The sequence below is a fragment of the Mustelus asterias genome (assembly GCF_964213995.1).
Source record: "Mustelus asterias chromosome 26 unlocalized genomic scaffold, sMusAst1.hap1.1 SUPER_26_unloc_9, whole genome shotgun sequence".
Taxonomy (NCBI): Eukaryota; Metazoa; Chordata; class Chondrichthyes; order Carcharhiniformes; family Triakidae; genus Mustelus; species Mustelus asterias.
In genome coordinates, this window is record NW_027590116.1 from 636,610 (window position 1) to 780,788 (window position 144,179).

The 144,179-nt window shown below is 44.9% G+C and overlaps 1 protein-coding gene across 1 annotated transcript; it reads left to right on the forward strand.

Annotated features, from left to right (window-relative positions):
- Positions 1 to 18,459: 18,459 nt before the first annotated feature.
- Positions 18,460 to 106,185, forward strand: LOC144482174 (NACHT, LRR and PYD domains-containing protein 3-like). The gene is given in 12 exon segments (XM_078201382.1): positions 18,460 to 21,102; positions 36,284 to 36,378; positions 37,511 to 37,614; positions 44,941 to 44,962; positions 49,202 to 49,423; positions 49,513 to 49,578; positions 65,316 to 67,053; positions 79,708 to 79,794; positions 88,642 to 88,812; positions 95,432 to 95,599; positions 101,458 to 101,625; positions 105,797 to 106,185. Coding segments are annotated over 11 exon segments (2,922 nt in total). The 5' UTR covers positions 18,460 to 21,102; positions 36,284 to 36,314; the 3' UTR covers positions 105,909 to 106,185.
- The last annotated feature ends 37,994 nt before the right edge of the window (positions 106,186 to 144,179 follow it).

Below are 144,179 nucleotides of genomic sequence, written 5' to 3' on the forward strand. Positions count from 1 at the left end.
TAGTACAGATACAGTCAGTAACACAGAGTGCTGGGGGAGAGGGGTTACAGAGAGACAGTGTGAGGGAGCTGGATTAACATCAGTACAGATACAGTCAGGAACACAGGGTGCTGGGGGAGAGGGTTTACTCAGTCACTGTGTGAGGGAGCTGGATTAACATCAGTACAGACACAGTCAGTAACACAGGGTGCTGGGGGAGAGGCGTTACTGAGTGACAGTGTGAGGGAGCTGGATTAACATCAGTACAGATACAGTCAGTAACACAGTGTGCTGGGAGAGAGGGGTTACTGAGTGACAGTGTGAGGGAGCTGGATTAACATCAGTACAGACACAGTCAGTAACACAGGGTGCTGGGGCAGAGGGGTTACTGAGTGACCGTGTGAGGGAGCTGGATTAACATCAGTGCAGATACAGTCAGTAACACAGGGTGCTGGGGGAGAGGAGTTACTGAGTGATAGTCTCAGGGATCAGGATTAACATCAGTACAGATACAGTCAGTAACACAGGGTGCTGGGGGGAGAGGGGTTACTGAGTGACAGTGTGAGGGAGCTGGATTAACATCAGTACAGATACAGTCAGGAACACAGGGTGCTGGGGGAGAGGGGTTACAGAGTGACAGTGTGAGGGAGCTGGATTAACATCAGTACAGATTCAGTCAGTAACACAGGGTGCTGGGGGAGAGGGGTTACAGAGTGACAGTGTGAGGGAGCTGGATTAACATCAGTACAGATACAGTCAGGAACAAAGGGTGCTGGGGGGAGAGGGATTACTGAGTGACAGTGTGAGGGAGCTGTACTAACATCAGTCAAGATACAGTCAGTAACACAGGGTGCTGGGGGAGAGGGGTTACTGAGTGACAGTGTGAGGGAGCAGGATTAACATCAGTTCAGACACAGTCAGTAACACAGGGTGCTGGGGGAGAGGGGTTACTGAGTGACGGCGTGAAGGAGCTGGATTAACATTAGTACAGATACAGTCAGTAACAAAGCGTGCTGGGGGAGAGGGGTTACAGAGTAACAGTGTGAGGGAGCTGGATTAACATCAGTACAGATACAGTCAGGAACACAGGGTGCTGGGGGAGAGGGGTTACAGAGTGACAGTGTGAGGGAGCTGGATTAACATCAGTACAGACACAGTCAGTAACACAGTGTGCTGGGGGAGAGGGGTTACTGAGTGACAGTGTGAGGGAGCTGGATTAACATCAGTTCAGATACAGTCAGTAACACAGGGTGCTGGGGGAGAGGGGCGACTGAGTGGCAGTGTGAGGGAGCTGTACTAACATCAGTAGAGATACAGTCAGTAACACAGGGTGCTGGGGGAGAGGGGATACTGAGTGACAGTGTGAGGGAGCTGGATTAACATCAGTACAGACACAGTCAGTAACACAGTGTGCTGGGGGAGAGGGGTTACTGAGTGACAGTGTGAGGGAGCTGGATTAACATTAGTACAGATACTGTCAGTAACACAGGGTGCTGGGGGAGATGGGTTACAGAGTGACAGTGTGAGGGAGCTGGAATAACATCAGTACAGATACAGTCAGGAACACAGGGTGCTGGGGGAGAGGGGGTCCTGAGTGACAGTGTGAGGGAGCTGGATTATCATCAGTACAGATTCAGTCAGTAACACAGTGTGCTGGGGGAGAGGGGTTACTGAGTGACAGTGTGAGGGAGCTGGATTAACATCAGTACAGACACAGTCTGTAACACAGGGTGCTGGGGGAGAGGGGTTACTGAGTGACAGTGTGAGGGAGCTGGATTAACATCAGTGCAGATACAGTCAGTAACACAGGGTGCTGGGGGAGAGGGTTTACTCAGTCACAGTGTGAGGGAGCTGGATTAACATCAGTACAGATACAGTCTTTAACACAGGGTGCTGGGGAAGAGGGTTAGTGAGTGACAGTGTGAGGGAGCTGGATTAACATCAGAAGAGATACAGTCAGTAACACAGGGTGCTGGGGGAGAGGGATTCCTCAGTCACAGTGTGAGGGAGCTGGATTAACATCAGTACAGATACAGTCAGTAACACAGGGTGATGGGGGGGAGATGGGATACTGAGTGACAGTGTGAGGGAGCTGCATTAACATCAGTGCAGACACAGTCAGTAACACAGGGTGCTGGGGGGAGAGGGGTTACAGAATGACAGTGTGAGGGAGCTGCATTAACATCAGTACAGATTCAGTCAGTAACACAGGGTGCTGGGGGAGAGGGGTGACTGAGTGACAGTGTGAGGGAGCTGTACTAACATCAGTCAAGATACAGTCAGTAACACAGGGTGCTGGGGCAGAGGGGTTACTGAGTGACAGTGTGAGGGAGCTGGATTAACATTAGTACAGATACAGTCAGTAACACAGGGTGCTGGGGGAGAGGGATTACTGAGTGACAGTGTGAGGGAGCTGGTTTAACATCAGTGCAGATACAGTCAGTAACACAGGGTGCTGGGGGAGAGGGATTACTGAGTGACAGTGTGAGGGAGCTGGTTTAACATCAGTGCAGATACAGTCAGTAACACAGGGTGCTGGGGGGAGAGGGGTTGCTGAGTGGCAGTGTGAGGGAGCTGCATTAACATCAGTACAGATACAGTCAGTAACACAGGGTGCTGGGGGAGAGGGATTACTGAGTGACAGTGTGAGGGAGCTGGTTTAACATCAGTGCAGATACAGTCAGTAACACAGGGTGCTGGGGGAGAGGGGTGACTGAGTGACAGTGTGAGGGAGCTGTACTAACATCAGTCAAGATACAGTCAGTAACACAGGGTGCTGGGGCAGAGGGGTTACTGAGTGACAGTGTGAGGGAGCTGGATTAACATTAGTACAGATACAGTCAGTAACACAGGGTGCTGGGGGAGAGGGGTTACAGAGTGACAGTGTGAGGGAGCTGGATTAACATCAGTACAGATACAGTCAGTAACACAGGGTGCTGGGGGAGAGGGGTTCCTGAGTGACAGTGTGAGGGAGCTGGATTAACATCAGTACAGACACAGTCAGTAACACAGGGTGCTGGGGGAGAGGGGTTACTGAGTGACAGTGTGAGGGAGCTGGATTAACATTAGTCCAGATACAGTCAGTAACACAGTGTGCTGGGGGAGATGGGTTACAGAGTGACAGTGTGAGGCAGCTGGATTAACATCAGTACAGATACAGTCAGGAACACAGGGTGCTGGGGGAGAGGGGTTCCTGAGTGACAGTGTGAGGGAGCTGGATTAACATCAGTACAGCTACAGTCAGTAACACAGTGTGCTGGGGGAGAGGGGTTACTGAGTGACAGTGTGAGGGAGCTGGATTAACATCAGTACAGATACAGTCAGTAACACAGGGTGCTGGGGAAGAGGGTTAGTGAGTGACAGTGTGAGGGAGCTGGATTAACATCAGTAGAGATACAGTCAGTAACACAGGGTGCTGGGGGAGAGGGATTGCTCAGTCACAGTGTGAGGGAGCTGGATTAACATCAGTACCGATTCAGTCAATAACACAGGGGTCTGGGGGAGATGCGATACTGAGTGACAGTGTGAGGGAGCTGCATTAACATCAGTACAGACACAGTCAGTAACACAGGGTGCTGGGGGGAGAGGGGTTACAGAATGACATTGTGAAGGAGCTACATTAACATCAGTACAGATTCAGTCAGTAACACAGGGTGCTGGGGTAGAGGGGATACTGAATGACAGTGTGAGGGAGCTGGTTTAACATCAGTGCAGATACAGTCAGTAACAGAGGGTGCTGGGGGGAGAGGGGTTGCTGAGTGACAGTGTGAGGGAGCTGGTTTAACATCAGTGCAGATACAGTCAGTAACACAGGGTGCTGGGGGAGAGGGGTTACTGAGTGACAGTGTGAGGGAGCTGGATTAACATCAGTACAGACACAGTCAGTAACACAGGGTGCTGGGGGAGAGGGGTTACTGAGTGACAGTGTGAGGGAGCTGGATTAACATTAGTACAGATACAGTCAGTAACACAGAGTGCTGGGGGAGAGGGGTTACTGAGTGACAGTGTGAGGGAGCTGGATTAACATTAGTACAGATACAGTCAGTAACACAGGGTGCTGGGGGAGAGGGATTACTGAGTGACAGTGTGAGGGAGCTGGTTTAACATCAGTGCAGATACAGTCAGTAACACAGGGTGCTGGGGGAGAGGGATTACTGAGTGACAGTGTGAGGGAGCTGGTTTAACATCAGTGCAGATACAGTCAGTAACACAGAGTGCTGGGGGGAGAGGGGTTGCTGAGTGGCAGTGTGAGGGAGCTGGATTAACATCAGTACAGATACAGTCAGTAACACAGGGTGCTGGGGGAGAGGGATTACTGAGTGACAGTGTGAGGGAGCTGGTTTAACATCAGTGCAGATACAGTCAGTAACACAGGGTGCTGGGGGAGAGGGGTGACTGAGTGACAGTGTGAGGGAGCTGTACTAACATCAGTCAAGATACAGTCAGTAACACAGGGTGCTGGGGCAGAGGGGTTACTGAGTGACAGTGTGAGGGAGCTGGATTAACATTAGTACAGATACAGTCAGTAACACAGGGTGCTGGGGGAGAGGGGTTACAGAGTGACAGTGTGAGGGAGCTGGATTAACATCAGTACAGATACAGTCAGTAACACAGGGTGCTGGGGGAGAGGGGTTCCTGAGTGACAGTGTGAGGGAGCTGGATTAACATCAGTACAGACACAGTCAGTAACACAGGGTGCTGGGGGAGAGGGGTTACTGAGTGACAGTGTGAGGGAGCTGGATTAACATTAGTCCAGATACAGTCAGTAACACAGTGTGCTGGGGGAGATGGGTTACAGAGTGACAGTGTGAGGCAGCTGGATTAACATCAGTACAGATACAGTCAGGAACACAGGGTGCTGGGGGAGAGGGGTTCCTGAGTGACAGTGTGAGGGAGCTGGATTAACATCAGTACAGATACAGTCAGTAACACAGTGTGCTGGGGGAGAGGGGTTACTGAGTGACAGTGTGAGGGAGCTGGATTAACATCAGTACAGATACAGTCAGTAACACAGGGTGCTGGGGAAGAGGGTTAGTGAGTGACAGTGTGAGGGAGCTGGATTAACATCAGTAGAGATACAGTCAGTAACACAGGGTGCTGGGGGAGAGGGATTGCTCAGTCACAGTGTGAGGGAGCTGGATTAACATCAGTACCGATTCAGTCAATAACACAGGGGTCTGGGGGAGATGCGATACTGAGTGACAGTGTAAGGGAGCTGCATTAACATCAGTACAGACACAGTCAGTAACACAGGGTGCTGGGGAGAGAGGGGTTACAGAATGACAGTGTGAAGGAGCTACATTAACATCAGTACAGATTCAGTCAGTAACACAGGGTGCTGGTGTAGAGGGGATACTGAATGACAGTGTGAGGGAGCTGGTTTAACATCAATGCAGATACAGTCAGTAACAGAGGGTGCTGGGGGGAGAGGGGTTGCTGAGTGACAGTGTGAGGGAGCTGGTTTAACATCAGTGCAGATACAGTCAGTAACACAGGGTGCTGGGGGAGAGGGGTTACTGAGTGACAGTGTGAGGGAGCTGGATTAACATCAGTACAGACACAGTCAGTAACACAGGGTGCTGGGGGAGAGGGGTTACTGAGTGACAGTGTGAGGGAGCTGGATTAACATTAGTACAGATACAGTCAGTAACACAGAGTGCTGGGGGAGAGGGGTTACAGAGTGACAGTGTGAGGGAGCTGGATTAACATCAGTACAGATACAGTCAGGAACACAGGGTGCTGGGGGAGAGGGGTTACAGAGTGACAGTGTGAGGGAGCTGGATTAACATCAGTACAGACACAGTCAGTAACACAGGGTGCTGGGGGAGAGGGGTTACTGAGTGACAGTGTGACGGAGCTGGATTAACATCAGTACAGATACAGTCAGTAACACAGGGGCTGGAGTCGGGCGACTGAGTGGCAGTGTGAGGGAGCTGTACTAACATCAGTAGAGATACAGTCAGTAACACAGGGTGCTGGGGGAGAGGGGTTACTGAGTGACAGTGTGAGGGAGCTGGATTAACATTAGTACAGATGCAGTCAGTAACACAGGGTGCTGGGGGAGATGGGTTACAGACTGACAGTGTGAGGGAGCTGGATTAACATCAGTACAGATACAGTCAGGAACACAGGGTGCTGGGGGAGAGGGGTTACAGAGTGACAGTGTGAGGGAGCTGGATTAACATCAGTACAGACACAGTCAGTAACACAGGGTGCTGGGGGAGAGGCGTTACTGAGTGACAGTGTGAGGGAGCTGGATTAACATCAGTACAGATACAGTCAGTAACACAGTGTGCTGGGAGAGAGGGGTTACTGAGTGACAGTGTGAGGGAGCTGGATTAACATCAGTACAGACACAGTCAGTAACACAGGGTGCTGGGGGAGAGGGGTTACTGAGTGACCGTGTGAGGGAGCTGGATTAACATCAGTGCAGATACAGTCAGTAACACAGGGTGCTGGGGGAGAGGGGTTACTGAGTGATAGTCTCAGGGATCTGGATTAACATCAGTACAGATACAGTCAGTAACACAGGGTGCTGGGGGGAGAGGGGTTACTGAGTGACAGTGTGAGGGAGCTGGATTAACATCAGTACAGATGCAGTCAGTAACACAGGGTGCTGGGGGAGAGGGTTTACTCAGTCACAGAGTGAGGGAGCTGGATTAACATCAGTACAGATAGTCAGTAACACAGGGTGCTGGGGGAGAGGGGTTACAGAGTGACAGCGTGAGGGAGCTGGATTAACATCAGTACAGATTCAGTCAGTAACACAGGGTGCTGGGGGAGAGGGGTTACAGAGTGACAGTGTGAGGGAGCTGGATTAACATCAGTACAGATACAGTCAGGAACACAGGGTGCTGGGGGGAGAGGGATTACTGAGTGACAGTGTGAGGGAGCTGGATTAACATCCGTACAGATACAGTCAGTAACACAGGTTGCGGGGAAGAGGGTTACTGAGTGACAGTGTGAGGGAGCTGGATTAACATCAGTCGAGATACAGTCAGGAACACAGGGTGCTGGGAGAGAGGGGTTACTGAGTGACAGTGTGAGGGAGCTGGATTAACATCAGTACAGACACAGTCAGTAACACAGGGTGCTGGGGGAGAGGGGTTACAGAGTGACAGTGTGAGGGAGCTGGATTAACATCAGTACAGACACAGTCAGTAACACAGGGTGCAGGGGGAGAGGGGTTACTGAGTGACAGTGTGAGGGAGCTGGAGTAACATCAGTACAGACACAGTCAGTAACACAGGGTGCTGGGGGAGAGGGATTACTGAGTGACAATGTGAGGGAGCTGGATTAACATCAGTGCAGATACAGTCAGTAACACAGGGTGCTGGGGGAGAGGGTTTACTCAGTCACAGTGTGAGGGAGCTGGATTAACATCAGTGCAGATAGTCAGTAACACAGGGTGCTGGGGGAGACGGGTTACTGAGTGACAGTGTGAGGGAGCTGGATTAACATCAGTACAGACACAGTCAGCAACACAGGGTGCTGGGGGACAGGGGATACTGAGTGACAGTGTGAGGGAGCTGCATTAACATCAGTACAGACACAGTCAGTAACACAGGGTGCTGGGGGGAGAGGGGATACTGAATGATAGTGTGAGGGTGCTGGATTACCATCAGTACAGATTCAGTCAGTAACACAGGGTGCTGGGGGAGAGGGGATACTGAGTGACAGTGTGAGGGAGCTGGATTAACATCAGTACAGATACAGTCAGTAACACAGGGCGCTGGGGGAGAGGGGTTACTGAGTGACGGTGTGAGGGAGCTGGATTAACATCAGTCGAGATACAGTCCACAGCACAGGGTGCTGGGGGAGAGGTGTTACAGCGTGACAGTGTGAGAGAGTTGAATTGACATCAGTGGAGATACAGTCAGTAACACAGGGTGCTGGGGGAAAGGGGTTACTGAGTGACAGTGTGAGGGAGCTGGATTAACATCAGTCGAGATACAGTCCACAGCACAGGGTGCTGGGGGAGAGGTGTTACAGCGTGACAGTGTGAGGGAGCTGGATTAACATCAGTACAGATACAGTCAGTAACACTGGGTGCTGCGGGAAAGGGGTTACTGAGTGACAGTGTGAGGGAGGTGGATTAACATCAGTACAGATACAGTCAGTAACACTGGGTGCTGCGGGGAGAGGGGTTACTCAGAGACTGTGCGAGGGTGCTGAATTAACATTAGTAGAGATACCGTCAGTAACACACGGTGTTATGAGGAGAGATTGAGCAGATTGGGTTTGTACTCGTTGGAGTTTAGAAGGCTGAGGGATGATCTTATAGAGGCCTATAAGATAATGAAAGGGCTGGATATGGTAGAAGTGGAGGGAATGTGGTGATATAAACAGGGCCTAGTTTTAAGGCTGATAAAATTGGATATCCTAAATTAAAGAATTGGGCACATTGAAATCAAACACAGTCACACCAAAGGCAGGCCAATTGTACAATACACAAATGTGTCTGGGCCTGACCCATCAACCACCCATCAAAGGTCGTTACACTCTACTTGAGACTTAGCAGGAGATCATGGCACCTCATTGAAATGCATCGGTCTATTGTTAGAAGCCCAGATCGGGCCAGACTTTCTGTCACCAAGAGATCCTGCAGAAAGCTTACCTGATAACAAGTTTAACAACATGGAGATGGACACCTGGGGGGCGGACCCTGGTGTCCTGTCAGGCAGACACCAAGAAACCCACTGGGTATTGGAACCCCCTCCTGGGACCTCAGAGTAGTGTGAGGTAACGCATTTAGAAAAGGCAAATAAGCCGATGAAATACACAATAAATTGCTGGATTGGGGAAAGAGAGGCCAAAGAAACAGAGATATGTTGGAATCCAGGACAAGTTGCATATACAGAATATTGGTCAAGGCATTAAATGTAAGAAGTTACATTAATCTTATCTTCTGTCTGCAAAAAATCCCTGTCTCTTCATTTCTGTGTAGTCTGTGTAATTTCTATCCCTGATCCTCTGCATCAATGAGATAGAAATTTCTTGCAACTTGCTGAAATGAAACAAATTGGAAGTGTGATTGTCTCCCTTTTCAGTGAGGCTCACAGCTTTACCCTCTGTGTGAAAGCTGCTGCCCATCCTCAGCATGGAATTCAATTTAAACATTCCCCACTTACTGCAGAGAAGGGAGCGGCCCCATTCCAGGCATCAAATTCAACCAGTTTGACAACCTGCGGCTAATTCAACTGTCAACAAGTTTCATTTGAAATTTTACTTTAACTCTTCTTGTTCCAGCGATGTTCAGTAAATCAGTCAAATGATAAGAAACAAATTCCAACTGGGACTTCGGAATTTTGAGCAAACATTGATTTCCTGATATTTGTGGTTTCACCCCAGAGCCCAGGAGCCAGTTCCTTGTCAATGAGCTGAGAGAAGGACTGTTTCTATACATGGAGATTAACCATTTAACTTCCAAACTGAATGATCTCTGAGCAACAATGGCTGCAGCTATTGGGCAATGAGCACTAACACTCCAGTTACATTTATTATTGTAAACCAGCAACTGAGACACCAGATTCTGGCCCAATAGAGTTATTCAAGAAGATGCTCAGAATTTCATTAACTCAGGATGACAAGTGAAGTGAATCAATGGCAGGTCATCGTCAACTGTCCTTATCGAGGATGACATCTACTCAGGGTAAATGGAGTTAAGATGCAGATGAGGCAAAATTTAATTAATTAGAGGAATAGGCTCAAGGGGCAGAATAATTGCCTCCTGTTACTGTATTTAAATGTTGGTTGAATAATGAAGTGTGAAACTTCTGGAGGATTTGCACCTCCCTTTTAATCAGTTGAACTTGGATTGTTTATTTCAGATGGTGCAACATTTTTATTCAGAGAGTGATCAGATAATCGGTTTCAAAGGGCAAACTTTAGAAACCATAGTTTGGCAAAAACACTTGCAATGGTCCATCCTGTGCCATTTATAGAATCAAGCCCCTAAACTTACTGATAGTTTTATTCTGGGTTCAACCAAAATCTTTGAACAAGAGATTTGCTATCGAGTGGTTTTATATATACATATTTGGAAATTACTGATTTATAACCTGATCCAATATGCTGAGGATTCTAGATCGGATCCACGAGATTAAATATCAATTGTAATGTCAAATTGATAACAGTAAGACAGGTGAGAGCAGTGTGCTCTCTAACACTGCTTCCAGCTCTCCATCTCTGTTGGGCGAGTACCACTGGTTCTCCTGCACCCACCTGGCAGGACAAGACAACAACTCAGGTTGTTGTTTTACTGTGTGTCAATTACAGACAGTGTGGGCCTCCAAATGAAAAGAGAGAATCGAGCCAAAGTTTTGAGTCAGGATGACCCTTCATCAGAACTTTTATTTTAGCTCATACTTTAACACCCTAAGGCATTCTATAAAAATGTGAAGAGTAAAAGGATGAGACATGAAGGTATAGGGCCTATAAAACGTGAAGGCGGGAAAATCAGTACGGAACCAGTAGAAATGGCAGAGGTGCTTAATGAGAATTTTGTCTCGGTTTTCACAGAGGAGAAGGACATGGGTGGATGTACTGTGGGCTTGCGGTGGACTGAAAAGATTGAGTATGTGGACTTTAACAAAGAGGTTGTGCTGGAATCTTTGAATGGCATCAAGACAGATAAGTCGCCGGGTCCGGATGGGATGTACCCCAGGTTACTGTGGGAGGCGAGGGAAGAGATTGCAGAGCCTCTGGCGATGATCTTTGCATTGTCGATGGAGACGGGAGAGGTGCCGGAGGATTGGAGGATTGCGGATGTGGTTCCTATTTTCAAGAACGGGAATAGGGATAGCCCAGGAAATTACCGACCGGTGAGTCTAACCTCAGTGGTTGGTAAGCTGATGGAGAAGATCCTGAGGGACAAGATTTATGAGCATTTGGAGAGGTTTAGTATGCTCAAGAATACTTAGCATGGCTTTGTCAAAGGCAGATCGTGCCTTACGAGCCTGGTGGAGTTCTTCGAAAATGTGACTAAACACATTTACAAAGGGAAAGCGGTAGATGTGGTTTATATGGATTTTAGCAAGGCGTTCGATAAGGTCCCCCATGCAAGGCTTCTAGAAAAAGTGAGAGGGCATGGGATCCAAGGGGCTGCTGCCCTGTGGATCCAGAACTGGCTTGCCCAAAGGAGGCAGAGAGTGTGTATGGATGGGTGTTTTTCTAAATGGAGGTCGGTCACCAGTGGTGTGCCCCAGGGATCTGTTCTGGGACCCTTGCTGTTTGTCATTTTCATAAATGACCTGGATGAGGAAGCGGAGGGATGGGTTGGTAAGTTTACCGATGACACGAAGGTTGGTGGGGTTGTGGATAGTCTGGAGGGATGTCAGAAGTTACAGAGGGACATAGATAGGATGCAAGACTGGGCGGAGAAGTGGCAGATGGACTTCAACACAGATAAATGCATCGTGATCCATTTTGGCAGGTCAAATTGGATGAAGGAGTACAATATTAAGGGAAAGACTCTGAGTACTGTGGAGGATCAGAAGGACCTTGGGGTCCGGGTCCATAGGACTCTAAAATTGGCCCCGCAGGTGGAGGAGGTGGTTAAGAAGGCGTATGGTGTGCTGGCCTTTATCAATCGAGGGATTGAGTTTAGGAGTCCGGGGATAACGATGCAGCTATATAAGACCCTCGTCAGACCCCACTTGGAGTACTGTGCTCAATTCTGGTCGCCTCACTATGGGAAGGATGTGGAAAAGATTGAAAGGGTGCAGAGGAGATTTACAAGGATGTTGCCTGGATTGAGTGGCATGCCTTATGAGGATAGGCTGAGGGAGCTCGGTCTTTTCTCCTTGGAGAGACGTAGGATGAGAGGAGACCTAATAGAGGTATATAAGATGTTGAGAGGCATAGATCGGGTGAACTCTCAGAGGCTTTTAACCTGGCCAATCAACCTAACCTGCACATCCAAAGATGTGCAGGTTAGGTTGATTGGCCAGGTTAAAAATTGCCCCTTAGAATCCTGGGATGCGTAGGTTAGTGGGTAAATATGTGGGGGTAGGGCCTGGGTGGGATTGTGGTCGGTGGAGACTCGATGGGCCGAATGGCCTCCTTCTGCACTGTAGGGTTTCTATGAGTATGTGCTTTTTCCCAGGGTGGAAATGTCTGCTACGAGAGGACACAGGTTCACGGTGCTGGGGGGTAGGTACAGGGGAATTGTTAGGGGGAAGTTTTTCACACAGAGGGTGGTGGGCGAGTGGAATCGGCTGCCGTCAGTGGTGGTGGAGGCAAACTCAATCGGGTCTTTTAAGAAACTCCTGGATGAGTACATGGGACTTAATAGGATGGAGGATTATAGGTAGGCCTAAAAGGTAGGGATATGTTCGGCACAACTTGTGGGGCCGAAGGGCCTGTTTTGTGCTGTAGTTTTCTATGTTTCTATGTTTATGTTTCCTGACCTACTAGCTGTAATTGAATTAGAATTTGACTGTATTTAATTCTTAGAAATCAGGAACACAGAGAGACTAAGTGAGTTGGTAAAGCTACAGCACAAAAAACCCTGCAAATCTATGAATAGTCAGTGTGAGGCCATCCACTTCAGTTCTGATGTTCTAGTAACAGCTAAATGCATTCTGATGTTCCAGTGCACAGTTAGCTGCGTTCTAATTCAGTAGTTCCAGTGCATTTAGTTACAGGAGCTAAGTTCAGACAGAATTGCCCCACTCCCATGAAGCACCTCAGCACAGCTCTGTGCAGTCAGGGTCAAGTGTGTGTCAAGACTGGCAGGCCCCTGTCACATTAGGATCTTCTTTGGGGTATGGATTTCTGGGGACACTATCCCTAGGGGGCACCGCAGGGGTGATCAGTGCCAGTAATAGGAATTTCTTCATATGTGGACTTACCATCTTAGGAAACAACACCCTCCAAGCACTGGGTGCAATTGACCAAGAACTCGCAGAACTCAGACTATACACACAGCAAACGAGATATGCAGTAGACTATCAGCTAGCCAGACAAGGAGGGGTATGCACCATCATCAAAGGAAAATGCATCACATATGTACACGACGAGACATTAAACATAACAGCAGCCATGTCCGGGATACAAAAGCAATTGGATAGCTTTAAACAGGGATTTACAGGGACTGATGGGTGGTTAGGGTGGCTGTTTAACACAGTTTGGGGAGCATACATTATGAAGGGATTAATTTTAGTAGTAGCCATCCTGTTCACACTCTGCCTGGGCCTAACCTGTATTAAAGTGATATGTGCAAATATTGCATCAAGAATGCTACCCACTGCCAGTATCCAGATGCAAGAATTTAACCACACCACAGAGGAAGAGGAACAACGGCAAGGACGACATCTGTACAAGTCACTGTACCTCTCAAGATCGTCCATGGGGGGTCAGCCATGAATGGGACCCCCTGGACGAGAGGAGGGACTGAAGTAGGCCATTTTCCAAAAGCCATATTTTTATTATCTCATCAATATTCACCTCATTAAACATATTCATTTATTGGACTGATTGGCACCATTCATAACGTGCCCACAATGCAGAGGGGAACACCCGAATGGACATTCGTTTAAATCCCCCTCTGCACAGCTGAGAGACCTTTCATTTCAAAGCCGACAAAAGATCATTGTTCTGCCCAGCAACAGCACGAAGCTGCATTTTAAACCGGCCTTTGGCCAGAAGATCGGGATATCTGCGAGTCAAGGCCTGGAGTGGGTTATATGGCATAACCGGACTGTCAATAAAATATTACAGGAATAAAATGGCCAAGGCAGGCAAAGAAACTTAATAAACTAGGATAAAAAGAATAAGAGATTAGATTAAATCCCCCTACACACAGCAGGACAAAATGACATTAACACCTAATCTCGCAAGCATAGAATACAGACACAAAACAGTAGAGGTCGATTTAGATAAGGGGACACATCGAGAGGATAATGGGAAACACATTAAAACACGGGGGCAAGAACAGGCAGTCCCATTAACACGGACACACACCATACAGATGCAAATTGACAAGTCTCTCCGGGAACTTCCTGACCAGACAGGCCATTTTATAAATATTGTAAAAATGTATGAGCAAATGTTCCCGCTCGAATTTGGATTCCTATAAATATCCAGAGCAAATGTATAACTATTGAGATCAACGTGGCCAAGCACTGTTTCTAAGCTGGCTACAGGGGTCTCCCTGGGTTCCCAGTAATTGTACATGAAAGAAAAACGCTTTGAACCTTGCCTTGCGACTCGACTTCCTTGAATGCACTGGTACAAGGGACTTTTCCCTACAACAAGATAGAGAGAGAGTAACAGAGAGAGGGAAGGAAAGGAATGGAGTGAGAGTCACAGAGAGGGAGAGGAAGTGATTGAGATAGAGTGTGTTCGGCAGAGTTCCTGCAATGCTGAGTACAATGGCCTTTTAAAGTACCACGCAGAACACAACAAATAGGAGCAGAAGTGGGCCATTCTGCTCCTCCCATTGATAAGATCATGGCTGATCTGACTGTGGCCTGAACTCTACTTTGCTGCGTGTCTCCCCATAATGCTCAACTCACTCTCTGGGGAAAGTGGTTAGCACTGCTGCTTCACAGCGCCGAGGACCTGGATTTGATACCCGGCTTGGGTCACTGTCTGTGCGGAGTTTGCATGTTCTCCCCGTGTCTGTGTAGGTTTCCTCCGGGTGCTCCGGTTTCCTCCCATATTCTGAAAGACGTGCTGGTTCGGTGCATTGATCCGAACAGGCGCCAACTAGAGGAATTTCACAGTAACTTCATTGCAGTGTTAATGTAAGACTGACTTGTGACCAATAAATGAATTTTAACTTTGACTTCTAAACACTAACCACCCCCTGAGAGAACAAATTATTCCTCCTCATCTCCATCTTTAATGGGAGCTATATGAATTTTAAACTGTGCCCTCCCTGATACTAGATTCCCCCATGTTGGCCCTGTTCTGTGATAATACAGATGTTTAAAGATTATTCAGTAGTTCTTTAAGGGTAGCAGACACAGGGAAAAAAGAAGTGACTCTGTACACAACAGATATATTTCAAGGGTATATATATGAGTGGGCAGTAATCTTCTCTCAGAATCAGACAGATTGTGGGTTCAGCTCAGAGCCTCAAATACTAGGCCCTCAGCATCGATCAGAGACTCCGAACACAGCATGATGGGAGAGCGGACAAAGGAAACTGGTGTTGAATTTGTGAGCCTTGCTTTGTGGAAAGCTTTAGTGCTTGGGGAGAATGTCAACTTCTGAATGGACCTACCATATATTAAGCTGATCTTTCACTACACACTATCGGTAACTGCAACACTATATTCTGCACCCTTTCCTCTCCTTCTCCCCTGTGTACTCTATGAACGGTATGTTTTGTCTGTATAGCGCACAAGAAACAATACTTTTCACTGCATCCCAATACAAATCAATCAAATCAAATCAAATTAACACGGTGAAGTTTGGACCCTGTGGGGTGACAGTTGTCTGAATACAGATTCTATCTTATTGTAACATTCAGGTACCACGTGTACTGAGCTCACCAGCGTTCTGTCTGTATTGTGTGAATCCAGTCTTGAAATATCCACTAATATTGCTAATTCTGCCAAAACAGAAACAGAAAGAGTGTTTGAATTCTCCGTGATTAGTCCCCTTAATGATAAACAACATGGTGGATGAGAGGGATAGAGAGAGAGAGGAAGAGATACAGAGTAACAGAGAGGTCGGGAGAATGAGAGAGAGCAATGCAGAGAGTAACAGTTGTCTGAATACAGATTCTATCTTATTGTAACATTGAGCTACCACATGTACTGAGCTCACCAGCATTTGCAGAAGCCATTATATAAATACTGTTCTGTCTGTATTGTGTGAATACAATCTTGAAATTTGCACTCATGTTGTTAATTCTGCCAAGACAGAAACAGAAAGAGTCTTTGAATTATCCGTGTTTAGACTCCTTAACGGTAAACAACATGGTGGATGAGAGGGATAGAGAGGGAGAGGGAGAGAGAGAGATGGAGCGATGCAGAGTAACAGAGAGATAGGGAGAGGGAGCAATGCAGAGAGTAACAGTTAGACAGTGAGGAATAGAGATTAATTCAGATGGGTAGTGAGTGACAGGGGAGTCCAAGACGCTACATAAACAAGGTAAAGATTTGAAAATGGAGGAGTGTTTCTTATCCACTTATAAAAGATAATCCACACTCACACCACTCACATTTCACACTCTCTGCTCAGTCCTGTGTTGGGGGGTGTTGAGTGTCGGATCAGTGTTTGCTTTTCTCAAACCGCACTGATATTCCCAACAAGGGCAAGAGGTTTCAGTGTTTAAAAATGTAAACATTTAAAAGCAAAACTAGACCGGATTTGGTTAAATCTCATGGGATCCAGGATGAGGTGGCCAAATGGATACAAAATTGGTTGATGACAGAAGACAGAAGGTGGTTGTCGAGGGTTGTTCTATTTTCAAACTGGAGGCCTGTGACCAGCCTCAGGGATCGGTGCTGGGTCCCCTGCTATTTGTAATTTATATTAATGATTTAGATGAGAATTTAGGAGGCATGGTTAGTAATTTTGCAGATGACGCCAGGATTTGTGGCATAGAGGACAGTGAAGAAAGTTATCTCGGATTGCAACGGGATCTTGATCATTTGATCGAGTGGGCTGATGAATGGTGGATGGAGTTTAATTTAGATAAACGCAAGGTGATGCACTTTGGTAGATCGAACCAGCGCACTACTTAGTTAGTGGTAGGGCATTGGTGAGAGTTATAGAACAGAGATCTAGGCGTACAGATTCATAGCTCCTTGAAAGTGGAGTCACAATGGATAGAGTGGTGAAGAAGGCATTCCACATGCTTGGTTTCATTGGTCAGAATACTGAATGGGATTTGGGACATCATGTTGAAGTTGTACAAGACATTGGGTAACGCCACACTTGGAATACTGTGTACTGTTCTGGTCACCCTATAATACAAAGGATATTACTAAACTAGGAAGTGTGCAGAAAAGAACTACTGGGATACTGCAGGGTCTTGATGGTTTGAGTTATAAGCAGAGGCTGCAAAGACTGGGACATTTTCTCCTGGAGCATAGGAGGCTTCGGGGTGGTCGAACAGTGGCCTCGCTGGATTCACTCTGTCCTTTCAGATTCAGTCTCACAGGCCTGGCTGTGTTCACTGTGTCCTTTGAGATTCAGTGTCACAAGCCTGGCTGGGATCACTCTATCCTTCGAGATTCAGTGTCACAGGCATTGCTGGGTTCTGTCTGTCGCTTGAGATACAGTCCCACAGGCCTGGCTGGATTCACTCTGTCCTTTAGGATTCAGTGTCACAGGCCTGGCTGGGTTCAGTGCCAGGTTCACAGGAGTGCCCGTGTCAATTAGTAGTTCCCTCTAGCTCGATTTGAAGTCCCAACTATCTCAATTTGGAGTGCCCCCTATCTCGATTGCGAGTGACCCTCTAACGATTAGGAGTGTCCCATCTTGATTTGGAGTGTCTCTATCTGCAATAAGGGAGCCTTCTATCTCGATTCGGAATGCCCCCCTGTTTAGATTTGGACCAGTGACTATTTCAGTTAGGTGTGCCCCCCGTCATTTCTGAGTGTCCCCGGTCAATTAGGAATGCTGCCTACCTCGATTAGGTCTGTCCCTCCCTCGATTAGGAGTGCCCCGTATCTCGAATGATGGAGCCTTCTTTATCAGTTCGGGGTGCCTCCTATTTAGATTTGGAGCAGCGACTAATTCAATTAGCAGTCCCCCCCCATCGCCATTGGCAGTGCCCCCCTCCCCCGTCACCGTTAGCAGTGCCCCCCCCGTCACCGTTAGCAGTGCCCCCCCCGCCGCCGTTAGCAGTGCCCCCCCCGCCCCCATCACCGTTAGCAGTGACCCCTCCCCCCATCGCTGTTAGCAGTGCCCCCCCATCTCGATTGGGAGCACGCCGTATCTCGAATAAGAGAGACTTCTATCCTGATTAAGTGTGCTCCCATTTAGATTTAGAGCAGTGACAGTTTCAATTCTGAGTGCCCGCATATCAGCTCGCAGTGCTCCTGTCAATGAGGAGTGCCCAGGTGAATCACAAGTGCCCCCAATTTCAGTTTGGAATGCCCCCATCTTGATTACATGCGCCCCTATCTCGATTAGAAGGCCATGGACCAAATCCTGAGTGGAATGACAAGAATCCAGACTTACCTGGATGAGATCTTGCTCATGGATTCGACTATTTTCCCAGTACTTGGAGAATACCTTAGAGGTTGCAGGAGCACGGCCTGCCAATCAAGAGAGAAATATGAGTTCTTCAAGGACTCCATTGAATGCCTGGGTCATGAAATGGATTGCACAAGGCCCAAGATGGAGGTCATCATGAAAGCCCCAAGACCAGACAATGTGTCCCAATTCAGGTGATTTTTGGGTCTAATTCTTGTACCTGTTAATCTCAGATACTTTCAACCAGTTTACTTACTCCAAGGTTTTACCCCGGTGCCCTTATTTGCAAGGTGGACAAGGACAAACACAAGTAAAGATTCAACAAGTTTATTAAATAACACTATTAACCCTTAAATTACCCACATAAAACAAGAGGATACCCCAGCAGATTCAAGTATACTACCCATAAAGATGGTTTGGTTAAACTGCAGGCCCGATTCTCTGAGTCCCTCTGGTCTGTCGTCACGAAGGTGAGTCTCGATGGCCGCTTCTTCCTTCCTTCCTTCTCTGGTCAGTCTTCCGAATGGTCACGGCTGTCTCCCCTGTCGAGTCTTCGCTCCTTGTGCCTCTGAGTGTGTCCCTTTATCCCCAGCCTGCTTGCCTTTCCAGAAACTTCTCTGGCTTCTGGTCAATGAGGTCCCAGGAGGGGGTTCCAATACCCAGTGGGTTTCTTGATGTCTGTCTGACAGGACACCAGGGTCCGCCCCCCAGGTGTCCATCTCCATGTTGTTAAACTTGTTATCAGGTAAGGTTTCTACAGGATCTCTTGGTGACAGAAAGTCTGGCCCGATCTGGGCTTCTAACAATAGACCGATGCATTTCAATGAGGTGCCATGATCTCCTGCTAAGTCTCAAGTAGAGTGTAACGACCTTTGATGGGTGGTTGATGGGTCAGGCCCAGACACATTTGTGTATTGTACAATTGGCCTGCCTGCGGTTTGACTGTGTTTGATTTCAATGTGCCCAATTCTTTAATTTAGGATATCCAATTTTATCAGCCTTAAAACTAGGCCCTGTTTATATCACCACATAATCAATTACTATGACAAGCTCATTCCGGATCTGGCGACAACATTGAAACTGATGCTCCAGTTGCTGGTGAAAGGAGAGCCGTGGAAGTGAATTAAAAATAGGAGGCTTCTCTGGTGCTAAAGCAGGCTTTGAAGAGATTGGAAATGCGAGTTCAATTTAACCCAAAGTTACCCCTGCACCTTAAATGCGACGCCTCGCCCAATGGGATTGAGGTTGTCCTGTCTCACGTTATGTCAAACGGAGAGGAAGATCCATAGTATTCGCTTCTAGGTCATTGACGAAAGCTGAGGAAAAGTTTGCTCGGGTGGAAAAAGAAGGCTTCGGCATCGTCTTTGCATCAAGAAATTAAAAGCTCTGCCATGATGATGTTGTGACGGAGCTCGAAGGGCTGAATTACTGACTCCCATTCATAATTCCTATATTTTATCTTCCATCCTTGGACCATTCACTGGGATACCGTCCATGGCAGCAGTTTGATTGCAGAGGTGGGTGTTGGTGCTGTCAGTCAGAGAAACACGGCAATGCGGATGCTCTGTCAAGGCTGCCTTTGCCTGGAGATAAAGATGTTCCCGCTGGAATGTGCAGACAATGCATTTCACACAAGAAGATAAAGTTCCGGTAACGGCTAACCAGTTACCCGGAATGATCCGGTTATGAGGCAGGGTGTGCAACTTGTCCAGAGAGGGACGACGAGTAGAAAGCACCTGGAGTTACAGCGGTAAATGTGCGGAAGCTGGGAGTTGTCGGTGTTGCTGGATGTTTATTCTGGGCTATGAGAGCCTCAATCCCCCATCATTAAGAGGAAAGGTGCTGGAACGGGAGCACCAAGAGCACCCGGGGGTGCTGCCAATGGAAGAAACAACAAGAAGCTGTATGTGGTGCTGGGGTTGAAAGTGGGATGGTGCGAATGCTGCGCTTGGGGACGGAAGGTGCCGCCCTTGCTGCCTCTTGCTGGCTGGAATGGCAGCGAAACCACAGCGAGTCGCTGCTTCATCACAATCTGCCCGACTCCACCCACACTGGCTGTCAATCATTCTGCTGGAGCGGCTTCCTATTTATGTAGATAGGCTGAAAAAATTGGGCGGGGATCCTGGATTCAGGATTCAATCCTGGACCGGGGAGCGGCGCGGGCTTGGAGGGCCGAAGGGCCTGTTCCTGTGCTGTATTGTTCTTTGTTCTTTGTTCTTTGAGGAGTTGGATAGACTGGGACTTTTTTCTTTGGAGCATAGGAGGCTGAGGGGTGATCTTATAGAGGTCTATAAAATAATGAGTGCACAGATCAGCTGGATAGTTCATGTATTTTCCCAAAGGTCGGGGAGTCTGAACCTTAGAGGGCAGAGGTTGAAGGTGAGAGGGGCAATTATTTCACACAGAGGGTGGTGAGTGTCTGGAACGAGCTGCCAGAGGGAGTAGTAGAGGTGGGGACAATTGTCTTTTAAAAAGCATTTAGTTAGATGGGTATAGAGGGATATGGGCCAAATGTGGGCAATTGGGACGAGTTTCGGGGTTTAAAAACAGGGGCAGCCTGGACAAGTTGGGCTGAAGGGCCTGTTTCCGTGCTGTATGTAAATCTGAATGATGACGCAATGAGGTGCCGCCCACTCAGTGACGTGGCTGGAAGCGGCCGTTAAACGGTTTCCGCGCGAGGCTGGAGGGGGCGTTCTGACGTCACTGCCGACGCAGAGCACGTGACCTGGATCTGGCCAATAGGCGAGCGGACAAACAGCCGCCGCCGTCTCGAGTGCGGAGTTCAGGCGCCGCGCCGTTTCTCACTGCGTGTGCGGGGCTTTCCCAGCGGCGTTTCTCACTGCGTGTGCGGGGCTTTCCCAGCGGCGTTTCTCACTGCGTGTGCGGGGCTTTCCCAGCGGCGTTTCTCACTGCGTGTGCGGGGCTTTCCCAGTGACGTTCACACCGAATTTTTGAATAACGGTCAGGAATTAAATAAGAGAAAAAGTCTCCACTTCAGCGGCGCCGACTCTCGCTGACTGGGATTGTCCCCAGTGGCAGCGAGTCGCTGCTTCATCACAAGCTGCCCGAGTGCGCCCGCACTGGCTGCCAATCATTCTGCTGGAGCGGGTTCCTATTGGCTGTGTTCATTTGACGGACAGCAGAATGCACCAATGGGGAATGAGGATGCAGCGAGGTCCCGCCCACTCAGTGAGAGCGGCTCGCGGTCACGTGGGAACGGCCGTTAACGGTTTCTGCGCGCGGCTGGAGAGGGGGGTCTGAAGTCACTGCCCTCACAGCACGTGACCGGGATCTGACCAATCCACGAGCCGAAAAGCAGCGGCCGCCGACCGGAGTGAGCCTGCGCGAACTTCACTCCGGGAGGGTGCGGTCCGCTTCCTACTGCGCGCAGGCGCACTGCGGTGTTTTCACTGCGTATCCGGGTATTTCCGGGTTTGTGAATCACGGGGAGGAATTAACGGCCCAGAAAAAGCTTCAACTCCAACAACATTCAGCTTGAGGATTAAAATGTCGGTTTCCTGTGTAAATACAGCCTGTCTTTGTATCATATTAACAGAGCGGGGACGGTCAGTTACATTGTGGGCGGCGCGGTGGCTCAGTGGTTGGTGCTGCGGTCTCACAGCGCCAGGGAGCCGGCTTCAATTCCCGGCCTTGGCTCACTGTCTGTGTGGAGTCTGCACATTCTCCCCGTGTCTGCGGCCCTTTCCTCACACTCTCCAAACATCAGCAGCACAGGGGCACTGGCCAGGCTCAGTTGCTGCTCAGTGTCAGGGGGATTAGCAGGGTCAACACGGGGATAGGGTCTGGGTGGGATTGTGGGCGGTACAGACTGGATGGACCAAATGGCCTCCTCCTGCACTGCAGCAATTGGATGATTCAATGTTTCACAGAAAGATCTGTTATTACAATCTCGGCCTTGTCTGTGTAAACACTGTACAGCACCATCAAAATTATTACAGTTCGATTCAGCAGACGCAGCATGGATTCTGCTTGACGAACTTGTTAGATTTTTATGAAGATGTGAATAGTGCGGTTGACGGAGGGGAACCGGTGGATGCTGTGTTTTTGGATTTCCAAAAGGCGTTTGATAAGGTGCCTCACAAAAGGTTGCTGAAGAAGATTGGGTCACATGGAGTTGGGGGTAGGATGTTAGCGTGGATTGGGGATTGACTATCCGACAGGAAGCAGAGAGTCGGAATAAATGGGTGCTTTTCTGGTTGGCAGTTGGTAACTAGTGGTGTGCCGCAGGGATTGGTACTGGGGCCTCAACTATTTACCATTTATATAGACGATCTGGAGGAGGGGGCTGAGTGTAGGGTAACGAAGTTTGCAGACGACACAAAGATAAGTGGAAAAGTGAATCGTGTGGACGGCGTAGAAGGTCTGCAGAGAGATTTGGACAGGCTGAGTGAGTGGGCGAGGATCTGGCAGATGGAGTATAACGTTAACAAATGCGAGGTTATTCACTTTGGAAGAAATAATAGCAAATTGGATTATTATCTAAATGGAAAGAAATTACAACATGCTGCTGTGCAGAGTGACCTGGGGGTCCTTGTGCATGAGACGCAAAAACCCAGTCTGCAGGTGCAACAGGTGATCAAGAAGGCAAATGGGATGTTGGCCTATATCGCAAGGGAGATAGAATATAAAAGCAGAGATGTCTTGCTGCATCTGTACAGGGCATTGGTGAGGCCGCAGCTGGAATACTGTGTGCAGCATTGGTCCCCTTATTTGCGGAAGGATATATTGGCCTTGGAGGGAGTGCAGAGAAGGTTCACCAGGTTGATACCAGAGATGAGGGGTGTTGATTGAGGAGAGACTGAGCAGATTGGGTTTGTATTCGTTGGAATTTAGAAGGCTGAGGGGGGAATGTTATAGAGACCTATAAGATAATGAAGGGGCTGGATAGGGTAGAGATGGAGAGATTCTTTCCACTTAGAAAGGAAACTAGAACTAGAGGGCACAGCCTCAAAATAAAGGGGGGTCAGTTTAGGACAGAGTTGAGGAGGAACTTCTTCTGAGGATGGTGAATCTCTGGAATTCTCTGCTCACTGAAGTGGTGGAGGCTACCTCGCTGAATATGTTTAAATCACGGATAGATGGATGCCTGATCGGTAAGAGAATTAGGGGTTATCGGGATCAGGCGGGTAAGTGGAACTGATCAGCCATGATCTTGTTGAATGGCGGGGCAGGCTCGAGGGGCTAGATGGCCTACTCCTGCTCCTATTTCTTATGTTCTTATGTTCTTACAATCTAGTGCTTGTATGAGTAAACGCAGCAACAGATCTCTTTTAGTTAATTCAGTCTGGGCCCTGTATGAGATCATGAAACTAAATTGCTTTTACAGCCGCACATTCAGCAAATGCACGGAAATTGACTGAGCGCTTGATTGAAAACGAGGATATGTGCACATTCAAAGTGCAACACGTGTATTGCCACAGCAGCCCCAAATCCCAAACTCTATCTCTAAAGAGGGAGAAAAGAACTGGTACCCACAATGTTTGTGCCTCATGGAAATCCCCTCCCCGCTCTTTTGCCCTGTCTGGGCTTCTACTGCGCAACTTTCACCTCACTGACTTTGTCGGCCTTGGCTCACTGTCTGTGTGGAGTCTGCACATTCTCCCCGTGTTTGCGGGGCTTTCCGCACACTCTCCAAACATCAGCTGCATAGGGGCACTGGCCATGCTAAGTTGCTCCTCAGTGTCAGGTGGATTAGCAGGGTAAACACGGGGATAGGGTCTGGGTGGGATTGTGGTTGGTGCAGACTGGATGGACCAAATGGCCTCCTCCTGCACTGCAGGAATTGGATGATTCTATATTTCATAGAAAGATCTGTTATTACAATCTCGGCCTTGTCCGTGTAAATACCATTTAAATTGTATGAGTAAACACAGCAACGGATCTCTCTCAGTTAATTCAGTCTGGGCCCTGTATGAGCATTTGACAAGGTGATCCATAACAGGATGGCGCATCACGGTAAAGCTCATGGAATTGGAGGAAGTGCGTTAGCGTGGATTGAAAGCTGACACGCAGAAAACAGAATTGGAATAAATGGCTCCTTTTCAGACTGGAAAGGTATAACTAGTGCAGCACCGAAGGGATCAGTTCTTGGCTGACAATTGTTTTGTGACCTGGCAGAAGGAACAGAATGTAAGGTTTCCAAATTTGCCGATGATACCAAGTTAGTTGGAAGGGCATGTTGTGATGAGGATATTGTGATGCTGCAAACGGATACAGATCGACTGGGTGACTAGGTGAAAACTTGGCAAGTGGAATTTAATGTGGGCAAGTGTGAGGTCATGCACTTCAAGTAGGTGGAATCAAAAGGCAGATTGTTGTCTAAAAGGAGACAGACTGCAGGTGAGTAAAGTACAGAGAGATCCAGGTATTTCATTACATGAATCACTAAACGTTAGCTGGCATGTCCATCAAGGGGCAACAAGGTTTTGATTTGATTTATTATTATCACATGTATTAACATACAGTGAAAAGTATTGTTTCTTGTGCACCATAAAGACAAAACATACCGTTCATAGAGAAGGAAATGAAAGGGTGCAGAATGCCGTGTTAAAGGCATAGCTTGGGTGCAGAGAAAGATCAATTTAAAGCAATGTCCATTCAAAAGTCATGGCAGCAGGGATGAAGCTGTTCTTGAGTCGGTTGGTGCATTACCTCAGTCTTTTGTATCTTTTTCCCGAGGGAAGAAGGTGGAAGAGAGAATGTCTGGGGTGCAGTGGGGTCCTTAATTGTGCTGGCTGCTTTGCCGAGGCAGCAGGAAGTGTAGGCAGAGTCAATGGATAGGAGGCTGGTTTGCGTGATGGATTCGGCTTTATTCACGACCTTTTGAAGTTTCTTGTGGTCTTAGGCAGAGCAAGAGTCAAACCAAACTTTGATACAACCAGAAAGAATGCTTTCTGTGGTGCAATTGTAAAAGTTGGTGAGAATTGTAACTGACATGCCAAATTTCCTTCGTCTTCTGATGAGGCATTGGTGGGGCTTTCTTAACTATAGTGTCGGCAGAGGGAACCAGGACAGGTTGTTGCTGATCTGGACACATGAAAAATTGAACCTCAGGATCCTTTCTACTTGCCCAGGTTGCTGTAGACAGCGGCACGTTCTCCTCTACGCTTCCTGAAGTCAATGACAATCTCCTTCATTTTGTTGACATTGAGGGAGAGATTATTGTTGCCGCACCAGTTCACCAGATTTTCTATCTCATTCCTGTACTCAGTCTTGTCATTGAGATCCAACCCACTGCGGTGGTGTCATTGGCAAACTTAAAAATCGAGTTGGAGGCGAATTTGGCCACACAGTCATAAGTGTATAAGGAATATAGTAGGGGCCGAGAACACAGCCTTCTGGGGCACTGGTGTTGATGAAGATCGTGGAGAAGGTGTTGTTGCCTATCCTTACTGATTGTGGTCTCTTGGTTAAGAAGTTCAGGATCCAGTCGCAGGGGGAGGAGCCGAGGCCCAGGCAACTGAGTTTGGAGATGAGTTTTGTCGGAATAATGTTGTTGGAGGCTGAGCTGTAGTCAATAAATAAGAGTCTGATATAGGTGTATTTGTTATCTAGTGTTCCAGCGTTGAGTGCAGGGCCAGGGTGATGGGGTTTGCTGTGGACCAGTTGTGGTGGGAGGCGAACTGTTGTGATCCACGCAGTTGGGAGGCTGGAATTGATGAATGCCATGACTCGCCTTTCGAAATACTTCATAATGATGGATGTCAGAGCCACTGAATAATAGTCATTAAGCATGCTGCAAAGCTTTTCTTTGGTATTGGGATAATGGTCGTTTTCTTTAAGCAGATAGGGACCTTAGATTGTTGTAAGGACATGTTGAAAATGTCTGCGAATACCCCCACCAACTGATCTGAGCATGATCTGAGTGATTGTTCCCGTACCCCATCCGGCCCAGTCGCATTCCATCAGTTGACCATCGAGGAAGCTGCTCTCTAATCTGCAATGATGACCTCAGATACAGCTGGTACAATGGTTATAACACTGCTGCCTCATAGCACCGAGGAACCAGGTTCGATTCCCGGCTTGTGTGACTGTCTGTGCGGAATTTGTACATTCTCCTTGGGTCTGCATGGGTTTCCTCCAAGTCCTCCAGTTCCTTCCCACACTCCAAAGATGTGCAGGTTCTGTTGATTGGTCATGCTAAATTGCCCCTTCGTGTCAAAGGGATCAGCAGGGCAAATATGTGGGGTGAGAAGGATGGGTGGGATTGTGATTGGTGCAGACTGGATAGACTGAATGGCCTCCTTCTGCATAGTAGGGATTCTATGAGGTGTTAAGAAGGAAAATGGCATTCTTGCCTGTATTGTAAAGAGTTTGTTTAAAAATAGGGAATTTCCACTTTCTTTCTGGTTAAGATGGAGTCAGCGAGATCAGACAGTGTGTCATCCGGGGAGGATGGAGCCATTAAGATCAGACGGTGTATTACCTGGGGAGGATGGAGGCAGTGAGATCAGACAGTGCATATCCCAGGGAGGATGGAGCCAGTGAGATGATCGTGTCTAACCCGGAGAGTGTGGAGTCAGTGCAATGAGACAGTGTGTAACCCAGGGAGGATGGAACCTCTGAGATCAGATAGTTTGTGAACTTCATGAATGTGTTGATGAAAATACAGTAATTGAAACATTGCTAACACTCCTGTTGAATCTTCTTTTGATGTCAGGTAGGTGGGCTAATCTAGGTCCAGGCAACGGGAGTTTGAATGGGTCGTCCAGTTACCCATCTACTGCAGCTATAAGAACATGAGAACTAGGATCAGGAATAGGCCATCTGGCCCCTCGAGCCTGCTCCGCCATTCAGTAAGATCATGGCTGACCTTTTCGTGGTCTCAGCTGAATTTACTCACCCAAAAACCATAGCCCTTAATTCCTTTTATTCAGAAATGTATCTATCCCTGCCTTATAAACATTCAGTGAGAGAGCCTCAACTGCTTCACCAGGCAGGGAATTCCACAGATTCACAACGCTTTGTGTGAAGGAGTTTCTCCTCAACTCAGTCCTAAATCTGCTCCCCTTATTTTCAGGCCATGCCCCGTAGTTCTAGTTTCACCTGCCAGTGCAGCCAACTTCCCTGCTTCTATCTTATCTATTCTCTTCATAATCTTATGTTTTTATGAGATCATTCTTCAGAATTCCAGTGAATACAGCCCCAGTCTACTCAGTCTATCCTCATAAGCCAACCCTCTCAACTCTGAAATCAACCTAGTGAATCTCCTCTGCGTCCTGTCAATATGTCTTTTCTCAAGTAAGGAGACCAAAACTGGACACAGTGTGGCCTACCTACCTGACGTCAACAGGCTGCAACGTAATCTCATTGTTTTTAAACTCCATCCCTCCAGCAATGAAAGACAAAATTTCATTTGCCTTAATTACCTGCTGCACCTGCAAACCAACTGCTTGTGATCCTGACATAAGGACACCCAGGTCCCTCTGCACAGCAGCATGCTGCAATTTTTTACCATTTAAACAATAGTCCATTTTGCAGTTATTCCTATCCAAATGGATGACCTCACATTTACCAACATTGTACTCCATCTGCCAGACACTCGTCCACTCACTTAGACTATCTATATTCCTTTGCAGACTTTCAGCGTCCTCTGTGCACTTTGCTCTGCCACTCACCATGGTGTCAGCTGTGAATTTTGACATACTGCTCGGTCCCCAACTCCAAATCATCAATGTAAATAGTAAACAATTGCAGTCCCAACACTGATCCCTGAGGCACATCACTCGTCACTGATCGCCAACCAGAAAAACACCCATTTACCCACACTTTCTTCTGTCTGTTAGTTAACCAATCCTCTATCCATTACATTACCCGTAACACCGCACACATTTATCGTATGCAGCAGCCTTTGGTGCGGCACCTTGTCAAATTTCTTCTGGAAATCCAGATACATCACATCCACAGGTTCCCCACTGTCCACTGAGCATGTAATGTTCTCAAAAAATACCACCATCTTAGTCAAACGTGACCTGTCTTTCATGAACCCATGCTGCATTTTTCCAATGGGACAATTTCTATCCAGATGTCTCGCTATTTCTTCCTTGATAGATTCAAGCATTTTCCCGACCACATAATGCATTTGCTATTTTCCCCACCATCTGTTTTAGTACCCTGCGATGCATTCCATCAGGGCCAGGACACTTGTCTGCCTTTAACCCATTAGTTTGCCCAACATACCTCTTTTGTGATAATGGTAGTTTCTAGGTCCTCACCTGCCATAGTCGCCTTGTCATCAGTGATCTGGCAGCTATCTTTCCTGCCAGGTGTGCCTAGAATGGGAGAATGTGATATCTCCCTGAAACATAAAAGCTTTCCTTACCTGGTGGAGAGGACCAGAGTGTGTTTGAACTCATTTCATCGTATTTTGCTTTGTTTAAGTTTTCTTTGAGATTCTGTTCATTTTTAAGAAGCCACATTTGAAGTTATCCCTTTGTTGATCTGGTCTATTTTGTTAAGATGCATATTGCAAGATGCAGAATTTCACTGGCATTTCAATCTCTGAGCTTTTCCCTCGCATGCCAGCGCTCCACAGTCTCAGTCACTTTGCAGAAATGTCCCCCTCATTTTAGCAAAGAACAGAAGGTTTTCCTGTGTCAGCAGCTGCTGCACCTCTGGGAGGGAGAATAGGGAGAGGGAAAAGGTGGCAGAAGAAGGGAAAGGGAGAGAGGGAGTGAGAGGTGGAGGTGGGAACCAATTGTGGTTTTGAGTGGTTAGAAAAAACAAATTGTGCAAATTTATGGTTTCTGAAATTGATAATTTTCAGCAAACTGAGCAGTGGATGTTCGGTGAATTATCAACCTGGTAGATTGTGTTCAGTAACGGGTGAACAATAATCTCATTGAAGGAAAATGAATGTTCACTTACTCCTCTTCCTGTAAGTTTGTAAATCCCTGGTGTGGTTCCTTGATGTGGTGAGGTTCCTCAATTACCTCCTGCTGATGTTGGATCAGAGTCTGATCAATGAAAAGTAATATTGTCCCACACAATTGGTCAGAGCAGTGGAGAATAGGAAAAGTGAATGGGGAAGATTGAAGAGATAGGGAGGGAGTCAGTAACAAGGTGTTTGGAAGGAAAGGAGGGAGGAACTCCTTGGTGCCATGGACACCAATGGATCTTGGCACAAGGACAATGAAAATATGAGGCTTTATCAATTTCCGTTTAAAACTTTCCTCTTTGAACTGTTCTCTCTCTCTCTCCACCTGAACTGTTACCTGTTTCTTTCTCTTATTTTTCTGTTCTGTTATTGTCTCTAATATTTTCTGGATTTTATTTTGTGTCAGTCAGTGACTAGAATGAGACTGAGCTTCCTCGCTGTTTAAGGGAGGGTGATTGACACCTAGATCCATCAATCAGAGAAGGGGAAGCATCGAAGCCCCAGCCTTGGTGTTAACGGATGTGCACGGACCATCATGACCAGCACTGTGCATGTGCATGACCAGAGTGCGGCTCTGCTCTCTGCGCATGCATCGGCCTGCCGCCTGAGCGCAAGAGGAAACAGTTAGAAAATAGACACAGAAAAAAAGAACAAAGAAAATTATAGCAGAGACACAGGCCCTTCGGCCCTCCAAGCTTGCACCGACCATGCTGCCTGAACTAAAAAAAAACCTACTCTTCTGGGGGCCATATCCCTCTATCCCCATCCTATTCATGTATTTGTAAAGACGCACAAAGAACAAAAAATTACAGCACAGGAACAGGCCCTTCGACCCTCCAAGACTGCACCGGCCATGCTGCCTGACTTAACAAAAAACCCCTACGCTTCCGGGGACTATATCCCTCTATTCCCATTTCATTAATGGATTTACCAAGACGCCCCTTAAAAGTCACTACCGTATCCGCTTCCACTACCACCCCCAGCAACGAGTTCCACGCAACCACCACTCTGTGTAAAAATCTGCCTCATACATCTCTCTTAAACCTTGCCCCTCGCACCTTAAACCTATGCCCCCTCGTAATTGACTCTTCCACACATGGAAAAAGCTTCTGACTATCCACTCTGTCCATGCCTCTCATAATCGTGTAGACCTCTATCAGGTCTCCCCTCAACGTCCATCACTCCAGTGAGAACAAATCAAATTTCTCCAACCTGTCTTCATACCTAATGCCCTCCATACCAGGCAACATGCTGGTATATCTTTTCTGTTCCCTCTCCAAAGCCTCCACATCCTCTGGTAGTGTGGCGACCAGAATTGAACACTATATTCCAAGTGCGGCCTCACACAGGTTCTGTAAAGCGTCAACATGACTTGCCAATTTTTAAACTCAATACCCTGGCTGATGAAGGCAAGCATGCCATATGCCTTCAGGACTACCTTGTCCACTTGCATTGCCACTTTGTGACCTGTGTACCTGTACACGCAGATCCCTTTGCCGATCAATACTCCTAATGGTTCTGCCATTTATTGTATATTTCCTATCTGTGTTAGACCTTCCAAAATGCATTACCTCACATTTGTCCGGATTAACCTCCATCTGCCATCTCTCTGCCCAAGTCTCCAACTGATCTATATCCTGCTGTATCCTCTGATGGTCCTCATCCCTATCCGCAAATCCACCTACCTTTGTGTCATTCGCAAACTTACTAATCACTCCAGTTACAATTTCCTCCAAATCATTTATAAATTACAAACAGCAAAGGTCCCAGCACTGATCCCTGAGGAACACCACTTGTCACAGCCCTCCATTCAGAAACGCACCTTTCCACTGCTACCCTCTGTCTTCTTTGACCGAGCCAGTTTTGTATCCACCTTGCCAGCTTACCTCTGATCACATGCAACTTCACCTTCTGCACCAGTCTGCCATGAGGGACCTTGTCCAAGGCCTTACTGAAGTCCATGTCGACAACATCCACTGCCCTACCCTCATCAATCATCTTCATCACTTCCTCGAAAAACTCGATCAAGTTCGTGAGACACGACCTCCCCTTCACAAAACCATGTTGCCTCTCACTAATATGTCCACTTATTTCCAAGTGGAATAAATCCTGTCTCGAAGAATCCTCTCCAATAATTTCCCTACCACTCATGTAAGGCTCACCGGTCTGTAATTACCTGGATTATTCTTGCTACCCTTCTTAAACAAAGGAGAAACATTGGCTATTCACCAATCCTCTGGGACCACCCCTGTAAGAAGTTTAACAACACCAGGTTAAAGTCCAACAGGTTTATTTGGTAGCAAAAGCCACACAAGCTTTCGGAGCTCTTAGCCCCTTCTTCAGGCGAGTGGGAATTCTGTTCACAAACACAGCTTATAAAGACACAAACTCAATTTACATGAATAATGGTTGGAATGCGAATACTTACAACTAATCAAGTCTTTAAGAAACAAAACAATGTGAGTGGAGAGAGCATCAAGACAGGCTAAAAAGATGTGTATTGTCTCCAGACAAGACAGCCAGTGAAACTCTGCAGGTCCACGCAACTGTGGGAGTTACAAATAGTGTGACATGAACCCAATATCCCGGTTGAGGCCGTCCTCGTGTGTGCGGAACTTGGCTATCAGTTTCTGCTCAGCGACTCTGCGCTGTTGTGTGTCGCGAAGGCCGCCTTGGAGAACGCTTACCCGAATATCAGAGGCCGAATGCCCGTGACCGCTGAAGTGCTCCCCAACAGGAAGAGAACAGTCTTGCCTGGTGATTGTCGAGCGGTGTTCATTCATCCGTTGTCGCAGCGTCTGCATAGTTTCCCCAATGTACCATGCCTCGGGACATCCTTTCTTGCAGCGTATCAGGGAGACAACGTTGGCCGAATTGCAAGAGTATGTACCGTGTACCTGGTGGATGGTGTTCTCACGTGAGATGATGGCATCTGTGTCGATGATCCGGCACGTCTTGCAGAGGTTGCTGTGGCAGGGTTGTGTGGTGTCATGGTCACTGTTCTCCTGAAGGCTGGGTAGTTTGCTGCGGACAATGGTCTGTTTGAGGTTGTGCGGTTGTTTGAAGGCAAGAAGTGGGGGTGTGGGGATGGCCTTGGCGAGATGTTCGTCTTCATCAATGACATGTTGAAGGCTCCGGAGGAGATGCCGTAGCTTCTCTGCTCCGGGGAAGTACTGGACAACGAAGGGTACTCTGTCCACTGTGTCCTGTGTTTGTCTTCTGAGGAGGTCGGTGCGGTTTTTCGCTGTGGCGCGTTGGAACTGTTGATCAATGAGTCTAGCGCCATATCCTGTTCTTATGAGGGCATCTTTCAGTGTCTGGAGGTGTCTGTTGCGATCCTCCTCATCCGGGATATTGGGTTCATGTCACACTATTTGTAACTCCCACAGTTGCGTGGACCTGCAGAGTTTCACTGGCTGTCTTGTCTGGAGACAATACACATCTTTTTAGCCTGTCTTGATGCTCTCTCCACTCACATAGTTTTGTTTCTTAAAGACTTGATTAGTTGTAAGTATTCGCATTCAAAACATTATTCATGTAAATTGAGTCTGTGTCTTTATAAACTCTGTTTGTGAACAGAATTCCCACTCACCTGAAGAAGGGGCTTTGAGCTCCGAAAGCTTGTGTGGCTTTTGCTCCCAAATAAACCTGTTGGACTTTAACCTGGTGTTGTTAAACCTCTTACTGTGTTTACCCCAGTCCAACGCCGGCAGCTCCACATCATGACCTCCCCTGTAGCCAGTGAGGATACAAAGATATCTCTCAAGGCCCCAGCAATTTCCACTCTTGCTTCTCTCAGTATTCTGAGGTATATCCCATCAGGCCCTGGGGACGTGTCTACCTTAATGTTTCTCAAGAACCCCAATACCACCTCCTCTTTGATCTCAACATGACTCAAACTATCTCCACATCCTTTCCCAGACTCATCATCCACCAAGTCCTTCTCTTTGGTGAATAAACCTTGAAAGTCACTGTCGTATCCACTTCAACTACATCCCCTGGTAGCGAGTTCCAGGCACCCACCACCTGTGCAAAGAAACTTGCCTCGTACATTTCTTTTAAACCCAGCCCCTCTCACCTAAAACCCATAGCCCCGAGTAACTGATTCTTCCACCCTGGGGAAAAAGCTTCTGACGCAGCATCAACACTGAATATATCTGGGTGATTGTGGTCTGAATACAGAGAGCATTATAACAGAGTATGTTTGGGTGATTATAGAATCATAGAATCCTACAGTGCAGAAGGAGGCTATTTGGCCCATCGAGTATGCACTGACCACTATCCCACCCGGGCCCTATCCCCACAACCCCATGCATTTATCCCAGCCAGTCCCTCTGACACTAAGGGGCAATTTAGCATGGCCAATGCACCTCACCCCGCACATCTTTGGATTGTGGGAGGAAACCGGAGCGCCTGGAGTAAACCCACGTGGACATGGGAAGGATGTGCAAATTCCACACAGACAGTGACCCAAGCTGGGAATTGAACTCTGGTCCCTGTCCCTGTGAGGCAGCAGTGCTAACCCCTGTTGCAGCGTGCAGATTCTGGTCTGAATACGGAGAGCATTATTACAGAGTATATCAGGGTGATTCTAGTCCGAATAGGCACAGCATTATAACACTGAGTATACCTCCTGTTACTGTTACACTGTTCAAACACACGCTGTTTCTGCACATCTATCCTCAGCTAGGAGAGCAAATCGCCAATTTCCACTTTTCACCCAAAATGTGAACAGACCCGGGACAGAAACATGGGGAAAGTAGTGAAATATCAGACGGTGTGTAACCCGGGGAGGATGGAGTCAGTGAGATCAGACTGTGTGTAACCCGGGGAGGATGGAGTCAGTGGGATCAGACAGTGTGTAACCCGGGGAGGATGGAGTCAGTGAGATCAGACAGTGTGTATCCCAGGGAGGATGGAGTCAGTGAGATCAGACAGTGTGTAACCCGGGGAGGATGGAGTCAGTGAGATCAGACAGTGTGGAACGCGGGGAGGATGGAGTCAGTGAGATCAGACAGTGTGTAACCCGGGGAGGATGGAGTCAGTGAGATCAGATAGTGTTTAACCTGAGGAGGATGGAGCCAGTGAGATCAGACATTATGTGACCCTGGGTAGATGGAGCCAGTAAGATCAGAAAGTTTGTTAACTAGGCAAGATGTAATGATTGAGATCAGACAGTGCCCAACCCGAGGAGGATAGAGCCCATCGTTATCATTCAGACAGACACAATCCCAGGTTGAGGGTTCAAAATATCGGAATCCTCCTCACCATGTGGACTTGCGTTGGAGGGATGTTGCAAGGAGCAATCACTTAGCGCTGTCAGTTGCTTCTGTTCACACACACTCACAGTTCTTGCTTCATTTGAGGCATTTAGGATTCCATGGAACACTTTTACGGGAAGTTCTCCTTGACTACACACATTTTCTGAAAAGCATGTAACTTAATTTTTGCAGTTCTGCCCCCTGTTTCCGATCTCGGTGCACCCACAGTAGATGAAGCGAAGGGGGGAGTGGTGGAAGTGAAGATGGGGAGGATGTGCGGTAACAGGAGGGAAGCCCGTCCTTTTCCAGCATTGGCCTTGGAGGCTATTACTGGCTCCAGGAAGACCAGATTCGATAGGGTTCTCCTTCAGATAATTTACTCATTTTCTGTGGACAGGTTTACTGCTGGTTTCCCTGGAAGGGGAGCATGCCATGTCAACCGGCACGAGCGAGAAATTCCTTCCCTGGAGGGCATTGCAAGGTCTGGGATAGAGATTGAATCTCTTTACAGAGATTGTGTTTTGACGTTTCAATTTTCTCCTGATAGTCTACCTACTTGATGCCATATCCCAAGGTAAGTAGTACAAGGAAGGACACCCAGAAACCTCACAGAAATAATAGAAACCCCACAGTGCAGAAAGAGGTCATTCAGCCCATCGAGTTTGCACCGACAACAATCGCATCTTGGACTTATCCCCACAACCCCACGCAGTTACCCCATTCATCACTCTAACTAACACATCCCGCCACACGAAGGGGCAATCTTGCATGACTAATCAATATAAGCCACACATCTTTGGACTGTGGGAGGAAACCGGAGCAGCCTGAGGAAACCCACAATGATACGGGGAGAATGTGCAAACTCCACACACAGTTACCAAGCTGGGAATCGAAGGCAGGTCCTTGGAAATGTGAGACAGTAGTGCTCGCCACTCTGCCACTATATCTCCCAATGCTAAACCAGTTTGTTCAGATCCATAGCTCTTAATGAGTATCTCAGTTAAAGAAAGGGTTCCACAGGCTGGAAGATGTTTGGGATGAGTATTCCAGAGTGTAGTCTCTTGGCAGCTGAAGGCAAGGGGCCCATGCGTCGAAGAATCCAAATAAGGGCTGGTCAAACTTTCAGGAGTGCGGAAATATTGCCAACATCTAAGGCTGGACTATAATATCTGGCTGGGACGTGTGAGTCAGTGGATATATTTGAAAAGCTCGATTGAGGTTCCAGATGGTGTACAAGGATCTAGGGTTAATGAGACATGGTGCAAGTTAGGATACAAGAAGCAAGTTTCAGGGCAGTTAGTAAGATCATCTTGCATGTGTAACACTTTTTTATTTGCTGACAAGCAATATATTTATGAGAAACAGCCCACTGGTGGGACTCCAGAGAATGGGATAGGGAAGATAAACCAATGCCAGTGATATGTGCTCTGCGATTTACTGGATAAGCAAAAAGACAGGGATAATTTCCACCCAACTGGAAGGCAGTGAAGAGGATGATCATGTGATCAACTGTGCCAAAGGCTTCAGAGACGTAGAGTCGGCTGAAGATACTTCACTGACCATTTTATTTCTGCTCCAATGTAATGTTTGATTTTGATAAGAGCTGTTTCAGTATTGTGGCATAGGTGGAAACCTCGTTAGATGTATTCAAACAAGCTCCAAGAAAGTTGTGTCTACATTTAGCAGGTAAAGTTATCGTCACGTGTTTTGGAGAAAAGGGAGGCTGGACATGGGCCAGGGATTTTCAAGGGCAAATGAGATCAAGATGATTTTTTGAAGAGGCAGTACCAACAGTACCAAGGTGGTGGGGTCACCGTCGGATCTACCAGTTATATATATATCCACATGGTGTTTGTGAGATTGTAAATACCAAACGATCGTCCCCATATAAATTTTGGAAATCACGTTGCTGCTTAAAGATACAAACAAGGCATTTTCACTTCACAGTTTCCATTTAACCCTGCTGTGGATTTGTCTATTTCAGAGCACCAGAATCGAAAACACCTGTCACAAAAATGGCTGAAGGTTTCAACAGCGGAGTATATCCAATATCTTCAAAAAGATTGACATTGGACAATGGTAGGTTCAGAAAATACTCCCAAGTTTTCACCGTCCTGTTAATGAATCCAGACCTCATTCATGAACCTGCAGTTCACACAAGGAACAGAGAAGAATATAGCGGCAGCAAATTATAAACCAGTGAAACTGATATAATGAAGTTGTGCTGAAAGCAATGTCTAGTGCATGTCGATAGGCATTGTTTACATAGACATCCAGCAGGCATTTGGACAGAGTTTCTTAAAATTTCTGTCATGCAATTGAAGGCAAATTTGTGACCTCGTTATGAAATTGGTGGAAAAGCAAGGGATAGAGATGAGGTAAATGGTGATTTAGGCTGACTGTCAGGATGCAACTTGCTGTGTTCCAGAAGCATCTGTGTTCGGCTCACAATTACTAACCAAATTTATTGACAGCCTCGATGATGGAATAAAAAATTGGATTTATAAAACTGATTATGACACAAGTTATTGAAACATTGTCGTCAGTATAGCTGGCAATATGCAAAGAAATATCAGTAAATTAAGTGAATTGGCACGTTTGTGGCAAATAGATTAAAATGTAGGCCAATATCAGGTTCTTCACTTTCAATAAGGGAGAGAACAGGGCCCTTTCCAAATGTGGAAAACCTAGAAACTTGGAAGCTCTACAGAACCTTGGGAATTCCTGAATATAGATTGTTAAAATATCGTGAAAAGGGAGCAAAAAGTAAAACAAACAATTTAATGTTGGATTTTATGTCCAGAGGACAAGAGCATGTAGGGATAGAAGTTATGTTACAAGCGAGACAAGCTCCTGAATAGACCAATCCCGGCTGTGGCGATTGCAGTTAAAATAAAGGGAAAACCTTTATTTTCCAATGAAATTGGAAAATGCTTCTAAACGCAAAAACATATCCTGCAAAAAAGATAATTGATATTGGTAATTTGATGTGAATTGCTTCTTACTAACCAGGGGTATGAAGTGATTTGGAGGTCAGCTGGGTATATAGGTTTTATTCACAAATGAGATAAATATCACGAATGTTTTCTGAAAGATAGTTGATAACATGGCTCACATGAGGTTTCAGTGGGTTGTTTTAAGTTTACGGGAAATTAAAACAGTCCAGATAGGAACTCATTGTGTTTCATTTTTTTCCAATTTCTGTTCACAGATCCAAACTCTAAAATCACTGAGTTCTTGACAAACTGTAAAGATGACCAACTGTTGCTTTTGACCAAATTCTACCGGGACAGACTAGAACAGGCGATTGAAGGAGTGGCGAGACTCTATCTGATGTTTACAGCATGCGATCATATTGGTGTGAAAGAAAGTCATGTAAGTCCAGGATAGTGGGTTTAGTGATTTTGTCCATTTTCACATCGCAGACCTGATGAAATTAGAGGAAGAATAATTTGCTGAACAATAAGAAGCTATGGTCTCTCTTGCTGCTCTCCTAAAAAGACAACTGTTCCAATACAGCTACAATACATCTACCCAACAACGTGTAAAAAATGTCTATCCCATTTGCCCAAAACAGGACAAATCCATATGGAAAATTTGCACCCCACAAGCCTCCTCCCACTAAGTGGCAGAGATAAAATGAGTCATTACCAGTGACTTAAAGTTACAGATACTTTGCAGTATGGGACGGCAAAGTGGCACAGTGGTGAGCATTACTGCCTCATAGCGCTGGGAACCCGGGTTCGATTCCTGCTTTGAGTCATTTTCTACGTGGTGTCTGCATGTTCTCCACGTTTTAAAGTTTATTTATTATTGTGAAAAGTAGGCTTGCATTAACACTGCAAAGATGTGACTGTGAATATCCCCCAGTTGCCATACTCCAGCGCCTTTTCGGGAACACTGAGGGTGAGTTTAGCATGGCCAATGCACCTAACCAGAGCACCTGGAAGAAACCCACGCAGACACGGGGAGACTGTGCAGATTCCACTCAGTGACCCAAGCCGGGAATTGAACCCAGGTCCATGGTGCTATGAGGCAGCACTGCTAACTACTTTGGAACCGTGCTGCCGAGTTTTTGTGTGCGTTTCCGTCGGGTGTTCAGCTTTCCTCCCACAGTCTGAAATACGTGATGGTTAGGTGCATTGACCATGCAAAATTCTCCCTCAATGTGCCTGAACAGGCGCTGGAGCGTGACAACGACGGGATTTCCTCGGTCACTACATTGCATTCTTAATGCAAGCCTCTTTGTAACATGAATAAATACACTTTGAGCATTTAATAACATGATAATTGAAGTTCCTTTTAGGTACTGCCAGAATCACTTGCCTCCTGATCTCATTAAACCCTTGGTCCATTCATGGACCAACACGAGTGTCTGCCTCTGACATCATAACATTATTTGATTGAACGCTGTCATGGAATGCTAAGGCGATTGAAATGAATGGGAACTGGGCTAAATCTCTGCAATGGCTGCAGTCATACCTAGCACAATGATAGTTGTGATTGTTCGAGGTCGATCATGGCAGACCCATGGCCCTGATACTAGAGTTCCTCAACGTCCTGTGTTCTCTGAAAGTATATCCAGCTGTTTCATGACCTATCTGCTCTCAATTGGTCAGAAGTGGAGGTGTTTTAGTATTGATTTTAAAATGTACAACTTAATCTGTAACTCCTCAGATATCAGGAGCTGGACAATATCCAGTCTAGTAAATGGTCAGTGATATACCTGCCACGCAACTCCATCCCTGTTTGACACTAAGTCACATTACCATTGCGGAAACCCCCTTCAACAACCATGAGAGTTACAATTGAACACAAACTCAACGAGAAGAGTCAGAGGCTGGGAATTTTGCTGCAAGGCTCACTTCCTGAATTCCCAAAGTCTGTGAATAATCCACAAGACAAAAATGGGCAACGTGACGGAATTCACTCCACAGTCATGGATCATTGTGTCCAACATTATCTAAGCAGCTCGACGCCATCTAGAATAAAGCTGCCCACTTGATTTGCATGAAATTAGTTCTTAAAAATATTTCCTCCCACGTCACAATGTCAGCATGTGCACCTCGTAAAAGATGCACTGCAGCAAATCACTAACACTCCCTTAACAGAACGTCCAAAGCCTACGCCTCTACCACCTTGAAGGACAATGGGTGAAAGATAGGTCCGGTGTACCCAATAGCTACTCATCTAGCCCCTTCATCCAACTGCCTCCTTCAATAATTATTTTGTACTGAGGCATCTTCAATCACACAATCATATAAAATATATTTTGTGTTTAAAAATTGTTTTTCATATCTACCAAGCATCTCCAAACTCCTTGTATTCAATGAAGTAGTTTTGAGTTGCAGTCGTTGTATTATAGGAAACATGTCAGACAATTTTCATACATCAGATTCCCATGGGTAACAATGTGATAATGAACATATAATGTATCTTCTTACGATGTTGATTGGGGCATAACTCTGACTCTTTTCTAAAATGGTGCTGTGCGACAATTTTCAACCACTGCAATGGGCAGATTGTACCTTGTGTAAACGTCTCATCTGAAAGACAGCACTTCCAAAAATGTAATCCTCCTCACTACTGTGGTCGAGTGTAAACCTAACTTCTGCGTCCCAAACAAAAGATCTGATTGCAGGAGGAAGGATTATCTCACTGATTCAAATAAGTATTTCGTTGTTAAATACACAATGCCACATAATTTTATTCCCACGCTACTAATGATAATGAATGCAACAAGATCTTTGTAGAATTTGACAGGAAGGAAACTGGAAAATAGGAAAGAAAAGGAAACACATAGTAAATATTGTGATCTCAAAACGATCTGCAGAGGTGAAAATAGCCAAAGGATCTGTCAGCATCTGTAAAAAGGAAACGGTTTGGGTATAATTCTGAAAAAAAAAGAAAATGGTGTTAGTGGCAGTGAAAAAAGTAGAGTGAGAGGTAACAAAGGCAGGTGGGAGAAAAGCAGCTTAAAACACAAAAGAGTTGGAATGATGGAAATGTGTCAAACAAAAACTGGGAAAGGGACACAAATGAAAACTTTGGGAACGAAAAACCCAACTGCTCCCCATTGTTGCTGTATATTGATTTCATTACTTGCTTTCAGCATCTTGAAAACTTGCACCAACAGTATTGTGCTCCGCCCCGAGTGGAATTATTCCAACATTCACAAATTCTCACATTAGCAATAATTGCTCAACTCTCGTAACATCCTTGTTTTGACTGCATGACAACTTAACATTGAAATGTTAAAACTGCATACAACCAGGTAAAGTTCCTTACCCCTTTCTCCTCAATCCCCAACATCAACAAGTTGAGCTTCTCTTTCTTTAATTTATACTTTCCTGGATGTGCGTGTCACCATCCAGGCCAGGATTTATTTATTCCTAATTGACAGTGTTGATGATCTGACGTCATGGAGTGCTGCAGCCTATGTGGGGTGTAGAAGTTAAGGTGTTAAACACAAAATCCAGAATTCATGCAATACGTGTCCAACTGAAATCATGGATGACTTAAATTTACACATAGATTGGACAAACCAAACTAGCAATGGTATAGTAGAGGAGGTGTTCCTGGAGTGTTCTCTTTAGACAAATGCATTGAGGAGCCAACCAGCGAACAGGCTATTCTAAACCAGATACTGTGCAATGAGTAATGAAGGATTAATTCACAATCCTGTGCCGTTCCCTTGGAGAAGAGCACCTATTAAATGACAATGTTTCATTAAGTTCGAGAGTTTAATATTTGAATCTGAAACTAGGGCTCTGAATCTAAACAAATGAAACTAAGAGTGTATGTGAAGCGAATTATCAAGGATAGATGGTGGAACCTTACTAAAGTGGTTGATGGTGGATAGGAAATGGTTTAATTTTAAACAACGTTTTTATGAATTACAATAGTGCTGACTTCCTGTCTGGCGCAAAAAAACCTGATGAACTGTGGCTCACGTGGCTTATTCAATAAATTAGGGATAATAAAACCAACGTGGAGCCATATAAAATTGGCATAGAAAGGCAGCAAGGCTGATGATGGGAAATGTTTTGAATTCAGCAAAAGAAGATTAAAAAATGATCCAGCGCAGGAATTAGATTATGAGATTAAAATTGCAGACAAGTAGAAACTAACAGTAAAAGCCTCAGTAAATATGCGAAGAGAAAAAAATAAATAAAGACAATGGAGGTCCCTTCTTATCAGAAGCAAGGACATTTGCAATGGAAAATAAAGAAATGGCAGAAGAATTGAACATAAACTTTCATTCTGTCGTCACAAAAGAGGGCACAGAAAAGGAAAAAGCAACTTCCAAATATGTTCAGGAACCAAATGAATAGACGGAATTGAACGAAATCTGTATTTGTAAGACAAATGTGACGGGGATATTAATGGGTTTAAAGAGTGGCAAATCACCAGAACCTGATACTCGACATCTGAGTATTAAAGGAAGTGGCTCTGAAAATATTGGATGCACTGGTGGTCATTGTCCAAAATGATATGAGCCCCTGAAGCAGTTCCTCCAGATTTGAGGGTTGTAAATGTAACCCCACTATTTAAAAATGTAGGAAGAGAAAAAAGAGCATTACACACCAATTAGCCGGACATCAGTAGTGGGGAAGTTGCCAGACATTTTTTTAAAACTAGTTCGAAAGCATGAACGGGATCGAAAAAAGCCAGCATGGGTTTATAAAAGGCAAATAATGCTTTAAAAATCGACAGGAGTTTTCTGAGGATGTAATGAGTAGAATAGTTAAGAGAGAACCAGTAGAAGAATCGCTTTTGTGCTTTCAGAAGGCTTTTGATATGATTCCTCATAAGTCAGTGGGCAAAATTAAAGCAGCTGGGTTAGGGGATAATTTGTTAGCGTGGATCCAAATTGAATTATACACAAGAAAAATGAGTGAGAATAAATGGCAGCAGTGACTTGTTCGGTACCACCGGGATCAGGGCTTCACACCCAGCTTTTCTCAAAACATATAAATGATCAGGATGAGGGAACCAAATGTAACAGTTTCAAATTTACTGATGAAACAATACTGGGTGGGATGAAGGGAATGGAGGATACAAGGAGTTATCAAAGTGATTTGGACAAGGTGAGTGGGTGAGCAGATGATTGAGTGGCAGTTGCAGTAGAATGCCACTAAATGTAAGGTTATACTGTGGTGTGGAAAAACAGAGAGTATTATTCAAATGGTGAAATAATCAGAAGCATCAACAGCCAGAGGGATCTGGGTGTCCTTGTACACCAATCAGTGAAAGTGCACAGGCAGATGCCTCAAGCAACTAGGAAGGCAAATGGAATGTTGTCTTCATTGCAAAAGGATTTCTGATCATAATTAGACATGTCCATCTGCAGCTGCACAGCGCCTTGGCAAGACCACAGCTGTCATATTGCGTGCAGGTTGGAAAGGATGTGTTTGCCATCGAGAAAATATAGCGGAGGCTGACACAAGAGTTGGCCGCACTGTCCGAAGAGGAGGGATTTGTTCAAGTTTGCCAGATTCACTACAGTTCAGAAGGATGAGAGAAGAACGGATTGAAATGTATAAAAGGCTAACAGCGCTGGACAGACTAAATACACGGGGTAAGTTTTCCATGGTTGGGGAATCGAGAACCAGGTGGCACAGTCTCAGGATATGGGAGACTATTTAGGAGAGGAGGAGAATTTTTTTCACTTAAAGGGTAGTGGATCTGTGGAATTATCTGCCATTGAAGGTTCTGGAGGCCAAGTCACTGAATATGTTCAAGAAAGAAATGCATTTTTAAAAGATACGGAAAGAAAGCGAGAATATGGCATTGAGATAGATGGTGAGCTATGATCTCAATAAATGACGGAGCATGATCGGAGGATAAATGTTCTTCTTCTGCTCTTGGTTTCCATGTTTCTACATATGCACCGGTAATCGCTGCAGAATTCGCAGTCTCTAACCTGCACTTGTTGGCAAATTACCAGCACACCCCTGCCCCAATGTAAATAACGTTGTTGACGAATAATGCGGGCGAATACTGTGGGCACATGCTTTCAAAATCCCAGTATGGAATATTTTGGAAATGAAAATCAACTAATACATCTTGAATTGAAATCTAGTTTCGGTAATGCTGACCATGAAAACATTATCCATTGATGTAAAAACCCATCCCAATCAATAATGTCGTTTGTAGACTGAGATCTGCTGTCCTTTCCTGGACTACGTGTGACCCCCAGCTCTAAAACAGTGTGATTATCACTTGAAGAGTCGAACAGGCAACTCAGTTTGATTTGTTCCCAGGAGCAGGCTGAGGGTAAGAGAGTTGGTTTTCTGACTTTAATTAATTATTTATTTTTTCAGTTAATTTTGGGTATAAAATCGGAGGTTTTTTTCAAAACCGGAAATAGGGCCAGGAGTTGCCTGGGGAAGTTTTTGGAGGGTTTAAAAGCGCACCAACGTATACAGCGGGCAGCAGAGTGAGTGGGAAGTTGAGTGAGCTGTCAGGGCTTTGGCTCACAGGGCTTGGACGAGCAGGGGTGAGTTTTTGTTTCCTTACATTCTTCTTAACTTTTCACTGTCTTACTTGACATAAAGTGTCCAGTATGAGTGTGAAACCAGTGTCTTGTTCCCAGTGTAGGATGTGGGAGGTACTGGAGGCATCTGGCCTCCCGGACATCCACATCTGTGAGGGGTGTGTCGAGCTGCGGTTCCTGAGGGACCATGTTAAGGAGCTGGAACTGCAGCTCGAGGATCTTAGGCTGATGAGGGAGAATGAGGAGGTGATAGACAAGAGCTATCATCAGGTGGTCACACCAGGGCCACGGGAGGAGGCCAAGTGGGTGACGGCCAGGAAGGGTAAGGCTAGGGTGGTTGAGAGCACCCCAGTGGATGTGCCCCTGCACAACAAGTACTCCTGCTTGAGTACTGCTGGGGGGGACAGCCCGCCTGGGGGAAGCAGCAGTGGCCGTGTCTACGCAGTGGAGTCTAGCCCTGTAACTCAGAGGGCTAAGGAAAAGAGGAGGAAGGCGGTATTAATCGGGGACTCGATGGTGAAGGGGACAGACAGGCGTTTCTGCGGAGATAGGCGGGATTCTCGCATGGTGGTCTGCCTCCCTGGGGCCGGGATCCAGGATGTCGCTAGTCGCGTCCCGGAAATCCTGAGGTGGGAGGGAGAGGAGCCTGAGGTAGCGGTACATATTGGTACCGCTGATGTGGGTTGGAAGGGAGAAGGGGTCATGAAAAGGGAGTACAGGGAATTAGGGAGACAGCTGAGAAAGAGGAAAGCAAAGGTAGTAATCTCAGGATTAGTGCCTGTGCCACGGGAAGGTGAGGGCAGGAATGGAGTGAGGTGGAAGATGAATGTGTGGCTGAGGGACTGGTGCAGGGGGCAGGGATTCAGGTTCCTGGACCATTGGGACCTCTTTAGGGGCAGGGGTGATCTGTATACAAAAAACGGGTGGAACCTGAATCACAAGGGGACCAATATCCTGGCCGGTAGGTTGGCTAAGGCTACTGGGGAGAATTTAAACTAGATAGTTTGGGGGGAGGGGAGCTAGAAGAATTGACTAGGATCAAGGAACTAATTGATGGGGGGGAGGATGCAGGGGTAAGGGGAATTACAAAATTAATGGTAGAGGAGAGGGTGCAAGTGAATGAAGGCGGTAATTTAGATAAGGGAGTAGAGGGAGAGGGTGTTCGTGACTCATCAAAGCGGGTCCAGATAAAAGCTGGAATAAGGACACTTTGCCTGAATGCACGAAGCATTCGGAACAAGGTAAATGAGTTGATGGTGCAAATCAGCACAAGTGGGTACGATCTAGTGGCCATTACAGAAACGTGGCTGAAAGGTGACCAGGACTGGGAGATGAATATCCAGGGGTATCAGGCGTTTAGGAAGAATAGACAGGAAGGAAAAGGTGGTGGGGTCGCGCTATTAATAACAGATAATATCAGGGTAGTACTGAGGGATGACATAGGCTCTGACGAACAAAACGTGGAATCATTATGGGTAGAGATGAGGAATAGTAGAGGGAGAAAGACATTAGTAGGTGTGGTATATAGGCCACCAAATAATAATGTTGAGGTAGGGAGAGCTATAAACAAGCAGATAAGGGATGCGTGTAAAAACGGAACGGCAATAATCATGGGGGACGTCAACATGCACATTGACTGGCAGACTCAAGTCGGTAAGGGTGGAATGGAGGAAGAGTTCTTAGAATGCTGTCGGGATAGTTTCCTTGAACAGCATGTTACGGAACCGACGAGGGAACGAGCTATTTTGGATCTGGTATTGTGTAACGAGGTAGGTAGAATTAAGGATCTTATTGTGAAGGACCCTCTTGGGTCTAGTGACCACAATATGGTCGAATTTCTGATTCAGATGGAAGAGGAGAAAGTTTGGTCCCAAACCAGTGTCCTCTGTTTGAACAGAGGGAAATATGATAGGATGAGGGATGAATTGGCTAAGGTAGACTGGGAGAGCAGGCTGGCAGGTAGGATAGCTGAGGAACAGTGGAGGATTTTTAAGGAGATCCTTTTCAGTTCTCAGCAAAAATATATTCCAGCAAAAAAACAAGGATTGTAAGAAAAGGGAGAACCAGCCGTGGATAACGAAGGAAATAAAGGAGAGTATTAAAATAAAAACAGCTGCGTACTGAGTGGCCAAAAATAGTGGAGAAACAAGTGATTGGGAAAAATTTAAGAAACAACAAAGAGAGACTAAGAAAGCGATAAAGAAAGGAAGGATAGACTATGAAGCTAGGCTAGCAACTAATATAAAAAATGATAGTAAACGTTTTTATAAATATATAAAAAGGAATAGAGTGGCTAGAGTGAATGTTGGACCCTTGGAGGACGAGAGGGGGGAGTTAATAGTGGGAAATGAGGATATGGCTGAGTCTTTAAATAAGTTTTTTGTGTCGGTCTTCACGGTGGAGGACACAAATAGTTTGCCAAATATTAACGATAGAGGGTTGGCAGCAGGAGAAATACTTAATACAATTAATGTTACCAGAGAGGCAGTGCTGGGTAGACTAATGGGACTGAAGGTGGACAAGTCCCCGGGTCCGGATGGAATGCATCCCAGGGTATTGAAAGAAATGTCAGAGGTAATAGTGGATGCGTTAGTGATTATTTATCAAAACTCGTTGCATTCTGGGGTAGTGCCGGTTGATTGGAAAACGGCTAATGTTACGCCGCTGTTTAAAAAAGGAAGGAGACAAAAGGTGGGTAACTATAGGCCGGTCAGCTTAACGTCTGTAGTAGGGAAAATGCTGGAATCCAATATTAAAGAGGAGATAACAGGGCATCTGGATAGAAATGGTTCGATCAATCAGACGCAGCATGGATTCATGAGGGGAAAGTCGTGCTTGACGAACATGTTGGATTTTTATGAAGATGTGACTAGGGCGGTTGATGGAGGAGAACCAGTGGATGCGGTGTTTTTGGATTTCCAAAAGGCGTTTGATAAGGTGCCCCATAAACGGCTGCTGAAGAAGATTAGGGCACACGGAGTTGGGGGTAGTGTGTTAAAGTGGATTGGGGACTGGCTATCCGACAGGAAGCAAAGAGTCGGAATAAATGGGTGTTTTTCCGATTGGAGGAAGGTAACTAGTGGCGTGCCGCAGGGATCGGTACTCGCGCCGCAACTATTTACCATTTATATAGATGATCTGGAGGAGGGGACGGAGTGTAGGGTAACGAAGTTTGCAGACGACACAAAGATAAGTGGAAAAGTGAATCGTGTGGAGGACGGAGAAGATCTGCAGAGAGATTTGGACAGGCTGAGTGAGTGGGCGGGGATATGGCAAATGGAGTATAACGTTGATAAATGCGAGGTTATACACTTTGGAGGAAATAATAACAAATGGGATTACTATCTCAATGGAAACAAATTAAAACATGCTACCGTGCAAAGGGACCTGGGGGTCCTTGTGCATGAGACGCAAAAGCCCAGTCTGCAGGTACAACAGGTGATCAAGAAGGCAAATGGGATGTTGGCCTATATTGCGAGGGGGATAGAATATAAAAGCAGGGATGTCTTGATGCACCTGTACAGGGCATTGGTGAGGCCGCAGCTGGAATACTGTGTGCAGTATTGGTCCCCTTATATGAGGAAGGATATATTGGCATTGGAGGGAGTGCAGAGAAGGTTCACCAGGTTGATACCGGAGATGAGGGGTTTGGATTATGAGGAGAGGCTGAGGAGATTGGGTTTGTACTCGTTGGAGTTTAGAAGGATGAGGGGGGATCTTATGGAGACTTATAAGATAATGCGGGGGCTGGATAGGGTGGAGGCGGAGAGATTCTTTCCACTTAGTAAGGAAGTTAAAACTAGAGGACACAGCCTCAAAATAAAGGGGGGTCGGTTAAAGACAGAGTTGAGGAGGAACTTCTTCTCCCAGAGGGTGGTGAATCTCTGGAATTCTCTGCCCACTGAGGTGGTGGAGGCTACCTCGCTGAATATGTTTAAAGCGCGGATGGATGGATTCCTGATCGGTAAGGGAATTAAGGGTTATGGGAATCAGGCGGGTAAGTGGAACTGATCCACGTCAGATCAGCCATGATCTTATTGAATGGCGGGGCAGGCTCGAGGGGCTAGATGGCCTACTCCTGCTTCTATTTGTTATGTTCTTATGTTCTTATTAAAAGGCTGCAAACTCTATAAGTATTGAAACTGAAAGTTTCATCCGGAAATTACAATTACATTTCCAACCCTGTCGACCCTATAAATCTCATCATGTGGGGCCAGTGCTAAGGCTCCGAAAGCTATCCCACTGACTAGTCAACCAGTTCCCTGAACCAATGAAACTCTTAACATCATACTTGCAGACAATGTCCCAAATACAACCATCATCATTGTTGGGTATGACCTGTCCCGCTGACAGGAAAGACCCATAAGAGGTGATAGCACCTTGACATCCAGTGGGGAGCGGATTGCCCTGGCTATTCTCAACATTGAGTCTGAACTCCCTGAAGTCTCCTTAATCCGGTTGGAAGCGTGGCAATGAAATTGCCTGCTGGTTTCATCCTACCATGCCCACTATCTGATGAACAAGTGCTCCTCCATGTGACAGTGTTTGGAGGAAGCACTGAGGATGGCAAGGGCAGGAAATATACTCTGGGTGGGGACTGAAATATCCATCAACAAGTCATGCTCAGTAGCGCCACCATTGAATGAGCGAGCAACGTCCTAAAGGGCATAGCTGCTGCACTGGGTCTGCGGCAGGCGGTGAGTGAATCAACAAAAGGTTTAAATTATTTGACCTCCTGCTTATCAGGCTGTCTGTTCCAGATGCACATGGTCAAAGTGATCGGAACTGAACTGAAACTGAATTGTACCAGGCTCAAAATACTGGTGACGAGAGCAGGTCAGATTCTGGAGATTCTGTGGAGAGTGACTCACTTCCTCACTCCCCAAGGCCTATTCATCGTCTAAAAGGCACAGTCAGAGTGTGATGGAATCATCTCCACTTGCCTGGATGTGCGCAGTTCCAACAACTTTCAAGACGCTCGACAGCATCCCGGACAAAACAGCCACCTGATTGACACCCCATCTCACCAACATCAGCATTCACGCCCTCCACTATCGACACACATGGCAGCGGTGTTTGCCATTTACCTGATACACTGCCACAACATAATAAAAAAGTGGATCATATAGTCTCACAGTAATCTGACGTCATGTTGGGCACGGAAGTTCAGATGAAATTAATCCCATTGAAATTATTGCTGGTTCTCTGGGATTTCTCACTCTCTTTGAAAATTATTTTAAATTAATAATTTGGTTTATTTATATGTCGTTTAAATTAAGGACGGAATCAAAATGTGATCTTTATTCAGTGTTCAGAACGGATCAGGACCCAGTCCAGGGACTGCCTCCTGTACTCAAAACACCTGGGAAATCCCTGAACAGATCCTTTCCTTCTCATTCCCAGTGCTTACCTTTCACTCTATTTTTCAATACGCTCCTTATTATTCTTCACAGAAAGTAAATGAAATCGCAGACAGTGGGAACCTCGCGGACTGTTCCAAACTTCTCCTAAACCTGGTGACACAGAAAGGCTCTCGGGCTCTCAGGGTGATGTGGGAATCCTTTGTGGAAATGCACCGTGGGTTACCCAAGTTGGAGAAAATACTGAGAGAATTACCAACACTTGGTACAGTAAAATTGCGCAGTGAATTAACCATTGCAGATTTTTCTGATATTGCACATAGCTGATTTCATGATTGTAATTCCTTTAATCAGGTCCTGATGCATTTGTTTACATGAACATCCCACAAGGTTTATCGGAAGTACCCAGTAACCTAAAAGGTAAGTGATGACAGTGATGATTGCAAACTAATTATTTCACTTCTAAGAGTCTGAATAATTAGTTGTCAGAATTTGGGAATCAGAAAATCGAAGTCTCGGAATCAGGGTTAAATATTGTTTGAATTTGTCGTCCATCCTCATCTGTTCTGGATACGTTCAAGTTTGCAATTCATCCGACCATACACATTAGGAGCAAATGTTGATCTCTCGGTCCCTCTAAACTGCTCCACCATTGAACAAGTCCATGGCTGATCGCATCACAACCTTCACACTGCATTCCTGTTTTTCCCAATCATCTTTCGTCTGCTGTGCTTTATATTTTTTCACTGAACCAACTCTAAATTACCAGAACCTCATTTTCTTGTTCTGTGTATTTTCCACCATAGTCCATAAATACTTCGAATGCCTGAACTTCACTGAACCGTCGCCAAGTTTGTTTTTTCAGGTTTATTCTTTATATAGTTCTAATCCTCAGTTAACTAATCCATTTCGGGGGATTAGCCGGGGTAAATATGTGGAGTTACGGGAAAGTGCTTGGGTGGGATGTTCTGTCGGAGAGTCGGTAGAGACTCGATGGACCTGGTGGCTTCCTTCCCCACTATCAAGGCTCGCCTTGTTAACATGCTCGTAATGTCTCTGTTTTGCAACTCATAAACACCCTTCAACTTGTTCTGAAAGCCAAGTATTGAGAGCTCGGCGACCCTTTGTGAGGGTGACCATCAAAGCTAATGAGTGCTGCTTATTGTGTTGCTGTTCTAAATTATGAATTACCTTTTTGCAGTTGATCACTTTAATTTATTCTTCTTCCTTTTGGAACAAGTAAATGATATGATGCGGCCCCTTAAATGTTCCTTTACGCTGTGTCATAGGGTCAGGGACAGTATTAAGTTATAGACAACGTTGTAATTATTTTCTCATCATCATTTAAGAAAGATGCATTCAAATGCCATCTCTTTGCAGTAGATTTTTGACCCAGGTCACAAGCCTATGGACTTATGATCAGAGAGAATTATAGTGAGAATGTCACTGTCAATGATTCTATGAGACTCTGACTCAATTGTAAGTAAATCGTCAATGCGAGAGTGAAAGCAGTGAGTTTTGGAGTAAAATATAAAGTCTCTGTTACTCGGGTGCAGAAGCTTCCATATGTCCAGCAGCCCAGCTTCAGTAACATGATTTCTCAGTGATTTGCTTATATTGGAGCACGGGTTTGATGATGCTGAGAGCCAGTCTCCCATTTGGGACAGAACACAATTCGAATCTCACCCAATAAGAACAATCCTGTACTTTGAGCTGAGATAAGGTTGAAGATTAGCTTCATGAATTGTGGGTCATTCTCATTTGGGGCACATGAATGACAGTTCTGTGCCTTCTCCTGTTCCGTTATGCAATACGAATTTGCCTTCATTGTCCGTATGTTGTGAGTGGACACAAAATTTCACCAGTCTGTGACATAATATTGTTAAACCCCTTATTCCCCCTGATGGGTGAGAGGAAAAGAAGACCTGGTTTTCCCAAGATCTGCCCAACTACTATGTTCTTTATCTGACAAATGTGTTTCCTTTAAAAATGCAATTTTGCAGCTTTGATGTTTCAGCTGAGAGCATTTTTCCCTTAAGAGGTTTATATCAGGTTTACATTCTAGCTAATTACCTTGAACACATCCATAATAATCTGCATTTAATTGATCTGACCGGAGTATCCAGCTCGGCAAGTAGCCTGATATCAGAGAAGAAAGCATTGAGAGAGGGGGAAGGAGAAAAAGAAAGAAAAATGTACTGCCAATACAATGGCTTTTACATGGTTTACTTGGGAGTACTGTGATAAAAACTATATACATAAAAAGTTTAACTGCAAATTTGATCCATTTCCAAGTGCTGAAAACCAAATGTGCTCAAACTAACAAAAGTGGCTCGCTATTCAACCCATCAAATGTCTACTTGAGTCTCATAACTATAATTCTCCAGAGCAGATGTTCCGACTTTGAAGCCTACAGCTCCATTGGTGATAAGCCACATGAGTTAACTCTCCCGTCTAAACAAGCGCAGCCGTGTCCATGGATACGGTCAGCTGAGACTGCTCCAACCCGCCCATCAAAGTGTTCATATCCCCACCCGTTATGTGAACTGGCTAAAACTTTCTGAACATCACTGAATAAAGCAAAGTGCGTATAAAAAATAAATCTCTGCCTCTTGGAAAATATCAGCAAATAACATGCGATGTGGTGCAAGGTTCGCTCCAGCTGCTTACCCTCCAATCGGCTCGCACTGATGCCCAGATGTTGCAAACCCTCTGCAGCCTCCAATGCAGATGAAAAGGATTTGCTTGCATCCTTGAGTTGGACTCTCAGCCTCACCGGGTACTGTTTTGAAACTTTAGGCTTTTCTCCCTAAGCTGCTTTTTAATAGCTGTATATTCACATGTTTACCACTCCAGATGTGGCGAGTCATCGTTATCGAGCATGAATCGCCTTCCTTTCAATTGGAGATTTTTCTCACCTCAAGCGTTGGTGAGAATCTATTGTTGTGTCCGGAATCTGAGCGATTTTACCACCGATTATCTCAGGGGTGCATTAGTATTCAACAGCTTTTGCTGCAGCGATTTATGAACCCGCTCTAGTTGTAGTAGAACATCGACTGGCAGTTTCTGTAGGTCATTGAAAGAGCTTTTGACCAAATGGATAATGTCCCCGCCTTCTGAGTTTTCTGGCACCCCATAAATTCACAGGGGATTCTGTCTCCTGAATTTTTCGAGGTACTCGTATCTGTTCTCTAAATGCCTATTTTGATAGAGTAAATGAAAGAGTAGCTTGTCGTTGCTTATGTTGTTATCCTCAAACTTTCTAATTCTGTTCTCAGACTCCAGTAACTGCTTTGAAAACCCGCTGACAGTTTGTTCCAGTTCTGAGATTGAATTAATGTTTTTCTCAAGGACCTCATTTACGGAATTTCTGAATGTTCTCAGTTCAGGAAAGTGCTCAGACCAGACCTTTCCATACCTGACTTTTCTCAGATCGATCAGCATGGGGTTCAGCTCAGACTTCTCAATACCGCATGTGGTACTCAGGCAGCCCTGATGCTGCCATGCGGAGAGGGGTGGCGAATTCTCACTTCTGTGTTTCAATCTTCCTTAAACACTTTGCATTCTTCTCTCTTCTGTCTCATAGTTTGGCTCTTGTGTCTATATCTATAAGTGGTAATTGTTTGGAGGTTATTTAATAACTGGATGGCGATGGATCTTTGTTCGGCATGAACAGAGCAATACGCAGTCGGCAGCGATTAATTTCTCCAGCTCCCTCTTGTGTCCAATTTCCCCACTTTTCGAAGAACTTGGTCTGTCAGACAACCCTTGCAATTTTAAATGTTTCGCAGGACTTTCAATAATTTCACCTTTCCTTTCCCCGACAAGTCACTCTCATTCCAAATTATCTGCCAATTCAGTTAACTAAGTCTTAGTTACTTTCTGTAAACCCATCAGTGTTACACCTTCCATTTTCAGGAACGTCTTAGCAATTTCCAACGGCATTTTGCATTCCAACTGTGGTACAATAAACACCAAAATTATTTTACCGTTCAGCATCCAGTAACTGGCCTTCGACGTGTGAAAATTTCCACTGAATTTTTACTAAGAATCCAATTACCCTTTCTCGACGTTTTGAAATTCCAGGCAGGTCCCCACTTGTGTAGCAATTCCAGTCGATGTTATAACGGGATGGGATGATCCAAGAATTAAACTCTGGCTCAAAGGATTGCAACTTTTAAAAAGAAAAAAAAATAAACATGTTTGCTATTTCTCCTCAGAATCCGTCAGATGCTTGTCATTTGCGAGTTTCCAAACTCCACTCCCAAAACAAATGCGTCATGTCTTGCATTATATCTCACATCGACTTTGTCGCACAAATCGTCTCCCGCACACATCCTCTCTATCACACACATCCTCTCCTGGCACACACATCCTCTCTATCACACACATCCTCTCCTGGCACACACATCCTCTCCTGGCACACACATCCTCTCCTGGCACACACATCCTCTCCTGGCACACACATCCTCTCCTGGCACACACATCCTCTCTATCACACACATCCTCTCTATCACACACATCCTCTCTATCACACACATCCTCTCGGCACACACACACTTTCTGGCAAACACACCCTCCCTGGTACACTCATCCTTTCCGGCACACACATTCTCCCTGGCGCGCACATCCACTTCAGGCACACACATCCCCTCTGGCAAACACATTCCCTCTGGCAAACACATCCCCGCTGGCAGGCGCCCCCTCCCTCCGGCAGGCGCCCCCTCCCTCCGGCAGGCGCCCCCTCCCTCCAGCAGGCGCCCCCTCCCTCCGGCAGGAGCCCCCTCCCTCCGGCAGGCGCCCCCTCCCTCCGGCAGGCGCACCCTCCCTCCGGCAGGCGCACCCTCCCTCCGGCAGGCGCCCCCTCCCTCCGGCAGGCGCCCCCTCCCTCCGGCAGGCGCCCCCTCCCTCCGGCAGGCGCCCCCTCCCTCCGGCAGGCGCACCCTCCCTCCGGCAGGCGCACCCTCCCTCCGGCAGGCGCCCCCTCCCTCCGGCAGGCGCCCCCTCCCTCCGGCAGGTGCCCCCTCCCTCCGGCAGGCGCACCCTCCCTCCGGCAGGCGTCCCCTCCCTCCGGCAGGTGCCCCCTCCCTCCGGCAGGCCCGCCCCTCCCTCCGGCAGGCCCGCCACTCCCTCCGGCAGGCCCGCCCCTCCCTCCGGCAGGCCCGCCCCTCCCTCCGGCAGGCCCGCCCCTCCCTCCGGCAGTCCCGCGCCTCCCTCCGGCAGGCCCGCCCCTCCCTCCGGCAGCCCCGCCCCTCCCTCCGGCAGGCCCGCCCCTCCCTCCGGCAGGCCCGCCCCTCCCTCCGGCAGGCCCGCCCCTTCCTCCGGCAGGCCCGCCCCTCCCTCCGGCAGGCCCGCCCCTCCCTCCGGCAGGCCCGCCCCTCCCTCCGGCAGGCCCGCCCCTCCCTCCGGCAGGCCCGCCCCTCCCTCCGGCAGGCCCGCCCCTCCCTCCGGTAGGCCCGCCCCTCCCTCCGGCAGGCCCGCCCCTCCCTCCGGCAGGCCCGCCCCTCCCTCCGGCTGGCGCCCCCTCCCTCCGGCAGGCGCCCCCTCCCTCCGGCTGGCGCCCCCTCCCTCCGGCTGGCGCCCCCTCCCTCCGGCAGGCGCCCCCTCTCTCCGGCTGGCGCCCCCTCCCTCCGGCTGGCGCCCCCTCCCTCCGGCTGGCGCCCCCTCCCTCCGGCTGGCGCCCCCTCCCTCCGGCTGGCGCCCCCTCCCTCCGGCTGGCGCCCCCTACCTCCGGCTGGCGCCCCCTCCCTCCGGCTGGCGCACATTCTTCTGTTGATTCCTTCACAGTCTCCATCACTTTCTCTCTCACACTCTCACTCCTTAACCCATTCAGTCACTCTCTCGATCACATCCTCCATCTCACACCCATTCACACATTTTCAAACTCTCTCACTCACTCTTTCACACTTTCCCTCACACCTTCATCACCTCTCTCACAGATTATCTCTCTCTCTCAAACTTACTTTCTCATAGAACATAGAACATTACAGCGCAGAACAGGCCCTTCGGCCCACGATGTTGCACCGACCAGTTAAAAAAAAAAACTGTGACCCTCCAACCTAAACCAATTTCTTTTCGTCCATGAACCTATCTACGGATCTCTTAAACGCCCCCAAACTAGGCGCATTTACAACTGATGCTGGCAGGGCATTCCAATCCCTCACCACCCTCTGGGTAAAGAACCTACCCCTGAAATCGGTTATATAACTACCCCCCCTCAATTTAAAGCCATGCCCCCTCGTGCTGGATTTCTCCATCAGAGGAAAAAGGCTATCACTATCCACCCTATCTAAACCTCTAATCATCTTATATGTTTCAATAAGATCCCCTCTTAGCCGCCGCCTTTCCAGCGAAAACAATCCCAAATCCCTCAGCCTCTCCTCATAGGATCTCCCCTCCATACCAGGCAACATCCTGGTAAACCTCCTCTGCACCCTCTCCAAAGCCTCCACATCCTTCCTGTAATGTGGGGACCAGAACTGCACACAGTACTCCAAGTGCGGCCGCACCAGAGTTGTGTACAGTTGCAACATAACGCTACGACTCCTAAATTCAATCCCCCTACCAATAAACGCCAAGACACCATATGCCTTCTTAACAACCTTATCTACTTGATTCCCAACTTTCAGGGATCTATGCACACATACACCTAGATCCCTCTGCTCCTCCACACTATTCAAAGTCCTCCCGTTAGCCCTATACTCAACACATCTGTTATTCCTACCAAAGTGAATTACCTCACACTTCTCCGCATTAAACTCCATCCGCCACCTCTCGGCCCAACTTTGCAACCTGTCTAAGTCTTCCTGCAAACTACGACACCCTTCCTCACTGTCTACCACACCACCGACTTTGGTGTCATCAGCAAATTTGCTAATCCACCCAACTATACCCTCATCCAGATCATTAATAAATATTACAAACAGCAGTGGCCCCAAAACAGATCCCTGAGGTACACCACTTGTAACCGCACTCCATGATGAATATTTACTATCAACCACCACCCTCTGTTTCCTATCCGCTAGCCAATTCCTGATCCAATTTCCTAGATCACCCCCAATCCCATACATCTGCATTTTCTGCAGAAGCCTAACATGGCATGTTCATTCTCTCATACCATTTTTCATACTATGTTTCTCACCACTTCTAATTCACACCCACACATTCTGCTCACTCGCTCTCGCTCGCACACTCTCTCTCATTAATGATCCACTTGTCCCGTAAAATGCTCTTGTCTTACCGGTATTACCCAATTATAGATCCTGACGGCCTCTGTTTATTGCTCGTGTTCCTTAATTGCAGCAGTTCTTTGGTTTGCGCAAAGTTGACCTTTTTCCCATCATGCTCTGCAGACATTTCGCTGTTCGTCCCTCTTTGATCAATTGAGCATTAGCGTACAGGAGCACAGTTGCGCCTCATCAAACCTCACTCTTGTCATGCAGCTTTAATATAAATACCTTCCAAGCATTTCATTTAATGAGACAAACCAGGACAGCAATTCAATTATTGCTTTATTTTACACTTCTCGTACCAATTCAAACATAAACAGTTGCAACTCATTAAATCTTCACTCTACTTTAACTAACTGAACATCAACTTTCAACTGAACTTTAACTCTTAAACTGCACTTTAACTTTAACTGAACATCAACTTTAACTAAACGTCAACTTTAACTATTAAACTGAAAATAGATACTACCCAGTTGAGGAAAACATTGGCCAAGAAATATCCTCGATGTAGAATCTATTTTCCCCTTCTCTGAAGCATCCTTCAGGGTACAAGTCGACTTGCGATGGTCGGTCTCTTTGAGTTATCGCTGCCAAACAAAGGACTCACATGGCTTTTTATCCACAATTCTCCATTCGCCTCCGGAAGATTATCTGTCATCCAGCCAATTGTGTAACCAGAAACCGATCACATGGCTCGAACATCCACTGAAATCACTTTTGAAAGACACCTTTACGCTTAGTTCATTTTATATGCCCCATACATAGCAGCTATATAAATCAGAGACGCAGTGTTTCTGTTAATGTAAACAACTTCCCTTATCTGGGCCAATGCAGGAATTTCAGAACACAGCTCCCAGACCACTGTCTCTTTACGACCGAAACCAGGTTTTAATCTACATGTTGAATAAAAATCCCAGCATGCTTCTCTCCCAGCGAGAATACCCTTTTTCCAGTCACTGTTGCCATTATTCTTGTTAAGTCATTGTCGTAGCCGTTCTTTCTCCGTCCACACCCTGTTGAAGCAGATACTCAAATCCATGTCATGTTACATTCGAAGTATATCGATCAGTAGTTCGGGCTTTCTTATGTACAATTATGTTTCTAACTTATTTTCCATTTAATCTCTCCGGAATTCAAATGATCAAAGCATGCATTTGTTACTTTAGCGTCGAAACTACAACAATAATTGCAACATGCAAAGTAATTATTATCCATTGATGTATTTGTACTTTCGCACCCCAATTCCAAAATTCCTCTCACCAGTTGGTTCCGTTTGTTGCTGCAATCACTTGCCTGGTTTCCCCTGTTTGTTGAATGATTCGGGCAATCGTTTGGTGAATTGTATTTGTTTCTTGATCCATTGCCAGTCTTTATGTAAAATTACAATGTTAGTTTCACACTTATCATCGTAATTGCCCAAAGTACTGTTTGATTCTTCAGTGACATTATCAATGTTTTCTTCCAGTTTATCTCTGTCGACCAGCTTGAGGTGGCCTCAGCATGATGGGATCTGGGCTTTAAAGCAAAGGATGGTGTTAGCAATGGGAAAAAATCTCACAGCCATATTCCTATTCTTTCAATTCGGTGGTAATCCAATATTCCCCGTTTCCCTTATAAGGAACCTGGACACTGTCAATATCGAGGGTTCGGATTTCCATTGTACAATTCAGATGTTTGTCTGTTTTAAATCCACACAAGGCTTTTACGCTGGGATACACAAGATCATAGATCATAGAATCCTACAGTGCAGAAGGAGGGCATTCGGCCCATCGAGTCTGCACCAACCTCAATCCCACCCAGGTCCTATCCCCATATCCCCATGCACTTACACGAGTTACGCACCCTGACACTAATTGGCAATTTAGCAAGGCCAATCCACTTCACCCACATATTTGGACTGTGAAAGAAAACCGGAGCACCCAGAGGAAACTCACGCAGACACAGGGAGAATGTGCAAACTCCACGCACACAGTGACCCAAGCCGGGAATCGAACCCGGATCCCTAGTGCTGTGAGGCAGCAGTGCTAACTACTGTGCCACCGTGCTGCCCCTCATCAGATCATAAGATCATGAGAACATAAGACCATAAGAAAAACAGACGTCGGTTGTTCAGCTCCTTGGGCCTGCTCAGCCATTCAATAGAATCATCTGATCTGACATTCCTCATGTCTACTTCCCCGCCATTTGCCATAACCCTTGATTCCCTTGCTGATCAAAAATATGTTTCTCAGCCTTAAAAATACGCAATAATTCTTCCGCCACAGCTCTCTGTGGAAAAGAGTTCCAAAGATTCACAGCCCTGTGGGAGAAGAGTCTTTAATTGGCGTCCCTTTATTCGAAGTCTATGCATTCTTGTCCTAGGGTCTCCCATGACTGGAAACCTTCTCTCAGCATTTAGCCTGACAAGCCCCTTAAGAATCCTATCTGTCTCAATGAAATTAGTTCTCATTCTTCTAAATTCCAATGAGTAGAGTCCCAACCTGCTTAACGTTTCTTCATAAGACAATTCCTCCATAGGTTCTGTGAAATGCCGTGAATTAAATCACATATTCCTTAAATAAGAGGACCAAAAATGTTCACAGTACTCCAGATGTGGTCTCACCAACACTTGCACACTTGCAACACGACTTCCCTACTCGTACTCCAACACCATTGAAATAAGGGCCAACATTCCAGTAGATTTCCTGATTACCTGCTGCACCTATGTGCCAGATGTCTGTGCTTCGTGCTCAAGTACCACCAAGGTACTTTGTCTTGTGACTTACTGCAGTTTTTCTCCATTTCGATAATACGCTTTTCTTTTGTTCTCCCTTCCAAAATGAACGACTTGTGTGGGATAGAGGGAAAGTTGGCCGATTGGATAGGTAACTGGCTATCTGATCGAAGACAGAGGGTGGTGGTGGATGGAACATTTTCGGACTGGAGGCAGGTTGCTAGCGGAGTGCCACAGGGATCAGTGCTTGGTCCTCTGCTCTTCGTCATTTTTTTGATGACTTAGAGGAGGGGGCTGAAGGGTGGATCAGTAAATTTGCTGATGACACCAAGATTGGTGGAGTATTGGATGAGGTGGAGGGCTGTTGTAGACTGCAAAGAGACACAGGATGCAAAGCTGGGCTGAAAAATGGCAAATGGAGTTCAACCCTGATAAATGTGAGGTGATTCATTTTGGGAGGACAAATTTAATTGTGGATTTCAGGGTCAAAGGTAGGGTTCTGAAGACTGTGGAGGAACAGAGAGATCTTGGGGTCCATATCCACAGATCTCTGAAGGTTGCCACTCAAGTGGATAGAGCTGTGAAGAAGGCCTATAGTGTCTTAGCTTTTATTAACAGGGGGTTGGAGTTTATAAGCCATGGGGTTATGCTGCAACTGTAGAGGACCTTGGTGAGACCACATTTGGAATGTTGTGTGCAGTTCTGGTCACCTCACTATAAGAAGGATGTGGAAGCGCTGGAAAGAGTGCAAAGGAGATTTACTAGGATGCTGCCTGGTCTGGAGGGTAGGTCTCATGAGGAAAGGTTGACAGAGCTCGGGCTGTTCTCTCTGGAGCGGAGGAGGTTGAGGGGAGATTTAATAGAGGTTTATAAAATGATGAAGGGGATAGATACAGTGAACGTTCAAATACTATTTCCTTGGGTGGATGGAGCTATTACAAGGGGGCATAACTATATTGTTAATGGTGGGAGATATAGGAAGGATGTCCGAGGTAGGTTCTTTTCTCAGAGAGTGGTTGGGGTGTTAAATGGACTGCCTGCAGTGATAGTGGAGTCAGACACATTAGGAACATTTAAGCGGTTATTGGATAGGCACATGGAGCACACCAGGATGATAGGGAGTGGGATAGCTTGATCTTGTTTTCAGATAAAGCTCGGCACAACATCTTGGGCGGAAGGGCCTGTTCTGTGCTGCACTGTTCTATGTTCTATGTTCTGACTTCACATTTTCTCAATTTATGCTCCAATTGCCAACTTTTTGCCCTCTTACTTAGCTTGCAATAAAATATTTATAGGTTATTTGAATCCATCTTGCAACTTGCCTTTCCACCTATTCTTGTATTGTCTGTAAATTTGGCTACAAAACATTAATTTCCTTCATCCAAGTCATTATTATATATTGTAAAGATTTGCAGTCCCGCACTGATCCCTGTGTAAACCCACTGTTTATAGGTCACCAACCTGAAAAGGAACCCTTTATGCCACTCGCGGTTTCCTGCCCATTAGCCAGTCCTCGATCCATGCCAATACACTGCCTCAAACATCATGGGCTCATATCTAATATCTTGAACTTTTTTGACGTACCTTGTAAAACGCCTTCTGGAAGTCCTAATGCATCACATCTACTGCTTCCCCTCTCTCCACTCTGGTTGAGAGTTCCTCGAAAAAGTCTAATCAATTAGTCAGACATATTTCCCTTTCATGAAGCCATGGTGATGCTGTTTAATTAGATTATAATTTTACAAATGTGCTGCTATTGCTTCCATCATAATTGATTCCAATCTTTTTCCACAATAGATGGTCGGCTATTCGGCCGATAGCTACCTCCTTTTTGCCTCCATCCCTTTTTGAATAGGGGTGGCACATTGGCATATGGGGAAGGAGCAAGCAATTATCTTGTCTCTTTGATAGAATTCTGCTCATGTGGTACCCACCAGCTTTCCCTTCTACTGTCGTTAACTATTTTTCCTTTAGTTCGTGAATAGCGTGATTGGCGCAAACTCTGTATTTTATTCTTCTTTTAAGGTTTTGAATTCCATTCCATAACTGCAGACAATTAAATGATGGAAAAATCTTATCATCTGTTGCAACTTCATTGTCATTCCCAATATTTAACTTCATCTTCCTATCTGCAGATCACCTCGTTCTCGAACACATAACAGCCCTGAAGTGTTATTGTAAAATTACTTTACAGTCATTAATTTCTAACATATTAGCATTTAATTAAGTATAAATTCAGCAACATATTTTTCATGCCTCTGTATATGTTAGCTGAGTTTACATTAACATTACTCCGCATGCATAACACACAAAACACTTCATATTACCTTTAGAATTTGAGCCCAAGATTCAAATTGACCATAAGCTGAGAATATGTTTAACTCATCACTTTTCGAACAACAAAAAGGTCTTGAAACTCAAAAGAAACATATAGACTAAATCATATTACTCCTTTTTTCTGAAAAACAATTTTTAAAAATGTTTATTAGCCTCTTAAACAGTATGTAACTTCTTAAATACGATTTGCTAATATCCATACAATCAATTTATTTAAACAGTTAAATATACAGGGATGGCAGTTTTAAGAGAAGGGTTAAATTATCAGTTGCAGCAGTGCCTGAGTTGAAATGGAAGTTAAGTGAATTTAAGCACAAATTCTTTAATTCGAAGGGTAACAAATTAGTTTAAATGTGTTCACCTTTTCTACAAAAGACAAAGCCTTTACATCCCCAATTATCATTATGTTGTGATAAACAATCTTGAAGTCTTGAAGCTGCTCGACTTCCTTATTGTCTTGTGCTTCATGAGCTCTATATTTGAAAAAAGCACAAAATATACATTTGGCTTGGAGCCAAGTTAGTTAATACAGTCCAGATATATCTGTCTATTTGAGAAAAACTGAAAGATAAAATCTGCTCTAAATAAAAAATCGCAATCCGTATATGAGATGTGCAATAAATGTAAACAGAGAATTGTTAAGTTTTTGCTCGTTGGAAATGAAAAAAGAACAAAAATTTTCAGAAGTAGTTACATCATCACTGCCCATTTTAAAAAAAATACAAATAAGTTATCAGCAACCGTGCCCAGGATTAAGCAATTTCAAAGTTTTGCCTGGTTTTAAATTTCATTTTTCATTCTGCTCATGACCCACATTTTATTATAAACTGTTTATTGAAACTCTTATTACAAAATCGTAATTAAGGGAAACAAAACATTAAAGCTACCAATACAGCAAAGAAAAATCCATACCAGTGTTTTATTGGACATACAGACTCATCGGGCATGGATGCCTTGCATTCACATATCCTCTCCACAGCATTAAACTTTGCTTTCATTCATTGTTAACGATTTATAACTGAAAATAGAATATTAAAATAAAATAAGGGAATAGATTCAGACAGGAGTCATCATTCTTCTTTCTACAAAAACTGCAATTATCCTCCAAGCTAAAGGTAAATTCTGAAGAAATTATAAACAATGCCTTTCTGGTTTAACAGTCAATCTCTCTAAGCCATTGATAGGCTTTGAAGTTAAACCAAAGTGTAAATAATTATATTTATTGTCCCATCATCACCACTCTCCCGCCAAAACAAAGCAGGTGTTTTAAAAACTCCTGTATCATTTTATCACAGTTATCCTCTCCTTACTCAACCTATTTCAACATACAACAGCATGCATTTACCGAGAAACTTTAAACCAGCTAATGGAACCAAATCTCAGAGGGTGAACCAGCACAATTCAATGCCACAGACAGGAGGCACAGATTCGCTGGCAAGAAAAATCACACGGACCTGTCACACAACACAGACACTTACTCAAACAAAAGTTTCCTTTTCAACGCACATTGTGTTTTAAATGTGCATTCAGAATGCTGTGATTCAAAGCCTTTTTTCCAGATTGTTAGTTAGCTTATCTATACAGGCGTGATATGTTTTATCTTTGACCTGAGCCTCCCACCAATTTACAGCACAGCAGCGGATCAGTCTGAACCTCCGCTTGCATTTGCCTCTTGCCAATTTATTTACAACATTTCCAGGTGATGTGTAGGGACATAGTTCCTTCCCCTCCCAGTTCTGTAACATCGCGCAATCACTTGCTCACTTATTTGTTTTGGTGCAAATGGTCCCTTGGGTTTCTTTGCAGTCCATGTGAGGGTCGTGATCATGGGTGCAAGTGGACCTGATGGTTTCACCAAATACGCACCATAACTCCGTCCCTGTCGCTGTCTTCATCCAGCTCCATATTCCCAAATGTGCATAACAACCCACCACAGGTGACAGTAGCAAATTCAATTTATCACTGATTCCATCCACCCCATGGTTCTCAAAACTGCACATCATACCATTTGAGCTGAGAATATAGACACCATTTTATCACTCTATGTTTGCCTCGATTTCCTTCTGACACGTTGTGTGGTTAGACAATTTTTGACTGTTCTGTGTTTCACTTCACAGTTGCCTCGAATTTACTATATTTCTGCACTATCTCCCCAAATTCTTGTTTGCTGCATCCCTCTATCACAGCTCTCTTTCTCATTATCGTCCTTCTCACAGTGTGTATGAAAGTGACTCACCTGTAACACTTGCATATCATTATTTCGTTCAACTTCTGAGGTCATATGTCAGTTTCCAGTTTTGCTTCACTAAACCTCTGTTTTAACGTTGCATTTTCCAGCTGCTCCCCCTATGCCGTCTCACACCGGGTTCGATTCCTGGTTTGGGTTACTGTCTATGTGGAGTCTGCACGTTCTCCGTGCGCCTGCATGGTTTTCCTCCGGGTGCTCCTTTTTTCTCCCATAGCCCGAAATACGTGCTCTACGGTGCATTGAGTTCAAGAAGGCAGCTCATCACCAGAGTCGCAAAGGCAATCGGGGACGGGCAACATATGCTACCCTAGCCAGTGACATCCCGATTCCGTAAATGATTTTTGAAAAACTATCCCATGGACCCTGTCTCACAAACTATTGCACAATTTCTGTCACAGTACACTCTCTCTCCCTCACACACACACGCTGACCCACATACACAGTTATACACATGTTCTCACATACACATTCTCATACTCACTGTCACTCACTTGCGCACACACTCTCACACTCTATCCCTCACAGAGACTCACACACATGCACTCATACACACATTCTCAGACTCATCGTCACTCAGTCACACACAAAATCTCTGTCACATAATCTCTCGCATTGTCTTCCTGTCACATCCTTTTCACATACTCTCACAATCTCTTTCTTATCTACATCCACAACACCCTTATTCTTCCTCTCACACGCACTCTCTTCCACACACGCTGTCTGTTTCGCTGTTACATTTTCTCTCTTTACCTTACAGACATAGACATTCTCACTCTCACCTGCTCACTCTCACAATATTATCCTCTCGCTTTTTCTCACGCACACTATCTCCCTCTTCATCGCTTCCTCTGTCATTCTCCCCAACACAGTCTCACTCTCTTTATCCCTCAACCTTTCCTCTGTTATTTTCGCATTCTGTTTAACACCCACAGTCTCAGGGAATTTTTCACTCTCATGTTCCCTCCCACACATCCTCTGTCAGTTTTTTTCCTTCTCTGTCACTCTCACATAATCTCACACACCCTCTCTCACACACTCTGTTTCTGTCTTTCTCCGTCTCTCTCTCTCCTCTCTCTCTCTCTCTGTGTACTCACTCACACATATATATGCACAGACAAACACCCCACTCACGCGCAGTAAGTATTCCTCAGGATTCTCGCCCTTTCTCTGCCCTGACCTGAACTCTGCTATTCGCTGTCGTGATACGAGCTCTGTGAGCTTCAAATTGAAATAGGAAAGTGGAGTTGTCAACACTTTCCTGCTTCTCCAATCACAGCCTCCTTTCTCCCCATATTTTCTTCATTTGTGGCCTAATGCTGTTACATGACAAATTACTTAAAAAGAGAAGATTGCGGAAAAACTTTGCAGATCTATGGAGGCAGAAAGGGAGACGGTGCTGGGATCAGAGTTGACTTCTGCAGAGCTGAGCTTTCCGGCCATATTTATTGGACTGAATACACACAGTTCAGGGGCTGAATTTGGCCCATGGGCCATTCGTTGTAAAAGCCAGTTGTACAAAAATCTAAGTTGGAACTGAACGATTGCCTGCAATATTTTATGGATTGGTCAATTTTCCCGGGATGTTTGTAAAATGCCAATAGAACTAACTTTCTCTCCGTTCTTATTGAAGATCTCCAACAGTAACACAAGGTGACACTCCGGGTACAAACTGAAACACTGAGAGTGAACACTATCCTCATAAAGGAGAAGGTTAAGATTTTCCAGCTGGTTGATCGATACGCTGAGCTAACAATTATTTCCGCTGTTCGAGATCGGACACTTGTCGAACATGAACTGCTGGCAAGGGGCCGAGACCATGAAGAATGGAGAGAGAAAGATCTGCGGAAAGAACTGGAAAAAATCCGAACTGATCAATTGTTCCAGAGCAGCTTTTCCCAGAGAAAATCCAAATCTGGGAGTTCAGCAGCAGTGAGCGGAGTCCCGGGAATTGGAAAAACAACAATGATACAAAAGATTATTTATGACTGGGCCACTGGGAAAATATACCCACACTTTCAATTTGTTTTCAGTTTTAAATTCCGGGATTTGAACACTATTAAGTCTAGAATAAACCTGAGGAATCTGATACTGAATCAGTATCCTTATTTTGGGAATAATTTGGGAGAGCTCTGGAAGAACCCAGAGGGATTGCTGTTTATATTCGATGGTTTGGATGAATTCAGGGACAGGATTGATTTTGCCGACAATTGGAGAAATACAGAACCTCAGTACATGTGCACAGATCCCGAATGCTGGTGTGAAGTGTCTGACATTGTGTACAGTTTAATACAGCACAAGCTGCTCCCAGGATGTTCAGTGTTAGTGACCAGCCGCCCCACTGCATTGCATTTATTAGAAAAGGCTGAAATCAGTGTCTGGGCTGAAATCCTGGGATTTGTTGGGAATGAACAGAAGGAATATTTCAACAAGTTTTTTGAAGATCAGACGGTGGCAGCAGCTGTTATCAAACACGTGGAGGAGAACGAGATCCTGTACACCATGTGTTACAACCCTTCCTACTGCTGGATCCTCGGTCTGTCACTGGGTCCCTTCTTTACACAAAGCGACAGGAAACGGCAGCAAGTTCCCAAGACCATCACCCAACTATATTCCTACTATATTTACAACATTCTGAAAAACCATGGCCGAGAGATTGAAAACCCCCGTGATGTGTTACTGAAGCTTGGTGGGATGGCCTTCACAGGAGTCTCCAAGAAGAAGATTGTGTTTAGAGATGAAGATTTGATTGAGTACAATCTACAACCTTCCCAGTTCCTGTCTGGGTTCCTGATGGAACTTTTGGAGAGAGATTATTCTGCCCAGAGTGTGGTTTACACATTCCCACACCTCACCATCCAAGAGTTTGTAGCTGCACTTTCACAATTCCTGACTCCAGATCCCGGGGAGGTCGGGAAACTCCTCAGTGAAGCCCACAGTGAGGAAGATGGGCGATTTGAGATATTTCTCCGTTTTGTTGCTGGTCTCTCCTCCGCACAGTCAGCTCGACCCCTGGTGGATTTTCTGGGTCCATTTCGTCATCAAACAACCTGCCGAGTGATTGACTGGGTGAAGGAGAAGGTTGAAGGGCAGACTGGAGACACAGAGACTGAAACTGGGAAGAGGAAGCTCCTGAACACAGTCCACTACCTGTTTGAGTCTCAGAATAAAATACTGGCTCGGAACACAGTGGGATCTGTGGAAACATTTTCATTTAGTGGATTGCGACTGACCCCGATTGACTTTGCGGTCCTGTCTCATGTCATTGGACTCTGTGATACAATAAAACACCTCGAACTACAGAACTGCGACATTCGATGTGAAGGACTGCAGCGGCTTGGATACATTCTGCACAAATGCCAGGAGTTGAGGTAAGTGCTTGTTGGTCACATATTCAATTATTGTATGGTTGAATCATTTATTATGTGACACAAATACCTTCCAGTTGGAGCAAAGATGGACAACTTGACAAAATAAGATGAACGTAAAAATGCAAGGTTAAAAATAAGAATCATGCCCTTGCTAAAAAAAATTATAGACTTAATGATAACTCGAAGAGATTAAGTATTGCAATTAAGATGGACTAAATTAATGCCAACTAATTAAAATAACAAAATATTGAGATTCTAAACATAATAAACACGTGAAGGTAAAAATCGTTAAAATTAACACACAAAATATACGCTGTACCGATCATAAATTATATCGTGATTGACTGCGTAAAGAAGTTTGTTGAAGGGCAGATTGGAGACAGAGTGAAACTTGAAAAAGGAATCCCCTGAACCCATTCCACTACCTGATTGAGTCTCCGAATAGAACACTGGCTTGGAATACAGTGGGATCTGTGGAAACACTTTCATTGATTGCTCCTGACAACGATTGACTTTGTCGTCCTGTGTCATGTCATTGGACACAGTCATGATGTAGAGATGCCGGCGTTGGACAGGGGTAAGCACAGTAAGAAGTCTCACAATACCAGGTTAAAGTCCAACAGGTTTATTTGGTAGCAAATGCCATAAGCTTTCGGAGCGATGCCCCTTCGTCAGATGGAGTAGTTATCTGCTCTCCAACAGTGCACAGACACAGAAATCAAGTTACAGAATACTAATTAGAATGCAAATCTCTACAGCCAGCCAGGTCTTAAAAGGTACCAATAATGTGGGAACATTAAACACAGGTTAAAGAGATGTGTATTGTCTCCAGACAGAACAGCTAGTGATGTTAATATCACTAGCTGTTCTGTCTGGAGACAATACACATCTCTTTAACCTGTGTTTAATGTTCCCACATTATCTGTACCTTTTAAGACCTGGCTGGCTGTAGAGATTTGCATTCTAATTAGTATTCTGTAACTTGATTTCTGTGTCTGTGCAATGTTGAAGAACAGATAACTACTCCATCTGACGAAGGGGCATCGCTCCGAAAGCTTATGGTATTTGCTACGAAATACACCTGTTGGACTTTAACCTGGTATTGTGAGACTTCTTATTGGACACAGTGACAGACTAAAACAATGAAATGTTGCATCATTATTAATCAGATGGTTTCGGCTGGCGAACGTGGAGTATCTTAACTTTTTTTATTTTGTCGCAACGGATTTTCAGGTCTAATTATTTAAAATATCTTCCAAGTATATATATTTTTATTGATTCGAGTGATATGGACGAGATCAACTTTTATTGTCCATTCTTAAATGCCATTGAGAAGCTGACTTCTTGAACCACTGTAGTCCATATCTTAGAATCATAAATTTAGTACAGTTACAGAAGGAGGTCATACAACCATTATGTCTTCATCTGCTCTCAAATGAGCATTCTGACACTGTGCCCTTCTCCCGATTTTTTCCATATCTCTGCAGATTTGTTTTCTGTTCAAATAATCATTGAATGCCCTCGTCATTGCCTCTATTAAACCTGTTTCCTCTTCCTTTGCAGGCGGTGCCTTTCAGAGCTGAACCATTTTGCTTTCTTTGCAAATCAATTTAAATGTTGTTCTTGATCCTTTTCCAAGTGGCACCAGTTTCTCACTATCTGCCCTGTCGCTCTCATGATTCTGAACATGTCTATCAAATCTCCTTAGCCTTCTTCTCTCCAAAGAAAAGAGTCCGAAACTATCAAACCCATCCTTGTTACTGAAGTTTCCCATCCCTGGAACTATTTGTGTAAACTTCCCCTGCTCTCTCTCCAATGCATTCACCTCCTTCCGAAAGTGAGGCACCCAGAACTATAAACAATAAACCAGCTGAGGTCTAAATAATGCCTTTTATCAAAATAACCACCTTGTTTTTGTAAAATTAGCCGCTGTTGATAATGTCATGATTCCAGCTGGACAGTCAGGTCTAAGAGCTGAAATTTGGCTCAATGGATCATAACTTTTATTTTGCTGGTTAGAGATCTTGAGGAACAAAATCACAGTTCTGCTTCTTAATCTTTAACAAAAGATGAACACCTTTATTAAACAAGAAAATTTCACGATAATACCCTTTTACTTCACCTCAGTTATTTTATAAAATGTACGCAAATTTGTAAGGATAACACAAGTTACAGTGTAGAACGTATACCTTAATGTTCATAGGAAGCACGCAATTGTTGTAGACCAAAATGCCAACTGTGGTACGACACCACACACTTTGAAACCAAGTGACAGATACCACCTAAAGAAACTTCAGTGGATTCCTCATCAACCACCGAGATAGTTGTCACAATGTCAGCAAACTACTCTCACTAGAACTCTGACTTCAACACGCGTGTGTCCAAACTCTACCCTTGAAAAACACGCTTTCGAATATTTTCCCCACCAGCGCTTTCTCAGGTGCCTTCACCAAGAAATTACCTCCAGGATCCATAACTGTCCTTTCACTATTTCTCTGTTGTGGTTTGCCTCGTCCATTAAGCTTCCACAGACCCATCAATGCCACAGAACACCATTGCTTCACAGGCTGTATGAAGTTGTCAACAACCTTATGATCACAGAGGAGAAGGACATGGGTGGATGTACTGTGGGCTTGCGGTGGACTGAAAAGATTGAGTATGTGGACTTTAACAAAGGGCTGAAATGGTTGCTACGAGAGGACACAGGTTTAAGGTGCTGGGGGGTAGGTACAGAGGAGATGTCAGGGGTAAGTTTTTCACTCAGAGGGTGGTGGGTGAGTGGAATCGGCTGACGTCGGTGGTGGTGGAGGCAAACTCGTTGGAGTCTTTTAAGAGACTTCTGGATGAGTACATGGGATTTAATGGGATTGAGGGCTATAGATAGGCCTAGAGGTGGGGATGTGATCGGCGCAACTTGTGGGCCGAAGGGCCTGTTTGTGCTGTGGCTTTCTATGTTCTATGTTCTATGTACTTCAGATGGAAAGCGTACAAAAGATTCAGAGTGATTGGCGAAGATCAGGATCTAGATGAGTATACGGCTTGTAGGAAGGGACTAAAGAAGGAAATTAGGAGAGCCAGACGGTGTCACGAGAAGGCCTTGGCAAGAGAATGAAGGAAAACCCTAAGGCGTTCTATAAATATGTGAAGAGTAAAAGGATGAGAAGTGAAGGAATAGGGCCTATAAAAGGTGAAGGCGGGAAAATCAGTACGGAACCAGTAGAAATGGCAGAGGTGCTTAATGAGTATTTTGCCTCGGTTTTCACAGAGGAGAAGGACATGGGTGGATGTACTGTGGGCTTGCGGTGGACTGAAAAGATTGAGTATGTGGACTTTAACAAAGAAGTTGTACTGGAATCTTTGAATGGCATCAAGATAGATAAGTCGCCAGGTCCGGATGGGATGTACCCCAAGTTACTGTGGGAGACGAGGGAAGAGATTGCAGAGCCTCTGCCGATGATATTTGCGTCGTCGATGGAGACGGGAAAGGTGCCAGAGGATTGGAGGATTGCGGATGTGGTTCCTATTTTCAAGAAGGGGAATAGGGATAACCCAGGAAATTACCGACCGGTGAGTCTAACCTCAGTGGTTGGTAAGCTGATGGAGAAGATCCTGAGGGACAAGATTTATGAGCATTTAGAGAGGTTTAGTATGCTCAAGAATACTCAGCATGGCTTTGTCAAAGGCAGATCGTGCCTTACAAGTCTGGTGGAGTTCTTCGAAAATGTGACTAAACACATTGACGAAGGGAAACCGGTCGATGTGGTTTGTATGGATTTTTGCAAGTCGTTCGATAAGGTCCCCCATGCAAGTCTTCGCGAAAAGGTGAGAGGGCATGGGATCCAAGTTGCAGCTGCCCTGTGGATCCAGAACTGGCTTGCCCAAAGGAGACAGAGAGTGTGGACAGATGGGTCCTTTTTCTAAATGGAGGTCGGTCACCAGTGGTGTGCCCCAGCGATCTGTTCTGGGACCCTTGCTGTTTGTCATTTTCATAAATGACCTGGATGAGGAAGTGGAGGTATGGGTTGGTAAGTTTGCCAACGACACGAAGGTTGGTGGGGTTGCGGATAGTCTGGAGGGATGTCAGAAGTTACAGAGGGACATAGATAGGATGCAAGGCTGGGCGCAGAAGTGGCAGATGGACTTCAACCCAGATAAATGCGGAGTGGTCTATTTTGGCAGGTCAAATGGGATGAAGGAGTACAATATAAAGGGAAATACTCTTAGTACCGTAGAGGATCAGAAGGACCTTGGGGTCCGGGTCCATAGGACTCTAAAATCGGCCCCGCAGGTGGAGGAGGTGGTTAAGAAGGCGTATGGTGTGCTGGCCTTTATCAATCGAGGGATTGAGTTTAGGAGTCCGGGGATAATGATGCAGCTATATAAGACCTTCGTCAGACCCTACTTGGAGTACTGTGCTCAGTTCTGGTCGCCTCATTCCAGGAAGGATGTGGAAAAGATTGAAAGGGTGCAGAGGCGATTTGCAAGGATGTTGCCTGGATTGAGTGGCATGCCTTATGAGGATTGGCTGAGGGAGCTCGGCTTTTTTTTTGGAGAAACGTAGGATGAGAGGAGACCTAATAGAGGTGTATAAGATGTTGAGAGGCATAGATCGGGTGGACTCTCAGAGGCTTTTTCCCAGGGTGGAAATGGCTGCTACGTGAGGACAGAGGTTTAAGGTGCTGGGGGGGCGGGGCGGGGTAGGTACAGGGGAAATGTTAGGGGGGAAGTTTTTCACACAGGGTGGTGGACGAGTGGAATTGGCTGCCGTCAGTGGTGGTGGAGGCAAACTCAATAGGGTATTTTAAGAGACTTCTGGATGAGTATATGGGACTTAATAGGATGGAGGGTTATCTGTAGGCCTAAAAGGTAGGGATATGTTTGGCACAACTTGCGGGGCCGAAGGGCCTGTTTTGTGCTGTAGTTTTCTATGTTTCTCTGTTTCTATTTCTGAATTCTCGTTCGCTAACTTTACCCGGTTTGCACCACTCAGCTCTATCTTTTACTGAGTGCCTCTCTCTGTCCTCCTCTTTAACTTCACTAAGCAGAACCTTCATTAGATTTTGGTTGTCTCTCCCTTTGCCTTCATTTTTCCTGGCACTCCTCTGTTATTTCCCTGCTTTGTTACTGCTAGTTAGCTCTTGGGACTTCTTTCTACATGGCTGTATTGTCAGGCATGTACCGGCAGTCTCTGTGGTCTTTCTGCATGGGCTACTTGTTTCCGATTGAGCACAAAAGCTTCTATCCTTCAGTGTGGGCCTGTGGTTACAAGCAGATGCTTAGTTTTTCTGACCTCAATGACTGTTTCTTATGTCTTAAATATTTAGTTACAATGCAGGCACAGTTTAAAGTGAAAGCAAAACTCACACACATCTATAGACCAGGCAAATTAAAATCAGTGGCGGAGAAATTTCTAGAAACAACTATTCAGGATAGGATTAGTAACAGGGACAAATATGGGTTAATTCTGAAGAACCAACATGTATTTCTAAAGGGGGAACCGTGTTTAACTGATGTACTGGACGTTTTTGAAGAAGTAACAGCAGGGATGATGAGGGTAATGCTGCTGACGTGGATTACATAGACTTTCAAAAGTCATTCGATACAGTTCCACACAACAGAATTGTGAGGAAATTTCTTGGAATAAAATAGCAAGGTGCAGAATAAAAATAGTTGAATAAGCAATGAATAATGATCAATGGAATTGTTCAGATCGGAAAACGTTTTGTTGTGATGCTCCCCAGTGTTTGGTAATGGACTCCTTTTGCTGATATATACTAATCTATGGAGTGTCGAGGGCAATTTAAATAAATTATGGATTGCCAGAAAATTGAAAGCATTGTTAACTGTAAGGATGAAAGTGTTGACCTTCAAAACGGACATAGGCTATCTGGTGGAGTGGGCAGATAGCAGCCTTGCTTAACAAAATGCTGAACTAAAGTTGGAATCCTTTATTAGTGCACACATACAGAAACACGAAGTGAGCTTAAAAAATTAAACTTATGCTATATTTCTAATGTCCACAGAGATATAGCACTTAAACAGGGGTTATAACATAACAGTAAAGCCCAGGATACGGCATGCTTCAGTAACTTTTGCTTACACCTTCCCTACTAACTCCACTGATCTATGCCTGTAGACTTACAGGTCCCCTGCTTCTGCACTCCTTTTCAGAATTCTTCCTCTTACGCTGTATTGTTTGTTCATGTGCATCCTAAAACAATGCATCACCTCAATCCTCTCTGCTTTAAAATTCATCTGCCAAATATCTGCCCATTTCACCAGCTTGTCTAAGCCCGTTTTGAAGGTCTACACTTTCACCCTTACAGTTAACAATGCTTTCAACTTTCTGGCAATCCATAAACTTTGAAATTGCTCTCTGCACTCCATAGATTTATATCATTACTACATAGCAGCAAAATGGGTCGATTAGCAAACCCTGGGGCTTCACAACAAAACCTTTTCCGACCTGAAAAATTCCATTGATCATTACTCATTGCTTATTCAACTGTTTTTATTCTGCACCTTGCTATTTTATTCCAAGAACTTTCCTCACAATTCTGTTGTGTGGAATTGTATGGAATGACTTTTGAAAGCCTATGCAATCCACGTCAGCAGCATTACCCTCATCAACTCTGCTGTTACTTCTTCAAAAAGGTCCAGTATATCAGTTAAACATGATTCCCTCTTTAGAAATACATGTTGGTTCTTCAGAATTAGCCCATATTTGTCCATGTTACTAATTCTATCCTGAATAGTTGTTTCTCGAAAGTTCTCTGCTCCTGATTTTAATCTGCCTGGTCTCTCGATGTTGGAATTATCCTGTTTGCAATTCGACAGTCCTCTGAACCCTCTCCTTACTTTCAGTAGGGCTGGAACATTTTCTTCAGTGTCCCAGCTTTGGCCACTCTAGTATCCTTCAATATGCTTGGATGCATCTTATCTGGCCCTGGTACCTTCTCAACTATAATTACAGACAGTATGTCAAAAAATTTCTCCTCATCAATTTTGAGCTATCCTAGTGACGACATTTCCTTCTCTGTCACCATGCCCTGGGCAACATGTAGATCATTGTTAAAGGGTGATGTTATGTATTAATTTAAAACCTCACCCCGCCTCCATTTGTACCTTCCCTCTTAGCTCCCTAAAAAGTATTTCCTGTCTGTTTACCAGCCTCTCCTATTTATATGCTTACAGAATACATTCGCTGCTAAGAGCATAGCTAATATTAATTTCTTCGGCTTTGCAAAACCCAGAAGGTTTCAATTCTTACTCTTAAGTGCATTTTTACAATTTGTTTAATGTGAGGAAAGATGTGAAGACCAGTGAAGAATGTCTCAGACTCTTTTGTGATTATTTTAAACAAAGCAAATATTTATTACACAGTAAAATGCACAACAAGAAAGTCAGTTAAATAACAGAAATGAATGGTTATCCAAAATATATTTACATTTACATGGTTCCAATTCTTATATATTACTGAATTCCTAGTTAAATTTTAACTTTTAAAACTACATACAAAATCCAGCAATGGGTGGTTTTTGATGCAAGGAGTCTGGATTTGTTTGCCCGACCTTTCCCTTTAAAGGGAAGATACTTCGACGATACCTGAACTATTTTTTAAAGATTGTCCATTGTTCAGCTAAGTTCTTCCCATAGGTTGTTGTCAATAGTTACCAGTAATCTGCAATACCCTCTGAATTGGAGTAGGGACAACTACTTTCTCAAAATTTACTTTCTCCAGACAGAAGTTTTGTGAGAGTGGATACAGCTTCCTGATGTGTGGGCTGCGATCTGAAAATGATTCCCTGCATAGGGCGAATTTGGCTCTGATATGCTGTCTTCATTTTTGATCTTCCCTTATCTGAAATTACCATTTTAGAATTTACATGTAATTACCTTTATTGCAGGAGCTCAACTTTTAAAATGTCAATGTGAAATCCGCCCCATCTTCCATTGTTACCAAACATGGCTGAGTAAACACTTGTTCTGTGTCGCTATGCTGATCAGCAGATCTAAGCTGTAGTTCTATCAACTCAAAATCTAATTTTGCCATCTTAATTTTTAGCTTGTGTTACCTTGAACCATAGACCCCACAGAACACATTCCCAATCATACAACTTCTTATTTTTAACAGGGAAATCTCCTTTATCTTGGCTGTCAGTCTTTTCTCAAAATCCTTCTTCATTTCTTCAATATAATTTTTCACTTCCGCTCTGAACACTCTGAATTCAACCTCAATTGTATGTTCGCACCTGACAACTGTCAAAAATAAACCCTTTCTTTGTTTTCTTAATTTCTATCTTCATTTTCATCCAATGAACTCTGGATTTCTTTGTCCCACCTTTCCCCTGTGAAATAATATATTTTGACTATGCCCAACTCATTTCTTTTTAAAGTAGCCCATTGTTTATCTACGGATTTCCCTTCTAAGTATTCGTTCCAGTCGCTCCAGTCCAGCTCAGTTCTTGTCCCAATGAAGTCAGCTCCCCCCTGGTGAATTATTCTAGCTCTAGATTTCCCATTGCCCTTTGCAATCAGGGCATTCCTTCTTGGGATAATGAAAACAAGAACAAAGAACAGAACAAAGAACAATACAGCACAGGAACAGGCCCTTCGGCCCTCCAAGCCCGTGCCGCTCCCTGGTCCAAACTAGACCATTATTTTGTATCCCTCCATTCCCACTCCGTTCATATGGCTGTCTAGATAAGTCTTAAACGTTCCCAGTGTGTCCGCCTCCACCACCTTGCCTGGCAGCGCATTCCAGGCCCCCAGCACCCTCTGTGTAAAATACGTCCTTCTGATATCTGCTGCTGTGCAAAACTCTCCAGCAAACATTAGTAATGTTGTTTCCCTCTGTATAACATTTGGTTAATTGAAATCCCCTATTGCACTTATGAAATTTGTTTGCATCTCTCTGTAACTTACCTGTAGCTTTGTTCCACAACATTATTTCCACTCGTTGGCGGTTTATAGATCTCATCAAGCACAGCAACTGCACTTTGTTCCCCTTATATCTAGACAAGTTGATTATGTCCTTGAACACTCTGGGACATGGCTCTCTCTCCAGCAATGCAATGCTTTCATGGTTTTAGATGGTGTTGTTGAATGGTCCGTGGTGAGTTTCTGTTTGGCACCTTGTAGATGGTACACACTGCTTGCATTATACATCTGTGCCAGGAGGGGTAAATGTTGAAGGTTTTGTGTAAAGTAACAGTCAAGGGAGATGCATTGTGCTAGATGTTGGCAAGCATCTTTATTGGTCCTTTGGAAATCGGGAGGAAAATTAACCCCCGTTGGATTCCTGGCATCTAACCTGCTCCTGAAGCTACAGTATAGAAATGGCTGGTCAGTTTCTGGTCATGATAACACCGATAATGATGATAATGATGGTGGGGCATTCAGGACAATGAAAATGTCAATGTCAAATGAGATCGTTGGATTCTCTCTTCGTGTGACAACACTATGACATCGAGAAATGTATTTCTGTGTCTCTTTTATAGTGCAGGAGTTTTTTTTAGCACTTGGTTCCATTATTGATGCCGCTTTCTTTGTAACCGGCAGCCCATGTTGAACCTGCAGAAGCATAATTGTTCCTATTTGCTGGGCTAATGCAGTTTTGTTTTGTAGTTTAGTCTTTTCCTCTGGCGTTTGCAGATTAGGGCTTGATTAGATTGATCGACCCGAAAATTCGCGTGACTGGGAGGGTCTAACCTCACAGAGGGCAAACAAGCTCAGTTGTTTCCTAGAAGCGGTGGCAAGAAGTAGCTCTTTCTCCCTCTGAAGATTAGAGACTGGGACCTGCTCGAAAATAGATCTCATTCTCTGAATTTCTGCTGTTTGTATTTATTCCTTTCTCTCGAGATTGCTGTATGTGTGTCAGAAAACAAGTGTCTATCTGGATCTTTATCCACATGAGCTATATGTTCTTGCTCCAATTGATTCTGAAGAAGGAGATATGTCTGTGGGGAAATTGCTTAAATTGAAACGATAGAGATAGTTAGCTGCTAAGAATTATAAGGCGTCGTGTTTAAGTATGTCAATTCATAAATGTTAAGCTAATTCTAAATTTTAACTGTTGTTAAATAAAGTTTTTTTTTAAAGAAACTACCTCATGCTCGCACTAATGCCCAAAACAAATAACGTTTGGGTTTATGCTAACTTAATAATATACCTTCCAGTTTCTGACCCGGTTCCGAACCCTCAGTCCATTCTGAGAGATTGCCTCTCAATTGTTAGTCCGAGTGACTGAGTGATTGCCTCTCATTTGTCAGCCCGTCCCTGAGTATTGTCCAATGCTTGTTCCATATCCTGATGAGTTGGGAATGGTGCTGATTGTCGAAAATTTTTATTATTTTTTGCAGGATATGGGCATCGCTGGCAGGGCCAGCACTTATTGCCCATCCCTACATGTCCTACATTTCAGACGGCATATAAGAATCAACCACATTGCCGTGGGTCTGGCATCATATGTAGCCCAGACCAGGTAAGGATGGCAGATTTCCTTCCCTGAAGGACACTAGTAAGCCAGAGAGGTTTTTACGACAATTGACAAATGTTTCATGGTCATCACTGGACTTTTAATTCGAGATATTTTAATTGAATTCAAATTTCCCCATCTGCCACGGTGGTATTCGAATATAGGTCTTCACCCTGCGTCTCCGGATTGCCAGTCCCGTGATAATACCACTACACCATTGCCTCACCTGAAAACCTCTCACTTCATGATAGAGGGAATGTTATTGATGAAGCAGTTGGAGATGGTTGTGCCAAGGGTACTCCTCTGAGGAACTCCAACAGCGAGGTCCTAAAGATGAGATGACTGTCCTCCAACAAATACAACTATCTTCCTTTGTTCTGGTATTAGACTAAGTGGCAGATAGTTTCCCCCCTCATTACCACTGACTCATTTTTTCACGGGCTCATTGATGCCGCACTGGGATAAAATGCTGCCTTGATGTCAATGACAGTCACTCTTGCTTCACCTCCTGAGTTCAGCACTACTCTCCTTAGTTGCATCAAAGCTGAAATGAGGTAGGGGGCTGACTGGCCCTGACGGAACACAAGCTCAGAGTCAGCGAGCAGATTGTTGCCAATTACCTACCACTTAGTAGTTGTCTCGATGACGCCTTCCATTACTTTGCTGATGATCGAGAATAGACAGAGTGGTGATTATTTTTCTGTAGAGGACATAGCTGGACAATTTTCCACATGATCGGATAATTGCCAATGCTGTACCTGCACTCGTACAGGGATATGGCAACTTCTGGAGCAGAAATCCTCAATACAATTACGGAACGTTGTCAATACCCATTATCTTTGCCTTATTTAGTGCCTTCAGCTATTTATTGACATCCATTGGAGTGAACTGACTTCACTGAAGACTGGTATGTGTGATGCTGGGGACCTCTGTATGGGTCAGCCACTCGCACATCATGGCTGAAGATCGTTTGAAATGCTTTTACACTGATGTGTTTGTCTACTCCATCATGAGTATGGAGATATTTACGCAGAACTCCTGCTGTTGTTTTCTCATCCACTAAAATTCACGATTGAAAATGGTAGGGGTGCAGAGCTCAGATCTGATCCGAGGAAACCTGAATTTCCTGAATTAGGAAAATAGCTGCTGTTTTAAAGACACAAACTTCTCCATTACCCAATTATACCCAGGATAAAGGCACACACTGGACAACCGGGAGGAATGACCAGGAATCTGTTCCACGGACTGATTCTCACACGCAGTGGAATGTCTCCACTAAAACTGTCAGTGAGATGTAACAAGATTTTCCAATATTCATTTCCCTATGTGTGGATCTTGCGGGAGGAGGGAAGTCCCGGCAATTTCAGAAATAAAAAGAAAGCAGCCGTACCTGCCGAAAATGCAAATCCTGTTTCATGGGGAATAAAGTGGTGAACACCCCTCCCATAGAAACTAAGAGGACAGGGATATTTCAACTTTGTTATGGGAGAATAAACATTCCTTGTCTAAAATCCAGTGGGATGAATTTTACAGCAGCAGTTCGCACACTTTCTCAACATAACTCACTCCGAGGTGTTGCACAGATTAATAGAATGTAACGAGTTACAAAGTACAGGGAATCTCCACTTTATCATTTAATTCTCAGAAAATTATACTTTTGCATGAAATCCCGGATTTAAGTAAAAGCAAAAATGATTTAAATTCCTGGAAACTTGGCAGGAACAGTCATTGAGATTCAGGAGGGTTGTTCTGATAATCAGGAATTAAGACCAGAATAAAGGACATTTTTCTTTTAAATTGGTTAGTTCACGGGATGAAGGCATCGCAGATTAGGCCAGCATTTATTGACCAAAACTAAATACCCTCACCTTGTCAAGGGCAAATAGCAGTGGGCAATAAATGCTGGTCTCGCCAGTGATACCCATATCCCATCGACAATTCAACCAAAAATACATTTTGAGTGGGATGAAAGTGGTTTTCACCAGTTGTTCATCAATTTTCACTGTTCACTATTTTCTTTTCCATTTAATTGAAAGGAAAATCCAGCGAGGCATAATATTGTAACTTTAATCAGTTCCCCACTGGAGCAAAGTTTCTGATTCAAATATTAATCACGCTCATTTTTTGCTGGTGAAAATTCAGCTGATTTTAATGCATTCCTCTCTCTCTCCATTTAGTCTGAGTAACAATAATTTGGAAGATTCAGGAGTGAAACGACTATCTGCCGCTCTGAGGAATCCAGACTGTAAAATACAGAAACTGCAGTAAGTACCAGACTGTGAGAGATTGTGCTTAGAATAACTGGCTGTCTGACACTCTAAATTACTTTTAGTATCAGTAATAGTGTCTTTAATAAACACGGCATATTATCCTTACTCTCAGTCCGAGTGTTATAGGTAAAAAAAAACACGGAATTAATTTTGTTCCTGTAATTATTTTCTGTCTGATCTCCAGGCCGGAGGGAGCCTCAGATGTTCTCACCTCTCCTCTTATTACAAGCCGGTCACTGATGGGTCTGAACCTGAGTTATAATACACTGCAAGATTCAGGAGTGAATACTTGAAATATTCAATTGAAATTATGCAACAGAATAAAGAGATGTGGAGAACACTTAAATATTTATTCAATTCCAATATATACCATGTCACACGTTGAATTTAGTTGAATTAGTCATTCAGATGATAGATGGTTACGTCTGTAAGCTTTTAATTTTGCTTGAAAATCGAAAACTGCTCTACATTGGAAAAGCATTGAACAAACTACATTGAATTCTGTGAGTCACAGCACAAATTTCTGTTGGATGGAGCTTAAGGATCTTCTTAAAACAGAGGGGAGAGATCAAGGTGGAGAGGATTCGGATGGGAATTCCAGAGCTTACAACCCAGGAGCACAAATGTTTGGCTCACCTGTCAATGACAATTTTCACAGAACAGCATAGTGTGAATTATGTTCCAATTAACAATGGACAGTGTTGTTCATGCAAATGATGATACTAAAAGAACCGTTACTCTCAGTATTTGTGTTATTTAAAACGCTATCCATTATTAATAGACGCACAGGTTTGCCAGCCAAGCTGAAATAAAAGAGGTAGCATGGATTATGAAGTAATCTAGGCTACAGGAAACAGACAGTAGTGGTGACGTCGTTCTTCAATGGGTGTAGCATGCAGTGGTGTTCCCGAACTGTAAGTGCAGTGTTGGTGCGACTATGTTTCTTTTCGTATTTGAATAACTTAGACTTGGATATATCTGAAAATGAGGTGTGAAACTGCAGACGTTTACAGCACATGGCCATTTGCATACCAAACAGCCGAAACAACATATCATAGACCGAGCTCAATCATACCAAAACCATGGCTGAGATCAAACTTCTGCAGTCCTGCCGCATCTTTTCATGAATGTTGTTCGACATGCCAGAAATGATACACGTGCCTCTAACATGTTACAAATATCAACATTGCCACTGATCAGGGAGCCCAGAACATCAGTGCAAACGACGAGACTGAACAATTAGCAGCCATCGTCAGCCAGAAGTACAGAGTGGATGGTTAATCTCAGCCTCCTACTGAGACGCTGAAAATTACAGATGCCAAAATTCAGCCAATTAACTTTGCGATATGAAGAAATGATTGAAGGCACTGTACCCTGTGAGCAAGAGCTCACGACCCACGCTCCAGAACTAGGCCTTCACCTAGCCAAGATGTTCCAGTACAGCTAAAACACTGTATCTACCTCACAATGCGGAAATACGCAGGGCAAATCCAATCTCGCGAATTACTGTCACATCTGTGTACTCTTGTTCATCAGAACAGTGTCATTCTTCCAATGCTTTGTGAACATCACTGCATGAGTTCCTCAGGATAATGTCCTCACCTCAACCACCTCCAGCTTTTGATCAATGACCTTCCTTCCATCATGAGGTCAGAAGTGAGGGTGTTCACTGATGAATGCACAATGCTCAGTACTAATCACAATACCTCAGAGACTGAAGTTGTCCATGTCCATATCAGCAAGGACGGAGCAAAATTCAGAACTGATTCCCTGCACAAGTATCAGCCAATTATCAGCAAGAGGGAATCTAACCACCACCCCCTCAACGTTCAATGGCGTTGCCATTTCTGAAATCCAGCCCCCTCCTCCTCCCCTCACCCCCAGCATGAACATCCTGGGTGGTAGGGATCTCACTGTAACCCTTGACCAAACACTGAAATGTAAAAACTATGGTTCCAAGAGGAGCTAAGATTCTGGAAATTCAGGAACAAATAACTTTTCTCCTGTGTTCCAAATGCATGTCCACCGCCCAGAAGGCACACTCAGCAGTGTGACGGAAACCTCTCCGCTTGCTTTCAACTCCAGTAGGACTCACCACCATTTGGGATGGCACAGTCGCACAGTGGTTAGCACTGCTGCCTCAAAACGCCAGGGACCCGGATTCAATTCCAGCATCGGATCATTGTCTCTGTGGAGTTTACACATTCTCACCATGTCTGACTGGGTTTCCTCCGGGTACTAAGGTTTACTCCTGAAGTCCAATAAAGTGTGGGTTATATTGATTGGCAATGCTAAATTGACACTAGTGACAGGTGATCAGCAGTGTAAATGTGTGGGTTTACGGGAGTAGGGCCTGGATGGGATTGTGGTCAGTGCAGATTCGGTGAGCCCAGTGGCCTCCTTCTGCACTGTAGGGAAACTATGATTCTCGAGGGTAATCATTGCCTACAAGATTTGGTTTTGCCAATGACTCCATCATCTCATGAAAGCATTAAGAAAGACAAGCGCTACCCACTGAAGAGATGGGTAATTGTGTCTGTGTGTAACCTAAACAGAGTCACAGCGGATAGGTACAGCAGCTACTACAGGGCAACTTGAGACACAATTGAACAGGCCAGAGGATTTCTGAAGTTAACGTGTTCCTGCCTGGATTAATCGAGTGGAGCCCTTCAATATACTCATCGAATGTCTTGAATGTTCTGGTACTGTGCTGTGCTCACTAGAACCTGAATGGACAAGGGGAGAAGATTTGAAAGATGGGGATGTCGTTGAGTGTAATGACTCTTCTATAATGAGGATATGGATGTTTACCAGACGCTGCAAGATAAGGAACCCCATAGAACAGAGAAGGGATCCCCCAATGACGTGGCTGTTGTCCTCCTTGTTGCCTGAGTCAGGGAAGAGTCCGGCAGACTGCGGACCTTCTGTACAGAAACTGGAGTTGTCTCTGTCATCGCAGCTTTGTGAAGTGTTGGTGTCATGGTCAGAGCGGAGCACACCAGAGGCATCCTGAAAAGTGTCCGAGATGCTGCAGGCAGCTGCTCCTCCATACATTCAGGGCAAACTGGACCCTCAATGCTCATTTGATGGGTCTGAGGACCTGACAGTAACATCAGGCACAATTTACCTCTCTCATAGAAATTCATAGAAACCCTTCAGTGCAGAAGGAGGCCATTCGGCCCATCGAGTCTGCACCGACCACAATCCCACCCAGGCCCTACCCCTACCCCCACATATTTACCCACTAATCCCTCGAACCTACGCATCTCAGGACTCTAAGGGGCAATTTTTAACCTGGCCAATCAATCTAACCCGCACATCTTTGGACTGTGGGAGGAAACCGGAGCACCCGGAGGAAACCCACGCAGACACGAGGAGAATGTGCAAACTCCACACAGACAGTGACTCTCCCAGCCATTGCTCTGCAGAGTTTATTGAGGTGGTGAGAACATGCAGGTTCATGTGTATTTCCTGTGGATGATATGCTGGATGTAACTCTCCATGAGGTCATCACTCTCTCGATGGGGAATGGCATTTGTGCTCATTCATGAAAACTGGTAACACTGCTGGCCTGGATTGACTCCATCATCCTTTGTGTATGGATACACACAGCCTTTGTAAACTCCACGGGATGTTAAAATACCTTACGCTGCAGCTCCAGTATCTGCTGCGTTGTTCAAGACTCCAGCCACATTTCATCTTCCTGAAGGTGGCAATGCCCTGTCTCCTCGAGAGTGTGAGTGAATTCAGCTATTACTGCCTCCATCAGCTCGCGTTTCTCTGTGCTGTCCTGTATTGCCAGATTGTGAACCATCTGCTAATCGTACGAGGCATGATCTGCTGCAGTAGAGGTTATGGGGGAATAATACGAGATTCCACTCTGTGCTTCCGTCCAACTCTTCCGAGGTGGACATCTGTCTCCTGTCTAGAACAGCTGTTGATTTGTGAGAGAGACGGAAGAATGTTGGAGAGGGATCAACATTCCAACATGTCCTTCAGAAAGTTGCTAACCTGAAACTCCATCTGAACAATGGTGAGCACACATTCACCAGAATTTGGATTCGTCAGTGTCTCTGCTGTGCCCATGTGTTCAGCTACTTAGTCTATCTGGGATCTACAACCCATCTCATGATCAACGATTGCCCATCCAGTTTCCACGTATCCCAGCTGCAGCACTATTAAGGAGGAGGCATTTGCAGTCTTAAAGCGCATTAAGGTGGATAAATCCCCTGAGCCTGATTAAGTGCATCCTCAGGTTTTGTGGCAGGTTAGGGAAAGAATTCAGAAGACCTTGCAGAGGTATTTGCCTCTGTTCTTTCCACTCGTGAAGTTCTGGAAGACTGCAGGATGGTTAATGTAGTTCCGTTGTTTAAGAAGGATAGCAAAGACAAGCCAGGGAATTACAGGCCGGTGAGCCTGACATCAGTGGTGGGTGAGTTACTGGAGGGAATTCTGAGACCTATCAACATTTGGATAGCCAAGGTCTGATTCCGGATAGTCAGCATGGCTTTGTGTATAGGAAGTCATTTCTGACAAATCTTGTAGACTTTTCCGAAGAGGTAACCAAGAGGATGGATGAGGGTGGGGCAGCAGATTTTGTTTATATGGACTTTAGCAAGGCCTTTCAAAAGGTCTCGCATGGCAGGCTAGTCTGTAAGGTTAGGTCCCATGGGAGTGAGGGGAAGCTAGCAAATTGGGTCCAATATTGGCACGATGGTAGGAAGCACAAGGTAATGGTCAAAAGTTGTTTGTCGGACATAAGGCTTATGACTAGTGGTGTGCCTGGGTTCGGTGTTGGGACCGTTATTATTCGTAATTTATGTAAATGATTTGGATGTGAATATACAGGGCATGGTTTGTACGTCTGCAGATGACACTCAATTAGAAAGTATTGTTAATACCGATAAGCATAATCAAAAATTACAGGGCGATGTTAATCAGCGAGGGAAGCGGGCTGAGGATTGGCAAATGGATTTCACGACAAGAAAGTGTAAGGTATTGCATTTTGGAAAATCAATCCAGGGTAAGAGTTATACGTGAACGGGAGGAATGTTGATGGACAGAAGGACCTGGGAGTACAAGGACATAGTTCATTGAAATCGGCGTCACAGGTAAACAATGGTGAAGAAGGAGTTTAGCATACTGGCCTTCATCAGTCAGGGCAGTGAGTAGAGGAGTTGGGACATTATGTTACAGTTCTATAAGTCGTTAGTGAGGCCGCACTGCATTGTACTGCAGTGGTCGCAATATTACAGGAAAGACGTTGATAAAGTGGAAAGAGTGGAAAGAAAATTTACGAGGACGTTGACAAGACGAGTGGTCCTGCGTTATAGGTAGCGGTTGGCAAGGTTAGGGCATTTTTCCTTGAAACGTAAGAGAATGAGGGGTGACCTTATTGAGTTGTGTAAAATCATGATGGGCAGAGATAGGATGAACGCATAGCCTTTTTTTCCAAGGGTAGGAGAATTGAAAACTAAAGAGCATAGGTTTAAGGTGAGAGGGGAAAGAATTAAATGGGAACTGAGGGGCAACTTCTTCACGCAGAGCGTGCTGCGTATAAGGAATGAGCTGCACGAACAAGTTGTTGAGGCAGGTTCAATAGCAACATTTAAACAGCACTTGGATAAGTACGTGCATGGGAAAGGATTAGAGGGATGTGGCCTAAATGCAGACAATTGGGACTAGCTGGGAGGGCACCTGGTCGGTATGAACTGGTCTGGCCGAAGGGCCTGTTTCCGTGCTGCATTGCTCTATGACTATGGATCACTGACTCATCTTCCATTGTAAGAAGTTTAACAACACCAGGTTAAAGTCCAACAGGTTTATTTGGTAGCAAAAGCCACACAAGCTTTCGGAGCTCTAAGCCCCTTCTTCAGGTGAGTGGGAATTCTGTTTACAAACAGAGCATATAAAGACACAAACTCAATTTACATGAATAATGGTTGGAATGCGAATACTTACAACTAATCAAGTCTTTAAGAAAGAAAACAATGTGAGTGGAGAGAGCATCAAGACAGGCTAAAAAGATGTGTATTGTCTCCAGACAAGACAGCCAGTGAAACTCTGCAGGTCTAGGCAACTGTGGGGGTTACAAATAGTGTGACATGAACCCAATATCCTGGTTGAGGCCGTCCTCGTGTGTGCGGAACTTGGCTATCAGTTTCTGCTCAGCGACTCTGCGCTGTCGTGTGTCGCGAAGGCCGCCTTGGAGAATGCTTACCCGAATATCAGAGGCCGAATGCCCGTGACTGCTGAAGTGCTCCCCAACAGGAAGAGAACAGTCTTGCCTGGTGATTGTCGAGCGGTGTTCATTCATCCGTTGTCGCAGCGCCTGCATAGTTTCCCCAATGTACCATGCCTCGGGACATCCTTTCTTGCAGCGTACCAGGTAGACAACGTTGGCCGAATTGCAAGAGTATGTACCGTGTACCTGGTGGATGGTGTTCTCACGTGAGATGATGGCATCTGTGTCGATGATCCGGCACATCTTGCAGAGGTTGCTGTGACAGGGTTGTGTGGTGTCATGGTCACTGTTCTCCTGAAGGCTGGGTAGTTTCCTGCGGACAATGGTCTGTTTGAGGTTGTGCGGTTGTTTGAAGGCAAGAAGTGGGGGTCTGGGGATGGCCTTGGCGAGATGTTCGTCTTCATCAATGACATGTTGAAGGGTCCGGAGGAGATGCCGTAGCTTCTCCGCTCCGGGGAAGTACTGGACAACGAAGGGTCCTCTGTCCACTGTGTCCCGTGTTTGTCTTCTGAGGAGGTCAGTGCGGTTTTTCGCTGTGGCGCGTTGGAACTGTTGATCAATGAGTCGAGCGCCATATCCTGTTCTTATGAGGGCATCTTTCAGCGTCTGGAGGTGTCTGTTGCGATCCTCCTCATCCGAGCAGATCCTGTGTATGCGGAGGGCTTGTCCGTAGGGGATGGCTTCTTTAACGTATTTAGGGTGGAAGCTGGAGAAGTGGAGCATCGTGAGGTTATCCGTGGGCTTGCGGTACAGTGAGGTGCTGAGGTGACCGTCCTTAATGGAGATGCGTGTGTCCAAGAATGCAACCGATTCCGGAGAGTAGTCCATGGTGAGTCTGATGGTGGGATGGAACTTGTTGATGTCATCATAGAGTTGTTTCAGTGATTGTTCAACATGAGTCCAAAGGAAGAAAATGTCATCGATGTATCTAGTGTATAGCATCGGTTGAAGGTCCTGTGCGGTGAAGAAGTCTTGTTCGAACCTGTGCATGAAGATATTGGCACATTGAGGTGCGAATTTGGTCCCCATGGCTGTTCCGTGTGTCTGGATGAAGAACTGGTTGTTGAAGGTGAAGATATTGTGGTCCAGGATGAAGCGAATGAGATGTAAAATTGCATCTGGAAACTGGCAGTTGTTGGCGATGAGCACTGAGGCCGTTGCAGCAATGCCATCGTCATGGGGGATGCTGGTGTAGAGTGCCGAGACATCCATTGTGGCAAGGAGCGCTCCTGGTTCAACTGCTCCATGTGTGCCGAGTTTCTGTAGGAAGTCCGTCGCGTTGCGACAAAAGCTCGGGGTTCTTTGTACAATGGGTTTCAAGATGCCCTCGACATAGCCGGAGAGGTTCTCGCACAGGGTCCCATTGCCCGATACGATGGGACGGCCGGGTGTGTTTGCCTTGTGTATCTTCGGGAGGCAGTAGAGATCATCCCCACACCCCCACTTCTTGCCTTCAAACAACCCATCCCCACACCCCCACTTCTTGCCTTCAAACAACCGCACAACCTCAAACAGACCATTGTCCGCAGCAAACTATCCAGCCTTCAGGAGAACAGTGACCATGACACTGCACAACCCTGCCACAGCAACCTCTGCAAGACGTGCCGGATCATCGACACAGATGCCATCATCTCACGTGAGAACACCATCCACCAGGTACACGGTACATACTCTTGCAATTCGGCCAACGTTGTCTACCTGATACGCTGCAAGAAAGGATGTCCCGAGGCATGGTACATTGGGGAAACTATGCAGACGCTGCGACAACGGATGAATGAACACCGCTCGACAATCACCAGGCAAGACTGTTCTCTTCCTGTTGGGGAGCACTTCAGCGGTCACGGGCATTCGGCCTCTGATATTCGGGTAAGCGTTCTCCAAGGCGGCCTTCGCGACACACGACAGCGCAGAGTCGCTGAGCAGAAACTGATAGCCAAGTTCCGCACACATGAGGATGGCCTCAACCGGGATATTGGGTTCATGTCACACTATTTGTAACCCCCACAGTTGCCTAGACCTGCAGAGTTTCACTGGCTGTCTTGTCTGGAGACAATACACATCTTTTTAGCCTGTCTTGATGCTCTCTCCACTCACATTGTTTTCTTTCTTAAAGACTTGATTAGTTGTAAGTATTCGCATTCCAACCATTATTCATGTAAATTGAGTCTGTGTCTTTATATGCTCTGTTTGTGAACAGAATTCCCACTCACCTGAAGAAGGGGCTTAGAGCTCCGAAAGCTTGTGTGGCTTTTGCTACCAAATAAACCTGTTGGACTTTAACCTGGTGTTGTTAAACTTCTTACTGTGTTTACCCCAGTCCAATGCCGGCATCTCCACATCATCTTCCATTGACATAAGGAAAACACGGCCTGGACACAGCCACTCTTGGTGTATTCCCTGATGTTGTGTGTGCTCTCTTCCATAAGCACATAAATATATATTTCAGATTTACAGCATCAATAGTATCTTGCTTGCTGTATGAACTGAACTGTTTCTTGAATGCCTCACGCTGTATTTTATTATTGTTAATAATCTTATTCTTAAGAACGCTGAGGTTTACACTAATTCCAGATTTTTTCCTTTCTCTGATTCTGCAGGCTGGAAAAAAACGCTCTCACAGACTCTTGTGCTGCGGATCTCTCCTCCGCTCTCAGTACAAGCCCCTCCCTGAGGGATCTGAACCTGGGTGAGAATGCACTGGGAGATTCAGGAGTGAAACTACTGTCTGCGGCTCTGAGGAATCCAAACTGTAAAATACAGAAACTGAGGTAAATGTCAAACTCCGTGACATTTTTTTAAAACAATAATGAGATACCTAATGGTATATTGCACACCCTATTATTAGAATAATAAATAAACACAGTCCATTATTATCTGTAAGAAGTCTTACAACACCAGATTAAAGTCCAACAGGTTGGAATTTAACCTGGTGTTGTTTGACGTCTTACTGTGTTTACCCCAGTCCAACGCCGGCATCTCCACATCATTGTTGTCAGTGTCAGGGATAGAGCTGTGCGGAGACAATCAGTCAGATTGTCACTCCACACCCAGCTATTGACGTTCAAATGCGGCCTTATCTTTCTCGCCCCATCTTCTGAATCGGGTCAGGTAGGAATGTGTAGCGCAGAGGGTTCGAGAGCCCTTCAGTCACGGGCAGGAAAGTTTAACGTAAGGAACCATGACTGCAGTTTTGCAGAGTTCAGGGTGCATTTAGGCAGAGGGGTGTAGACAGTACAGTGTGAGTATGAGTCAGCGAGTTGGGGTGTAGTCTGGGGGGTTGTATTCAAGCAGTCAGGGCAATTGGGGGAGTCTCTTGGGAGATGGGGCCAAAGGGCCTCTCCCTGTGCTGTAATAATCTATGACATCCCAGGGATCGGAACTCATATACCAAAAACTGCATTTTCGCTGACTCCTGTGATTTCTCTCTCTGATCCCAAGGCAATGGGATGTCAATCCCACACATTTTTGTGCCGAAAGTTTGGGGGAAGAATGTGACGGGTGTACCCTCTGAGGACTTCTTCACCTGCTCAGAGGGGTACAACTGTCATCCAGTCGCACAGACCTTGGTTTGTGAGAGAAAGAAGACTGAATAGAGACGATGTATAATCCAACACGTCCTTCAGGCTGTTCCTTGTGACCAGTGATGGACACACATGCTGTACGTTTTGTGCTCACTAGAGGGCCTCCTGTGTCCATCCATTCGAACACTCACTGTCAGCCCCACAGCCCTTCTTATTGTCAGCAATTTCCCAGTCTGTCTCCAGGTCTCTCAGCTGCCTTATATGGACGCAAGGGTGGCAAGACCTGAACGCTACCACCATATTTAGTTCATTCCCTGACGTTGTGCGCTCGCTTGTACACACGCATAACTTTCCATTGTTACTCACCCATTAAAGACGCACACTAGGCTAGGCTGGTTGCAGCCTGACTGTCCATCATGTCTCAACAGGGATGCCACCTGCACGCGACCGCTTCATCCTGACAGTGTACCTCTGACTGATTGAGACCCTCCACAGCGAGGCTGACTTGTCTCGGACAGTCCATGCAGATGGCTGGATATTGCCAGAGTCTGGTTGGGGTTAACCTTCCTACCAATTTCACTTCCATTCAGATCTGACCACAAATGCCTCACATTAAATTCTATAAGCTGCTTCACTCATCTTGTCAGAACAGATCAGTTATATAATAAAGTCATCAGGTATATATTGAAGTAAAGGGAATTTGTGTTCTTCACAATGAATGATTTGTTAACATTAATAGGCATAAATATATAAGCTAAGTGTCTAACATAATTACTCTCTTCTACTCCCTGGCTCCAACGGAGGTTTCTCCCCGTCCCAGAACGTGCCACCATGCTCCCATTTGGCTCAGCTTCCCGCCTGGCCTCTCCATAGTATCAAGCCCAATACTCAAAATATCGCCCCCTTAAAGGAGCCACGCACCTTCCCTCGCACCACCCTCCCACCAAAACCACAAACTCCTGAGACCGCCTGTGAATGGACCAGAAGTTGCATCATGAAACATAGGCTTGCATGACACAAGATTACACCAGAAACATCCCAGAGAAAACTCATCACAAAGTGACTTGATCTGGAGACTTCCAGACTCTGGAGATTTGTCGCAACTCGGTACTGGGTCCTTTGGTCAGTAAAGAATCTGGGTGGAGACGCACAATGCAAATGCATCAATCCGGGATGGACAACCTCCTCAGTAGCCATGATGTGCCCACCAGCAGCCTGTACCAGTCCAACGCCAGCATCTCCACAACCTGTTGGACTTTAACCTGGTGTTGTGGGACCAGTTACCATCCTCAGTAGCGGCTGCCGCGTCTGCTTTGGAAACTGTTGGTTGCCTCGGCTCTACATTAAAAACACTAATCGCTGTATCAGCAACTGGCAAACGCAAGTCCACCACAGGACACACCTGCTGGGTTCCCGTATCCCTGCCACTCTCTTCCTCAGATGATCCATATGCTTTTTTATGTGGCGACCATGTACTTCGGCAAGAAGTCTGATCCAGTTTTTCAGAATGAGCATCAACCACAATGAAATAAGCCCCATGAACTGTCCTGTGAATTGTGCATGCAGTCTTGACGACGACTGTCCCAACCACTCCCATGTATGTATATTTGTTAGTGGTGGCAATGACTCCTGGTCTTCACACCTCATGCACTGGCTGGCTATTCTTTCGATTTATCGATGCCTGGCCACAAATTATAACTTCAAGCGAGTGATTTCATCCTACTTTGTCCAGTGCTTGTGTCATGCAATTCGTGTAATAATAGCTGTCGCCCTTGTGGTGGCACTATAACACGAGCCTGCCCAAAACAAAAACACGCCAATCCTGACTTGTTTTCGCCATCCTCTGCTACAGGTATGGTCTGATTTGCTCTGACTTATCGGAACGTCATCCTTGTGACACAATCCTCTTTACTTTTGATAACACCGGGCCCCTTTTGGTCCAAATATTTATATGAGTAGTTGAGACCGGTAAGGTTTCTATTCGGCGCAGCACTGACAGTATTGCTTGTGGTACAGATGTTGACGGCACAGCCTGTGGCATAGGGAGGTGGCCGAGCATGTCCCTATTCGGTATTTACGTCCCGGGCCTATGCTGGAAAGACTAGCTGTACGCAGATAGCAATATGCCCCATCTCTGCAGCCTCACAGACGGAATTGTTGGCACTGGTTTATCTTTTTGGTATAAACCCGTCAATTATTTGTGATCTGATGCTATGTGGAAATGGCTACCAAATATATATAGATGAATTTCCTTCACTGCATGAATTACCGCCATGCTTCTTTGTCAATCTACGTACACATTTTTCAGTTGATAACGTTCGTGGCAAAAATGGGATTTGGCTCTCTGTTACACCTGACATCGTGTGGGATAAGACTGCTCCCACGTCGGATTGTGATGCATCACAGCTAAATACTAATGGTTTGGTTGGATAAAAATGTGTCGATGACACTGTAAGGCTTTGTTTAATTTTGAAAATGCCTCTTTTTCTGCTTCTTCCCATTTCCAGCACTGTTGCTTCATCGAAAGCTGAAGTGGTGCTGAACGTCTATACACGTTTTCTAAGAATCTGTCGTAATAATTCACCATTCCTGTGAAGGATTTTAACTCCGATATATTTTTAAGCCATGGTTACATTCTTAAGGGTTCAACGATATCCTCCAAAGGATACAGACATTTGGTGTCTATCCTGAAATCGAGATCTGTAATTTCATCTGCCTGGAGAATACATTTTCTCTCATTTCAAACGGACCATTGAGAACTGCCTCTAAGTTTGCCCTGTTCTCTGCAGGGCGTGCTCCCGTAATTAGGACATCATCCCGGAACACCACTACTTGAGGAATTCCCAGCAATAATTGTTTCTTTTTACGATGGAAAATAGTACTGGCTGATGAGACTCCAAAGGGTAAACATGTGTACTGTTTATCTCTTTGTGGGCGCTGATAGGAACTAATTGCTGGGAATCTTCATCCAACTCGAGCTGCTAGTTGGCGCGACTGAAATCGAAATTTGTGTACTTAAAGCCCGCTGCTAGTTTAGCATTTGGTCATCAAATTTTAAAGTTTAAGGCTAATGTTTATTGATTAGTATCACTAGTAGGCATACATTAACGCTGCAATGAAGTTACTGTGAAAATCCCCCAGTCATCACACTCCGGTGCATGTTCGGATACACTGAGGGAGAATTTAGCATGGCCAGTACACCTAACCAGCACATCTTAGACTATGGGAGGAACCCGGAGGAAACACACGCAGACACGGGGAGAAGGTGCAGACTCCGCAGTACTCTGCCAACCCTCTCAATCTATCAATCAGACTGGAGAGAGTCTCCGTTGGCTGCTGGAATGCAAAATGAAATTGCTGCCTCAACAGGAAGTCGAGGGTTAAAATAATCTTTCACCATTTCGACGATCTCGTCAAAAGACTTATGACTAATATCAGGCGATGTTGGATACCTCACTAACCTGAAATGTGTTGGACACAAACTGTGAGCAGTATCACCTTTTGCTTTTCCTCCACAACGATCTCATTAGCGGCAAAGGAATAATGCACCCTTTTGATATGCTGTCCCCAGTTTTCCAATGATGGAAAATGGCTCAATCGTTCCGATGAAAGGCATTGTAAATGTCTCTTCTTAGCTTCGACCCTCACTCTCCTCCCACTCTAGCTGCGCACTGCAACCTCCTGATGAATAAGAATATTTTACCTCATCGCTAGTGTAGTAATATCGGAGGTGACATCATTGTGGCGTCAAGTAATTACTGGTTAGAAATAATATTTTTTACATAGGGCCTGACGTAACCGCAATACACGACTACACTCTCCTCCTCCCTGGCTTCGACTGAGGCTCCTCCCCATCCCAGGACGCGTGCCTTTGCTCCCGATTGGCTCAGCTTCCCGTCCAGCCACTCCTTCGGGACCGACCCGATCGTGACCTTGAAAAGATCGCTCCTCAAAGGAGCCACATCACCACAAGGTTATTGATGTTTCTGCCTCACTGCAAACACATACCTCATATCTGCTCAGGTCTTGGCAATCTCCACCCAGGCCTGCTTGGGTTGACATGGCAGATCATCTCCTGAGGGAACTGGACCTCACTCTGAACCCGTGCAGCCTTGAGGAGGACTTCCCATGGATGTATCTTTGAATTGAAGTTTTATCGTCTCCTGCCATGTCAGTCCTTTGTTGGGTTACCAGGGCTCCCTCACTGATCCCTCTAGAGCTGCTGCCGTTGAAAGCGCTGCTGGCTGCCCTTAAATATGTTGTCAGTATTGCCTGAAACGGGACTTGCCCTGCAGTGAATGATTAAGATCTGGAATGCTCTGTCTGTGAGTGTGGTGGAGACACGTTCAACTGAAGCCTACCAAAGGGAATTGGATTGTTGCCTGAAAAAAGCAAGAATGTGCAGGGTTACGAAGGGAAGGTGGGGGAATGACACTTAGTGAACTGCTCATTCATAGATTCTGTGCAGACACCATTGGCTGAATGTCCTCCTTCTGCTCCGCAACAATTCTATGATTCTGCTTGTGCTGCTGGAGAGAATGGCATCCTCGCCTCTCAGATACTAAAGTACCGGTTCTGGTTAAAGTGTGGAGTTGGCTAGTTCAGTCATTTCGGTGTCTGGAGTGTGATGAAGAATGACGCTAATATCGAGGGTTTGATCCACATATCTGCTATGGGGGTCTATAGAGATCCACCGCCACCCATTCTACCACGCTTGCTATGTTGTGTCCCTGAAATATCGGTGAATCTCAAGCTTTTACCGTCATGAAATTGTTACGGTGCCAAAGGACGTCATTTGGCCCATCTTGTCTGCACCAGTTCTCTAAACGAACATGATGAATTGTATCCTTATCCTGCCTTTTCCTCGTTTCCTTAAACATTGCTTCTATTGAAATATTTATCTAATTCCCCCGATTCAATCTGCCTCCACCACAGTTCCGGGCTGTGCATTCCAGACCCCAACCACTGGCAGCGTGAAAAACGTTTTTCAAACATCATCTTCAACCGCATCGCATCACTCCGGGGCCACCGCTTATCCAATCTCCCTCCCGAGTGACTCAGGGTAAGGACGTGGGGATCCTGTACTTTTCTATTTCATCAATGTCCTTTAGGGAAGGAAATCTCTCACCCTCACCTGGTCTGGCCGACATGTGACTCCAGAGCTACAACAATTTTATTGACGCTCAACTGTCTTAAAAGGGCAACTGGAGATGTGCAATTAATACTGGCCAGCCAGTGATGCCCATGCCATAGAATCATAGAATCCCTAGAGTACAGAAGGAGGTCATTCGGCCCATCGAGTCTGTACTGACCACTATCCCACCCAGGCCCTATTCCCGTAGTCCCGCATGCTTACTCTGCTAATCCCCCGGATATTAGGGTCAATTTAGCATGGTCAATCAACCTAACCCACACATCTTTGAACTGTGGGAGGAAACCGGACCACCTGGAGGAAACCCACAAATGAATAAAGAAAAACATCGTTTTTGACATTTAATTACTCCTGCGCTTCCATTTTGATCTTTCCTCGTCATCCATCCATCCCCAGTTCCCTGTGACTTAAAACAACATAATTCCCTGCTATTTCCAAGCACTACGGAAAGCTAATTGAACTCCAATGAAAGCTAATTGAACTGAAACTAACTCTGTTCCTCACTTCACAGATACTGCATGACATGCTGAGAGTTCCCAGCATATTGCTCTTATATTTCAGAATTTCAGCATCAATAGTATTTTGTCCTCTATTAAGTGAAGTCTGTTTCCCGAATGTCTCACGATGTAATGTACATCACTATTTTTAATAATGGTATTCTTAACGAAGCTGGAAGTTCACTGATCCCGTTACTATTAACTCTCTGATTTCCAGTCTCCATAGCAACAGTCTCACAGATTCTTGTGCCAACGACCTTGCCTCTGCTCTCACGACAAACCAGTCACTGATAGATCTGAATCTGGGTGATAAACTGGGAAATTTAGGAGTGAACCGACTGTCTATGGCTCTGAAGAAACTGGAATGTAAAATACAGAAACTGGAGTAAGTATCATACTGTTTAAGATTCTACTTAGAATAACTGAATATATTTTGTATTCGTATAAATAAGCGATGTCATTACTGTTGGTGTCAGTTATTAATAAGGAAAACTGCATTTACTCTGGTTCCTGTTATTTCTCGCTCTGACCTCTGGGAAATGAAATGCCCGTGCTATAGTATCATTGTCCGCGGACTGGTAATTCAGAGACGTGGGATAATGCTCCGGATACGTTGGTTCAAATCCCACCATGGCCAGTGGTGAAATTTGATTCAATAAAAATCTAGTTTAAAGAGTCTAATATTGACCATGATCATATTGATCCTCTTGCCCCACTTGTGAATATGATCCTCTTGATCATATTGACAAGTGGGGCAGGCTCAAAGGTTCAAATATTCTAATCGTCCTCTTTTCTATGTTTCTAATAATGGGAAACAAATAATTACGAGAAGAGTTAACAGGAATGTTGGGCCTTCATTCACTGTAGCATACAAAGAAAACATCGCAAGAATATTTGAAAAACAGGAGGTAAATGGGGAGTAAAAACGTAAAACACAACCATTCGGCTGGAAAAACCTACTCAGAATACAATTAGAACTGAAACTTGACAAGTTTATCACTAGGGTCTTAACACAAGTGGCTGCAGAGATAGTAGATGCATTCGTTATGATCTTCCAAAATTCCCTAGATTCTGGCAAGGTCCCAGTGGTTTGGAAAATCAAAAATCAAACACCTCTATTCAAGGAAGAAAGGAGACAGAGAGCAGGAAAAAATATAGTTTTCTGAGCCCATCGCCTCTCAAAGGGGATGTTTGAGAACAGAGTGTAGAAAATGATAATTCAATCATGCAGTCAACACGTGAAATTGAAATCATGTTTGACTGAACTATTTGATATATTTGAGGAAATAACAAACAAGGAGAACCTGTAGGTGTGCTTAACTTAGATTAATGCATGGTATTCAGTAAGGTGGCACATCAATGTTTACTGTACATGATTGATAGAGAATTGTTTAATTTTATTCAGTGGATGTGGTTGGACTGTGATGTGGATTGGCTGGACCAGTTTAATTGAACTGAATGGTTTGTTTGACCATTATAGAGCGAATTTTAGGAGTCCTAATATTTGTGAATCATGATGCAGATTGCCTTCCCTAAAGGACATTAGTATATCAAGGTTTTTTATGACGAAAATTCGACTTTTTAACTCGTGCTTTTCATTGAATTCAAATTTCGCCATCTGCCATGATGGCGTTCAAACCCGGATCCTCAGAGCGTTACCCGCAAGCTCTGGATTACTAGTCCAGTGACATTGACAGTATATCACCATTTTCCCCATAAACTAGCAACAAGCAGAGTATTGTGTAAAATGGATGATTTTCATTTTGGCAAAGCTGGTGCTAATGGAGTACCTCAGGGGAGAGTGCTGGGGCCTCAAATATTTACTATCTGTACAATGAATTGGAAGAAATGGCCGAATTTGTGCAGCAAGATTTACTGATAATACAACGATAGGAAAGTAAAGAATCAAGAGGCTATAACTTGACGAAATCCCTTTGTGGATTATTTAAGTTAATGTGAAAAAATATTAGCTGAAGGACTTTAATGTGAGAAGGTGGAGCTTGTCCACTTTGTCAGGAAGAATAGAAAAGCATTAGACAATTGAATGGAGAGAGATGGCAACTCTCTGATACAAAGGGATCTGGGTGTCCTGCCACGTCAATGACTAAAAGTTGTTAAGCAGTTCAGCAAGTGATCCGGAGCACAAATAGCACGTTAGCATTGCGACAGCTTAGCCAATTAAAGTGTCTGTGTCGAAAAAAAATATCCTAAGTTCACATTGATCCGAATTCCCATTGAGGTACGTAAAAGGTGTAGCGTTTTCAACAAAAATACATTGATTTAATGTGATGAAAATCAACAGAAGTGTTCCCACCAATGGTGATGAATAAAATCAAGGATTGTGTTAGATGAAAAGAAGATATGCTAAAATCATAAGGCTGAGAATTCTGCAAGGGTGGAGCAAGAGAAAGTTCAAGGAAGGAAAAATAGAATATGAGAGTAAACGAGTGAGAAACATTAAAAACAAACTCTGAAAGATTTTATACAAACATAAATATCAAAAGATTCGCGCAAACAAATGTGGATCCAACACAAACGAAGTCAGTAAAATGTATAAAACGAATAAAGTAATAGGAGAGACTCAAGTACTTACTTTGGGGGGCGATTTCACCGTTGTGCCGCACCGGCCGATGCATGGGCCGAGCCGGTAAGATGCTGACAGGGCAGAAAAGTAAGGTTCACTCCCGATTTCGCGCCTCTCGCGATCTTATCAGTACCAGATATCCAGCGTGATCAGCCATTTCTGGAACAGGGTTGATTTTTAAAAAAATAACATTTAAACCTCATTTTCCTTGAATTAATGAGTCTAGGAAGAAAATATCCGGGGTCATTTTCCTCTGTGACCCTCAGACGAGAGTTTGTCTCCGGTGAGAAACAAAGCTAGTCCCCACCAATGGTGACCAGCATGATGCCCACGCCGGCAGAAGTGGAAACCATTGAGTCCCCTGGGGCCGCCGGGGACAAGGGGCGCGGAGGGGGGGGGGGGTGCCATTTTGGACGTACCAGCTTGGCACCACCAACCTGACAACCTTGCAATGTCCACCAGGCGGCAGTCTGTTTCAAGGGGGCAGGGGCAGACCGGCGAGGTTGGGCGCCATCAGTCGTTGGGTGGGGCGTGGGGACACGCTGTGCACTCTGCATTGGGATCTGTGAGATGGAGGGAGGGCGGAACCGCTGTGTATTCTGCATTGGGATTGGTGGTAGAGAGAGGGGGTCAATCAGGAATGGCCATGGGTGGGGCTTGGACCAGCGATCGTGTTGGGGGGAGTCAGGCACCCTATTAAGGGGTGAGGGAGGGTTAAGATGGGTGGCCGATCATGGGGGGAGAGAAGTGAAAGGGTACTGTTCCCGGTGGGTCGTGGGGTCAGGATTGGTCGCGTGCCATCGCAGTAGGTGGGGAATGGCGGGGGTGGGGGGGGGGGGGGGGGGAGGGGGGGAGGCGGTGTTTCAGCCATTCAGGCTGGCTGAGAGCAGCATAGACTGAGTGACAGATTTGTGATGCTTGAGACCTGCGCATGCACAATGACGGCCTTCCCTGCTCTCAGCCAACGTTCAGATGACATAAGCCCTGTCCACCTCCATCTACAGGTGAGAAACCATTACTGTTTATTCATGCACTGAGTGCATATGATGGCAGATTTGAACTCACACAGAAAACGGATCTGATCCGCTCCCATTTTCATGCCCGTCCTGGACTTGGATTTTTTATTGTAAAGTTCAGCCCTTTTGTGTCTGCATTCACCGTGGAAAATGTTTTAAAAGTCCCAGAAATAATGGAGCTTCAATGGACTGGTGTGAATGAGGAAAGGGCAGTTGTTTATATTAGTGGAAAAATTGCACTCGGGAAATTAATGGGACTTAATGCCTGATTATCTTCATTCCAGAGAGTTGAAAGAGGTGTTTGTAGAGATACTACATGCATTGATGGTCATCGTCCAAACTTCTATAGATTCTGGAAATATTCCTGTAGATTAGAAAGTGACAATGTAACTCTGCAATTTAAAAATGGATGTTCAGAGAAAAATGGAAAGTACAAACCGGTTCGACTGATAGCAATAGCAGGGCAAATCCTATACTTCTGAAATGAAAGATGTCATACCAGAACACTTAGGAAACAATTGCAGGATCAGTCAGGGTTAACATGACGTTATGAAAGCTGTTGGATGTTCGGAGGGATGTAACCAGCAGAATGGATAAGGGGGAACTTATGCATGTTTTTTTTTTCATTTTCAAAGTGTTTTTGCAGGGTCACTGAATATGTTCAAGACTGAGTTAAGATAGATTTCGGATTGACAAGGGTATCAAAGTTTATAGGGGACAATTAGGAAACGAAGTGTGAACCACAGTAAGATCAGCCAATAAGCGATCGAATGATGGATCTGAAACGAGGGGCTGAATGGCCTATTGCTACTCCTAGTTATTCTGTTATTATTACAAAACATCCTTCAGACTGCTCTTTGTGACCAGTGCTGGACACACAAAAACTATTACTTCTCCTCACAAGAGGCTACCTGTACCCATTCATTAGGCCATTCACTCTCAGCTCCACAACCATCTCACCAGCAGCGATTGTCCGCTGTGCCCCCAAGCTTTCCTGATCCAGCAACTCATCATCCTTTGGTGTAAGGATGGCAAAATCTGGACGTCTCCAGTCTTCTTGGCTCGTTCCCTTGTGTTCTTTGCTTTCTTTCCAAACACAAATTTCAATTGTTACGCACACGTCTAACACGTGTACAAGCCCATGGTTGTCCAACGTGTTGACGAAGGGATGAATGTGACCCTCGAAGCCCCTCAATGAGGCCTCCGGAGCATTTTTCCTGAATCTCAGTTACGCAATGGATTTTGAATACAATAATTTGGATGGTGCTTTCTTGTTTGTTAATGTGATGTGGCCGTCGCTGGCTGGGCCAGCATTTGTTGCTCATCCCTAATTGCCGCTGACCGGACATTTAATAGTCAACCTCGCGGTTGTGGATCTGGAGTCACATGTGGGCCAGACCAGGTAAGGAAAGGCATCAGTGAACCAAATAGTGTTGAACGACTATCGACAACGGCTTCGTGATCATTAGAGTGTTAATTCAAATGTTGTATTGAATTCACATTTCACCTTTAACAGTGGCAGGGTTGAATCTGTGACTCCAGAGCATTACTATGGGGCACCAGTCCAGTAACATACCATTATGCCACCACCTCCCCCGATAGAACCAAAATGTGACTTATGACGATTAAATTGAAATACTCATCGATATTTAATACTCGTTATTGTACTCAGCAGGGTATTCACCTTGTCAGAATACATCAGGACATTGATCCTTTTTCCGCACTGCAACCACTTTTCTCACACATGTGCACCTCCTCAGCAATCTCCTTCCAGCCAGGCTGTGTCGATGGGATAATCTCCTCCCATCTTGAGGGAACAGGACCTCCATTCGAGCCCGAGCAGCTGGCAGGAGACCCTCCAGCGAGGCAATATTAATTGAGGGGCAACGTTTGATCTGCATTCTGTCATTTACGCCCTTCATTCAGTTAGCAGAGCTCCATCCTTGCCCCCTCCAGAGCTGAAACTCCTGCTGGCTGTCTTGGAGGTGGTGCTGCCATTGTCTGAACCGGGACTGCCACCTGCCCACGCTGCCTGAGTGGACAGCTCCTCTGCCTGCCAACTGTTACTTGTCCACCTGTGACAGTATCACCTTCATAGCTCTGCCTATCCTGCCCACACGGACACACTCCCCATGTTGGGATTTCAGAGCTTCTGGTAAAATCACAGCCATTATCTTCAACCTCACCACAAACTGCATTCCCAAACCACTGACCATCCCATGTCCCTCCCGAGCCACTCCGACTAAGGAAATGGGAACCTTGTGATTTGGTCTGGTCCCATCATCACTTTTTTGTCACTAAATCACTCCTGTAATTCCATGTTGTCCTTTCTTCATTTCTGCCACAGCCACCCACCGTTGTCACTTCAAACCCCTCAATTCACTGTCATTTCCCAATTCCAATGAACGCTCAAACTTTCAACCTGTTTCTTTCTTCACCAGTATTTACCTGCTGAGCATTTCCAGTTAATTCTACTGATGTTTCATTTTCAACATTAAGAGTATTTCCTCATTCTATAGAAATGCAAATTGTGCTTTTCAAATGTGTCACAATATTCATTATTTTTGTTATTAACAGTATTATTTAAATGACTTGTGATTTACTCTGATTCATGTTATGTTTCTCTCTCTCTCTGATCCCCAGTCTGTATAGAAACGCTCTCACAGATTCTTGCACTGAGGATCTCGCCTCCGTTCTCAGCACAAATGAGTCACTGAAGATTCTGAACCTGGGATCAAACTCATTCACAGACCAATCTGTCCCTCCACTCTGCCGCCTCATACAGAATTGCAGGAGTCTACAACTGATTGGGTGAGTTTATGTTATTTAAAATAATCATTAAAATTTAAATTGGATTTTAAAATGTAAATCGACCTGAACTTTCAAAGCAGATTGCCGCTGTGCATGAACATTCTCCCAATCTGAAACTGCTCCATTTCCCACTCAAGATCTCCTGCACAGAGACGCTGGGGAACTCCATTAGAGCAGAGTCAAATCAAATCAGGTGGGAGAAAAGAGAGTAGACACCATATTTACAGCACAATGACCCTGAGTAGATCCATTGGTGTGGAGATGCCGGCGTTGAAGTGGGGTAAACACAGTAAGAAGTTTAACAACACCAGGTTAAAGTCCAACAGGTTTATTTGGTAGCAAAAGCCACACAAGCTTTCGGAGCTCTAAGCCCCTTCTTCAGGTGAGTGGGAATTCTGTTCACAAACAGAGCATATAAAGACACAGACTCAATTTACATGAATAATAGTTGGAATGCGAATACTTACAAATAATCAAGTCTTTAAGAAACCAAACAATGTGAGTGGAGGGACCATCAAGACAGGCTAAAGAGATGTGTATTGTCTCCAGACAAGATAGCCAGTGAAACTCTGCAGGTCCACGCAACTGTGGGAGTTACAAATAGTGTGACATGAATCCAATATCCCGGTTGAGGCCGTCCTCGTGTGTGCGGAACCTGGCTATCAGTTTCTGCTCAGCGACTCTGCGCTGTGCTACCCTATTTACAGCAGTGACCCCGGGGAGCTCCATCAGAGCAGAGTAGAGTCGGAGAAGAGAGAGAATACACCCTATTTACACGACAGCGCAGAGTCGCTGAGCAGAAACTGATAGCCAAGTTCCGCACACACGAGGACGGCATCAACCGGGATATTGGGTTCATGTCACACTATTTGTAACTCCCACAGTTGCGTGGACCTGCAGAGTTTCACTGGCTGTCTTGTCTGGAGACAATACACATATTTTTAGCCTGTCTTGATGCTCTCTCCACTCACATTGTTTTGTTTCTTAAAGACTTGATTATTTGTAAGTATTCGCATTCCAACCATTATTCATATAAATTGAGTCTGTGTCTTTATAAGCTCTGTTTGTGAACAGAATTCCCACTCACCTGAAGTAGGGGCTTAGAGCTCCGAAAGCTGCTGTGGCTTTTGCTACCAAATAAACCTGTTGGACTTTAACCTGGTGTTGTTAAACTTCTTACTGTGTAGATCCACTGGAGCAGAGTAGAGTTAGGGAGGAGAGGGCACACACCGTACTTGCAGCACATAACCCCGGGGAGCTCCATCGGAGCAGAGTAGAGTCGGGGAAGAGAGAGCACACTCCCTATTTACACAACAGTGACGCCAGGAGCTCCATCAGAGCAGAGTAGAGGCGGAGACGAGAGAGAATACACCCTATTTACAGCACAGTGACCCCGGGAGCTTCATCAGAGCAGAGTAGAGGCGGAGACGAGAGAGAATACACCCTATTTACAGCACAGTGACCCCGGGGAGCTCCATCAGAGCAGAGTAGAGGCGGAGACGAGAGAGAATACACCCTATTTACAGCACAGTGACCCCGGGGAGCTCCATCAGAGCAGAGTAGAGGCGGAGACGAGAGAGAATACACCCTATTTACAGCACAGTGACCCCGGGGAGCTCCATCAGAGCAGAGTAGAGTCGGAGAAGAGAGAGAATACACCCTATTTACAGCACAGTGACCCCGGGGAGCTCCATCAGAGCAGAGTAGAGTCGGAGAAGAGAGAGAATACACCCTATTTACAGCACAGTGACGCCAGGGAGCTCCATCAGAGCAGAGTAGAGTCGGAGAAGAGAGAGAATACACCCTATTTACAGCAGTGACCCCGGGGAGCTCCATCAGAGCAGAGTAGAGTCGGAGAAGAGAGAGAATACACCCTATTTACAGCACAGTGACCCCGGGGAGCTCCATCAGAGCAGAGTAGAGTCGGAGAAGAGAGAGAATACACCCTATTTACAGCACAGTGACGCCAGGGAGCTCCATCAGAGCAGAGTAGAGTCGGAGAAGAGAGAGAATACACCCTATTTACAGCACACTGACCCCGGGGAGCTCCATCAGAGCAGAGTAGAGTCGGAGAAGAGAGAGAATACACCCTATTTACAGCACAGTGACCCCGGGGAGCTCCATCAGAGCAGAGTAGAGTCGGAGAAGAGAGAGAATACACCCTATTTACAGCACAGTGACGCCAGGGAGCTCCATCAGAGCAGAGTAGAGTCGGGGAAGAGAGAGAATACACCCTATTTACAGCACACTGACCCCGGGGAGCTCCATCAGAGCAGAGTAGAGGCGGAGAAGAAAAAGCATTGATCCTATTTACAGCAGTGGCTGCAAAATGGTCAGATTAATGAATGTTATTTGATGGTTGAAGGAAGCGGTTTGTTGATAGGGTGGGTGAGGAAGGTAAGTGGGTGAATGGTAAGTTGACGGATGACGAGATGGCCAGTGTGGTAGTTGCAAAATCTTGGATGGTTAGTTGGGTGAAAGTGAGGGCAGTGTGCAGATAGTCCCTGGTCAGGAGACTATTCACTTGCATTCGGGTGGTTGTGTTGGGGGATGTTGACGGGGTGATTTTCATTGGTAGGAGGCTGGTTGGGTATTTAAGTGTGGGGTTATGGGTCATATTAGATCATCAAGGAATTGGATCATCAACATAGGCGTGGTTGCAGTCAGATAGAAAGTGCAGTTAGGTTGTTGGTTAGTGGACGGCTAGTTGAGGTGGATGAAGGGTGGACTGGTGGTGTGGTTTTATTTGGTCATGGTGGTAGTTGCAGGGTATCAGAAGTAAGTAGGGTTGGAGGAGGTAGTTGAAGTGGATTAGGGGTAGCCGTGGGGCGCGGGGGAGGGGTGCTAGTCAGGCAGATTTGGGCTGGTTAGGGACTCGGATTATGGATTTATTTAGGTTTTACACTGACGAACATTTCCTGTGTCACTATCTAGGTAAGTTCTACAGATCTAGAATCATACAGATCTACAATCGGTACAGAATGAGGCCATTCGGCCCATCAGGTCTGCACCGACCACAATCCCACCCAGGCCTTAGTCCTGTAACCTCACACATTTACCCTGTTAATCCTCCTTGACACTAGAATCAATTTAGCACGGCCAATCAGCCAAGCTGCACATCTTTGGACTGTGGGAGGAAACAGCACCACCCAGAGGAAACCCACACAGACACGGAAAGAACGTGCAAACTCCACACAGGCAGTTACCCAAGCCGGGATTCGAACCTAGGCCCCTGGCGCTGTGAGGCAGCACTACTAACCACCGTGCCACCAATCTATCCCTGGGCCAGAATTTGAATTTGCTCGTGCGGGCGGCCACCCACCCTGAAAGTTCCTGCAATTGGGTGAAAAGATGTGGGGTGTGGATTTCACCATCATCGCACAGTAGCACAAAGCTTCGTTCGTTAAATAGGAACAAGAATCACACTTGTTGTCAATAAAGACGGCAATTCAGCCCAAAAAAGGCCAATTGAATGCAATTTGTCAAGGCCCATCTACTTTCGATACAGTTGACGTTCAACCGAGGGGCCAGGCAACCTTTACTTTCTTGGTTCAACCTTGATGGGGTGGAGGAGGGGGAATGAAGTGTCTAGGCTGAAATGCAATTTTTAAAAAATGTGCCTGGGGACTGAAGTTTGTATTTGAATGTTTTGCCTGGACTCTGACTGCATGGTTACTGCATGGCTATTAATATTTCACACTTCTGCTGCTCCCTCAGACAGCTGTGCAGCGGCTGCCACCCACCCTCCCCATACCCCCAACCCAGAGCAGCACAGTAGAAGCGGCAGCCCCACACCCTCACTTTTATCCCATTTTCGTGCCCACTCTAGCAATCCTCATTCTGTTTTTGGACCAGCCAGTGTGAAATTGTGCTCTCGAAACCACAGTGGGCAGGAGCGCGTTTCGCATTCAGGGTCAGCGCCCACTGAAAAGAAATCATCAGTCACACATACCCGAATGTATCTCAGACATTCACACAGCGTGCTGAGCAGCCGAGAAATTCCCCATTAGAAATTTGAACCGCTGGGACAATGCCCAAATCGATCTGTGTGTCAAGATGTCAACAAGGTCCCCATATCAGCTTCTGAAGATTTATCCCATCAACTCCATTCTCCTTTTATTTACACTTGTTCAATCCGTTTATTTCATGTTTTATCTTGAATCTGTTTCAGGCTGGAATGGAATCAATTCAGCTTAAATGGAAGAGATGAGCTGAAGTCGCTGCAGGGATTCAGACCAGGACTGAGGGTGGAACTTATTAACATTCCTACTTTTGCTCCCTGAACATTTCAATGCATAATGATTGCTGCTCTCATTCTGGGAACAGTTCAATTTATAAACGTCGCTGCTCTCATTCTCAGAACGTCTCAATTTTTAAGCATTGCTGCTCTTATTCAGTGAGCATTTCAATTTTTAAACATTGCTGCTGGCATTCTCTGAATATTTCAGTTGACAAACTGGGGTGTGGAATGGACTGCCTGCAGTGATAGTGGAGTCAGACACTTTAGGAACATTTAAGCGGTTATTGGATAGGCACATAGAGCACACCAGAATTATAGGGAGTGGGATAGCTTGATCTTGGTTTCAGATAAAGCTCGGCACAACATCGTGGGCCGAAGGGCCTGTTCTGTAAACATTGCTGCTCTGATTCTTGGAACAAGTGATAAACAGAGACTCAGTGAAAGAGTCATAAGACTCATCCGCCCAGCTCCACAGCCCTGCTAGTGCTGGATATCTGGGGTTGTAAGCTCCCCAATTGGGCACTGGGCAAATATACAGACAGAAAAAAAAACAGTCTGTGTGACACTGACAATTATACCCAGTCTTCCTATGTTTTTGCGTAATACATCCAGGGTTCGTGCTCAGTATCAGCGCCCAGTCACCCTGCTGGGAAGTGAACATGGCGCGAGTTCAGGATGGAGACAGGGTCTGTTCAGCTGGGATGGATCCCACTCTCCAAAAGGGACAAGCGCCCAAAGAACGCCTGACCCAGAGAGTGTGTCCTGTTGGGGAGGTTCCAGTAGATTGTGCAACTGGGGAATTAGACTGAAAGTCTCAATGTTTTTCTAATTTCACTCAGTAAGAAAGCTGTGAAACTAAAAACTGAATCAACTTACCCTTACTTGCTGTCAATAAACTCGATCCACAGCAATGATTTGTGCGAAGTCTTTTCCGGCCTGAGAAGGGGACAAACCTCCACAATACTTGAAAATATTAATCAGACTTAAGACATCAAGAATAGGAAGCAATTTGTAATCATGAATGAGCGGATTAGAACAACAAGCTCACACAAGAAAGATGAACCGCTGTCAGATATCACCTGGGAGCACAGGCTGACTGATCAAAGGACAGAGGGATAAGACTCTACGGTTTAATCTAAAAAAAATCACAACTCAGAAATGTCAAATTCATCACGAAAGAGTGATCAGAAATTGATACATTATATAGTGGAAGGAACAGGTGTTAGGAAGAAAATAAATTATTTTTATAGGTTTTCACGTACACCAGAAATGCAGCCACTGGCACCCACTTATTCCTTATCACGAATTCTAGCTGACACCCTCTCTGATTCATTGTGCTACCTACGTGTCTATTAATTGTATCTGATTAATATTTCTGAGTGACCCTGACTACAACTATTTTTATTGGTTATGTGTATGCTCCTTGCTAAAATTATGATAATTATTTTATTGAGCTAAATAAACATTACCAGCGGATGATTTGGTAACGGACTTGTTCTCTCCAGATTTGACCAGGAAGTCCCAATTCATTCACACTGGAGCTTGTGGGGATTTGAATTCAGGGTTGAAGTTAACTCAGACTCAGTGGGAACTGGGTGTTATCAGACAATTCAGTCAAAAAAGATTATTCACTTCTAGACATAGTTTAGGAGGTGAAACTCAGACAGGTCTACCACTGTGAGAATAACTCTCACTTTATCCTATTTGAGATTGTGGGAGCAGCTTTCACCGAGTCCTGAGCTGAGATCGGGGGAGAAACTGTTTCCTTGCTGAAGACTCCACTGAGCTGCTGACTTGAAGGATCCATCGTCCTCAGGTTCGAGACCCAGCAATTTTCATGCACTAGTCACAATGCTCTGGCCCAGTTGATACCTCCCCTGTGAAAGGTTATCATCAGAGAATGAAATCTTACATTGTCAGTGAGCTGGTCTGACAAATTGTACCTGGGTCCCAGAGTGGAGATCCATTATCTGTAGATAGGTAGGTGTGGGTAAACTTCCCACGTGCTCAGATATAAAACGTTTTACTTGAAAAAATGCTTTTATACATTGCAGGTGAGAGATACGAAGTATTTTTGTTGCTAACCGGTGTTGAGTTAATCCACACCCGGGGATCTCTCTGTTTGGTCAGAGACTGAGCCCAGAACTCTGGACTATAATTAATGTTCTGACTCTAGTCCAGAGAATGTATTCTTAATCTTATTACTTTCTCAGAGGGCAACCAGGAGATGGCAATAAATGTTCATTTCAGGAATGCAGACAACTGATCAATTATTTATTTGTTAAATACGTTTCGTCCAGGGGTTGAGGTCTCACTGTGTCCAAATGTTTCAGCATTTTTGTGTTATCTAATAATAGCAGGAGCGAGCGGGCAGTTTGATGCTTCTTCTCGATAGAAAATAAAAAAAATTAAGGAGTGAGCTGAGAAGGACTTTTAAAATGATGTAAGTTTTTAATTGGAGCAGAGAAGATGTTTTCACTCATGGAGGAGACTGCAAGTGTGAATGAAAACAAAAACAATCACAATAAACCCCCCCAACAAATTCAGGAGCCATTTCCTAACAAAGAAAATGGTGAGGTTCAATAAATCAATGCATGAGGGAGAGAAGAACAGGATATGCTGCCAAGCTTTAATGAACTAAGGTGGTATTTTCTGTTTTCCAGCCTCCGCAGTATTTTGTTTTTCTATTAAGGTGGACTGGGACATCTGCAGAACAGACACACCAGCAGAGTAATTTCACCGAATGCCCTGGTTCTATGTCAGAAAGGCAGTGAAAATTGTATGTAATGTTTTGGTGATTAACGATCAAGGTCGAGTGCCGGAGCCCTCGACCCCAGCATGCTTTGAGTGCAGTGAACAACAGGATTCAATTTACTCAGGACTCTCTGCCGTCTCTTGTGATTAAAGTGATACCACCATCTGCTGGCGGCTCATAGCTACTGCAGCCGCTGCTCTTTGTGAGCCTCAGACACGTTCAGTAACTCCCACGTCTGCTTTCGGGAACCGGCTGCTGAAGTGTAAATATTGATCAATATTGACAGGGATCGAATTTTGCAGCAGGAAACTCCGCTGTTGCATTCACCATTTTATCGCCAGACATAGTACATGAAGTATGTTCCGAAATAACTCATGATGTGGAGATGCCGGCGTTGGACTGGGGTAAACACAGTAAGAAGTTTAACAACACCAGGTTAAAGTCCAACAGGTTTATTTGGTAGCAAAAGCCACACGGAGCTTTTGCTACCAAACAAACCTGTTGGACTTTAACCTGGTGTTGTTAAACTTCTTACCGAAATAACTCCTCAGAGGCCGGTGTCCCTTTACTAGATTGCCTTTATTTACAAACTCTATTCCACTCCTCGCGTCTTTCTGGAACACAGTAAGACTCCAGACTGTCAGAAGTCCTGACACTCCCATCTTTCTACGCAGGGGTGGCTTCCTGGTTGGACAGGCATTCATTACCTCAATCAGGGAGTTCATGCTTCGAGAGTACAACCTCATGTACCTTGTTGAATTCATTACACCTCTCCACCCCCCCCCCCCCCCCCAAATCCGAGGAATCTTGGCGGTTCATGCGCCTCATGTGTTTCTTGCGTCGTTTCAACGCTGGGTCCGGTTACTCCAAATCGGTATCCAACATGGCACAAATGTATGTACAGGTGCTTATCTCGTACAGCGCGAGCGCCAGCATTCTCATTGCCATCTTCCTCCGGCGGCAGAGGAGTATCCGCGGCTTCATCTGCAGTGTGCACTTCAGACTCCGTGACCCTAACAACGGGGGATGGAGAGGCAAGGCTTGCCGGTCTGCGAGGGCTCTCCTCGGTTCTCGGCCCACTTGTCATCGTTAGCTCCGGAACCAACTGTGAGTTCAAGGCCCCCACCTGGTCCACATGCTTTTCTTTCAGGATGGCCTCAGCCACACGTATTAGGTTGGATTCTGTCTCCGTCCTACACTCGACCGTTCCAGGAAACCATTTGCCCATTTGTCAAAATCGTGGGGAGAGAGATAGAGCCTGGTAAGATGCACTGTCAGAGGGTCGGTATTGACTAGAGGGGGCGAATAGTCACCTGCGCGATTTAGTTTTTGTGTTTTATGATAGGATAATATTTGCTACTTCAGAGGTCGGAGACACTTTGTAGGAATGAGTGGACAGGTGATATGTGAATTTCAATTCATTTTGTTAGGAATAACATGGGAGAGTGTGTAAAATAAAGGGTACATATCAAAAGGGGGTTAAGAGCAGAGCCTATGAAGGAAAGCTTCCAAGTGTTGTTAAAAAATCAAAGATCTAATGTCATTAATGGTGGCAATGTTTAGAAGAGTGAAGAGTTTGGGTTGAATGTTTGTAAGTCAGATGTCAGCTCGATGATGTGCTGCATTTTTGGTAAGGAATTTCGGTTGGATAAAGTAGCGGAACATTTCAGGGAGGGAGGGCAGGGGGAGGGGGGCAGGGGGAGCGGGGGGGGAGGGGAGGAGGCAGGGGGGGAGGGTAGCAGGGAGGCGGGGGGTGGGGAGAAGCGGGGTGGGAGAAGGGGATGGGGGAGGAATCCATTTAAAATAGTTGCTAGAAACAATTATGAGATAATTATAACTATTTCACACAACAGTAGGTGGAATGTAAACTACAGTGCTGAAATTCTCCTGAATGCAGGTTCAATTGAAGCATTCTAATGGGTCTAAACTGTTTTCTGAAGTAAGCGGATAGTCATGGGGTGAAAGTGGGAATATAGAAATTAGCAAGTTTCTCATTTAGAGAAGACAGAATGAGCCAAATGGATTCCTCTGCTTTGTAGAAATTCTATGTTCCTCTTCACTGGGAAGCTCTTATTCAGCACTCTTCATTTGTGCTGCTTCAATTGAAATCAGTACATTACAGATGCATGGCTATTATAGAGTCATAAAGGTTTACAGCATGGAAACAGGCCCTTCGACCCAACGTGTCCATGCCGCCCTTTTTTTAAACCCCTAAGTTCATCCCAATTCCCCACATTTGGCCCATATCCCTCTGTACTCAACTTATCCATGTAACTATCTAAACGTTTTTTTAAAGACAACTTTCTACCCGCGTCTACTACCACTTCTGACAGCTTGTTCAAGACACTCACCACCCTATATGTGAAAAAATTGCCCCTCTGGACACTTTTGTATCTCTCCCCTTTCACCTATGCCCTCTAGTTTTAGACTCCCTTACGTTTGGGAAAATATATTGACTATCTCGCTGATCTGTGTCCCTCATTATTTTATAGATCTCTATAAGACCACTCCTCAGCCTCCTACGCTCCAGAGAAAAAAGTCCCAGTCTATACAGCCTCTCCTTATAACTCAAACCATCAAGTCCTGTTAGCATCCGAGTAAATCTTTTCCGTCGTCAATATAAACTGCAAGGTTTATTTTAATTTGCTATCTATATTACTGCGACCAAGAAAGATTTCAAGGAAGAAAAATAGAATATGAGAGTAAACGTTCAGATGACATAAGCCCTGTCCACCTCCATCTCCAGGTGAGAAACCATTACTGTTTATTCATGCACTGAGTGCATATGATGGCAGATTTGAACTCACACAGAAAACGGATCTGATCCGCTCCCATTTTCATGCCCGTCCTGGACTTGGATTTTTTATTGTAAAGTTCAGCCCTTTTGTGTCTGCATTCACCGTGGAAAATGTTTTAATAGTCCCAGAAATAATGGAGCTTCAATGGACTGGTGTGAATGAGGAAAGGGCAGTTGTTTATATTAGTGGAAAAAATTGCACTTGGGAAATTAATGGGACTTAATGCCTGATTATCTTCATTCCAGAGAGTTGAAAGAGGTGTTTGTAGAGATACTACATGCATTGATGGTCATCGTCCAAACTTCTATAGATTCTGGAAATGTTCCTGTAGATTAGAAAGTGACAATGTAACTCTGCAATTTAAAAATGGATGTTCAGGGAAAAAGGGAAAGTACAAACCGGTTCGACAGATAGCAATAGCAGGGCAAATCCAATCATTTTGAAATGAAAGATGTCATAACAGAACACTTAGAAAATAATTGCACGATCAATCAGGGTCAACATGACTTTATGAAAGGGAAAACATGTTTAGCAAAGCTAAATACAAGAGTGTGCATGGTGCTTTCTTGTTTGTTAATGTGCTGTGGGCATCGCTGGCTGGGCCATCATTTGTTGCTCATCCCTAATTGCCCCTGACGGGACATTTAATAGTCAACCTCGTGGTTGTGGATCTGGAGTCACATGTGGGCCAGACCAGGTAAGGAATGGCATCAGTGAACCAAACGGTGTTAACCGACAGTCGGCAACGGTTTCCTGATCATTAGATTAATAATTCAAATTTTTTATTGAATTCAAATTTTACCTTTAACATTGGCGGGATTGAATCTGTGACTCCAGAGCATTACTATGGGGCACCAGTCCAGTAACATACCATTATGCCACCACCTCCCCGATAGAGCCAAAATGTGACTTATGACGAGTAAATTCTAATACTCATCTCTATTTTATACTCTTTATTGGACTCAGCAGGCTATTCACCTTGCCAGAATACATCAGGACATTGGTCCTTTTTCGATACTCCAACCACTTTTCTCACACATGTGCACCTCCTCAGCAATCTCCTTCCAGACAGGCTGTGTCGATGGGATAATCTCCTCCCATCTTGAGGGAACAGGACCCCCATTCGAGCCCGAGCAGCTGGCAGGAGACCCTCCAGCGAGGCAATATTAATTGAGGAGCAACGTTTGATCTGCATTCTGTCATTTAAGCCCTTCATTCAGTTAGCAGAGCTCCATCCTTGCCCCCTCCAGAGCTGAAAGTCCTGCTGGCTGTTTTGGAGATGGTGCCGGCATTGCCTGAACAGGGACTGCCCCCTGCCCACGCTGCCTGAGTGTACAGCTCCCCCTGCCTGCCAGCTGTTACTTGTCCACCTGTGACAATATCAACTTCATAACTCTGCCTATCCTGCCTACACGGACACACTCCCCATTTCCAATCTCCATGTTGGGACTTCAGGGATTCTGGTAAAATCACAGCCATTATCTCTATCCTCACCACAAAGTGCTTTCCCAAACCACTGACCATCCCATGTCACTCCCGAGCCACTCCGACTAAGGAAATGGGGACCTTGTGATTTGGTCTGGTCCCATCTTCGTTTTATTGTCACTAAATCAATCCTGTAATTCTATTTTGTCCTTTCCTCATTTCTGCCACAGCCACCCACTGTTGTCACTTCAAACCCCTCAATTCACCGTCATTTTGCAGTTCCAAAGAAAGCTCAAACTTAAACCCTGTTTCTTTCTTCACAAAAAAAACATAGAAACATAGAAACAAATATTTACCTAACCTGCTGAGCATTTCCAATTTATTCTACTTATATTTCATTTTCAACGTTAAGAGTATTTCCTCATTCTATAGAAATGCAAATTGTGCTTTTTAAATGTGTCACACTATTCATTATTATTGTTATTAACGGTATTATTTAAAGGACTTGTGATTTACTGTGATTCATGTTATGTTTCTCTCTCTGATCCCCAGTCTGGATAGAAACGCTCTCACAGAATCTTCTGTGGAGGATCTCACGGATGAGTTGTAAAATTGCATCTAGAAACTGCGGACTTCCTACAGAAACTGGGCACACATGGATCAGTTGAACCAGGAGCACCCTCGTCACTATGCATGTCTCGGCACACTACACCAGTTTCCCCCACGATGATGGCATTGCTGCAACGGCCTCAGTGCTCAATGTCGACAACTACCAGTTTCCAGGTGCAATTTTACAACTCATCCGCTTGATCCTGGACCACAATGTCTTCACCTTCAACAACCAGCTCTTCATCCAGACACACGGAACAGCCATGGGGACCAAATTCGCACCTCAATATGCCAACATCTTCATGCACAGGTTCGAACAAGACTTCTTCACCGCGCAGGACCTTCAACCGATGCGATACAGTAGATACATCGATGACATTTTCTTCCTTTGGACTCATGGTGAACAATCACTGAAACAACTATATGATGACATCATATGCTACCAAATAAACCTTTTGGACTTTAACCTGGTGTTGTTAAACTTCTTACTGTAATACAATAAGAGGACAGGGAATAGTTCCGTCACTATGGTAGCAGAACAGGGACTGGGACCAGCAATGTTGTATAAGAACAGGGAGTGGGCCTGTCAACTTGGTAATACTGCAGGACTCCGTCTATTTCTATTGCATCAGATCAGCGCCTGTTCCTGCCACCAAGTAACCTAACAAGCACATAGACCAAAAATGCAGTGAAGGACCTGCCACGGGTTCTGTCACTTTGACGACAGTGCAGGGATTTTGTCGGACACTGGTGCCAGAACCGGGACTGTGCCTGTCAGTATGGCAAAAGTACAAGGACTGATTCTATTACTTTTGTAAACAGAATAAGGATCAGGTATTTCACTACGATAAGAGATTAGAGACTGTGGTTGCCACTATTGGGAACATAGAAGTGACAGTTCTTGCCATTGGTGTAAAAGATTAGGGGATCGATACAGCAGTCCGGTAACAGGTCAGGCACTTGAGCTGTTATTGTTGCCAAAGATCAGGGAATGGATCATCGCTATTGTAACAGATCTGGTAAGTGAACCTTGTTTCCTCTGCTGGTCAGTTTTCTTATTCCCCTTTCTGTCTTTGATGTTTATCGTTGATTCTCCCTCCTGTGACTCCTTGCGTCCTTTTCCATACACCTGACATTTTATTTTAAACCCTTCAAAACCACTCGAGTAAATCCTTCCATCGGACATTAGTGTTGGTCCAGCCCAGTATCAATGGTCCTGTTTATATTGGTCGCATTTCCCCAGAGCCTGTCCCAGTGCCCCAGGAATCTGAAACCTACCCCTCAAACTACCCCTTTAGCTGCATATTCATGCAATATATCATGCTACTTCCAGACAGAATATCACGAGGCTGGTCGTAATCATAAGATTACTATCTTTGAGGTCGAACTTCTAAACTTTCTTTCCAACCGCTATATTCTACTTTTAGGACTTCTATGTCGCTGGTACAGATGTGAACCACATGCATTCGTCGTTCACCCTTCAGAATGTCCTGCAGCTCCTCTGAGCAATTCTGACTCTAGCACAAGCTACATACCAGCCTGGAGTGTCATTTTCGGCTATAAAAACTTTTATCAATTCACTTTAAACTGTAGATGGTGACAATTAGACAGGAAGCGGAGAGACGGTGATATAGATAGAGAGAGGGAAAGAAGAGGGAGAGAGAGATAGACAGGAGGCAGACAATGACAAAAACTGGGAGAGAGAGATTGAGGAATACAAAAAGGACATGGAGATACATATCCCCTAAATCTATTTCAGTAAGTGCTAAGTGCCCTCCTGCCCCAAACACATGCCCGCGAGCACAGACGCTGGAATCTTGTTGAATTGTAGCTATTATTATGAACTCCCACAAACACCAATGGCAGAGTGCGCAGTGAATCTCTGTAATGATGTTGGTAGATGGATGAATACTGTTCCAAGGCCACGGGGAGAACACTTGAACACTTCTTCAGACAACGTTTTCAGATTCTGAATGTAGGATATTCGGTTACAACTATGCTAACCAGGGGACGGTGTTGTTTAGGGAGTATCAGTATATTAGCTTTCCAGGGTTCTAGGTTCATGCTCCTGGGATGTGATTTAAAATCCATCACAGTTGGTGTATTTAAAATTCATTCGATACAACCCTCAATTCAAAGGTAATCTCAGTAATGTGAACCATGGCAATAATGTTGGTTTCGTGAAAAAAACAACCCAGTTCACTGTTACCCTTAATGGTAACCTGTCCAGTTTGCTAAATGTGTTTAAATGCAATTATGGGCACACATCAACCTGGTTTACCTGCAAACGCCGTGTGAAGTAACCAAGTCTCTCACATCAGGACCATTGCTGTGCACAAAATGCTGTCTCTTTTGGCCACGCCCACACCCCACGAAATAATGAAAATGAAGTGGAATCAAGGTGAAAATAACTCATTTTTATTTAGCTGAGGAATTTTACCTTTAACACAACGATTTAGTGTGATCTGGACTTGCTGCCTGCAAGGATAATGGAAGAGATACGATATTAACTTTGTCAATGGGAATTCCACCGACAAATCAAAGGGAACATAATGAATGAGCTCTTGAAAAGGGAACAGAGACATCATTCGGCTCAGTAAGCAAAGAGCCAGCGGGCACACGCTGGGCCGATTTTCCTCTTACCTGCAAAATAATTTTTCTTTAAAGCTGTGAACAATTCCTCTCAACCAGCACTTTTTCAATCACTTCACAGTGATTGTGGATTTATGAAAACCAGGCACGGGAGACACATTTATATATATATATATATATGATTCCTGTGTCGCTTTATCTCAGTTAGTAAACAAAATCTAAAACATGTCCAAATAAGTTGTCTATGTTTGAGCCAGTCCGCAGTGCGTGTATGTGTGGTTATTAACTGTGTGATACTCTGCGATTATATAAAGAGCATCGGTGTTCCAGTCACTTGATTGTGAATCTGAGAAGCTCAGTGCAGAATGAGGAAGCCTCTAAATTTTCTGTTTTTCTTCACGGTGCTGCTGCAGCCCATCACTGCCGAGAGAGGTGTGAATGCGAGGATTGTACTTACAAGTGAGGAACTTTCTCATGACAAAATATACTGCCCCCTGAAATCTGTGCTGCCACTCGATTCGATCATGGCTGCAAGTGTCTTAACTGCATCCACCGATCTTGGCTCTTCAACTTTAATGACTGTTTCCACGAATCCTCACTCGAATGTTTAATATTTTTTCCGACACTCCCAGCGCCTTAATATATTCTGTCAATCATAGCTCATATTTGCTATTCCCTCCATGGCCTTGCCTTAATTCTTTAATCACATCCAGCCCAAAATTCAATCGAAATATTTTTGTTCCCAACAATCTAGCCTCCGTTGCAATCTAAGAGTTTGACAAATCTACAATTTGCAACTGTTTAATTTCCTCCACAAAGCTCACCACTTCCTCTTGCTTATACTTCAAGATGGTCTTTGATAGCAAACTCTTTCAGAACGATTTGGTCACCTATCTGGAAAATTGGCTCATGTAACTCAGTGTATTTTTCTTACAGGCCACTCTTCTCCCTTCAAAGCACAGTATCAGTTTCATCATTATCGTTGTAAACAGTTCTTCTGCGTATCAGGCGTTGCTGGGCCATAATTAGAAAGTGTGAAAAATAACATTTCGCTCTGATTTCTTTTGGATTCATTGAGTAAACGTTGAATAGTTCAGTGTATTGTGTTCCGAAGTTAGACGACATAAGACCGGTGATCATGATCTATTTACCTCGCTTAGAATACACTTTAAGAACTTTAAACTGTGAAGCTGTCTATAAGACTCGGTTGGCGACATTGAGAACATCGGGCACAACCCAATTCTTCGTATTCTTATTCGAAGCAGACCTGGTATCTCGAGGGCACTGACGAGTGGCATCAATGAACATTACTTGTTTCACTCTTTCCAGGATATGGCAAGAATGGAGGGATTTGCAGAAGAGGCTGATGTCAGGATGATGAGGTCGAGGGTACCAGGGAAATGTTGCAAAGGTGAATGAGATATGCATATGCAATGCGCCCTCTGCGGAACCCGTCTGAGAATCAGACTGAAGCGATCTGTAAGTTGTGTAGTGCAAACTCCGCTACGTTGTGCAGTTTCAATGTCACCTGGCCCACTGCTTTCTGAATTAGTCCAAAAAAATAAAAGTTACAGCATTGAACACAGCATTTTGTCACATCTTTTTGTCACCATTTTGTCATGGATGGAAGGGTAGTTGGAATGTGTCAGAGCCGCATTGACATGTTGCAGCGGCAGTAAATCCAACAAAAATAATCTTACAACCAATTTCCCAGGTTCTTCGAGCACTATTCCTGGGATTATCCTGCGAGCAAGAATATAGAGCCACCAGCAGGTGAGTGAACAGTGACATTTAATGGTACGTGATGGATCTTGGGTCCCCTCTGCTTTGACCCCAGACTCTATGATCCTTCGAAGCATCAGATCAAACACAAGAAAGGAGAAGGCGTACTTGGCCCCAGCTGTCACCACCCCAGCTGATTCACATGTACCACTTCCAAGTTATGTTAAAATGATTTGGAAGGGATATTGAAAGTAACAGTACACAGTTGCTGCAGTTATATGCTGATCAGCACGAATGCATCGATCACACAGACACCAAGAAACCCATAAGGCCATAAGACGTAGCAGCCAATTTTGTTCATTCGTTCCATGGATTTTATCCTGCCGTTCAATGAGATGGTGATCGATGTGATATGATGAATATTAAGGACAATATCCCGCCTTTTCCCCCATTCGATTTGCTTGTTAATTTAAAAAAGTCCACCTCGTGCTTAAAAATACTTTGCGATCTTACTGGCAGTGCAATCAATACATTTGCAGATTTCACATTTAATATTCAAGTTTGAAAAACATCATGCCAGGGGATGTATCTGCCTGAAATAGTTTCTTTTGTTTTACCCCTGTACATTTTTTTCACCAGTGATCATTATTGTACTAAATTCCTGCCCCACATTTCTTTCTTGAATATGTAATATTTTCATACTGATATTCTTGTGCTCTCCCGTGAAGACAGAAGAAAAATAATAATTGTTCTCCGCTGTCATTTGCTAGTGCATTCTTATTATGTCACCAGTGTCATTCTTTGAGTGTCCTTTGTTCAAATTGGAAATCATATCCTTTTTGGGGTAATGTGCTGGAATTTCTGAGGAGATTTGAGAAAACCCTTTTTCACTTACAAGGTGTTGTGAATCTTGAATTAGCTGCCTGAGAAGATAGTGGAGAGTCTGGAAACATTACAACCTTTGAAACATATTTGCATGATTTTTGATTTGATTTGATTTATTGTCACGTGTATTAGCATACAGTGAAACGTGTTGTTTCCTGCACACTATACAGACAACGCATACCGTTGATAGAGAAGGAAACGAGAAAGTGCAGAATGTAGTGCTACAGTCATACCTCGGGTGTAGAGAAAGATAAAATTAGTGCAAGATAAGTCCATTCAAAAGTCTGACGGCAGCAGGGAAGAAGCTGTTCTTGAGTCAGTTGGTACGTGACCTTCGACTTTTGTATCTTTTTCCCATAGCAAGAAGGTGAAGAGAGTATGTCCAGGGTGTTTGGGGTCCATAATTATGTTGGTTGCTTTGCCGAGGCAGCGGGAATTGTAGACAGAATCGATGGATGGGAGGCTGGTTTGTGTAAAGGATTGGGCGACATTCACGACTTTTTTCGTTTCTTGCCGTCTTGGGCAGAGCAGGAGCTGACATGCCAAATCTCCTTCGACTTCTGAGACAGTGGAGGCATTTGTGTGCTTTCTTAACTCAAGTGTCAAGCAGTTCAAAAACACCATTCAAAAATAAGGTACAATTTCAGGAGAATGGGATTAGCGTGAATTCAATGGTCGTTATTGTATGTGCAGACCCGGAAGGTTGAAGGACATTTCTTTGCATTCTATGCCTCTATGTCTTTGGCTCTTTTATTGCAGCTCTCTTTACAGAATAATTCTAACAGACAGAATAGTCGATAATTATTCTAACCTTTACTTGGCAACTATTGCACGCTTCAATCTCTCCGAGGATTAATTATAGACTTTGTTTCCAGTGTCTGTTCATCTCAGTAAACGGCGCCATTAATGTTTCCAAATAATCTCTTTTGTGTGTGTGCTGATTAACGTAAAAAATATGTACGGACACTTAAAGAGCCTCCTTGCGCCAATCATTTCACTGGGGAGATCAGCAAAGAATGAAGGCAGTTCTTTTGTTGCTACAGGGGATCCTGTTGCTGCTGCAGCCCGTCACTGCCGATGGAGTTGACAGTGCAAGTTTTTTTATTCGGAGTTCAATACCGTTCTCAGTAAACAATCCACAGAAACATCGATTGGAACTGGTGAAGACCATTCATGCCTTCAAGTCTGTTCGAATATTTAATCACAACAGGATTGGTGCGTGTGTTATCCCTCTCTGCACATCATGTTTCAGTAACATTTTGAATATTTCCAATTGACAAGCTCATAATCTCAGTTTCCAAACTTTCTTGAAACCATTACACGTTTGATGTAAGTTACCCCAAACTCCGTCGAGATTTATAAATTGTAGTAATCGTGTAACATGATTTCAAGTTATTTCATGGCCTTGCCTTACTACTGTTAACTTTCCCAACCCAAAAACACTTCGAGATACCGGTGCTCCTCCAATCCTGGTCTAGAAATTCCAAGCGTTTATCCAATCGACCAGTGGCTGCCACCACTTCTGCTCTGTGTCCAAATTGGGGGAATTCAATCGATAAACCTGTCCACTTTCTCATGTAATACATACTTCAAAACCAATCTTTTTCAGCAAATATTACTCAACTGTCCCCAACATGGGTTTATCCAGCTCAGAGTATTTGCTTTTATCACACTGCTTTACGGCAACTTGTACCGTTCCCATATGTTGAGACCACCGTATCAATTCCAAATGGCTCTGGTGCCCATCGTGCTTCATTGGAATACAACAGAAGAAGGCTGCATATTCCTGGCATACTGATATCTCAGGTAAACTATATCATAGAATCATAGAAACCTACAGTGCAGACGGAGGTCATTTGGCCCGTCGAGTCTGCACCATCCACAATCCCACCCAGAGTCTATCCCCGTAAATGTATCCTAACTAGTCCCCCCGACACTAACGGACAATTTAGCATGGACAGTCCACTTAACCCCCACATCTTTGGAGTCTGGGAGGAAACCGGAGCGCCCAGAGGAAACCCACGCAAACACGGGGAGAACGTGCGAACCCCACACAGACAGTGACCCGAGCCGGGAATCGAACCCGGGTCCCTGTCGCTGTGAGGCAGCAATGCTAACCATTGTGCCACTGTGCCGCCCATATGGAAGCAGTGTGCACTGTTCCGGTCTCCAGATATTTAGAATAGATTATACATTGAGCACTGTTTTGAGCTCAATACACATCGCTGAAGGAAATCCTGATACACACTCTATTCTTTAGGCTCTATATTCCTGGGCACGACAGCATTACGAGTACAATCCATTGCTTTGTCTTCCATTTTACCAGGGTTAGATCACACACTTGAAGGAATATGAACAGTTAAGCTCAATTAAGGCCTTGGTTAGACCAAACCTGGAGCAATGTGAGCATTTCAAGATTCCATATATTCTGTGAAAGCAGTCTTGATCTGTGGCGGGTACTGTGCAACAGCATCAATAATAGTTATTATTTTGCTTTTCCAGACTGTGATGGTGAAAGTGCGATATGCCAAAGACATCCATGTGAATCAGACGAAGTTGAAACTTCTCAGAAATGTTTTGTTATTTTTCAAGTGGTGCGTGGCCGAATGAGAGAGAAATGGAAGATGGACATGACTTATCCACGTCTGAGGAACAGACGAATGCTGGTTATAATCTGTGTAATTAAGTCTTAGCTAGATTCTGAATTTCCAATGATCCCTGACCATCTGTATTCTCAATCTTGCCAATAAAACTCGCTCCATTTATCACCTCTGCTCTGTGTTGCATTTACATTTTGGCTCTTTTCATCGCAATTTTAAACTGGAGGGTGAAGGATGCCAGAAAGCGGCAGGGCCGCATTAACGCATTTTATTTCCAAATCACATGATCATACCTTACAGCCAATATTCCAAAATTGTTGATCGGCATTCATAAGAAAATGCTGAATCGCTGATAGTATAGGCATGCAAATATGTGATGCGACAGTTGCATAAAATTTGGAGAGGTTGCTCATTTGCAGTGTGAACAGTGGGTCCAGATTATATGATTCTCCAACGTCTGAGGGAAAACACAGGGATAGACATCAGCTCTGACGAAGAGTCCTCCTGACTCCGAATGCTGGCTCTATTCTCTCTGCACAGATGCTCTCAGACTTGCTGAGATTTTAAAGCATCTTTTCATTTTCGTTTCACATTCCAGCATCTAAATATTTTGTCTTTATCTCAGAGGAATGGACCACTTTTGCTGAATAAATCATGCAACCCAGTCTCCATGAATTGATCTGCAGTTTTTTTCGAAACACGGTTGGAAGAATTATTGGAGGCAGCAGGTCACAGAATGTACTCTAGCTGTAGAACCTGCATGTCTATTAGAAGGAGTCCAGAGAGTACCTGACCAATGCTGATCCTTCCTGAGGACTGTATCATGTATTCCCCAGAATCTGTCTGTGGCAGATGCTTACAGACTTGTAAGTAATGCAGATGCTTCGCTGCACTGCATTATTTGTAAGTGTGGTCATACAATGACTTTGTTAACCTTAATCCCTCTCTTCACACTGAGATATTTCCCATAGTGCTGTATGGTAGTACAACTGTCATAATTGATAGACATGATGTGGAGATGCCGGCGTTGGACTGGGGTAAACACAGTAAGAAGTTTAACAACACCAGGTTAAAGTCCAGCAGGTTTATTCAGGCGAAGAAGGGGCTTGGAGCTCCGAAAGCTTGTGTGGCTTTTGCTACCAAGTAAACCTGTTGGACTTTAACCTGGTGTTGTTAAACTTCTTACTTTAATTGATAGAGGCAGAAATGGTTTAGCAGAAAGCATTTCACGCATTGCTGTGAAATGATACACAATGTACTTTAAGGTTGCTGATGTTAAATTGTTGTCAAGCATGACCATACAGAAATGTTATCGTGTGGTATGTCCCAGACTCGATTTCTGCCATCACACAAAGAAGAAGGCATCAGTTCCAGTTAAGGTAGTTCACTTCTGTGTGCGCCTGATTACTATAAGTCTACCTGATCCCAGGTTTATGCAGGAACAAAGAGTAAACATCAGTCTCCAAATGTTGCATGGAGAGGAACTCCTGATACAGGGATACAATGCTGCTGTTTGCGGCCTGCAGGGTACACCTGGCAGATGTGTGTTTTTAGTGCGGACCTTTAGAGTATAAAACATTGCACAACGGAATGCAGAATACTAAGCCAAACAGAAGCATTGCCCAAAACTCCTCATAGCAGGCAGTAGAAAAGATTTACACAGCCAATCTTTAACTCTGAAATAGGAACTAGAAAGCGAGTTAAAGTTTCTGTTCAGTGACCGCTCATCAGTACACAGAAAATGTGAAATGTAATCAGCTTAGAAGAAGTGAAATTCGGGATATGAGCAGGAATGAGCTAAATGACACGTATGAAATCTTGTGCATGATCGGACACATTCATGGGAAAATGATTTCACCATACAAAATCCAAATAGAGGTGTAACTAGTGAATTAAAAAAGTGTATTTCTAGATCCTGTGTGAATGACAGGATAGGAGAATTCCAAGAAGAAAATATAGGAATTAAGGATGAAAAAATGTAGCATTTATTAAGAAAACAAGGTAAGCAAAATAAGGCTGCAGCCACGATGTTGTTTATGTTGAGTGTATGGAGACCAATGTTCCTGAAGCTCTTGTTGAGATTTTTGGAAACACGCTCACAGTGCAAAGGTAAAACGGCTAGAATAAGAAATCATGAGTGTTGAGCTGACAATAGACAGGGGATTGGTGTTATACATTCGGAAATATAGGTATTCTCCTCTTAGCCGTCACACTATCTGAGCCTGGTATACCGAGTGCTGGGATCCCTTTCTGTTTACAACTTGCATCAACGGTTTGGAATGTGGATACAAGCTTAGATTTCTAAATCTGTAGAAATCACAAACGCGGTAAGATTACTCAATAGTTGACTCCACAAATTACAGGAGCGCAGTACAAAATTTGTAAAATGCATCGGTAATTACTGAATTAGATTAACTCCAGGAAATTATCAGGCCATATATTAAGGTAGGAAGGTAAGGAAGGCCATTTCATTTAATATGGAAGTTTCAATTTGTTGCAAGAAAAAAACGGATTTTGCAGTGAGACATCAGTCACTTACTTTTGTTGTCTACAGGTTTGCCACAATAAAAAAAACAGAGCACTCGTCATTATTTGCAAAATAATTGGAATATTGGGAAATATTGCTCAACGTGTATTGAAACTTAGCTGTAGTCTTGTTTGTCGGATTTTGATTTCAAACAAATAGTCATCTGAAAGGAGGTGAAATAATTTGGAAGAATGTTGTCAGAAATTTTATTTGAGCTGATACAGACCTTCTGATTCCATGAACCTCATTTTCATAAATATTGAGAGTTATGAAATGCATGCACATTGAGCAAGGTGACCAGTGTTTTTCCAAACGAGTGGAGTTTATGCAGCATTTTTGGAAGGAGTGAAATTCACAGAGGCGCAGTGAGGGGATTTCTGACATTTGCATCTAGACAGATGATGACACGGCCATGGATTCGAGTGAGATGGAACAGAGGAACAGGAACAAGGCATTTACAGATCGTACACTCTGCACCATACACCTAAATTAGGGCCGCTCATTTAACGCAACTGAGGTCATAGAAAGCTCAAGGTGTACATATGGAACCTGATCAGAGACCTTGGATAGTCCAGGCAGCGGGCATCATAGAACTGTTTATGCTGGGGTCTGTGGGGAGATACCTATCTGCATGATCATGAAAAGAGGTCACAAGAGTTGGGTGACAAGCATTTGCTTCCGATATTACATGAGCTGCAAGCAGAAATGCACTCTCCAACTTGGACAGAAAATTAAATATGACCATGTTTCCTACTTTGCAACAGTTCTTACACTTCACACGTGTCTCTTTGGCTGGGAAACATTTTACAAGCTGTTCTCAGTCGAACATTTTACAAGCTGTTCTCAGTCGAACAAAATATATCTAAGGTGCCGAAGAATAGCTACAAGGAACTTGAAATGTTCACGTTGCCTCTCACTCCAGAGGGAAGAGTATCCGAACCTGAATATATAAAACGGATGAGAGTTCCATGGAGGACAAAGGACACTCCAGGATGTCACTGGTGAAATAATAAGTGCTCAATTGGCAATGGCAGTGGAGCAACATAAGTACATTTTTTTCTGTGTTCATGGAACAACACAGGAATATCATTCCAAAAAATATATTAAATATTCAAGGATAAAACGAGGGAAGGGAATTCTGTACAATAATGATCATGACTAAAAAAAATACTCGGGGAAAACAAAATGCGTACCGGCCGATATATCCCCTGGGATTCATGCTCTGCATCCTAGGGTATTAAAGGCGGAAATATTACTGGATGCATTGCCACTAACATTGCTAAGTATTTTCAAGCAAGAGATGGACAGTTTAAAAAAAAAAATTAGTAAGTGAATCAAACGGGGAAAAGGCGGGATAGCGGAGTTAATGTTTATCATACCACCTCACTGAATGTTGGAACAGATTCTCTGGACCGAATGACTAACGTCTGCTGCTACGTCTTATGACTTTGTGGGTGTGTCGGTGTCTGTGTGGGCAATTCACTCGTGGTGATGAGTATAACTGCGGCAACCAGTGCCCACGTTGTGTACTGCTCCTTTAAGTAGCTCCTCCAACTCAATTTAACATTGCTTGGATGTAGTACGTATGAATCAGCTGGGCTGGTCATAGCTGAGGCCAAATAAGCCTTTTCCTTCCTTGTGTTAGATCAGCTGCCTTGAGGCATCATAGGTCGTGAGTCAAGGTTGAGGGGACACAGGGCCTGTCCTGCACCATTACATGACACTATTCACTCAAGGGCTGGTGGATGTGTTCTGCCAGTCTCTCAGGATAATCTCAGAGTATTACTCGATGAAGCTGGGAAATTGAATGTAAGTTTGTTTTTGGGAGATATACTGGTGCTGCGACATGCAAATATGGGCCTGAAGCTTTCCAACCACCCTTCCATCCATGACAAATGGTGGTAGAAGAATAAGACATAGAAGTGCAACGCAAGGCTGTGTTCAATGCGTTGAATGTTATTTTATTGGAATGATTCAGAAAACAGAGTGCCAGTATCATTGGAATTAAACAATGCAGCAGAGCATCTGCTGAGTAACTTCTCAACAACTTATAATGAAACATACATTTTTTCACATTTCCAGTTTTGGTCCAGTAACACCTGATGTGCAGATGAATTATTTACGGCGAGAGCGATGAAACTGCTCCTGTCCCTTGAATGGAGGAGCACCCTGTTTGGCTCGAGGTTGCTTTGCGCAATGAAATTATCCCGAATATATTCAATTAGCTCACAGTCCCAGGCTACCATTTTACCAATCTACTTTGCCGATGCTGTGTGTATGTTGAAGAACCTATGATAGTTGGAATGTTATTTTTGTATCTCTGTTGTGGGGTAATTTGAGATGGCCAATTATGTTTTACTTAAATAATGCAAAGCTCGCCAGGCAAGTATCACTGCATGAAGAAGTAACATTTATTTAAAAGAAAGCATAATGGACAGCTGCGTGTAGAGATCATCAAAAGGGTTCAGAAGTTCTGGATTTGAACAGCAAAACCTCTCCGATGAACCTAACGTGTACAACCAGAAACTGATAATATATAGATTTTCTTATCGATCATTCACACCTCATATTAGTTTTAAATCAATTACATTCAGTCTACATATATCATAAGTTCATAAGATAAAGGAGCAGCATTAGGTCCTGTGGCCCATCGAGTCTGCTCCGCCATTCAATCATGGCTGATATGCTGATGATACACTTTATCCTGCAATCTCCGAAAAACCCTTCAACCCATTACCAATTAACAATCTATCTGACTTATCCTTAAATTTACTCACTGTCCCAGCATCCACCGCAAGTTGGGGTAGCGAATTCGACAGATTCACAAGCCTTTGGGAGAAGTGGTTTCTCCTAAACTCTGTTTTAAATGTGCTATCCTTATCCTAAGACTATGAGCTCTTGTCCCAGAATCTCCCTCAAGAGGAATCATTCGCTCCACATCTACTTTATCCACAACTTTCATCATCTCATATACTTCAGTTTGATCTCCCCTTGTACTTCTATTTCCTGAGGGTACAGGCCTAAACTGTTCAATAATATTACCTGACATATCCCACAGTCAATTGCATTTTATCATTCAGCATAACGATATTTTATTTGTCCATTCATCCTGGACACTAATTCCTGCCTTGGCTGAACTCATTTCCCTATTGCTAAGTAACTATATGCTCTCATAATAGAGGTAAAAGTGAAAATTCCCACCGGCTCACTGCCAATTTCAATTGACATGTGTTCCTGCTCCAGGTACGTATCTATTCTATGCCTAGGCAATGAATGTCCCTGTTCATAAAATTGCAAAAATATGTTTCCTCACAAGAAATTTCTGTTAAGAATTCTGCTAACTGCTCGGAGTCCAAGGCCTTTGGTTCTGAACGCTTCACATTTGCCAGAACCCTGCTCTTGGCTGAAATGAACAATGATTCATAGAATACTTAAAATGCATTTCAGTAATGTTTTAAAATAAGTAATTACTTGTTTGATTCTATTACTGCGTTTATACATGTGTAAAGCATTTGTCTCATTAGCTTTTGAAATTCACTTCAAGAATCATTTAACTCTTTACTGGTAGTATTGTCAGTGCCTTGTATATTTTGCTTAAACCTTAGTAGCTGGTTAAAAAATTCCCCCTCCAATGTCACAACAATTTATTTGTCTATATGCTATACTTCCGTGTTCCTAACTTTACACAGTCAAGAAACTATCCCTGCGGATGCTTCCTAACATGCTCTATTTCTCATCTCCAAGGAACCATGCTTTACTTCCAGCTTTTTGTAGCGAGAGCCATCTCTCACCACAGGTCAAATCTAATCGTTAATTCAGGGGCTAATCGGCCAGATGTGCTTCCTATCATGCTAAAATGTTAATTACCTTTCACTAGTTAGATTCGATCACCCAATGTTCAGAATATAAAAAATGTAGGTAACCTGTGTGAGAGAAAAATAAATGACCCTTCCATTAAATTATCTTTGCGTAATGATCATATCCATTTAACTCTCTCTGCGAGAGGTTTGATTGAACTGATAAGAAGTGGCCACCTGCAGACAGCTTGCAACATGACAGAGTAACAAGTTGTACGTGAGATATATCAGTCAGGCGAGTTATGTTTCGAAACCAAAATATTCACCTCCAGAAAAATCTACAGACGTTCCTAATTTCACAATGTCAGAATCGCCGTCATTTAATATCCTTTGTGACTCTGACATATGCAAGTTACCACAATATTCCCACTGTAACCTCACGTTAGCAGTTGCTTGTTCAACTCGGCAGTGTGTGCACGTATATTGCACATGAGGCCTTTACAACTTACAGGTCTTAATTGTGTTTTATCACCCCAGTGCAAGCAGCAAACATTCAGCTTATACCTTATACCTGTCTAAAATGTGCATCTCTCTTATTAGGCCCAACATTTTGAACATTGTTAACTGTCCCCTAGAAATTGCTGGTGACCTATCTTCCTGTATTCCAGAGTTGGAGCATATACACTCACAGTGGATTTGGAGTGCGAGCCATATGCCTGAGCATGAAATTACAGTTTGCATTTGTAAGCAATAATGTTGCTTCTTTATGTGGCTCATGGTCTCACATGGATGTCCACTGTACTCTGTTGGACACAATGGCAATATCACACAACATGATAGAATATATCCTCAGTGTGCGGACAACACTTTGTCTCTGAACATACTCCGTACCAATCACAACTTGCAGTAATATCATCGACATATTATTGATGCAAAAGCGAGATTTGAAAGGAAAATACAATAAATGGATGTTTCCTCCTCTTCTGGATTTATTCAGAGCCTGGCGCTGGGCCAGTCTGTCTAATATAATTTTTTCTCTCTCAGAGCTGAGCCATGCTAGTCATCAATGTTGTTACCGAGCCAGTGTGACACTTGGGCATTGACGTTCTCCCATACGATGTGCAATTCGTGCCGGTGTTACTGCAAATTATTCTAAAAAGCATTGCTGAACTTCAATGCATCAGCTAGTCAGTGTTAGTTGGAAAATTGCAGCTTTTTCATCAGCTAAAGTAAGGTGATTACTGTGAAGCAGCAGGAGTTTTATCTGTGTCACATTTGATCTTATTCTGAGATTCCACGGGGCGTTGAGCCGACGTAGAAAATGAAAATGCTTGCATTCAAATAGCAACATTCAAAAGTAATGGATGACGGCAATTGTGCCACAATGATAAGCGCTGGTCTGTTAGCGAGAGGGGAAGGTGCGTTAGGGAGAGGTGAGTGAGTTTTACTGAGATAGGAGGCAGTATTATAGAGAGTTGAGGGAGTGTCAGGAAGAAGAGAGGAAGTGTTAGTAAGAGGGCACTGGGCAGAATGGAGGGTGGGTTTAAGAAAGGTGACCAATTGTTTGAAGCGATGGAAAGAAGCATTAGAAAAATCCGAGTGAGTGTTAGAAACAGGAGGTGGAGTGACAGAAAGAAAGTCGGGAACTTTAGGGAAAAGGAAACGTAAGGCAGAGGGAAGGCAGAGTTACAGATACGCGAGGGACTGTTCGACAGAATGAAAGCGATTATTGGGATAGTGGAGGGTATGCGAGGGACAAGGAAAATAATGATTTCGAACGTTAACCTTTGTTAGGGGGAGGGTTTGAGAGTTAGGGAGAGTGTTGGGTGTATAACGAGTGGGGAGGAAGTAGGAGAGAGGAGAGAGTGTGGAAGAGACGTGTGTGTAAGGGAGAGTTGAGGAAATATTTATTTGTAGGGGAGAAATTGTTATGGAGCCTGGAGGGAGAGCAAGATTCAAATGAAATAGAGAGACAGATAGACGCATGAAGGGGGGAAAAAAGGGGAGGGGAATGGGGAACAACATAAAATAGGAGAGAGAAACTATGGGTGACGAAGACAGAGAATGGAGGGCAGGTCCCAATGTGTGGTACTTCGGCGAGACCATGCAGACGCGAGGACAACAGACGAACATACGCTGCAAAGCAATTGCAAGATAGGAGTGTCCCCTTCCAGCCTGGGAGCACTTCAGCAGTCAAGGGCATTCAGCCTCCGATCTTCTGGTAAGTGTTCTCCAAGACGGCCTTCAAGACACATGACAACGCAGAATCACTGAGCAGAAACTGATCGACAAATTCCGCCTTTAATGAGCATGGCCTCAACCGGGATCTTGGATTCCTGTCAAACTACTTGTAACCTCCACCATACTGCTTGGGTTTGCAAAATCTTACGAACTCCCGAGGCTTGAGGCAATTCACATCTCTTTAACCTGTGATTTTCCCTCTCTCCACGCATACACTTTGTACCTGAATGTATTCGATTGCCTGTAAAGACTCACGTCCCAACCACTGTTCACAATCCAGCCTGATTGTCTTGAAATTGTGTATTTTCCTACACATGCCGTGTTGATGAATTAACCTCCACTGAACAGATGAAGGAGCAGCACTCTGAAAGCTCGTGGTTCCAAACACAGCTTTTGGACTCGAGCCTGGCGTTGTGAGACTTCTTTCAGAGAAAATGGAGAGAGGGAGAGAGAGATAGAGAGAGATAGAGAAAGACCGAGAGGAGTGGTGGTGGGACGGGAACGAGCGAGAGAAAGGGAGAGAGAGATCAACACTCAAGCAATGTGCATAACTGTGCAGTGGCACTGAATTTCTATTATGTATCATATATCGTGATTACTTTGGGAGTACAAGTTGTCTCATTTACTTTGCCACTTTCAGACCTTCCTCCCCTCTCAGGCAATATGCTGAAGCTTCGATTCAAGTCAGAAATGAGACATGGAAAAGAGACCTTGATCAATGAAGCTAGTTTTATTCACATGTTTCAGAAAGCAGTGGGTCATGGGAACTATATAAGGTAACAGAACCAGAAATTACAGAAATCACAGTCGGTGTCAGATGGCTGTCGCTGTGGGACTTGTTCGTTTTGGTCACTCTTTAATCTTGCAGCACTTCAATATCTTTAAGCATGTTTCCTCCAATCGGACCTCGTTTCTTTTGCAGCCATTCAGTCTGCATCTCGCTCCAGCTTCTGAACATGTCAAACGGCGCCCTGGGAAATAAAAACAAGACTTCATTGATAACAGAAGTCAGCTGATAGCGCACATATTCTTAGCAGCTGTGACCCAATTGAATGTCAGCTCGGGGCTGCTCAGCTGATGTCCATCTCGTGTCGATCTGAATATGTAAAGACACTTTGCACTGAGTGATAGACTAACCTCCGATTCGAAGTGATGCACTCACTCCTCCATCGGCAGCTATGGGCTGCATGAGCACCAGGAAGGCTATTACGAGAAGCAGCAGCTTTATCATTCTCCAATGATCAGCTCAGGATTAGAATGCGATAGCTGAACACCGGAGCTCTCTTTATGAACGTAGGGAGTGTTGTGTAGTTAATAATCATACACACAGGGCGCCGCTTGTCTTCGACTTGTAAATGTTGTGAGGACATTTCAGTAACTGAGTCGACAATTAACTGGTATCAACTGTGTTACTTATCAGTTGGTGGGACACGTCTGAGTAATGATGTCTGATGTGGAGATGCCGCCGTTGGACTGGGGTAAACACAGTAAGAAGTCTCACAACACTAGGTTAAAGTCCAACAGGTTTATTTGGTAGCAAAAGCCACTAGCTTTCGGAACAGGCATGGTACATTGGGGAAACCATGCAGACGCTACGACAACGGATGAGTGAACACCGCTCGACAATCACCAGGCAAGGCTGTTCTATTCCTGTTGGGGAGCACTTCAGCCGTCACAGGCATTCAGCCTCTGATCTCCGGGTAAGCATTCTCCATGGCGGCCTTCACGACACACGACAGCGCAGAGTCGCTGAGCAGAGACTGATAGCCAGGTTCCGCACACATGAGGACAGCCTCAACCGGGATATTGGGTTCATGTCACACTATCTGTACCCCCCACAGCATGCCTGGATGTGCAAAATCTCACTAGCTGTCCTGTCTGGAGACAATACACATCTCCTTAACCTGTGCTTTATGCTCCCTCCACTCACACTGTCTGTACCTTTAAGACTTGATTAGCTGTAAAGACTCACATTCCAATCATTATTCATGTAAAGTGAGTTTGTGTCTTTGTGCCCTGTTTGTGATCAGAACTCCCACCCACCTGACGAAGGGACAGCCTGTTCCGAAAGCTAGTGGCTTTTGCTACCAAATAAACCTGTTGGACGTTAACCTGGTGTTGTTATACTAATGATGTCTGACACACCCTTACCAGAACACTGAGTTGTATTTTAAAATAAAATACTGCATGAGTTATAAGAGGTAATTGGGCCCATTGTGACTCTTTAAAAATGCTGTAAAATTATCATCTATTCCCCTTGACCGTTATTCCTCGCCAGGCAAATCTGCCCTCCGTAAATTATCAAATTCTGCATTTGAAAGAGACTGATGATTTATTTTTTCATTGGCATTGCAGCAGTGGAGTCCCAGAGGTAAAAGCAAATATTTTCGTTAAAACAAACATGTTTACCTTCAATTTATTGCTTTTGAAAATGAAAAAGATCTGTGTCTACTGGTTCCCCAATCTCCCACCTTCCAAAATCTCCAAAGGCCATTATTTGGAGAAGAGTTGTGGAGCTCACCCTAACGTTATGGCGCAATGTGTACCCCTTCTCCAAAACAACCAGCACAGATTTCCGAAGCTGAATCACATTCCTATTGGCGGCAGACTGCTGTGCGCCAATTGACTGTATCATTTCCCACATAAGGCATAAGACATCGGAGCAGAATTAGGCCACTCGGCCCATCGAGTCTGCTTCACCATTCAATCATGGCTGATATATTTCTCATCCTCATTCTCCTGCCTTTTCCCCATAACCCCATGATCCCCTTATTAATCAAGAACATATTTATCTCCGTCTTGAAGACACTCAATGAACTGACCTCCACAGCCTTCTGCGGCAAAGAGTTTCACAGATTCGCCACTGCCTGGCTGAAGAAATTCAGCCTCATCTCTGTTCTAAAGGATTTAGTCTGAGATTTTGTCCTCTGGTTCTCGTTATTTTTTTCGTATCAGTGGAAACATCCTGTCCACATGAACTCTTTCCAAGCCTCGCAGTACCTTTGGGAAAAGATATTGACTACCTTTGGGAAACGATATTGACTATCTACCTTGTCTATGCTCCTCATTATTTTATAGACCTCTATAAGTTCACCCCTCAGCCTCATATGCTCCAGAGACAAAAGTCGCAGTCTATTCAGCCTCTCCTTATAACTCAATCGAACAAGTCCCGGTAGCATACTGGTAAATCGTTTCTGCGCTCTTTCCAGTTTAATAATATCCTTTCTATAATAGGGTGACCAGAACTGCGCACAGTATTCCAAGTGTGGCCTTACCAATGCCTTGTACAACTGCAACAAGACATCCCAACTCCTGTATTCAATGTTCTGACCGATGAAACCAAGCATGTCGAATGCCTTCTTCACCACTCTGTCCACCTGTGAATCCACTTTCAAGGAGCTATGAACATGCACCCCTTCATCTCTTTGTTCTGTAACTCTCCCCAACGCCCTACCATTTACTGAGTAAGTCCTGCCGTGGTTCAATCTGCCAAAATGCATGACCTTGCATTTGTCTAAATTAAACTCCATCTGCCATTCGTCAGCCCACTGGCCCATTTGATCAAGATCCCTTTGCAATTGAAGATAACTTTCTTCACTGCCACGAATCCAGGTGGCATCTGCAAACTTCCTAACCATGCCTCTGATATTTTCAACCTATTCATTAATATAAATGACAAATAACAGTGGGCCCAGCACTGATCCCCGAAGCACACCGCTGGTCACAGGCCTGCACTTTAAGAACATAAGAACTCAAGAAATAGGAGTAGGCCATCTAGCCCCTCAAGCCTGCCCCGCCATTCAATAAGATGATGGCTGATCTGAAGTGGATCAGTTCCACTTACCCGCCTGATCCCCATAACCCCTAATTCCCGTACCGATCAGGAATCCATCTATCCGTGATTTAAACATATTCAACGAGGTAGCCTCCACCACTTCAGTGGGCAGAGAATTCCAGAGATTCACCACCCTCTGAGAGAAGACGTTCCTCCTCAACTCTGTCCTAAACTGACCCCCCTTTATTTTGAGGCTGTGCCCTCGAGTTCTAGTTTCATCTCTAAGTGGAAAGCATGGCTTTGTCAAAGGCAGATCGTGCCTTACGAGCCTGGTGGAGTTCTTCGAAAATGTGACTAAACACATTGACAAAGGGAAAGCAGTAGATGTGGTTTATATGGATTGTAGCAAGGCGTTTGATAAGGTCCCCCATGCAAGGTTTCTCGAAAAAGTGAGAGGGCATGGGATCCAAGGGGCTGCTACCCTGTGGATCCAGAACTGGCTTGCCCAAAGGAGGCAGAGAGTGTGTATAGATGGGTCTTTTTCTAATTGGAGGTCGGTCACCAGTGGTGTGCCCCAGGGATCTGGGATCTGTTCTGGGACCCTTGCTGTTTGTCATTTTCATAAATGACCTGGATGAGGAAGTGGCGGGATGGGTTGGTAAGTTTGCCGACGACACGAAGGTTGGTGGGGTTGTGGATAGTCTGGAGGGATGTCACAAGTTACAGAGGGACATAGATAGGATGCAAGACTGGGCGGAGAAGTGGCAGATGGACTTCAACCCAGATAAATGCCTCGTGGCCCATTTTGGCAAGTCGAATGGGATGAACAAAGAACAAAGAACAATACAGCACAGGAACAGGCCCTTCGGCCCTCCAAGCCCGCGCCGCTCCCTGGTCCAAACTAGACCATTCTTTTGTATCCCTCCATTCCCACTCCGTTCATATGGCTGTCTAGATAAGTCTCAAACGTTCCCAGTGTGTCCGCCTCCACCACCTTGCCTGGCAGCGCATTCCAGGCCCCCACCACCCTCTGTGTAAAATATGTCCTCCTGATATCTGTGTTAAACCTCCCCCCCTTCACCTTGAACCTATGACCCCTCGTGAACGTCACCACCGACCTGGGGAAAAGCTTCCCACCGTTCACCCTATCTATGCCTTTCATAATTTTAAACACCTCTATTAAGTCCCCCCTCATCCTCCGTCTTTCCATGGAGAACAACCCCAGTTTACCCAATCTCTCCTCATAACTAAGCCCCTCCATACCAGGCAACATCCTGGTAAACATCCTCTGTACTCTCTCGAAAGCCTCCACGTCCTTCTGGTAGTGTGGCGACCAGAACTGGACGCAGTATTCCAAATGCGGCCGAACCAACGTTCTATACATCTGCAACATCAGACCCCAACATTTAAACTCTATGCCCCGTCCTATAAAGGCAAGCATGCCATTTGCCTTCTTCACCACCTTCTCCACCTGTGACGTCACTTTCAAGGATCTGTGGACTTGCACACCCAGGTCCCTCTGCGTACCTACACCCTTTATGGTTCTGCCATTTATCGTATAGCTCCTCCCTACATTATTTCTACCAAAATGCATCACTTCATATTTATCAGGATTGAACTCCATCTGCCATTTCTTTGCCCAAATTTCCAGCCTATCTATATCCTTCTGTAGCTTCTGACAATGCTCCTCACTTTCTGCAAGTCCTGCCAATTTTGTGTCGTCCGCAAACTTACTGATCACCCCAGTTGCACCTTCTTCCAGATCATTTATATAAATCACAAACAGCAGAGGTCCCAATACAGAGCCCTGCGGAACACCACTAGTCACAGGTCTCCAGCCGGAAAAGACCCTTCCACTACCACCCTCTGTCTTCTGTGACCAAGCCAGTTCTCCACCCATCTAGCCACCTTCCCCTTTCTCCCATGAGATCCAACCTTTTTCACCAGCCGACCATGAGGAACTTTGTCAAACGCTTTACTAAAGTCCATATAGACGACATCCACGGCCCTTCCCTCGTCAACCATTTTGGTCACTTCTTCAAAAAACTCCACCAGGTTAGTGAGGCATGACCTCCCTCTCACAAAACCATGCTGACTATCGTTAATGAGTTTATTCCTTTCTAAATGTGCATACATCCTATCTCTAAGAATCTTCTCCAACAACTTCCCCACCACAGACGTCAAGCTCACTGGCCTATAATTACCCGGGTTATCCTTCCTACCCTTCTTAAATAACGGGACCACATTAGCTATCCTCCAATCCTCTGGGACCTCACCTGCGTCCAGTGACGAGACAAAGATTTGCGTCAGAGGCCCAGCGATTTCATCTCTCGTCTCCCTGAGCAGCCTTGGATAGATTCCATCAGGCCCTGGGGATTTGTCAGCCTTTATATTCTCTAACAAACCTAACACTTCCTCCTTTGTAATGGAGATTTTCTCCAACGGTTCAACACTCCCCTCCGAGACACTCCCAGTCAACACATCCCTCTCCTTTGTGAATACCGACGCAATGTATTCATTTAGGATCTCCCCTACTTCTTTGGGCTCCAAGCATAATTCCCCACTTTGGTCCCTGAGAGGTCCGATTTTTTCCCTGACAACCCTTTTGTTCCTAACGTATGAATAAAATGCCTTGGGATTCTCCTTGAAACTGTCTGCCAAGAACATTTCGTGACCCCTTTTTGCCCTTCTAATTCCCCGTTTCAGTTCTTTCCTACTTTCTTTGTACTCCTCCAGAGCTCCCTCCGTTTTTAGCTGCCTGGACCTAACATACGCCTCTCTTTTCTTTTTGACCAATCCCTCAATTTCCCTGGTTATCCACGGTTCTCGAATCCTACCCTTCCTCCCCTTCTTTTTTACATGCCTGTCCTGTAGCCCTAACAACTGTTCCTTAAAAGACTCCCACATGCCAGATGTGGATTTACCCTCAAACAGCCTCTCCCAATCAAGAGCTGCCAATTTCTGCCTAATCCCACTAAAGTTAGCCTTCCCCCAATCCAACACCTTACCCTTGGGACACCACTCATCCTTCTCCATCACTATCCTAAAGCTAACAGAATTGTGGTCACTATTTGCCACATGTTCCCCTACCGAAACTTTGAAGACCTGACCGGGCTCATTGCCCAGTACGAGGTCCAGTATAGCCCCCTCTCTAGTCGGGCTATCTACATATTGTTCCAAAGAACCCTCCTGTACGCATTTTACAAATTCCTCCCCATTCAGAGTCCCTGCTCTCAGCGATTTACAGTCTATACCAGGGAAATTGAAGTCTCCCACTACAACAACCCTATTTTTCCTGCAACTATCCTGTATCTCCTGACATATCCGTTCTTCCACTTCCCTTGGGCTGTTGGGGGGCCTTTGGGGGAGTACGATATAAAGGGAAAGACTCTTAGTACGGCAGAGGATCAGAAGGACCTTGGGGTCCGGGTCCATAGAGCTCTAAAATCGACCCCGCAGGTGGAGGAGGTGGTTAAGAAGGCGTATGGTGTGCTGGCCTTTATCAATCGAGGGATTGAGTTTAGGAGTCCGGGGATAATGGTGCAGCTATATAAGACCCTCGTCAGACCCCACTTGGAGTACTATGCTCAGTTCTGATCACCTCATTACAGGAAGGATGTGGAAAAGATTGAAAGGGTGCAGAGGAGATTCACAAGGAGGTTGCCTGGATTGAGTGGCATGCCTTATGAGGATAGGCTGAGGGAGCTCGGTCTTTTCTCCTTGGAGAGACGTAGGATGAGAGGAGACCTAATAGAGGTATATAAGATGTTGAGAGGCATAGATCGGGTGGACTCTCAGAGGCTTTTTCCTAGGGTGGAAATGGCTGCTACGAGAGGACACAGGTTTAAGGTGCTGGGGGGTAGATATAGGGGAAATGTTCGGGGGATGTTTTTCACACAGAGGGTGGTGGGCGAGTGGAATCGGCTGCCGTCAGTGCTGGTGGAGGCAAACTCAATAGGGTATTTTAAGAGACTCCTGGATGAGTACATGGGACTTAATAGGATTGAGGGATATCGGTGGGCCGAAAAGGTAGGGAAATGTTCGTCACAACTTGTGGGGCCGAAGGGCCTGTTTTGTGCTGTAGTTTTCTATGTTTCTAATCTCTCCACCTCTACCCTTTCCAGCCACTTCATTATCTTATAGGTCTCTATCAGATCCCCCCTCAGCCTTCTGAATTCCAACGAGTCCAAACCCAATCTGCTCAGTCTCACCTCATAATCAACACCCCTCATCTCTGGTATCAACCTGGTGAACATTCTCTGCACTCCCTCCAAGGCCAATATTTCCTTCCTCAAATAAGGGGACCAATACTGCACACAGTATTCCAGCTGCGGCCTCACCAATGCCCTGTACAGATGCAGCAAGACATCTCTGCTTTTATATTCTATCCCCCTTGCGATATAGGCCAACATCCCATTTGCCTTCTTGATCACCTGCTGCACCTGCAGAGTGGGTTTTTGCGTCTCATGCACAAGGACCCCCAGGTCCCTTTGCACAGTAGCATGTTGTAATTTTTTTCCATTTAGATAATAATCCAATTTGCTATTATTTCCTCCAAAGTGAATAACCTCACATTTGTCAAGGTTATACTCCATCTACCAGATCCTCGCCCACTCACTCAGTCTGTCCAAATCTCTCTGCAGACCTCGGCCCTCCACACGATTTACTTTTCGACTTATCTTTGTGTTGTCTGCAAACTTTGTTCCCCTGCACTCAGTCCCCTCCTCCAGATCGTCTATATAAATGGTAGACAGTTGAGGCCCCAGTACCGATCCCTGCGGCACGCCACTAGTTACCATCCGCCAACCAGAAAAGCACCCATTTATTCCAACTCTCTGCTTCCTGTCGGATAGCCAATCCCCAATCCACGCTAACACCCTACCCCCAACTCCGTGTGACCCAATCTTCTTCAGCAACCTTTTGTGAGGCACCTTATCAAAGGCCTTTTGGAAATCCAAAAACACTGCATCCACCGGTTCCCCTCCGTCAACCGCACTAGTCACACCTTCATAATAATCCAACAAGTTCGTCAAGCACGACGTTCCCCTCATGAATCCATGCTGCGTCTGCTTAATCGAACCATTCTTATCCAGATGACCTGCTATTTCTTCTTTAATGATGGATTCCCGCATTTTCCCAACTACAGACGCTCAGCTAACCGGCCTGTAGTTACCCGCCTTTTGTCTATTTCCTTTTTTAAACAGCGGCGTAACATTAGCCGTTTTCCAATCCGCCGGCACTACCCCAGAATCCAACGAATTTTGATAAATAACCACTAACGCATCCGCTATTACCTCTGATTTTTCTTTCAGTACCCTGGGATGCATTCCATCCGGGCCCGGGGACTTGTCCACCTTCAGTCACGTTAGTCTACCAAGCACTGCCTGCCTGGTAACCTTAACTGGATTGAGTACCTCTCCTCCTACCAACCCTCTATCGTTAATATTTGGTAAACTATTTGTGTCTTCCAACGTGAAGACCAACACAAAAAACTTATTTTAAGTTTCAGCCATTTCCTCATTTCCCACTATTAAATCCCCCCTCTCGAAAAACAACTCTGTACAACCATCCTCTGGCTTCTGTCAAGAAGCCAACTTTGTATCCAAGAAGCCAATTTTGTACCCAAAGTACAAAATATTGTTTGATACGGAGCTCAAAACTGCTCACAATACTCCAAATAGAGTCCGACCAGAGCCTTGTACCGCCTCAGAATTACAACCCTGCTCTTTTATTCTCGCCCTCTCAATTTGAATGCTAACAATGCATTTGCCGTCTGAACTGCCGACTGAACCTGCAGGTTAACCTTACGAGAATTTTGAACAAGGATTCCCAAGTCCCCTTGTGTTTCTGATTTCCTTAGGATTTCCCCATTTGGAAAATAGCCTGTGCCTCCATTCGTCTTTCCAATGTGCATACCTCACACTTTTCCACATTGTATTCCATCTGCCGTTCTTTACCCATTCTCCTAGCCTTTCCAAGTCCTTCTGCAACCTCCCCCACTGCCCCGCGCCACCCCCCCCCCCCCGCCTCCACTTCCTCAATACTATCTGTCCCTCTATATATCTTTGTATCATCTGCAAACTTAGCAACAGTGCCTTCAGTTCTTTCTCCCAGATTTTTAATGTACATTATAAAAATCTGCGGTCCCAGTACCGACTCCTGAGGCTGGTTCGTCGCCATTTGTCATCCTGAAAAAGACCCTTTTGTCTCCAACCTCTGCCTTTTGCCAGCCAGCCCATCCTATATTTATGCCAGGATCTTACCCTTAACAATATGGGTGCTAAACCTATTTAACAGTCTCCTCTATGGCACCTTGTCAGAGGACTTCTGGAAATCTAAATAAATCTCGTACACTGGTTCGCCTTTATTTAACTTCCTTGTTACCTCCTCAAGGAACTCTAACAGATTTCTCAGCCATGACCACCCCTTGACGAAGCCGTTTTGACTCTGTCCTGTTTTGTCATGCGCTTCCAAAGTACTCCACGATCTCATCTTTAATAATGAACTCTAAAATCTTGCAAATGACCGAAGTCAGGCTAACCAGTCCATAATTTCCCATCTGCTCCCTCCTTCTCTTCTTAAACAGCGGAGTTAAATTAGCTACTGTCCAGTCCTCTGGGATCCACCCTGACTCCAGTGATACCTGAAAGATCACCACCAATGCCTCAACCATTTCCTCAGCTATCACTTTTAGAAACCTAGGGTGCAGTCCATCCGGTCCAGGTGATATATACACGTTCAGATCGTTCAGTTTCCCCAGAACCTTCACTTTAGTGATGGCCACTACAGTCAACTGTGGCCTCTGATTCTCGTGGAGCTCTGGCATCACACTGGTTTCTTCCACCGTGAAGACTGGTGCAAAGTAACTATTCAGTTGCTCTGCCACTTCCTTGTTTCCTATTAATTCTTCTCCAGCCTCATTTTCCAGTGGTCCACTCTCCATTTTTGCCACTCCCTTACCTTTTCGACATTGAAAAAACTCTTCCTTTCTTCTTTTATATTACCAGCTAGCTTACACTCATATTTTATCTTCACACCCTTATTACCTTTTTAGTTGTCCTCTGCTCGCCTTTAAAGACTTCCCAATCCTTTGGGTTTCCACAAATCCTCACCACTTTGTATGCTTTTTTCATTTCCTTCCATGCTGTCCTCGTCCTCCCCTGAGCATGTTTCCTCCTCCTTGGGATGAATTTCTTTTGTGCGTCCCGAATAACCCCCAACAACTCCTGCCATTACTGTTTCACCGTACTCCCTGCTAGGCACTCTCGTCTCTACACTAACAGACCTTTGACTTCACTGAAACATGTTTCAATGTTTTTACGACAAATACATCCTCCTTTGATGTAATTCTCTCTATTATAGGCATTTCGTTCATTCCCTCTTTCCTTATTTTATCAACCTGTCTTATTGCCTCTGCCCCTGTCTGTCTGCCCGTCTGTCTTTCTGTTGATCTGTCGGATTCTCTCTCTCTTGATTTGAACGAGTGTTACTGATTGGGAGTGCAATTCCGATGTAATGTAATTGGAATTGGGGAGTGTCAATTATACCAGACCCTGGAATAATTCACGCTGGTATAATTCACGCTTTTATTAATGCAAATAATTGTAAGAATGACTGATGTTGATTCACTGTGATTAAGGAGGAATGTAATTATACTTGGGACAGGGTCATCTGTTTCCAAGCAAACACCGAGATTAGCCTGTATCTTCTAAGACCCATAAAGACATTGTTAATATCAAGTCACAAAGAGTTGTTACCGAAACTGTACCTTTGTTTCTAAGATGAGAGCCTGTTATGACATGAAATAGCACATTCTCAGTTTCACAAACATGGAAAGCTGAGTCAATCCAGAAAATAAAAGTTTGACTCTATAGATCATCAGACAAATTGGAATAGGCGCTGCCGTTCATTTGTTTCGAATGAGTAAAGGAACTTGTAATATGTCTAGAGCAGCTGTCAGTCCCTCAGACAACTCATTCCATATTTTAAATATACCCTGTGCAAAGAGCCTCTCAGCAACCATCCCGCCCCCCGAGCCCATCGCAATTGCTGCTTGTGCCCGTCTCCTTACATTGAAGCTCTCAGCTCCTCCATCCTTTCCCCTATACTTCCGTTTTAAAAACAGAAAGGAAGAGCATTATTTAAATGGCGATATCGAGTGGTTTGCGGCTGTGCAAACCAATGTGGTTATCCATGTGACTCATTCAATAAACGTCGAGACGCAGGTGCAACACACAGTATTATGTGGGTAAATGGTAAGTTGGCCTTCATTGCAAGAGTCCAGAATACGGATGATTTACTGCAGTTATCCAGGATATTGATGACAACACAGCTGGAGTGTTGCGTCCACATTTGGTCACTCTACCTAAGAAATGATCTACTTCCCACAGGTGGACTGCAGCAGAAGTTCACAAGACAGATACTTGTGTTTGTTGAGACTGTGCTATCAAGAGATATTTCTTCGAACGGACAGGCATTCACTAAAGTTTAGACTGGCGTCAGAAGGCCTGATTGAAACGTATAGTAAAGAACATTAACAGGCTTAGCCAGACTAAATGCAGTCCAGATGCGTTCTCTGTCTGTCGAATTTAAAACGACTGTACACAGACTCTGGATATCTGGCAGACCATTTAAAATTTGAGGAAAAAATATTTCTTCCCTCAAATTGTAACGAATCTATGAAATTAACTGTCACAAAAGAATGTAGGGGCCAGGTCACCGAATGCATTCAAACCTATATATTTTTAATGAGTTTGATGACATGATGGGTAATGGGGAGAATGCTGGATTATCGCATTGAGATAGACGATCAGCCATGACCATATTCAATGGCACAGCAGGATCGAAAGGACGAATTATGTACTCCTGCCCTTAGTTTCTATGAACTTAAGCATCACATTCTCTTGTCATGCGATATTTCGCTGCTTCTCACACCCTGCCTTATTCTGGACTGAGGATTAAATAAATACCATTTAATCCGTTTTTGTTTTAACTATTTCCCTCTGAAGCGGTACTGCCCTGTCACCACTCGCCATTCTGTCTAACCGAGTTCTTGGTTACGTATGTAGCGCTGCTGCATCAGAGCTTGAACATCCGTGTTCAAGACCCACGCCAGGACATATTAGCCCTGTAATTCCGGTTCAAATTGCACTTCTCCCAAACATGTTGAAAATCCTCTCTGTAATATTTCCAAAGGTGGTTGGACAAGGCTGTACAAATGTGAGGAATGGAACAAACCTCGTGCGGAATTATTTTGTAATCTATGAGGAACGAGCTGTCCCGGAATATGAAAACCGATCTTACTGTCTCTCTGTGGGGACAATCTACCTCTTCATTACTGCTTCCTGCAGGCTGTCTCCACCAGCTCCCAGCTGTATCATTATAACTCGTTGAATGAATCCACTAGGCTGTAGATCTTCATCTCTAATGCTACAGACTTCAAGACGAGCCCAATATGGATCATCCAGTCGTTATTTTGGGTTAGGACTGTTGCAATTTTTTTTCAATATTGTGTTTCACATCGACGATCTGGCACATGTATCACCTGCCAGCTTCATTTGCTGATATCGTTGCAATGCCGGATTTTGAGGCACTTTCAATGCATTGTCTCAAGAAGTTCTCCTGGCTGTACTTCAAGAATTCAGAGCCACGTCCACCCCCCGTGCGTGCGCGCACACACACACACACCCCGACCTTTCCCGATCTTGGCTGTCTGAAATAATATTGGCAAGTCCAAGTATAAACAGAATCCAAGTATAACATATCCTGGTGTGGGTCTTGAACGCCGAGCTTCAGGCTCAGATTCAGGAACATTACTTACTGAGTCGAAACCTCCGTCAGACAGGAAGGCGACACGGCTGTCTCACAGCGCAAGGGATCCGTGTTCGAATTCCGGCCGGGTCACTGTCTATGTGGAGTTTGCACATTCTCCTCGTGTCTGCGTGGGTTTCCTCCGGGTTCTCCGGTTTCCTCCCACAGCCCAAAGATGTGTGTGTATAGGTAGGTAGATTGGTCATTCTAAATTCCCCCTGCGTGTCAGGGGGATTAGCGAGGACAAATGCATAGGGTTGTAGGGAAAGGGCCTGGGTGGGATTGTGATCAGTGCAGACTCGATGGGCCGAATGGTCCCTCTCGGCACTGTAGGATTCTATGATTCTATTCGGCAGCTTAAGTGGACATCCATTTCTCCTGAGAAAAAAAACCGCAAGTGACCTGCAGCTCCCAAGTGTTTTAGTATCTGCACTGTTTATTCCCCAATCTTATCAACCACAATGAGATCCTTCCTAGGCCTTCGTCCTCAAGGTCCGCCAGGTGAATGCTGCAGCCACATGCTATACTGCAATGAGTTCACTGTACAAAATGAACACGAGCTCTCAGACGAAGTTGTGTGATGAATAAAATGCTCAAATATTCATCTGTTTTAAATGCAGGCCGAACTGTCATAATGTCTATATTATTGAAAATATGTGTGTGCTATCTCTCATCACAACAGTCTTCAATTTCACAAATAAAGGGCTGGGTTCCAGTACAGCTCTTTATAACTTGAAGTCAACATGTGTTTTGGGGTCTGATGTCCTCGTCACCAATT